Below are 117,528 nucleotides of genomic sequence, written 5' to 3'. Positions count from 1 at the left end.
ATCGCTTTAATGTCATTTTTATATTGTAAGGAAGTCTTTTTATACCGTTTTGGATGAGATTGATATGGTGATTCATGGCTAGTGGATGATAGTATGTGGTTGTTGTTTTTTTGGTAGACATAATTGTGTTTTTTAGGTATGGTTATCTTGTTCAGCTCATTATCATTGTTAAAAATGAATGTTTAATTAATTGTAGCTATATAACTTGTTAAAGCAATTCACTTGTTGAGATTTTCGATCTCACTCCTGCTATCTTTGCAGGTGCACATTGAGTTGAGGGCGAGCATGCGGGATGCATGGATAGCTGCACGTCGTTTACACAAACACGTCGTGGTACTTTTCCATGATCGAGGCTAGTTTCTCATTTCTAGGATGTTTTTTCTGCTAGTATGATGATATTTTGTTTACCTCTGTGGTGTTTGATCAGTTATAACTCTAGTTACAAGAGAGGTGCTACCGAAATTTTTTTATTCGGTGAATCCATAGATTAGTTTAGTAGCGCACCAAGCTTGTGGTGGTCGCCGGAGTGTTACAACAATAGCAACCAGCATGCACCTCAACAGCGTTAATGTCTTCACATCACGATTCAAAAGTCGCAACAAAACAAATATGCTGTAAAAATGAATAGAACGATGGCTCCCAATTGTGCAAGTAGCCAGCCCATCCTTTATGGAAGTCGCCATCGTAATTACCATTCTTGTCGATGGGAAGCATCTTGTAGCGCAGAGGAAGAAACACCACCTTGCACGTCCCCACCCAGGTAGCAGCAACTCATATGGAGTTCTAGTTGTTGTTACCGTTGTCCTCTTGGTGCTCCTCTTTTCATCTTCATCGGTCTCATCCTGTTTGGAACGCCATGTAGGAAATCAAGATGTGAGCATTTGACGCCCCATCAACTAGCACCCTCGAGTGTGACCATTCCTACCTCTTGTGCAGTCTCTCCATCCGTTGCATGCTCTGTCTGCTCCTCTTCAATTTGCCAAATTTTGAGCCACTCGCTTAATGCCCCATCAAACCATTGATTCAACCCGATCAAACGCTAGACGGGAAGTGAAAATAAAACACGAACAAGACAGTGACAGAAGTTAAGGAATGATTTAATTGGACAACCAAGTGATTTAATTGGAAATTGTAGTTGGTTCCAAGTTTGGAAATCATAGTTGGTGATTTTAATTTTAGGATTTCATATTTTCTATAACTTGTCGCAGGCCCATCACACATTTGCAACTGCTGGATCTGATGGTGCTTTCAATTTCTGGGATAAGGATAGCAAACAAAGGCTGAAGGTTTAACAATTTTCAGTGGCTTGCTACCTCGGAACACACATCCTCAATCAACGACCTCGGAACACACATCCTGGATTATGGATTGCCATGATCTTGGCTGGGATGCCACCGCCCAATGGCTCATGAACCAATGCGTAGAGGGATGGCAGAAGAGGATAGTGACGATGGAGAACATGGGGGATTGGAAGCTAACCTCAATTGCTGTCATTGCTTTTCCTCATCGCCCTAGTTGCCGTTGTCGTCGTTGCTCGCCAAATCCACATGATTGCGGCACATTGGGGGAGAACGAAGGGAGAGGCAGCGGGAGGGAGTGGGGGCAAGGGTGATAGAGTGTGGCGGCGTTAGGGTTGACGTAGGGGTAGAGTCATGGTCTAGAGTCCAGACTATAGATGAGTTGTTAAGGGATTGAGAGGGAGGAGAGGGAAGGGGGTGTATCCAATTTTTTTCCTAAATTGGACACCTTGAATTCGAGACGAATTCTGACACCTGTATTCGTGTCCAGGTAACACCTTGTGATGATGGACTGATTTTTTTGGTACTTAGTAGATTTATTTGACATTTAGTAGATTCTTTTTGCTGTTGTTGAAAGCATGTTACATTTTCACTCAATTACTAGTGACCAGGATAAAAAAGAACCTTATTTGGAAATATTTCTTGCCTTTGCCTAGCAATGGCAGCTGGTGCTCGCCGGCAGGCTTTAATTTCTAGATCTTGCAAGTAATTTTGAACAACTCGCTTCCACTCTACAAAAGGATTTCAAATTATAATCTGAATATGAATTTGAAGCCATCGGTTCATTCATAAGTCCCGGTTTAGGCTTGGCGTCACCGCTGGGATTTATGGGGCTTCCTGTAGAGCAATGTATGAATGTAGGCAGTTATGGATAGCTGACATGCCAAAATTCAGCAAGAGCCTGGATATCGAGCCTTGTGCCACATCCAGGTTTATTGAAAGCTAATTAGAGTATTATTACTGTAGAAAGATGAATATACTTTATAATATTGAGCCTTGTGGCCTGTTTATATAGAGTACATAGTAATTTCGATTTCAATAAATCCTAGAGATAGAATCATATCAAGGAGACTAATATTATCCTACCATAACAGTTGGATTCTTGTCAACATTGCCCCGCACTTGTAACATGAGCAGTGCAGGTGCTCAGATGGAGTAAAACAAGAGGAGTTTGCTCAAGTGGACGATCGTGTTTGCTCAAGTGGACGATAGTCCTGTTGTTGCCATGGTAGCCGAGAGCAAGTGAATGTGATCATAGCTGTGGATGAGGGTATATATGAGCACACGCTTGCACATAGCTAGGTTGATCGGCGGTGGTAGCCTTGAGGTGTTGAAGTTACTAACTCGGAGTGATAGCTAGCGTGGTCATCAGTATGAGCAACATGGTTTGGAGCCATTGTCTAGAGAGGCGGCGACCTTGTCGATGATGGTGTTACCACGAGAGCTGGCATTGTAGCATGGAAGGGCACATAGCGAGAACCTCATTCTCACGGACCATGATGATGATCTAGTGCGATGAAGACATGTAGACAAGGCGTTTGAAAGGCTGCAGGGGGGTGCGGGCAGATGAGCGTCGCGGCATGGGTGAACGTATCAGAGAGGTCGAAGCCGAGGAACATTGATGGATCAGTAGGGTGACACAAATCGATTATAAATAAAAGAAATTGATATTATGATTAAGAGAAAACCCGATCTCAAGAGAACTGACAAAAACTCGTATGTGAATGATTGACGACATAACTATACTATGGGTTATACAACCTCCGAGAGAGATCATGGAGATGGAATCATCTCCCAGAGATAGCGTCGCAGCTCGGGAAGGACGTGATGTTCGGTTCGATGCCTATATTTGTGAATCAAAACAAGAAGGTGGATGCACTGGCTGCTGCTACTATTATGCCATGCAAATTAATTTTTTAAGGAGCTGAACTGCGCAAGAGAAGAGTCAGGAGGGAAGAAGCAATGGCGCCAAGAAAATATGTTAAATCATTGGTTCCATGCATGTGGAGATCAAGGATAGTTCGACATGTTTAATTAGGAGTCCTGTTTAGTTTTGAGTTAATTGAATCCTAAGAGTTTTTGTGTTTCCGTTGGTGAGTCCAGAGAACCCTAGAGGATGGCTTCGTCCTTATCGAGTTAAATCTTGGCCGATCGTTGTGAGATCGTGCGTGCGTGCGATCGGGGAATCGATTCACAGCTGGTTGGGAGTTCTGCGGTGTTCCCATCCTCTCTGATCGTGTTTTGCTATCTATTTTGGTGGCCGTCAGGGTGATCTGCTATCTATTTTGCTGCTAGTGTTTTTTTTACCGAGTCTTGATTCTTGAAGTAAACTAGTGGTCGAACAGCAGGGAACAGAAGATTAGCAAAGGTCTTGATGGGAAGTAGAATAGGGAAAGCGATTGAATAAATTAATTTGTACAAAAAGCAATTATTGGTCCCTAAAATTTAGGCGGGTCAATTTTAGATCATGACTGACCCGGTAATTTGCGGAGAGATTAAGAATTAGCCCTTCAATTTAGGGGGTGATAAATGAAAACTTATAGAGGAACATTAATTAGCTCTTTAACTGTAGGGGAACAACTTTACATCTCAGCCCTACGATAAAAAACAATAGATAGTGGAGATCCGAAGTTTCCTACCGAACTCGTGCTTTTTAGACTATCATAGAATCATAGAAGCATAGATTAGTTAATTGAATCGTGAAAATCTGATTAGGAAGAGGAACAAATATTAGTCACCTCCAGGTTTTATTGGTAGGTACTTATTACAAGCAACAAAAACCACGCCAAAGCATAGTAGCAGAAATACAAAAAGGTCAACCTCTGTTCTCGGACCATGGAAGGGTACAATTCAAAAGTCATGCTGTCTTCACATCACAATTCAAAGCATAGTACCATGGAAGGGTAGCAGCAACTCATATGGCGTTCTAGTTGCTGCTACTGTTGTTCTCTTGCTGCTCCTCTTCTTCATCTTAATCAGTCTCATCCTGTTTGGAACACCATAAAGGAAATCAAGATGAGGAGGTTGATGAAGAAAACAGGATTCACGGGGAACATCATTTTGTTCGGATGAGAACGAAGAACTGACTAGCACCGTCGAGTGTGACCATTCCTACCTTTTGTGCAGTCTCTCCATCCGTTGCATGCTCTGTCTGCTCCTCTTCAATCTGCCAAATTTTGAGCCACTCGCTTAACGCCCCCTCCAGCTCTTGATTCAACCGGTTCAAATGCTAGACGAAAAGTGAAAATAAAACACGAACAAGACAGTGCCAGAAGTAAGGAAAGATTTAATTGGACAACCAAGTGTTTGCTAAATGGAAGAAAGAATAATGCACTAGTCAGCACTGAGAGTACTTACGAACTTGAAATGAACACACGGATATATGTAATCTGTTCTGATAGTGGGGTGGTTGGGAAGTGTCTCGACGGCAGTTTTAATGGCGCTTGTAACACATTTGATGGTGCCATCATCATAGTCACTGTCATACCTGCTGTTGCCTCGAATAATGACCTCAACCTTGCTGAGAGCGGAGAGGTGCTGGATGCCGAAATTAGAAGCACCATTCAGGCACTCCATCTTATGCACACAGAACTCAAGCTTGACGTGCTCAAGCTTTGGCATCGATCCCACTTCAAACTCCAGTGCGGTCCCACAGTTATCGATGCATAGGAAGAAATATTTCAGACTTCTGAATCCATTGCTTTCATGGACAATAATCCTTCCATTGGTGCCTCCGTGAGTGCTTAGTTTGAGAAAAAGCAAACTGGGTATTGCTCCAAGGATCTCAACATCTTCTGGTCTCAAACACATGATATACAATTTTAGCACCCCGAGATTTCCAAATGAGCCCATCCAATTTGGCACCTTGTAGATGTGAAAGTATTTCAGGCAAAGCTTCCGGAGGCTACAGGGAGCAGCAGGGTGCCATGAATCCAACGACAGCGGGTACGTTTCTAAGGAGTTCGGGAGCATCGTGTACATTTCTAAGGAGTCCGAGAGATATAGATTATGAAGGTTGCATGAAGATAATAAAGTTCCCGCATAACTGTGAATGCCCTCAGCTTGGCTTAATCCATCTGAGCCATCTGGAAAATCAAAATTCCATCTAATTTTTAATGTCCTCAGCTTGGTTAGTTTACTGAATTCTTTCAGGGCCTTCCCTTGTTCCTCGGATTTGACTCCATACTGCCTTAGCTCTTCCAAGTTGCGCATCTGTCCAATCATTCCCTCTGGAAATTTAGTGTCCCGATCAACATATAAATGGGCCAGTCGTTGAAGCTTTGTGATAGCTGGAGGCAGTTCTTCAATGCTGGTGCCTCGTACATCCAGTGTTAGTAGATATTGCAGTTCCCCAATTTTCTCAGGGAGCTTAGTTATTGAGCGGAGACGTAAGTACTTCAGATGAAACATCATTTCAATATTTACAAGATGATGGTCTTTCATGCCCGTGCAATTTCCTAGATCCAGCAAACGAAGAGACGTGAAAGCCAACAAAGAGGATTGCATGGGGTACCCAAATATAGTAAACGACCGAACATTAGACAGAATCAGGTCTGCACATATTGTAACATTTTCTTCATTGGGGTTGTTGACACAAAGCCTACGAACCTTGTATTCTGAAGTGTATCCACGCTCCGCAGCATCTAATGTGGTTACAAAATTCTCCTCCGCAGCCTTGCATTTGATGTAGTCAAGAATGATGTCATGAACTCGACATTCCTTCGCCTGACCATACTTTACGCGACCAGGTTGGATCATGCTTCTATTGATGAGATCATTAAAATAACATTCACCAATTTCATATGCACTGCGCTCTTGTTCCTCATGAACGAACCCTTCAGCAATCCATCTATTTATTAAGCACTTTTTCTCTATCCAATGATATCCTGGGAATACACTCAGATACAACAAACAAGTTCTTAGATGGTGAGGAAGATCATAGTAACTCAGAGATAAAATACTCGTCATCTTCTCAGCATCAGGATTATTTGCAAGTGCAGAACCAATAGCATTTAATACCCGATCCCATTCTACTCTTGCATGCTCATTGCTTAACATGCTAGATACAGTAATAATTGCCAACGGTAGACCACCACATTTTCTTAATATTCTATCTGGAACATCTTCCAAATGAGGATTGCATGAATTCTCAGAATCAAATGCTCTTTTAAAAAACAACCTTTTGGAGTCATCTAAGCTAAGAGGCTCCATTTGATAAAAGTATCCGCCTTGAGAAGAACAACATGTTGCAACTGGAATACTACGCGTCGTAGTGATCACTCTGCTCCCACAATTATTATCCAATAATGCAAGCCTGATAATTTCCCAATCTTTTTCAACCCATACATCATCAATTACAATGAAGTACCTGCCATGTGATTTAACCACGATGATATTAGTGCCAAAAACATATAAGGTCAGAATGCATGAATAATATCAGATTTGGCTAACTATGGAAATGCCAAGAGATTTATGCATAAAATTTAAACGATACTCTCTTATGACCATGGGCCAGCCCAACCAAGCGCTTGAGAGGGTTATGGCACGCCTCACACGGATGACGTTAAAAGCACTTGTGTGTTTGTAAAGTAGATACCAAAGGGTGAAGTTGTACCCTTACGTCTCCACCACTACACCAAGAGGTGGTTTCCGCCGCATATAAATCTTTAGGACCGCCACAACTGCATTGGTTAGTTAGATTTCTTTTCTTTCTTAAAAAAAGTTAAATTTCTTTTTTTTTCTTTGATTGGACATCAATTTGCTAGATAGATAGCTGGATTATTTAGACACAAGGATACGTATCTTACAATGTGTTTATTGGTTGCATCGGTTAAGCGGCTAGATCTATTTAAGCATGGCGTGTATCTCTCATAAGAAAGCATTATGAACCAGTCATTTTTATTTAGGGAAGGGTAGGGACTTAGAGGTGATCTGGACTATTGAATTTTTATCCAAAGGCTTAGAATATGTGACTTTGGGTTTTGCAACTTCTAAGTACCACTAGAATTAGAAACACTTTTTTTTTACATAATTAAACACGAGGAGAAGCCCCTACTACACTATTTTACAAAAACAAATAAAAGGAGTTTTTTATGGGAGGAGGGAGGGAAGGAGGGAGAATGGATAAAAGAGGAAGGGTGGGAGGGGAACCAGTAGGCGATGCGGCTCTCCCTGCGCCTTCCCCATCCTCATCGGCTCCTGTGTGGTGGCTAGTGTAGCTCTACCCCACTCAACTGTGGTGGCTGCGTGACAACAGTGCTCTATCTGGATAGGAGTAGGGTAAGGGGATGATTCAGTGCCTGCGAAGACGCTTGGGGGTTGCACGGTTCGTCACTACTACCTCTCGTTGTGCTTTGCTGCATGGCTGGTGGCGTTGGGTACCCCATTTGGCATTTAACCTTTTGCCATTCTTAAGAAGTGACAATTCTCGCTCTCACTGACATGTGAGGTCACCTGCCCAGAAACAACATGCAGTGGAGGACGTTGGGAGGCTAGGGTACATGAGGGGGTCGGGGAGGGGCCTTTATAGGCTGTTCGCTTGGATTGGGCTTTAGTAGACTAGTTGGCTGATTGCTTTTTGTGGTTGTGACCCATTAATGTTCCTATTTTCCCTTTTTTTTCTCTAATATATGTATGAGTATGGCATCCGCCTATACTACCTTACCGTCTCGCCTTAAGCGCTTAGGCGATGAGAAGGGAGCAGGTCCCCACACCACACCTTAAGAATACTGCTGCTCAACCAATTAGGCATTGAAGTTTACAAAGGTGGTTTAGCTCTCTAGTAACCAATCTAAACTCATCTTTGAATTATCTAATCCACAAGGAAAGAGATAAATTCCCACCATTGAAGATTATTGCATCTCAATCCGTCTAGGTGGTCCAATAGACGTGATTAGAATTTCCTTGAAGCACTGGAGACCATTTATTTAACCTTCCCCAAGGTTCTTTGTCCCAGCTTAAGACTTATCACATCACAAGTCGTTGCTGTCGTTAAACTATTGTGCCCTCATTGTTTACACTCTATGGTCTAATTATGGACCATAACACACTCTCTCCAATAAAAAAGAGTGACATCCTATTGTGTTTAGTTTAACTACTTTAATTTTTACCATTAGTATGACCCCACGAACCACAATACAAATTTTGGTACCCACAATTTACACAAATGCTAGTGTTTTCAATGGTGAAATTTGTAGGTATCTAATAGAGGCGCACATTTGTGTGCAGCATGGTGTGTATGTGCCGGCATGTATGTCACTTTGTAATAACCACAAAAAACACACACATACATACTCTATTGATGATAACTAGGCTTACCTTTTATCCTGGAGGTGTTCTCTAAGTTTATTAATGAGTTGTTGCACGTCATCATCCAATATGTTGTCGGTGATCCCCACTCCTCTAGCAATGTCTCTAAGAATCTTTCTTATATCAGGAGTTCGAGATACCGATACAAAAGCTGCACACTGAAACTGGTCTTTAATGGTGTGGTAGACTTGGTTTGCAAGAGTTGTCTTGCCAAGACCTCCACAACCAGCAATTGATATCACTTTAAGTTCCGTGGAATAACCATCGATCCCTATGGATAACCGCTCAATGATATGTTTCTTAGGACCATCAATGCCCACGAGCTTGTCTATCTCCTCATAGAGCGCTGGCAGTCGGGAGTCAATGAAAATGGTGCAAGAGTTTGATGCCTGCTCGACATGACTATACCTCATTGATGCATGCACCTGCTCAACAAGACTATACCTCTTGTGCCTCTCGCTTACCTCCATTACACGGCTTTTGAGTTCTTCAATTTTATTGGCGATCTCATGGCGTGCTAACAGTTTCTTCAGCTTGCGAGCGAATCCCTTGAAGCCCTTGGGTCCATCATGGTCAACACGAACCATGAAGGCATCCACACAATCCTCAATATCATAGACCAGCTCGCGTAACTTGTCCCTCCAATCTTTCATGAGATCGCTGAGATCCTCTGCATCAGCGAGCATCTGGAGCGTGATACTCATGGAGCTCAGCTCGTCTCTCAAGAACCTGATCTGCTTGCTCACACCTCTGAGCTTGTCGTACTCTTCCTCCAGCAGCCTGGTGAGCTTGGACAAGAGCGGTTTCATCACCCCCGTGGAAGCACCGACGACAACCTCCATTGTTATGCTACCAATGAGCTCCCTGCAAGGAGAGATTTCAGAACGTGCGGACACGAGAGGTGATGGTGTGGTGGGTGTGAGAGCAGGGGGAGCTTCACCTTAAGCGGAACCGCCGAGGAACGGTCTCTTCAGCGTCTGTAGTTGAGAGAGCGTAGAACTCAAGGTCGCGAGGGAGCCACCCGGACGCGCGGAGGCCATGAGGACCCGTCTCGCTGGACCTCCGGACTCTGAAAGAAGCGGATCCTGTCTCGTTGTGTAGCCTGCGGCTCCGGCGAGCTAGGAGAGGTGCCTGGCAATGGTGAGATGGGGAGGCTCAAATCCAGCGGAGAGAGGGGGCATGAAAACGACGGTGGCGGACGCTAAGTTGCTTCTAATCGTGGCTGTGTGCAATTAAAGTATTAAACAAGTAAGGCAGCTGGAGAATATGGTTGGCAAATCACATCCATCGAACAACCAACCGAGAGACGTGCTGACAAATTAGTGGCAGGCCAAGGGCGTTTAAAAAAGCATGTCGATGTAATCCGGTGAGGACTGCAACGTACTTGGTCAGACGAAGATATGGGATATCCCAGTGGAGGACACTTTAAAAACATAGTAACGAAGATAATCTCTAAAATATTCTAAAATTTAAATAATTTATCTATTTCTCTATCAATCCTTATTGTCTACCATACCTATCTCGTTACCTATATACCTTAATGTTAACACGATATTGTATCTGACGTATTCGTTCGGTGATACTCTTATGATACATCCACACCTATATACTTGATGTTAACATGTTTAATATTTGTATTTTTTTTAATGGACAATCACTTAGCTGGTAGTGGTTGGATGGCGAGTGACACATCCTAATGGAGGACTTTGGGTACAATCAGGACTTGGTCTTTGTTCAGCAAGTATTGGCAAAAACTTTGGTTAAGGAACATCTAGCAGCATATTCACCTGTTTCTTCAGTAGGTCGTTCTTTTAAAGTATTAACCCCATGGAATTCATGGCTTCTTGCCATTGAACACCGCATATTGGAGTTTGGCCTATCACAATTCGCGCTCCGGCATACAAAACCTTAAAAGAAACGGATCGCCTTTGATGAGGCGTCACTATATCGTGGTGTTGATTTTACAAACTTGGAAGCACTCTTTTTTTTTTTTTGCCGGAACGGCAAGAAGCACTCTACAAAATAGAACCAACAATCTAAAATGTCTATGTTTTGAATATCAACCCGCGTTGTGGGGCGGAGAAGCCTTAGACGGAAGAGATAGTGAGAAGGACTTGAAATTAAGGGTAAAAATGTCTGACTTCAATTGACAGTTCAAGTTTTTAGGTGTTTGGCATCATGGTACCAACGTGCCCCCTTTTTTATAGTGCACACCTATTTATCATTTGCAATTTCGGGGTTCAGATTTCGCCAAACGACCAAGTAAATTATATTCTATATGAAAAGTTTTTCAATGAACTTATGAACGTGACGAACTGAATTCATGGGATGGGCAAGAGCGATATTGTCATGCGGTTGGCCCACGAAAGTAACTAATTTTGGCTCCAGTCTAGCCCACGTCGATTATAGCCTCTGATATATATATTTTCGAAACGATGGCATGAGCCTTCTCAATTTTTTCATAGAGAGGAATTCAGAAAAAAGTTATAGGAAGAAATTGAAAAGAGAAAAAAAGTAACGAAAACTCACCGGTACCAACACAAGGTGACCCGACACCACTTGAACCACCGAAAATACAACAGAGCTTTCCGAAACAAAAGATTGAAATCACGTGTCAGTGTGGCCCACGTTCTGCCCTTGACCAAAGGCTCTACGCTATTGGTCAATGTCCTCTTGATCACGTACATCTACCGACTTCGCTTTATTTTGGAAAATTCTTCTGTTACGTTCTTTTCAAATATTTCACTAAAAATATATAATAATTTTATTGTATTATCTTCTGTAATTTTTGTCAATCTTCCTGTTTGCTTCTTGCCACCATCTTCTTAAAGTTTGATACTCGCTAAGGGCCAGTACTCCTTGGAGGCCCCTCCAATGTGCTATGCAATTCCACACCGTCGCTGTGAATAATCAGTCTTTACATAGGTGTTAGGGGTTTTATCTACTTGTTGACACAGTTTGCATAATTGGTCATGTGGTCATTCTCTACGAGTTAGGTTATCCGCTATTAGGATTTTGTTTTGTAGAACCAACGTGAATAATTTGCACTTTAGCTCAGTCTTCGCTTGCCAGATATTTTTCATGTTGTATCTTTTCATCATCCCGGTGAATTGGATGTTATATGCACTTTTCGCCGTGTAGCCACCCTCCTTTGTCCATCGCTATGTAATTTTGTCTGGAATTATCTCATCTGTGGTTAAATCTTGTAGCGCCTCCCACAGCCTTCTGATATATAGTATCAGGATTTCGACATGGACAGTGTGTCAAGATATGCTCACGTCTACCAACCCTGCACAAGTGGAAAACAAATTAAAGACGAAATTAACCGACAACCCGCACACTGAAAATGGTAAAGGCAAGCCGATTTAATGATGATTGTATTTTTCTTTCCAAACAAATGAAAATGTCAAAAACAAGCTTTCCATCAAACTTTTTTCCTGTTCCCTGTTCAGAAGATCAATTTTGCAGTGGCAACTGGCAAAGGAAAAGGAAACAAGGGGGTTCAGATACCATACCTTCCACAAAGATCTACCACTTTTTTCTTTCCCGGAAGATCCTGCAATAAACTATGTTTCTGGGCCATCAAGCTTGTGACAGCCGGATCTGTTTGGTTCTACCAAATCATTGGCCAGGATGCATCATCACACAGGCTAAACATCTGAATCAGAGAACAGATGTAAGAGGCAGTGCTTTAAAGTTAGGCGATTTGGGCCCCATTTGAGCCATCGAGCTCAGTAAGGTTTAGTTTACATGTAGCATAAAAGATGCACATCAGTTCAGTGAACAGACTCAATCACTGACCACACTCTAAATCGTACTTCTAAGAAGGGGCAAAATCTTTAAAACATTTGCATTAGCTTGTTGCTGAAAAAAAAAATCAACAAATAATGTTGGTACAACCGCACAGACCTGGCTAAGCTCAGTTCAGCACGGTGCATATCGGAAGGTTCAGATTTCACAGCAGATCAATATGACAACAACACGCCGTGATTCCAAAACCCTTGCGACGAACCAGCACAAATGATCTTTAACTTTTATACAATGCCCTATCCACTTCACAACCTCTCATGAGAACTTAATGTTGAGGTTATTCTCTAGTTGACCTCAATATCAAAATGGGAATTTCAAAATCCAGCTTTACAACTTAGTTTCACGAATGGAGTGAATAATAGCATAAAGGACCATTGCATTGCAGATGTAAATGAATTACATAGAAAGACAATTAGATGTTTACAATATCGGATTTGAAACAGCTCAACTCATCGGGTTTTAAGTAGCTCAATTGATGATCTCAAGTCTTCTTGGATATTAAATCACTGGATCAAAAACAAACTGCAAGTATGGAGAATGCCTTCTTGATCTTTTACTATAAACCCATAAGACTGTTTCATATAAATTTTTTCTTCCAACTCCCCATTAAAAAAAGCTGTCTTAACGTCCATCTGATGAACGATGAGATCATGTGAGGCAGCTAAGAAAAATAGCACTCGGATAGTAGTCAATCTCGTAAGAGGTGAATATGTGTCAAAGAAGTATTCACCTTCTTTTTGGTATAACCCTTGGCCATAAGCTGTGCCTTATACTTTTCAATAGTATCGTTGGTTCTAAGCTTCTTCTTGAACACCCATTTGCAACCTACAAGTTTGCAACCATATGGTCGTTCTGTGACCTCATAAGTCTCATTTGCAAGGATGAAATCCATTTCGCTCTAAACAACCTCCTTCTAGTAGTCTATATCTGAAGATGCAAACACTTCTAAAATAGACTTAGCAGTGTCACCCACAAAGTATACAGTGTAATCATCACCAAAATACTTTTGCATTCCTTTGTCTCTTACTCCTCTTAGGAGCATCACTATCATCCTCTTCAGGATCTTGCTCACGTATTTGTTCAATAAACTCAAGAGGTGGAGTAGGTTTAGAAATTATCTCAAAAGATAGTCTAGACATGCTTATGTAAATCTTTCATAGGAAATATATGCTAAAAAATGTTCCATCACAAGACTCTATGATTGTATCGACATGCACGTCAGGTATCTCAGATTTAACCACTGAAACCTATAAGCAATGCTTCGATGAGCATATCCCAGAAAGACAAAATTAACTGTTTTAGCTTCAAGCTTGCGTTTTTTAGTTATTGGTACATTGACTTTCACTAAGCATCCCTAAGTGCGCAACTAAAAAAGTGATGACTTTCTCCCTTCCCATTCTTCATATAGGGTTTTCTCCTTATCTTTGAGAGGAACTCTATTCAGGACATGACATAAAATCAACATGGCCTCCTCCACCATACCCTAGATAACCCCGCAGTGTTTAACATGGCATTAACCAACTCAATCAATGTGTGGTTCTTCCTTTCAGCAATCTTGTTTGATTGGGGTGAATAGGGAGGCGTCATCTCATGAATAAACCCATGTTTCTCACAGAATAAGTCGAAATCACTAGAGAAATACTCTCCATCATGATCCGACCTAATTCTATTGATATTTCTCTCTAGTTGATTCTCAACTTCTGCCTTATAGATTTTAGATTTTAAAATGATCTAGAACCTCATCTTTCGTTTTTAACAAATAACATAGTAATATCTAGTCGCATCATCAATCAAAGTCATGAAATATCTTTTCCACCCTTCGTCAACACAGCATTCATTTCACACAGATCTGAATGTATGAGTACTAGATGTGCTAAATTTCTCTCATCGATTGTCTTGTGGGGCTTACGAGGTTGTTTTTATTGCACACAACTATGGCACTTACAACCTTTGACCATGAAAAAATTTGGAATTAAACTCATGCTGGAAAGTTGAGTCATGGAACCAAAATTCAAATGATATAACCGCGAATGCCAAACACTAGCATCATCATTAACATTGCCACAAAAATAGTTCACATACTTATTGCTGAAATCAGAAAGGGAAAAACGGAACAGGCCTCTGCACTCAGCCTTTACCAATAAACTATCTATGCTTTGACACTACTACTTTATTGACTAGATTCTTGTTCATTGTAGGGAAATATTGCACGTTCCTCAGCTGCACAATCTTTCCCAAAGTAAACTTCAGATCTACCGTACCAACACCACTAATAGAAGCATGCGACCCATTCCCCAGTAGGACGTAAGAATTATAGACGACCTGATAAGAAGAGAACATTGAGATATCAGCATACACATGAACATTGGCCCCTGTATCAATCCACCAATTAGTAGATTGAAATATTGAAAACACTGAAGGTAAATTTTCATACCCTGTAGCTCTATTTCTAGCTTCGCCAATGATCACCACATTAGTAGTCTTTGAGTTTTGATTTTGTGGAGCCTTTCTTCTCTTGCAGTCTGGATAATCCTTGGCGAAATATCCAATCTCACCGCACACAAAGCAAGACAGTTTTGCTGTATTCATCATCTTCTTCTTGAAAGTGGTAATTTTTTTTTTGACTTATTATCTTTCCCTTTGTTCTTGTTATAGAAGGGCTTTTACACCATATTAGCGCTAGTCTATCCCTTGTCTCCTTTTAGACTCACATCTTTAGTCTAAGCTTTCTCCTCAATATCAAGAGATGCGATCAAACTCTTAACAGTAATCTCTTGTCTCTTGTGCTTTAGAACAGTGACAAAGTTTTTCCACGAAGGAGGTAACTTGGAAACGATGCCTCCAGCCACAAACTTGTCGGGTACATTGATCTTGAGGACTTCAAGTTCCTTCACGATACACTGAACCTCATGAGCCTGCACGATTACAGAGCGATCTTCAACCATCTTGTAGTCATGATACTGCTTCATGATATACATTTCACTTTCTGCATTTGATGTACCAAATTTAGCATTCAGTGTATCTCACAGCTCCTTCACGTTTTATATGTTCATGTACACATCACAAAGATGGTCACTAAGAACGCTAAGAATGCATCCTACAAAGAGTGTATTAGCATTCGTAAACGTCTTTTCCTGCTCAGCAGTAAAGATTCTTTCTGACTTACCATTAGCCACCCAGTAGACATTCATAGCCGTCAGCCACAGAGTGACATTGACTTACTATCTCTTAAAATGCACACCAGAAAACTTATCTCGCCTTAGTGCATTGACAAAACTGGCCATTGATAAACCTAAGTGCTTACAATAAGGTTTTTAGGTTGTAGAAAATAAGGCATATTTAGGTTTAATTTAATCCATAAATAATTCATGAGTAGAAACTGATAAACTGATATGATCATATCATCGAAGTATAATCTAGACATGTGTACGAAAGCACAACATATGACTAGACCTACTATAATCAAAATTAGGAATCACAGGAAATGAAGTACGAGTAACATGTTTTTTACGTACTGGTCCTACGTTGTGGAGGTTGTTGAAGATGCTGGTTGTACTATGTTGATGGCACGATCGATCCTGCTGATGACGCGCCAAATTTGTTGACGATAACAGCGGGTTACGCCCAAACGACTAGAAAAATGAGTCATGATGAAGAACTTGAGTAGTTGCATGGAGCGTTTCTCAAAAACCTTATTCGCCCTCTCTCGGTTCAAGATCTTAAGAGCGAGAGTTTGAGAGACATGTTCTCTCGTTCGCTGGTGCACGTTGATGCTAGGATGGAATAGACTACAGCGGTAACACAACCGAGAGAGAAAAAAGCAAAACCCTAACTCTTATATAGACTCATGTAATGAGAGCGTTCTAATTTTAGGGTTACTCTTAATTAGTAGTTTATGTTATACGTGTATCCAATACGCTAGGGTCCTTGAATATATACAGAAAGAAACCTCTCACATCTACCTCCATTAATAATATGATACTAATAAATAGACTATCTCTCTATAATATATGCCTTTAAAAATTATTACATACGCCGGTTCCAATAATTCTAACAGAAAGTGGTCGGGAAGTGTTTCGAATCTGATAGTGGGTGGTTGTGAAGTGTCACGACAGCAACATTAGTGGCGCATGTAACACATTTGATGGTGCCATAAACCATAACCATATCATCCACCGGACCCGTAACAAATGATGACCTCAACCTTGCTGAGAGCGGAGAGGTGCTGGATGCCGAAGTTAGAAGCACCATTCAGGCACTTCATCTTATGCGCACGGAACTGATGCTGATGTGTTCAAGCTTTGGCATCGATCCCACTTCAAACTCCAGTGCGGTCCCACCTCATTGGATTCCCTATCTTATATGTAGAGATAATAATAATTAATTATTAAATTTTTTTACAATAAAATGATAACATCAAAATAAAATGATCATATCAAGCAACAGTTATCATAGAGAATCTCTGCCGATCATCAATATTATAACTGTTCTAGCTTTCGTAGGGCATCCAATGCTCCAGCCCCAGTCAAACTCGTGCACTCAGTCCATGCACCAGCTCCTATCTATTATAAATAACGCCACCATCATTCATGTATAGACCACTCCTTCCTCAGCTCCCTCAACTGAAATATATTTCTTAGCTCCTGCAAGCTCACCCAAGAAACATTAGGGGATTTTCATCCTCATGGGGTCCAACTACCGATGTGCTTCTATAGTGACCATTGTAGGCTTCGCGAGTTCTAAGATATATCCTACACCTATGTCATACACTTCTTCATATGTGTCAACTACCAGTATGACAAGCTTCAACATGAACCATATGAGTACCCATCTGTGTAGCGACATAGATCACTCATGTGAGCCTTTCCATACTATTTCATGCATTCTCTTACTAGTATCTCATCTTGTTTCTTTTATCCAATCTCCTACACCTGTCTGCGACTTCAGGCAATGGTTCGACATGGAGCAAAATGAGGATCAGAAGCGGTGGGTGGACATGGCGATGAGGTGGAGGAGGGAAGCTTACCAACATCGCGAGTACAGGTGACATCAGGAGAAACTACGGATGAAGCGGCAGGGGGAGGAGCGCATCTGGAACGCGTGAAGGACCGCGTCGCGGCTCAAGCACATGAAACAAAGAGAGAATGGAAGCGGGAGATGGTCCGTCGCACTAAGACGAGGGGGCCTTGATGCCTAAGAAAGAGCAAATATTATAGGTGCACTTAGTAGAGAGCATCTATTGTACCCAGCCTATTTTTATTCTCTAAGATATGTTTGGTTTAGCAGTGACACGCTATTAGATTACTCTTTAAGCATACCATACATGTCAATATTTGTTGTCGGTAGCTCTTTATGGTTAGGGTCTATCCGCGCTACGACAAAAAACCCTATGTCACATGTAATATTCATCAGCGTATGTAACGTCTGCACCGAGTTCTAGGCTGTTTATGCTTTACAACTATTATTGTAGCCTCCCATGCCAATTCTATGCTATGTCCTATTGTCAGACAAGCATTCCTACGATTTATTTTACATCTTTTCATTCCGTATCAGAAATAAGTTCAATTGCAAAATAAATATACGATATAATGTTTTTTCGATAGAAGAAATAATTTCGGTCATTCGGACGCGGAAGATATGGTTCACATTGAGCTTACGGACAGGAGATATGGCCCACTGACCTCACGCAGTTTTTTCGTTCAACGGTTTGGAGATAATTAATTTTTGCCGAACGGTTTGACAAAAATTGCTTTAATGCTGTAGCTGTGCACCCCTAACCTGCCACCAGTGCCACGTCATCTATTTTCGCCGACTAGTATTTTCGCCATGCGGTAGGGCGTAAATATGTTTTCGCCAAATTGTTGGACGAATAGGTATTATTTTTGTAATTTCCTTATTTTCAGTATTATTTCTGTAATATCCGTAAAAAATAATATTAAAAAAATTCCAATCCGTTGCTACCATGGAGAATGATCCTTCCATTGGTCCCTCCGAAAGTGTCTAGTTTGAGACAAAACAAACTGGGTATTGCTCCAAGGATCTCAACATCTTCTGGTCTCATACACAACATATACAATTTTAGCACCCGGAAATTTCCAAGCGAGCCCATCCAATTTGGCACTTGTAGATGCGAACGTCTTTCAGGCAGAGCTTCCGGGTGCTACAGGGAGCAGTAGGGTGCCATGAATCCAGCAACAGTGGGTATTTGATAACCGAGATAGATAGATTATGAAGGTTGCATGAGGAAAATGAAGTTCCCGCATAACTGCGAATGCCCTCATCTTGGTTTAATCCTTTTGGGTCTTCTGACAAATACCATATTATTTTTAATGTCCTCAGCTTGGTTAGTTTATTGAATTCTTTCAGGGTCTTCTAGGATTCATTCTTGAAGTATGTTAGATTCGAATTAGACATAAATCTTATTTTTATCGAAGAATTTTTAAAGGCTCCTAGTCACCACCTCTAATCATCGTTCTTGTCCTAAGTGCAACACAATGCACAACGGAAACAATACGAAACTGCGCTCACAGCGAACAGCAAAAGTTCTTCAAACAGTACTAATAAACAGTAACTTCGACCATTACTGATAAACAATACTCTAACCAGTGCTGATGAATAGCGACCAGTACTTATGAACAGTAACTTTAACCATTACTGATGAATAGTACTCTGACCAGTACTAATGAACAGCGATCAGTACTGATGAACAATAGTACTCTAACCAGTACAGATGGAAAGTATTCTGACTAGTACTCCGACCATACTAATGAATAGTATTCCGATGAGATGAACAGTGATCCCGATCAAATGAACAGTGCATCGACCTACAGGAAAGATCCGAAAAAGATCTAGTTGTTGAAAATACTATTCATAGATGTTCAGGATAGGAAACGGAAGTTCCGAATTGATATCAGAACTGAAAATAGCACATCAGAACTTAAAATCTAAACTAGAAATCCAACCAAACGTGGTCCAAATCCAGCGAAATCTTAGTCAAAGCTTCTCACGTACATGCTGAATCTTTATCCAAAAGTCCTCCTCAAAAACATCAAGATTTCACCCTCGATTTTGTGGGTATGATGAAAATCACACAGAGAGGGAAAATTTTAGAGAAAAATAACTAAAAGATGCTCGTGTGAGGAAATCATTTTGGAATCACTCTAGATGTTCTCACATATGTCCTAGCAACCTTTTGTCTGAACAAAATTACTCAAAATCACTGCCAAAAGCGAAGATGAAAAATCAACCAAATCTTCAAGAACAAGAAATTAAAAGGAGGGAGATCAACAGCATCACAAATTTGTTAAACAACTGATGAATAGAAATAAGACCATAGCAAGATTCATAGATACATAACTTGGAAGCCGCCCTTCATCCTCTCACTCTTGATGAGATTATGTTCAGAGCTATGAACCATAACTTCTCTCTCTTGAAACTCTAACCAAGCCTAAGTAATATCTAAATGAAAATAGGTCCTAAAGAGGTGTTGACGTGCCCAATTTGCACGAGCCCTCTCCCATATATATATAGGCAAATAGACAATTTCCATAATGCCCTTAAAGACTAATACATATATATTATCCCTAAAGGGTAAAATGGTCCAACTATTCTATTGTCCATCGAATGGACCCGACGCCTTCACCACTCTGCTTCATCTCCAAGCAAGATTCATGATTGTGCCACACATGCTACTCTCCAATGCTTCATCCTCCTCGACGTAGCAATCACGATGTCAACCACGTGAAAGAGGCTCCGAGTCCATCCCGGTCGAGAAGGTGTAGTTAGGACTATTTTAGCTCCGAGAGCCGATTCACCCGACAGCCTCATCGACCTCCCTGGATGGAAAAGGGATACAGGGAAACCATGGGCTCCGGTGTGCACAACCCCCACTGATGCCCTCAATGTTGACCGCAAGCTATGGTATCACCGAAAGTATATGGGTGTATCCTACACAGGCCCGAACGTGGCCACAATACAGATGACTGTTGGACCCTCATAACTTTCTGAGAGGAGTACATCGGAAGGCAAGCAGGGTACCTAGCAGGGAAGGAAGTTGGCAACGGGCGACACAGGGGTCATAAGACTAGAGTGGGACCCAGGCAGGTCTCCGGGGCCTCCGACCCCGCTCTACTGTCACCAACTCCACCGCCGATGATACAAAACCCCAGTGAGGGTTGAATCGCCCCGATAGCCCCGACCATAATGGAGCCTGACAGGTCGCCAACACGATGGGGGCCCCACCTTAGGCTCCAAACGGTTGGAGCTCTCAGTGAGCCTCCCCTGTAGGGCTTAGTACAAGCAGGGTCAGCTGGGGGAAGAGGATACTAGACCTCGGCAAGAAGGCCCTAGGTGCTCCGAAGGTTCACAAAATGAAAACCCTACAAGACAACTCAGGTCAGAGGGCCCAACCCTTCCCCTGCCTTGGAGCTACAAAGGGCTTCTAGGCTTGCGACCTTGCAGTAGAGACCTTATTTTGGAAAAGGTATGCCTATGATCACCTAGCAATAATTTGCCTAGACGGTATCTAGCCTAGCTATTGTTAGTCTCTACAACAGATAACTACCATGTAGAAGTAGTAGAGCTCAAGTTATATCTCTGTTTCAACAGTAGATAATAAAACTTAAGTCATATTCCTGTTTACAACAGACAGTGAAACTTAAGTTATATCTTAGTTTGGCATGTGCTGAGAATAACCATCCAATATAGTCATCACTTGTGCCGCAGCTAGCCTTTCGTTGGCAACAATAAACTACTAAACTTATGATATATCTCTGTTCAAACAGTAGGTAGCAAAACTTAGTTTAAGTTATGCCTTCACTCAAATAGTACACAGCAATGAAAGCCTACACGCCTGCAAGCGCAGCATGCCTAGGTCACCTGAAAGGCATTACATAACCTCGATAGTGCAGATGTCATGCACTAGAGGGACATCCTCGGTAACAGAGATGAGACGCACCCGAGGGGCATCCTCAGTGGTGGACATGCCCATGCACCTGTAGGCATAGCATGCCTAGGTCACCTGGAAGGCATTGCATAGCCTTGGTAGGCAGTGGAGTCTACACACCTGCACGAGCAACATGCCTAGGTCACTTGGAAGGCATGTTATGCCTAGGTTACTTGGAAGGCATTGCATAGCCTCATTATTATGGATGCCACACACCAGAGGGACATCCTCAGTAGCCTGGGTCACCTAGAAGGCAATAAGAATTCAGCTTTGTTCACACACAACTCGACAAAACACCCCTAGAAAATCACACCCACCTGCCACTAGCGGATGCAGGATGCAAGGGGGGCCAAGAAAGGGGAGACAACAGAAGCGTTAGTGCGACAAAAAATGTAAGGAAAAAGGTGAAGTTCGTACAATACATTTTCATCTACACATATTCATATATCATACATAAAGAACATACCAAATATTAAGTAAAAGTCCACTCTGTGTGGCATGGAAGCTGGTATGGACTCCTCTACTACCCACTACCCGACCACAGCTAAGGGCTAGGAGGGTCGCAGTTTGCCTCCCCCGGCTTAGCCATCACCTTCATCTCCGGCAAACCGCTGCGGGGCTCTGGATCACCCTGCCTCCAAAGCCTAGCCGCGCCTAAGGGCCGAGGGGGTCACGGAACTCCTCCCCCTGCCTAGCCATCGCCTCCACCTCCGGCAAATGCCGCAAGGCTCCGAATGGCCCTGCCTCTAAAGCTTGACCGCAGCTAAAGGCTAATGGGGTTGTGGACCGTCTCCCCTGATCCAGCCATTGGCTTCACCTCCGGTAAACCGCCACAGGGATCAGATGGCCCTACCTCTGAAGCTTGACCATGGCTAAAGGCCAAGGGGGTTGTGGACCACCTCCTTCGGTCCAACCATCAACTTCACCTCTGGTAAACTACCACGAGGCTTTGGATGGCCTTGCCTCCAGAGCTTGGCCGCAGCTAAGGGCCGAGGGGGTTACACATTGCCTCCTCCGGCCTAGCCATCACCTTCACCTCTGGAAAACCGCCGAGCCCCTAGCTTTGGTCCCTGACCGTGGCTAAAGGTCAAATGGGTCATGGACCCCCCTAGCCCAGCCATCAACTTCACCTTTGGCAAACGGTCGCGAGGCTCTAGATGGCCCTACCTCCAGAGCCTGACCGCGCCTAAGTGCCGAGGGAGTCACAAACCACCTCCCTCAGTCTAACCATCAGCTTCACCTCCGGTGAACCACCGCAGGGATCCAGATGGCCCTGCCTCCGGAACCTGTCCATAGCTAAGGGCCGAGGGGGTCACAAACCTCCCCCACCCCTTGGCCCAACCATCGGCTTCATCTTCGGCAAACTGCTGTGGGGCTCTAGATGGTCGTGCCCTAGAGCATGACTTTGGCTAAAGGTCGAGGGGGTCACGGACCGCCTCTCCCAGCCCAACCATTGGCTTCACCTCCAACAAATCATCGTGGGGCTTCAAATGGCCTTGTCTCCGGAGCCTGGCCACGGCAAAGAGCCGATGGGGTCGCAGATTGCCTCCCCTTGGTAAGACATCGCCTTCACCCCTAGCAAGCCACCACGGGGCTCAGGATGGCCCTGCCTCTGGAGCCTGACCGTGGCTAAGGGCCAAGGGCAAAGGGAGTCACAGACCACACCCCCTCCTTCGGCCTAGCCATCGTCTTCACCTCCAGCAAACTACCGTGGGGCTCTGGATGGCCCTGCCTCTAGAGCCTAGCTGCGGCTAAGGGCCGAGAGGGTTGCAGACTGCCTCCCTTAGTCTGGCAATAGCCTCCAACTCCAACAAACGTCGCGGGGCTCCAGATGGCCCTGCCTTTGGAGCCTGACCGCGGCAAAAGGTTGAGGGGGTCACGGACTGCCTTCCCTAACCCAACCATCTACTTCACCTTCGGTAAACTGTCATGGGGCTCCAGATAGCCCTACCTCCGGAGCCTACCCGTAGCCAAGGGCCGAGGGGGTCACGGATCGCCTCCCCTTGCCTAGCCATTACCTCCACCTCCGGCAAACACTGCAAGGCTCTGGATGGCACTACCTCTGGAGCCTGACAGCAGCTAAGGGTCGAGGGGTCGTAGACCGCCTCCCGACGTAGCCATCATCTCCACCATCGGAAAACCACCATGGTACTCCGGATGGCCCTTCCTCCGAAGCTTGGCAACGGTTAAGGGTTGAGAGGGCTGAGGACCGCCTCCCCTGACCTCGCCATCACATGCACCTTCGGTAACTCCTCTGGCGCATTGCCGCGTAGCTACCGGATGGCCCCACATCCAAAGCCCGTCTGCTGAGCTCCGAGTGGATCGATTTGAGTCAAAAATTTGGAGCTAATTTGGAGAAGAGTCTAAACTGACATCGGATATTAGAAAGGGTATATCGTGCTAGAAGCGCACAAAGACATGTCTGGCCATAGGTTTGGAGGGTCGCCATACACTTCGATCCAAAAAAAAAAACACTAAGCGGTTCCAACTATTTATTTATATTACTAAAAACTTGCACATCCCAAGGACAATTACAAAGAGAAGCCCCGACATACAGGAAATAAATCCTAAGAGAGCAAACCAAGGAGAGAAAGAGTACAACGTGACAAAAGAAAACTACAAGCCCTAACAGCGGCCGTGCATAAAGCAGTGTATGCGCTTCATCTGAGGCCTACCACTGTGGAAGATGATGCAGTAGCCAGCCCCCGAGCTGTCGAAAGATGAGGACGAGGACGAAGAGACCTCCTCCACAGCCCTCTTTCCCTCCTCCTTATCTTCTTTTTCCATTTGGGCCGCCCCTTTCTTCGCTTTCGCCTTCTCCTCCTCGTCGATCTCCTTCATCAGGAGATCCCAGTTGGCCTCCCTCTCATCATCGGAGATATTGATGATCTCGATGGGAGTGACCGCTCCAATTGGAGGTTGAGTTGGAGCAGCAGGAGCTAGCCCCCTCTGCAAGGATGAAAGCACGATGGTCGTTTGTTCCAACCTTGCAAGCACTGGCTCTAGCCTTGCAAGCATGCCCGCGAGATCGCTTGCCTCCGAAGGCACCACGGTAGGCGGAGCCAGGGTAGGCGCCGGAGGTGACAAACCAGTCGAGGCCATCGTCATTTCTAACAATGAGGAGGAAGAGGGTGCCATGCTCAAGCCAAGAAGAAGTGCTCCCTCGTACAGCAGTGAGGAATCAGCTGGGTAAACCCGGCCTTTTGTAGCCAAACCAGTCAGTCACACACACCCGGGGAAGAAAACAGAACAACCATGGGTGTTTCTTTGTGGCACTTCCAATTACTCCCCTAGGGGCCTATGGCTACTTCCTGGTCGATCCCTGCACGCGTGACAACATGCTACGGTGACACCCTATTTTTTTGCGCACACATCTCATCACATTTATGGCTCAAGCCTCCTTTCGGCGTGTGCAAGGGCCGTGGGCACGATACCTCCGGTGAGCCCATGCATTACCCGGTTAGCAACACCATTGTAGCTTCATGCCCTTAAATACTTGGGCCAAGAAAACGTGGAGAATACCTTGCTTCCACTTGCAATCTCCACTGCGATTATTCAAGTGGTGAAAGGACTTGCCATCAGGGAGGCTGAAGGGCTCACTCTGCCCCCCACATGGGCTCTGGAGCATGTACCTCCCTCACAACCTTGACGGCCTTTGGCTCCAACGACGACCACGCCTCCAGCCTTCACATAGGCTCTGGAGCCTAGGGGAACCAGTAATTCCCTCTAGACTACATCATCTCTGTCATATCCTCGCCACCATCACTCGCGTTCACTATGGAGAGACTCCCCGATGGCGAGGGGTTGCCCAGGAGATCTTGACTATGAGGCTGGATTGGAGCTAATTCCTTCTAACATCTGCTCACCCCTCCGAACCTCGAGACCAACAAATGAGGGGCTACTATTGGGGAAAATACCCCAACCCACAGGCATTACCAAAGGGTCGCCATCTAGTGCTATTCCGGAGCCCGAAGGCTCCAGGCTCCCCGCAGAGACTACAAATGTCGGAAGTCATAAGAGCTCATCAAGCCGCTCCTTCTCTAGGCGGGGGAAGCAGCTAGCCTTCAAAGGAAATATCAGTAAAGGAAATATACCCCCCTGCATTCATCTAACATGAAGTGATCGGCAATTAATGCCGATGCAAGTGGGGGTCACCCTGATATTCTAATGCAAGTGGACACCATTCTGACACCCAACACAGTGCGACGGCGTGCCGCAATTGACGATTGCCTTAGCATCTCACCCTTACGGTTGCTTGCACCATTGTATTTGCTATAATAAAAATAATATCTTCTAGGTATGGGTAAAAGTATTTTTACCAGGGCTCGGGCTATGTAAGTTTGATCGGTCCTAGGTCCCTGTTGTATGGCGGTAACTTGTACCGTTATCTCTGTAAGGGCATACTTATATGTTTACACCCCGGATGATACTATAAATACAGACCCTAGCCATCAGATTAGAGGACCAATCTTTTCATGATCAATTCATTTAGTGTTCCTTTCTCTTCACCTCTTCTCCAAGCTTGAGCCATTTGTGTGAGTGTGCTCTCGTTGTACTTGTTCGTAAAAGATATTTTCTTCCGCTAACACAGATTTTTCGTGCATGAGTTAGGACCAAGGAAAAAAAATTATGTGGATTCTATGTATGTACAAATATGCGTGCATTCGCCACTGAGAGTGTCAGCTACAACGAAGAAATGGTATATAATTACATGTTGATGTCTACTTTTCATTTAACATACGACATCACTAATTAATTTTTTCATTTCTTTAATGACAGCGCTGGAAGCTGAGGACCAACAAGTTACTACTCTCAGAAATTATTGCCATTCAAGGACAGCTCGCCGGGTTCATCCATGAACTGGCTCAGCATTCGAAGCCTCTGTTCTCAAGCCGTGACTTTTCTAGCACGACACTAGTTGTGTCGGTACAAAATCGAAGTGAACGAGATGTAATGAAACTACATATGTTTGTGAATAAACTATTGTAACAAATAAATATTGTGATGCTTTAATATATTTAAAGTATGCTTTAGCAATGCTTTAATATTTTGCAAAATATATACTGAGCAATATATATATATATATATATATATATATATATATATATATATATATAACATATTTTTCAGCTTATCACTGCTGATTAAACTTACTAGCAAGGTAAAAATAGCACTTACAACTCTGGACCAAAACTCAGAATGATGTTCATTAATCTCAAGCTCCCTTTGTCTAAGGACAATAAGCTCTTGAAGCTTCATTTCTTGTTTGTTGCTATTGTTCGTTTGCATCCCGATCTGGGCCAAAATGAAGACAAAATTACTATTGAAAAGGGTCAGGGAGAGGTGATGTTGGGGAGGGGCGCCATTCGGGGAGGGGCCGGCGTGGGGAGGGGCGACGTCCTGGGATGAGTAAGCGTCCGGGGGTCAGTAGGTGGTGTCAGTTAGGAGGAGAGGCAGAAAGGGGAGGACGATGGGCCAGGTTATACAGGAGAGGCTATCACTGTTGGCTCTACTATTCAACTGACAGTGATAAGCTTCCTTTTCATTGTAATTAGATAAGAACTATTTGTATCTAATTTATATTTATTATAATTCCTAATATTTAGAATATCCTTCTTATCATTTAAGCCAAATTGAACTATTTATAATATTTGAGCTCAATATGGAATCAATAATTTTCAAATACCTAGAGCAATCAAGAAAGTAAAATCCAACTACAAATAAAATGTACATCAAGTTACGAACCTTGAACAACAAATGAGACTTGAATTTCACCAAAATTTGGAGCAAAATTTGAAAAAAATTCGCCTCCTCTCTCCCCCAACCTAGCAAGAATAGAGCGTCTCTCTGTTTTTGCTCGGTTGGGGGATTGAGCTCACCATTAGATTGAACTCACCATTATAGGCTTATCACTGTCAGTTCGGTCTTGGAACTGGCAGTGATAATTACCTATCGAGGGTCTCCTGAACAGGCAGTGGTACACTATCACTACCAGGTTGGGCCCAACCGGCACTGATGAGGGCTCAATAATATGCTATTCTGTTATGGTGCTTTTAGAATGAACTATGTCTGTAGTTAACATCAGTTTACACAATAGGTTGATAAATGATGTTCTATACTTCTCCGACCGTTGGTACTACAGTCCACTTCTGAAATTTTAATCTGCAATTTTTGGAGATTCGACTTGATTTATGAAAGGGAGCTGCTTCAGTACTTCTTTTTTAAAAGTTGCACAAATGCTAAAGCACAATCAAGGGTGGATTCAACCCACTTACCCTTTTAATGTGCTTTAAGAGTTGTAAAACTTAAGAAAAGAGTACCGGTGCAACTTTATGGAAAACACTTATTTTATCGAAATCAGGACATATAGATAAGAGTAGAACTTTGTCCCTCTTGTAATATTGTACCGATAACCATTCATCTAATAAAGCAATGAAAAAACGCAAGAACTGAACCAGTGAAGGAATAAAGCTATCAAAGAATACATACATAGCTTTGCGTGTGATAGTTTGTACATTTGGCGAAGGATTGGAATGAAAGACAAATTCCCATGACTCATTACATCACAAATTATCTTCTCTAAACTAACATTCCCCTTTCCAGCTGTTGCCAAGTTGTTAGAAACCGCAAAATCTTCGTAGAGAAGACATTACTAACGGAATTCCTCTTCACAAAATCATATGCCCACCTGATTCCATGGTATCTACACAAAATGTTAAAGAAAGAGCATATCAGGTGCCTTCCTCTTGACAGATTCATTAAATAAAGACTTTAGCATGTGTATGGAACAGTTTTTTCCCCTTAGTGTCAGTATCTCTCTCCCCTTTGGCCATGATGTGTTCCTTTCACTCGCACTTACGCTTTTTCTTTTCAATTTTCCTCTTGTTAACGATGTGCAATTTTACAGCCTAGCTTTTAGAATGAACTTGTGACTTTAGATAGCATCATTTTACACAATAGGTTGATAAATGATGTTCTCTACTTCTCTTACCCTTGTTGCTACAGTCTACTTCTTCTGAAGTTCTAATCTGCAATTTTTGGAATTCGACTTGATTTATGAAGAAGCATTGACTTCATGGAAATCTGGACATAGCTAGAGATAAGAGCAGGACTTTTTGTCCCTCTCATAAAATTCTACCAGTATCCAATTCGTCTAATAATGCTAAAAATCTTAGGAACCGAACCTTTAAAGCAGGACTTTATGTCACTCTCATAAAATTGTACCAATATCCAATTCGTCTAATAAAGCAGAGAAGTGTAAGAACCAAACCAACGAAGGAATAAAGTTGCCAAAGAATAATAGGTTTGTGTGATAGGTTGTGCATGTCACGAAGGTATTGTATTCAAATGCACGCAACTAAATTATCATTTTTTCGCAAAACTCCCGTGTCCTAAACGGGTCTAAAGAAGCAAACAAAAAAAAAGGTCTAAGAGACATTAATTTGCCTGAATTTTAAGAAAGATCTAGCATGTTGATTAGCTCACTAAGACACCGTCCATACCTATACCCAGGTGTATGTGTTATTTGTTACTCCCTCCGATCATAAATACTTGTCGTTTTGATTAAGATCCGATCAAACTTTTAAAAATTTGACTATCAATAGCTTCCAAAATATTTAGTTTGGAAACATAAAAATCACACGTATAGATTTATCTTGAAAAATACTTTCATAATATTATATTTTTTTATTAGATATTATAACTATATTCAAATAGAAAATTTTGGTCAAAGTTGCACGTCGAAGACCGTAAAAAATCAAAAGCAACGAGTATTTATGATCGGAGGGGGTACTATATGTCCCATATCATAATTTATGCCTGTTTTGTTACACGTCTAAATAGCATTCGCACTATAGCAAACTAATAACTATGGTCCTAAAGGGATATGCACACACCCCTTTAGCAGTACATACATACATTGATAATCGTCCATAGAAAGAATCACTGTTAGTATATAACAATACCTGATGAGCAAAACCTTTGTGAAGTACTCAACAGAAAAGACTTAAATGTTCTGACACTAGAAGTATGGACTATCACTACTACAAAGAAAATCATCCTAGACATTTTATCATAGATGATTAAGTGGAAACCATTAGTGATAAAACTATCATGGATGGACGGTTCTTAGAAGAAATCCATCTAAGTTGATAGAAAGAACCGTCTATGATGACCTACTTATCATAGACGGTCATTTTTTTTAAAGCCATTCATGATACTTTATAGACAGTTCATGACAATAATCATTTATGATATTTATACTTATCATATATAATATATCATAGACGGTTTTTAACCATGTATGCTAATATTTTAACTTCCCATCCTCACAAATTTGAAATTCCCACTTGTTTCACCGAATTTGGCCTTTAAAATAGAAGGGTCAGCTTTTCTCCCACTACTACCGACATGCTCATCACAGATGATATGCAACTGTCATCACAGACTATTCGTGTCAAGAAACGTCTGTGATAAGTCCTCACCACAGAAGGTTCTTGCCACGAATCATCTGTGATGGGTTCTTTCTACAGCTACAGAATTTCCTATTTATTGGCTAGTGTTATGAAATGCTAGCCATACCCTCTGAAATAAAGAAGCAGACAAACAGCTGTAGCACAAATGTTAGATGTGTAATTTGAGTGCTCTCCAAACTAAGGCTGCGAATGAGTGCACACTAATTAAAAATTCCAAATCATAGCACATGTGCAAATTCTAATCAATATTTCAACTTCATGTATATAAATTTCTATGCACAGAGTACAAGTTTACATTCACATCCACCACACGATTAAAGAAGCAGACAAACAGCTGTAGCACAAATGTTAGATGTGTAATTTGAGTGCTCTCCAAACTAAGGCTGCGAATGAGTGCACACTAATTAAAAATTCCAAATCATAGCACATGTGCAAATTCTAATCAATATTTCAACTTCATGTATATAAATTTCTATGCACAGAGTACAAGTTTACATTCACATCCACCACACGATTACAAACTCCACACAACTCACCGCGTAGGGAAGTGGAACTTGCCCTTGGGGTTAAGAATCTAACCTCAGAATTTGGGAACGAATAGACATGTCCTTGATTTTTTTGGAGCTCTGCTGTTAGAGCGGAGGTGGATTTGACGATAACTCTTGATCTAGATATACGATTGAAGTGATTCTTGTTAAGTTAGTTGCACAATTTAATCTGAATTTTCTGTCAAAATTTTAGGTCCATCAGAACTACAAATTGAGAATTACGTTAGTTTGAATAACATGTCTGCAGTCAATCTCGAGTGGAAAATCGAGATTAAATAAATTTTTTATTAGGGCTAAATTTTAATTATTGAAATTTGTTTTTGTATTCCTTAATCATTGACCCCCTTCTTATTGCTATGTTATTATATTACAATCCTACGCTATGATTCCGCTGTACCCAATCCCTTGTCGATCTCTTGCGGCATTGAAACCAATTTATATTGATTTTTAAATATTCTTGATAAAAATATAATTTAGCATGAATTTTTCAAATAAAAAACAAAGGTGTGAGATGTAAAATAAAATAGTTTGGTATATATATATAAATAAATAATCTTTTATTTTAAAAAAGTGCAAATATGTTGTATGTTTACTGAAATATAGTTTTTCTTTTTAACCTTTTTTCCTCTTTTTTTAATTTTTCTAATTCTACCCAAACTCTAAAGGCTAAAACACACAATAAACAACATGTTTTTAAGAAATTTTTTAAAAGTCCATAAGTCGATTTACACTAACTTAAGGAATTTTTATGATTTTATAAATTTTGAATTCAGATTTGAATTCGACCAAAAATTCACTTGGCTTATCATATGGAACCGGCTCGGCATGCTCGAAATTCGTGAAATTTCTAAATAATTGCTAGCAGGTAGCTAGCTCTTCCATTTGTCTCGGTCCGTGGGTGTCTATATATATATGCATAGCTCACTGTGCAGCTAGCATCCAAATTATTGGTGAGTTCCGCTCATTTCTAAATTAGTGAGCTCCCATCCACTTGCATCATTTATATAGTCACAGAGAGAGAGAGAGAGAGAGAGAGAGAGAGAGAGAGAGAGAGAGAGAGGGATTCAATGGCTGACCAGACGCACGGCGCCGTGGACTCGCTGCTGGGCCTTCTGTCGTCGGCGATCAAGGACGAAGCCCGGCTGCTGGGCGGCGTCCAGGGCGATATCCAGTTCATCAAGGACGAGATGGAAAGCATGAACGGCTTCCTCCTGCACCTGACCAAGACGGACACGCCGCACGACGACCAGGTCCGCGCCTGGATGAAGCAGGTCCGCGACATCGCCTACATCGCCCAGGACATCATCGAGCTCTACAAGCGCGACCTGAGACCGCCGGGGAGTGGCCTCTGGGCCCTCGTGCGCCACGTCCCCGTATACCTGCGGACGATGCCGGCCCGCCACCGCCTCGCCACCAAGATCAGCGAGCTCAAGGTCCGGGTGCGCGACGTGGGCGAGAGGCGCCAGCGCTACGGCGTCACCGTCCCAGACAGCGCGGCGCTCAAGCCCACGCTGGTCGACCAAGACGGCAAGACCGACGAGAAGAGGGAAGATTTCCTACGTGCCCTTGAAGATGACCACAACAGGGAGGCTCCTTGTCCATCTTTTAGCACGGCGATCGCCATGCTCCCTTGTGGTCTTGCATCTGAAGCTGGCTCAGACATACAAGGTATCCTGGAGAAATGCTTGCCGGATCACGTCGACAGCATGAAAATGCTGCTCCGTGCTCTGTATGCTTATCCCTACGGGACCAAAGATGAACTGCAGAAGTTGTTGAAGAAGCTGACCCACAGATCAGCAAATGTGAAATGGGAAGTGATGGTTTTCTGCTACGGCAAGCTGTCCACACATTACAAGAGCTGCCTGCAGTATCTGACTGCTTTCCTCCAAGAAATCAGAATCAGCAGGACGAGCTTGGTCAGGCGATGGGTCGCCGAAGGCCTAGTGGCCAAGTACGAAGGGGCTCAGCCCATGGAAGAAGCAGGTGAACGATGCTTCAATGAGCTTGTCTTTCGAGGCTTTATTTGTCCTGAAAATCCTGGTGCCACCGGCCTAAAAATCAAGAGCTGCAAGCTGGATGATTCAGTTGGGAAATTCATCATGCGCATCTCCGAAAGCGAGAACTTTGTGGCCGGCGCCCTGCCGACTCACCTTCGTCATCAGGTTGAAATCCGAAAGATTGTTCAACGGCAACCACCACCGGAGAAACCGTGGCCGCGGAACATCTGGGACGACCTCTGCATCAGAGTTCCAAGAAAGCAACTTGATATGAAGGATATTGATGACTCCACGGCTGCAGACGGCGGCAAGCTGCATCCCATGGATGACATGGTAAATCTCCTCAAAAGTCTACCAAAAGAGTATCGACTCAACGTGCTGGATCTCGGAGGCTGCAAAGGCTTGAAGAAGCGCTACCTCAAGAGCATCTGCGAGGTGCTCTCGCTCAAGTATTTGTGCCTCCGGAATACTGACGTTTCCCGGCTGCCAAGGCAGATCAACAACCTCTGGAAGCTGGAGACACTCGACATCCGGCACACCGTCGTGCCGCCCGCCGACACAGAGCACATCTTCCTTCCCAATCTGAAGCATTTCCTAGCCGGCCAAATCATCCGTCAGGCCGGTGACAAAACTGAGTCATTTCGCACCGTGCGAATGCCTCGCAAGATCGGGAAGAGCACGGAGATACTGCGCCATGTCGAGATCTCGCGCGGCGAAGTCGACCTAGAAAGAATTGGGCATCAGAAGCAGCTAAGGAAGATGGGCGTGGTCCTCGACGGCAGCGGAGATAACATCAAGCATTTGCTCAGAACAATCACCAAATTGAGCGAATGCCTGCGCTCTCTATCAGTCTGGATCACGCCATCAGATAAGGCCGGAGACGAGGGCGTGACTCTTAACAGCGAGGACAGTATCGTTGCCGCGTTCTCACCTCCCAAGCAGCTTGAGAGTCTCAACATCAGGTTCTTTAACAGCGGCGTCCCTTCCTGGATCAGAGGGCTCGAAAATCTTTCCAAGATCACTCTACGTGACACCCAAGTGACGAGAGAAGGCATGCGAACTCTCGGCGAGCTCCAAGGCTTGCGTTGCCTCAGGCTCCGCCACGGTTCATTAACTGAAAATAGTATCACACTGGACAAGGGAGAGTTCAAAAACCTCAGGTTTCTTCTCATCGATCAGGTCTCCATCATCACTGCTCAAGACGGTGCGGCTCCCAAGCTGGAGAAGATTGTCTGGACCTTCGACAGGATGGAGATCACGCAGGACACCATTTCTGGGATCAACCATCTTCATAGCCTCAAAGAGCTGGAGCTCCACGGCGAGTGGAACGATCCAGGAGGTCACATGAAGCAAGCCATTGCCGGGCATCCGAACCGTCCGTCCATCACAGGTACTCCTGTCCAGACTCGTCTTTCTGGGCCCCCATGCGCATGATGTTCCTTTTACGGAAGAAAAACTCCCTAATTAATAAAGGATTATGTACGTGTGTCGAGTATATATGTATATATTGTAGCGTGTGCTACTGCAATCGTATTTCTGATCTGATCGAGCGGTGTGTGCTCTACTAATATTTGTGTTGTCAACTTGTGATTGAGCGGTGTTGAAGTGTGGAACATCATGCACCATGTATGTATATTTTACTGAAATATGTATTGATCAATAAATTAAACCGTTCGTTCTACTGTTGTGTTACAATTTTTTTTCCCAAGAACTTGGCCGTATCTCTGCTTAATCTATTAGGGCTTGTCTCCACATCGTCAATAAAGAAAATTAGAGAAAAGACAGATACAACACAATAGACAAGTTCTATCTCTAGCAGTTAATGTGGGCTGGCCCACTTAAGAATCATCTCCGATCCGACCCACTCGTTAGACTGAACCCAACAGCTTCCCTTCGCGGGGCAGATTTTCGTCGTGAAGGAATTCCCGTTCCCTTCAGCGCTCCAACGGTTTCCCTTCACGGTTCCCTTCACGACAGGATTCCCAGAGTCATTCCCTTCAAGACGGGATTCTCTCTCCGTTCCCTTTGCGATTCCCCTCGAAGGGAAGCTGTTGGAGATGAGAGGAAATAAAGGGAATGGGAACAGGGAAGGGAATCGGGAAGGGAACGAAATGAAGGGAATATGGTTAGGGGTAGTCTTAAGATTCTAATTCTTCAGGGATCACTGTTCGTTAATTGATCACTATCTGTATCGAGCCTTATCTCTATAACCTAATTCGCGTAAAAAACCTCAGCTGTCATTGAGCCACCTCAGAAAAAAAAAAACATAGTCCGTCGGATTAAGCCGGTGAGAGAGGAGAGCTGTCCGATCATGAACCGGGAGGTGTCTTCGTGAGTCTTCCCAAAGCATGCCGCTCCTTACGCCCGCAGCTCAAGGTTCAAAAATGTGTTTGGAGGTAGAAATTAGTCGGCGGCGGTTACCGAAAATTCGCGGTTACCGTGAAAATTCAGCAAGAATTCAGACAAATTTATTTGGTTAAATTTGTAGATTCGACGAGAATTCGGACCGAATCAAATAACTGATAACCATCTGTATTTAACAATTTATTGAGCAAATTTAACGATTTATCAATCGGTTTTAACGATAACCGAGCACACATAAATTCGACTGAATTGGACGCATAATTTGAATTTTGATGAAATTCAAGGAAAATCACAAAGAAATAAAAAATAAAAAAACAGAAACAATAGAAAAAAATATGGTATGAGATTTGCTATGTTTTTTTTTAATCAGAAAATTTTTTGGCATGACCTTCACTATATTTTGGACATTTCCTAGAAAACAAATAGATACTAATAGCAATACGAGTATGAACATATAATTGTTTCATCAAATATATGCATACATTACATAAGTAGCACCTCAAATTAATAAATATGTCTAAATGTCCATACAAAAGGTAGAAACATAATCACATGTCATCCATCAATACTTACTAAAGTGATGATCGATGCTTAAAATGTAGTTTGCATAGTATACATGCCACGTGCAACTTACTATATGAAAAAAAAATAGCACAATACTATAGTATGCAAATAAAGTAGTTGCAGAAAGTAAATTATTATCACCTTTAGTACCACCAGCTTCTAATAAGGGGGACGATTAAATTCCGCTATATTATGCTCTTCGATGGACATGAGCATTATCCGTCGTGTAGATAGCAACTCTGCCTTAAACTCTGCCTAATTTTGTCCCGCCCATGCAAAAGTAGTTAACCATTGTCCTTACAATATGGCATAAAACTCAGGGTCTTGTCACTCATATATCCACTGAATAGGAGGCTCTGACTGAGCATCGGGGATAGGATAGTCGTGTGGATACGATCCAGAACTACTCTCTATATCATAGTTGCTGAAATAGCTTGCACTATCTTGTGGTCTATCATGGCCACCCTGTATGATATGCCTTTGTGAGGATGGAGAACCATGGTCCTCGTCCTATGTGGTATATGTAAACTGACTCTCACCAGTGAATTGCAAGGGAGCAACAGCAAAGGATGGGTGTGGAGGAGCACTGCCTCCCTGACCGTCATCATCACCGCTGCCTATCTTTGAGCTGCTGTCATTAGACTCTTAGTAAGTTAAGCTCTTTGAGGCACCATTCGTGCTCTCATCGCTTTGTACTTGTCTTTTACCCTTACTCTTAATCTTCTTGCCCTTCTTTAGATAGTGTACAGTCTCCAGTCTACCGTTGCAAATCATGTGGGCTCACTGTGTCTGTCACCATATGAGTTGACAGGAGTATGTCACTGTCTGTGTCCTCCTTATCAAGCTCTGGGGTAGCATTTGATCTACCGGTCTCCATCCAGTCCCGGAGCGGATTGTTGTCCTCATTCAACGTGAGCTCCATAGGCTGCTAAAATGAATCATTATCAATAGTCGATCTGATGTATGTATCCAAATTATTCTATATTCTCAGGTTGTAGTTTACATATACCAACGTATAAAGCTTCTTGTAGCTTAACCGATTGTGAACTTTCGTGTGGATGAATGCAAATGTACTACAGTTCCTCTCACACCCACTAGATGAAGCGCACTGAGACATTAGGCGCATGGCAAGCATCATTAGTGTAGGTGCACACGAACCGAACATAGACCACCATTACGCTGCAAGTAAGTAAAGTGATCTAACATTTAGAAAAGTAGATAAAGTGATGTAACGGTTAGATATGTGAACACAATTCGTACCAGGTGGAGTCTTGCCGTCATATGCCATCCGTGAAGCGAGCGGACTAGCAAATGACCGAGACTTTGTCCGATACATTTCAACCTCATTAAGTGCTTCCACGGTAGTACTAACATCGGTCATCCTCTCGAATGCCTCCTGAAGATCTTGTAACAAGGTTGGACCCATGCACAATGTGTAGTGCGCCCGGGGATTCAATGCGGTCGTTGCAAGGTAATGATCAAAAAATTAGTACCATAAGCATTAGTACAATAATAATGCAATTAGTAAGAGTGTTTCATCGGCATTCAAGTAGTTCTCATTTGTTAGATCGTACATTCTATGATCGACAACTGTTATGTACTTTTCAAAGGTATCCCTATCATTGTGATACAATGAATAGGGCTCCTGCTTAACAATGTTGTATCTCAAGAGCACTTCACTCAATGTCGGCACCTTGTCTTGATCAGCAAATCCAAAAAAGGCATACAACGGCTAAACGGAATCGACAACAATTTCAAGGTTGTCCCACCATGATAAGCTAGATAGGCAACAATGTGCATATCTCCCAATATCAGAACCCATGTAGCGAGACTGTTGCATGTCATTAGATGCCATCCATTGCATGAACATATCCTTTTGGTGTAGAAAGCATTCAAGAAATAGATAGTTTACGTTAAATCTTGTGGCATTCCACATCACCAACTCTCCACCAATCGTGGTCTTCATCATTTCATAGAGCTTTGAATGATTGTAAAGTCATCGCGATATGGACCTTGCACTTTGAGTGACAATGTCGTGGTCTCTAAATTCACCAATTGATTTTAACATTAAATTTATCGTATGCGCCACACAAGGCTGCCACACGATAGCAGAATAATCCCTTCTGAGGACCTGATAGGCCTTCTTATAGTTGAACCCGTTATCAGTCACGATCTACACAATATTTTATGGTCCCACATCATTGATCACTGCTCTTATCTCCTACATAAATGAATCAACCAAATAAATATACAATAATTACACTACCAACTCAGCAAAACAATGTACCTTGTTCAAATACTTGGCATCTTGGCTGTAGCCAGTCACATCTATGGACTTTTGAAAAAATATACGACCATTGTAATATAAAAGAAAATTAATAATACTCATGTGTGTCGGTCCAGTCTAAGAATCACACATGATGGTCACACCATACTCTGGCCATTTTCGTTCTCGTCCAGATACTTACCATCTATACCCTAGCCAGTTGGAGGTGGGACACCCTCTCCTGTTATAGAACAGATGGTCATAAGTTAAAAACAAAGAAATATGACAATAATAAAATTTATTACAAACATCATCATTCACCCCATTTCTGTGTTTCTTTCACTGTAGCAACAAAGAATGCATCGCCTGCCCTTCTACCGGGAATAACTGAAGTGTGAAAAAATTTGGACCATACCAAACGAATAGCTGTCTTTGTATTCTTTCCTTTCGCACTCCATGACTCGGTGTCAATCCTCTGTTACAAATGGGTTTTTGCTATAGTAACATTGTAATCCCTAACACTTAGTGGCTTTCTGGTCGAAGATACCTTCCTAAGCATCCTCTTTAAAATATTGTCACATCTGGCACTTCCACTACCACCTCCATGCTAGTAGGAATCACCTGCCCTCCTCCTGAACTCTTCCTCCTCCCTAGATTGAGCCATGGCACGCTGCACCTGTTCCTCTTTCGTCTCATCATTATTGCTTGTCAAATCTAAGTGGGCAACTGCCTCTTGCCTCCAAAGTCTTTCCTCAGACCTTTCCTTCCTCTTATCTCTTGCCATATCAAGCTCACGTCAGAAGTAATCACGCACATCTGGAGGCATCCTATCGCAACTTATAACATTCGATCTGCGTCTTACCAAATATTCTTTCAACCTTGTGGCACCATCACCTTTCTTTTTCTTCTGACAGTAATTACACCTAAACCCCAAGGTCAAGTTGTCCCTGTGCTACCACACTACATCTCTATCTGTCATCTATTACTGCAAAACAACATATATCATCCTATTAGCACTCCACATATTCCAACAGCGAGTAAACATAGAAGAAAACCAACTACAAGACGCTAACCAATGCTTACGGACACTGACCAATACTAACAACCTAAAAACCGACCATAACCAACACTACCTAGTTTGTATTGCCTCTGGTGGAATAAGAAAGCTCAATGATTAGCCTACTAATAATACTCTATAAAAAAACTGTATTGATCTATTTTAAATGAACCTTCAAATAAAATTAATTATGCCCATACATGTTAAACTAATAAACATGTTCTATCATGTTTCTATTCAAGCATAAATGCCTCAACAAACTATTAACTTCACCAATATTAACTACCCTTGCCATCACAAGGTCATAACCGAGCGAATTTAACAAAAAATCACTAGGATTTAGGCGGTTACCAAATGAATCGCGTCGAAATGCGCTCGGAGTCAAGCGCTCTGCTCTACTCGGTGTATGCGAACGGTAACCGCTCCAATGCGGTTGGTTACCGACTTTTCTCGCTCGAGTTTTGGCTGTCTCCACCGGATTTCCGCACCAACATGGTGGATCTGGCCAGCTGGGGGATAGAGCTTCGGTTTTTGCTGTGGAACGACGTGAGTGGAAAGTGAGCTACGACGATTCCGACAAGAAGACCTCAGACGCCCTTATCCACTCAGCTGGGCTGAAATGGGCCGTTTGTACTGTGCATTCAGTCTGTTTCAACCTTTTCAAATTTTTTTGGCTTTTTCCAATGTTCCAATGCTTGAACACATAATGGCTGATGCAAACGTCATTTTTTTTAAAAAAAATTCACAGATAATCTTTATGAAATTTTTTCTAGAATATTTTAATTTTTTAAAATCGATTTAATTTTTTTAATTTAAAATCGATAATCGATCGCATATAAATTCGATTTGGAGCCGGTAATCACAATTATCAACCGATAACCGTCGCATTTTCAAACCGTGCCGCAGCCCCGCTCCTTCCTCCTTTCGTGGAAAGCGAACCCTCTCAATCCCCTTTCCCCTATCGCCGTCATCTCCTCCTCCTCCCCTGGGCGCTGCTCGCCTCCGCCTGGAGATGAGGACGCTCGGCCGGTGCGCATCCCTCTGAGTGCACTGGCCGCAACCGCCGCCTCCGCTCCGCTCGCCCTCACCGCCACCGCCAACCCCACCACCTCCGGCACCGCCACTGCTCGTGAGGTCCTCCTCCCCATGAGCTCCTCCGTGAATCGTGCCACTGCCTCTTCCCCGACCTGTAGCGCCGCGCCTCGCCTCGCCTCTCCTCTCCTCGTCTCGTGCAGTTGTCGCCTGCTTCCGCCCCTGTCTCCGGCGAGAGCACCCGCGGTGGCACGTGGAGATGGTAAGAGTCCCGAATCGTGTAGCGCGAGCTAGGATAGGCTTGGCTCGTCCTGACCCCCTCCCCAGGGCCTTCAGGATTTGCGCAATTTTATGCCTCGTTTTTCCCCTTGTGGTTTATTGTTTGTGTACATATGCATATGCTCGATCGATCCATTGTTATTCGATTTGGTCGGGCAGAAGCCTGTTTTGATTGATTCATATGGGGATTTTGCGTTTTGATTTAAGGATTATTGGGCTACGTTTTGGCGGATCCGTTTGGGCGGCTCCCTGTTTGCTCCGACTGTGAGTGTGGATACGGTATCCAGGCAAATGATTTTGTGTATCCATTGCAGAATCATCGTCCTTAAGCTTTACATGTTTCTTCTTCCATTTACAGGGAAATGGAGGATACTATACCCTTGGCTTTACATAGTCCTGAAGTGTATGATGGCATTGCTCGCGGTACGCGCTGTAAATTTGAGACTAATCGACCTCGAGCTGTTCTGTTTGAAGGCCCACCTGGTGAGTCTCCTGAATAGCACTTTGACACACGAGAAACTGAAAACTTAAAAGCAGGTAAGAAGTTGACACCTTCCTGAGAAAAGTCAGAAGAAATGCACTATTAGAGAAGGATAAAATATACCGTCGCTTATCATGTGTAGAAGTTGTGTTGCAAGGGGACACGGCATTATTGTGTCCTAAAAAAGAAAAGAAAATACACAATCACAGATCAGGAACCCTCAAACTTCCAGCAGAATACTGCATTTACATACTATGAAATAGTTTTTCCAAAAAACTCATGACTGCAAACTCTTGCAACAAAAAATTGGTGAGAAAATAAATGGTGACATTGCCACTGCTGTGATGAAACAGAAACTTAGAAGAATGACATTACAATCAAATTGATGACAATGAAGGATGGCAGTTTTGCCGCTGCTGTGATGAGGCAGGAACTTAAAAGAATGGTGGATCAACACAGATTAATAGATTTGTCAGCGTCATATCTATTGACGTGCTTGTATGACAAGAAATTCCATAATAATGAACTACCAAAGATTGGACGCTGATGACTGTGCAAAAATGATGGAGAAACATGCATAACTATCAGGAATGTTATATGAGTAGTTTGAACTTAGTGAGGTCTGCTCAAATATGTAGCAATGTATTTTCTTTAATTGTGATGCCACAATTAAATTACATTCACTTTTGTACATATTTTTGTTGTAGGAATATGTATCCAGATACTGCAACCTTTCCACATGAATTGATTCGTTTAACATTTGTACCCACAGATGAGGATGCATGGGGTCGTATGATCTTAAGTGGCTACATACAGAGAAGCAATATCCAGATCTGATCCATCATGATGCCACTGAAGTGACAACGACTAGTATTATCCTGAGTTTTTTTTACCGTGTCATGAAATCTTTATAGTCTTATATTACCAAGAGAAAGATAATATTTTGTCACAATCATTCAGAATTAGAGTTTAGCGTAACTGACCTCATGTTTTCTGTCATTTTAAATAACACATAAATGTATTGTATTGCTCTCATTGAGTAATAGTGTTTGTCGGTGCTTTTATTTTATTATTCATTAGTATGCCACCTACGGTTTTATTTGTTTGTGTTATCTTTTGCCATGGTAATTGTCAGTAACAACAATCTGTACCTTCTTCAAATATTATAGATTAAAAATTGTTGATCGATGGTTCCATATCAGCTTTTACATATGGAGTATCTTAATGTCAATAGCAATTAATAAAGACTAAGATGCTAGAGTTGGAACATAGCTAACTATAAGCAAATAGTAAATGTTAACCAACTCAATCATTTTATCCTTTATAATAAAGAATGATAAACGGTTGCTATAGTTTATTTTACTTCCAGCTAACATCGGTATGTGAATTTGCTGCGATCTATGTGCTTAATAAACCATGTCCTTTAAAAACAAATAAACAATTTACCTGTCTACAGAGCACAAGGTTACATATAAGCATTCGTATTTATATGTTTTTTGTCGTTTATCGTCTGATCTATACAGCTAATGGAGTCATATATCTTCCACCAGGTTTGTTGCCTCCACGTAAAAGCTAATGACAACCGCATATGTCACCAATTTTATTGCTAATATCAAACTCAGCAAGCCATCGTCATATGCCCCGCCGCTGTTTTTTTTAAAAAAAACCCTTTGCATCAAGATTAGCTTACAAAACAAATTTCATTTTGTTCTTATATATGAACACATAAATATATAAATGACTAATATGCTCTTACTATGCAGGTTTTATTACTAATGATATAATAGAGATGTGATGGCACCAGTGCCTACAATGAAAGTGATTATCCAGCTTTAGAAGTATGGGATTTTTCGAGGGTGAAAATCAAATAATAGAGAATAAGATGCTAGGTTTGGTTGACATCTACTATTTAACTTTACATATTGCCTTTTGATGGGTGTTCAAATAGCAAAAATAGTAGATGTTAACCAACTTAAGCATCTTATCCTTAATTTAAGCTACAATATCCCACCAGTTTTCTTGCTCTTTTGAATAAAAGTGATCATCTTGTACTCTGCCAACATCAAAATAGCCCTTTGCATCAAGGTTAGTTTATGAAACATGTTTTCATGTTATTCCTATAGCTGTTCACATAAGCATATAACTAACTAAAACATTGTGTACTCTGTCGCCATCAAAATAGGCCTTTACCTCAAGGTTAGTTTATGAAACATGTTTTTATGTTATTCTTATAGTTGTCCACATAAGCATATAACAAACTAAACATATGCACTTACTTTGCAGAATTATAAAATCAAAGATACAAGGGATGGGACATCCATATAATGGAAGTGATCCGTCAATTAAATACTGTTTAATATCCAAGATTTTTATTTACTAACATGGTATCTTCCTATTACACAGGTACAATCTACGAAAGGAAAATACAGGAGATAAGTCTCGGTTGAAACGTAATAAAAAAAAGGAGGACAAATAACTAACATAATTTTGTTCTACATATAAATCATGCATTTGCCTTATAAGATGACTCAGCACCAAGTACTAAAGGTATTTAGTAGTTAGAAACACTTGTACTTCATTAGATTGCAATATCAGGTTACTATCCCACGACATGATGTCATACTCTTTTGTTAAATTTGTAGTCTTATATAATCAAAGTGGTGGCTACCGCAGCTGATACGATGATGTACAAAGGCCTCGTTATGTTTCACATGCCTCTTACATTGTCCTCCTTTTGCTAGTGACTGTTAATTTTGTATTTTTTTAACCATGTCGATCTTTGGCAGTGTTAGGTAAAACACCTTAGTCTTGAAATATTTAGACGATATACTATAGTATTACTATAACGATCAAAGAATCTCAGTTAACACGTCATATGTAAAGAGGTAAAAGGTTTAAAATACCCTCTTATGCACATGATTATAGCATAATATCTTATAGGCAAAGTGGTAATTTTATCGACCGACTCCATCATATACCCATGCTTTAGCAAAAAGGACATGAGCCTATCATACCAAGCCTTAAGTGCCTGTTTGAGTCCATACAAAATTTTCTGAAGCTTGTAAACTCTATGAGGGTATTTAGAGTTTTCAAAGCTTGAGGGTTGCTTGATATAGACATCTTTCTCTATAAAACCATTTAGAAAAGCACTCTTGACATTCATTTGATACAGCTTGAAATCCTGGGATGCCGCAAATACTAGGAGAATCCTAATGACTTCTAGTCTAGCCACCGGTGCAAAAGTTTCTCTAAAATCTATCCCCTCAATTTGAGTGAAACTCTGTGCTACAAGTCTAGCTTTATTTTTCACTACAGACTCATTATCCCCATGTTTGTTTTTGAAAACCCATTTTATGCCTATAGTGTGAACATTGGGAGGTAGATATGCTTTATCTGATTTAAATTAGGTCAATGCCACACATGAAGAGTTAGAAAATTTCGAGAGAAATCAAGTTTGAGCCCTCTTCATGCATGGTATTGACACAATTTGAATCAGATAAAGCATGTCTAACATCATGAGGCTCAAAAAAAGTAATAAATATAAAATCAGTAAAATGAGCATGCTGAGTGAACTTCGACCTAGTTACCGAGATGTGTCGGCACTGAATGTGTTAGCCTCTGAAGACGATTCTTCCATTGGCGCCACACAAAGTGACTAGTTCGAGAGAAAGCAGACTACGAATTGCTCGAAGGATTTCAAAATCTTCTGGTCCCATACAGTAGATATGTAGTTCTAATTCCTTGAGATTCCCAAGTGAGCTAATCCAGTTTTGCACCTTGTCGATGTGGAGCTTCTGGAGGCTACAGAGAGCGGTGTGGCATCATGAATCCATTGACATTGGCTGACACCATGGGAAATCATCATGCCAGTCATGAATACATAGATGATGAAGGTTTGTATGTAGATATCAAAGTTCCCACGTAACCTTGAAGGTCCTCAGCTCGCATCTTCCTTCCAAGTCGAATGAACAATACAAACTCCAATATACTACAAACCTCCTTAGCTTGATTAGCTGACTAAATTCTTGCAGAGACTTCCCTACTTTAAAGAGCAGACTTCCCTACGTTGCAACTCATGGGCTACTCAATTGGATTTTGACATCTAAATTAAAACTTTCATCCCATATTACCTTTGTAATTATAATTAAGTGGGATTACTAGATCTCCACCTTTGATTTGCTTTGAAATGTGGGCAGCTTTTGAAAAGAGGAGCACCGGAGCACAACACTTAGTGTGCATTTGCTACTCACTTCTATTCGGTAAAAGGTTGCGCTGTAACAAGGCATTTCGATGGCTAATATTTTTAAGCCTTTTTCTCCGCGTTATATATCCTGAAAGGAAAATAACCATCAGTACTGGAAATGACTGGAGCCGTGAGGCTGAAAACCACAATCCTGCAACTGCAAAGACATCCATCTATATTGACAGTCCACAGGTAAGCTCTGTCTACAGCATTGATCCCTGCAATCTTATCGTTTTATTTTCTTGCAATCCGGTAGCTGTTGCAAATCTTAACATGTAGTATTATCTGGTATTTGCAATATTTTTCTATGATAATCGTTTCTCAAATTCAGTCTATGATTTCCATTTATATTGGCAGCTGAATTTGTTCTGGCCAGCTTGTAGGATTATATTATTTAGCTTTGCAACAAAGACTTAATGTCTCCTGGCCAACAAAACACCATTTTTGTTTTTTTTTTCTAACAAACATGGTCCTTATTACTTAGTAGAAGCTATCTAATCCATGGGGTTTAATCTTTGAATTGATTTTCTTCTTGTAGGTGTGGTAAACTCTTTAGCAAAGCAAGGAGGCGACATCATGGCTCTTTAGTGCCTGAAGCAGGGAGGTGGACTGTTAGGACTTAGGAGCCTGCATATGGTATTAGTCAGAATCAAATAGATCGATGAAGTGTGGAGAAAGAATTGAAATAAGTTATTTGTTCTATTATATTGTATCGAATTGTTTAGGCATCAAACAACATTTGGTTTGTCAACTTAATTGATGTCTGCAGCCATATGTGGCCACTAAATTTGGTTTATGAAGTTCATATTATCTCCAACATACCTTCTTATCTTTTGATAGTGAAGTGCATTACTTCCTAGTTTCAATTTGAGTGGATGCAAAGAAAAATAAACCATCTTAATCCATATAGTTTATGAATACATTTGTGGTCATCTTTTGATCAGTTTGTTTGCATCGTGTACAAAATGAAAAAAATTGATGTAACATTTGAGAACCGTTGCAACGCACTGTTGTTGTACTAGTAACTATAAAAAAAGAAAAGAAAAAAAACACACATACATACTCTATTGATAATAATTAGGCTTACCTTTGAGCGGAACCGCCACGGAATGGCCTCTCAGTGTCTGCAGTGGATCCCGAAAGAAGCGGGAGTTCCTTTGTAATGCTCCATTTATATATTTTTATCATTTCATGTGATATTCTTTTTTAATTCAATTTGAATAAAAATAAATTTAAACATGCACAAAACCTACAATCAAGAGGTAAGTTCGCCAAAAATTATCATAACCAACTCAGCATCTTTCTGACGTACTCCGCTACGGACATATTGCCTTTTTGTGTTTGAATAGGTTTAGAGATAGAATTCAGAGATAAACTCGGTTTTGTATCCATGCATTATTTCATATGATCGAAATCATCTGTATGAGATGTAATCCATTTGTAACTCGGCAGCCCATATATATACATCTACACGGCCTCGAGAGAGGTGATAACGATTCCTAATATGACATTAGAGCATCTTCTCTAAATTTCGTCGACTCCATCTTCAATTCTGTCGGTTTTCACCTACCAACTATTTTTTCTCGATCCCCGCACCATGAGGATGCGAGTGAATTCTGTGCCGAGCATATAATTCTAGAGTAGTCTAAACTTGTTTGTGTTAAAACTAAACTCTAGAGTAGTCTAAACTTGTTTGTGTTAAAACTAAACTCTAGAGTAGTCTAAACTTGTTTGTGTCAAGCATCATTTTATCTTTTATGCTGAAAATCAAATGTATTTAGCACATGAGATATTAAATGTAATCTATAATATCATATTCGACATCTTATATGCAGAATACGGTCTGGACCTGCCAAGCGCCCGGCTGATCGTGCCTCTGCTCCGACTGCCGGCTCGCCTTCGCCTGTGTTGCTGCCACGCGCCCGGCCGTGCATGCGCCTGCTCCGACTTACGGGTCACCTTCTGCTGACGCGTGATGTTCTCCGTTCGGTTGGCATGATGTTCCCGCTGCATCACGCAAGGGGGAGCCAGTCAAATATTTGATGCAGACTTACTCTATATAAGTGATGCACACTCTAGAGCCGACAACTAGTTTGTGTCAAGCACCGTTTTGTCTTCTATGCCGGTTCTACTGATAATAGCCGGTCGTCTCTCCACAAAAGGCATAGGTGCTAGCTTCCGGTTTCATAGGAGAACAATCTGTGCTCCTACAATGTGGTTATGCTCACACCCGACATGTAAGACCAAGCTCAAGGGAGTCCCTTTACGGGCAGATTCCCGTCGTGAAGGGATTCCCGTTCCCTTCAGCGTTTCCAACGGTTTCCCTTCACGGTTCCCTTCACGACGGGATTCTTAGGGTCATTCCCTTCAGGACGGGATTCTCTCTCCGTTCCTTTCGCAATTCCTCTCGAAAGGAAGTTGTTGGAGATTAGAGAAAATAAAGGGAATGAGAACAGGGAAGAGAATCGGGAAGGGAACGAAATGAAGGGAATATGGTTAGAGATAGTAACAACAGGGTTTCCTTTACAACTAATGCATTGTTTCTTTCAAGCTCCATTCCACCGTCAGTATTTTGTTCTTCTAGTGAAGGAGGTTTAGATTCATTACGCAAAGAATCATTCAAATCTGTATTACTGTCAGCTAAAGCAGGTGTTTCATGACTTGAACTACCACAACGTGACACCTGATCTGCACATATTGTAGATCCCACTGACTCCATTAGAGTAGAACATTCAGTGGCTGTGGAGTAGCTCCACTTCCACCCAATAAGCAATCAACCTCTGGCCTTTCTCGATTATTTTTGCAAAGCTCTAGTCAATTTTTTTCTCTTTACATCATTGTGCGCATTGTTAGACTAGCGCCTATAGGGCTGGCCATGCGCCTGGTGGCTGGGCTGCATGCTATAGTAGTTGATCTCCTATATTAGGCAATCTTCTATATTAGGCAAGGATATCCCACGGTGGTCATGATTTCTGTAAACCAACCTGGTCCTCCTTGCCTATATATGTAACCTGCCTATTGGCCTCATAATCAATCTACTATTCCTGTGCCATATTCCGACTTACATGGTATCAGACGCCTAGGTTAGATCCTACCTTCCGCTGCCCGCGCGCCGGCTCCCTGCCGTGCTGCGCCCCTCCCCTCGCGCGCCGGCTCCTCTCTGCTGCGCAGCGCCATGTCTGGCCCCCCGTCCCCCAAGTCTGGGGACGCCAACTCCTCTGCTGGCCTCACCGACGCCCAGGCTGAGACTCTCGCCCAGCGCGTTGCACAGGAGCAGGCCAACGCCGCCGCCGCCGCCGCTGCTCAGCGACTCAAACGCGAGCGCCAGGCGGCCCGCGACGCTGCACTGGCACGCGCCGTCCAGGCCGAGGAGGAAGCTGCGGCCGCCACCAAGGAGCGCGACGCCGCTGCCCAGCGCGCCAACGACGCCCTAGCCCGTGCTGCCCAGGCGCGTGCAGCCGCTGCTGCTGCCACCACGGCCCCAGAGCCCTCTGGCGCTGCACCAGGTGGTACCCAGCCGCCGCCAGGAGGTGCTCCAGCCCCCGACCTGCACGCTGCCATGCTCTTCCAGGAGGCTTCTGCCCTCCTACATCTCCACGCTCAGGCGGTCACCATCAACAACATCCGGAACCATGTCACCGTCGTCCTCGACGTCGACTCCGGGAACTTCAATCGCTGGCGCGACCAGTTCCTGCTCGTCCTCGGCAAATTCACCCTCCAGGGCCACGTGTCCCTGGACCCTCCAGTCCCTGTCTCCCCAGATTGGGCTCGGATGGACTGCGTCGTCAAGTCCTGGATCGTCGCCACTCTCACCGACGACCTCGCTGAGATTATCTCCGCCCAGGGCTCCACTGCTCGGCACGCTTGGCTCACCGTTGAGTCCCAATTCCTTGGCAACAGGGAGGTGCGCGCCATTCACCTTGAGACGCGGTTTCGCAACTTCGTCCAAGGCTAACTCTCCGTCACGGATTACTGCCGCCGCCTGAAGAAGATGGCCGATGATCTCACGGCCTTGGGTGAGGTCGTCACTGATCGCACCCTCGTCCTCAACGTCATCCGCGGCCTCAGCGAGGGCTACAGCCACGTCGGGGCTCTTCTTCGTCGTACCCGGCCTTTCCCCTCCTTCCTGGAGGCCCGCGACGACCTCATCCTTGAAGAGCTCACCCAGGAGAACAAGAAGGATGTCCCTGCTGCTGCCCTCGCCGCGTCTACTACGTCCAGCCCTGCTCCACCGCCCTCCAACACTGGCTCTGGAGGTTCTGGGAGCACTGGTGGGGGCTCTAAGTCCTCCAACAATCGCCGCAGCAAGCGCGGTGGTGGCAGCAAGAACAGCAATGCTGGCGGTGGTGGTGGGCAAGGCTCGCGGCCTCATACTGGCACGCAGCAGCAGCAACCTGCTTCAACGCAGCAGCAACAGTCCAGCGCCAGGAACTGGCCCACCCCGTACAATCCCTGGATGGGGTCGATCCAGATGTGGCCGGGGGGTCCTCGCCCTCCATTGGCGCCCCTGCCATTGCATCCACAGCAGCAGGCTCTCCTGGCTCAGCAGCAGCAGCAGGCTCTCTTCGCCCAACAGCAGTAGCCGGCTGTTGCACCTACTCCCAGCGACAGCAGCAGCCAATGGGCCGCGCCAGGCTACTACAACCTGATGACCGGCCTCCCTTCATGGGATCCGTCGGCCCTCGCCTCCGCCTTCAGCACAGCGTCGCTGACTCCACCGCCGGCCAACGAGTGGTATTTCGACTCAGGTGCTACTTCACATATGACCTCTCAGTCCAGCTCTCTTTCACATATTCTTTTCCCGCGGTATCCTACTCCTTCATCCATTATTGTCGGTAATGGCTCTATACTTCCTGTCACAGCCACTGGTTCCACAGAGTTGCCACATGCTTTACGCCTTAATAATGTTCTTGTGTCCCCACAAATTATTAAGAATTTCATCTCTGTTCGCCAGTTTACTACTGACAATAATTGCTCTGTTGAGTTTGACCCTACTGGTTGTTCTGTGAAGGCTCTTCCGTCTCGGACCGAGATCGTCAGGTGCAATAGCTCCGGACCGCTCTACCCTCTGCGCCTTCCTGCCGCTCACTCCCTTGTCGCCCGGGCAGCCTCTCCACTGTGGCATCGACGTCTCGGCCACCCTGGTCATGAGGCGTTATCCAAGCTTGCGTCTAGTGTCTCTTGTCAGATTGAGGATTGTTCAGATTTGTGTCATGCATGTCAGCTAGGGCGCCATGTCCGCTTGCCCTTTCATGTGTCCACTTCTCGTACGTCCAATAAATTTGATCTTATTCATTGTGATTTATGGACATCCCCAGTTGTCAGTATTTCTGGATACAAATATTATTTAGTTATACTTGATGATTGTACTCATTATCTGTGGACTTTTCCTCTGCGTCTTAAATCTGACACTTTCAGCACGCTCGCTCACTTCATCGCCTACGCGTCCACCCAGTTTGGCGCCCAAGTCAAGGCTGTCCAGTGCGATAACGGGAAGGAGTTTGACAACTCTAGCACCTGCAATTTCTTCCTCACGCAAGGCATCCAACTTCGCATGTCCTGTCCATACACCTCGCCTCAGAATGGTAAAGCTGAACGCATTATTCGTTCTATCAATAATGTCGTTCGCTCCCTGCTTTTTCAGGCCTCCATGCCCTCCTCCTACTGGGTCGAGGCACTCTCCACGGCGACCTCCTTGCTCAACATCTTGCCCACCAAAACTCTCCAGTTTTCCACGCCGTACCTTGCCCTCTTCGGCAAGCCTCCAGCATACGACCATCTGCGAGTTTTCGGTTGCAAATGTTACCCAAACCTGTCTGCCACCACCCCACATAAACTCGGTCCTCGGTCTGCTCTGTGCGTCTTCCTTGGATACTCCGCTCATCATAAAGGATACCGCTGTCTTGATCTCTCTTCCAACAGAGTCATCATCTCGAGGCATGTCATCTTCGATGAGAATGCCTTTCCTTTTGCCGAGCGCGATGGTCCTCGCACCTCCTCCGATTTCGAGTTTCTTGATGCCACTGACGATGTGCCCGTTCCTATTGGACCGTTGCACAAGTTTCTGTCTGCAGGTACTGCCACCAGCGCCCTTGCCGGTCGCTCTGCGACTGTGCCTGGGACGCCCACGGTCCCTGATGCGGAACCTGCTGATCCTCTGGTGCCAGCGCCCGCGCTCTACATCCCCCCTGCGCTGCGCTCGCCGGGGACCCTAGCAGGCTCCTCACCCGCGCCACGCGCGGCCACCGATGGCTCTCCTGCGTCCAGCACGGGGTGTGCTGTGCGGCTGTACGTCCCGCCGGCACTTCGAGCAGCTTCCCTGTCCCCTGGGGCAGCATCGCCGTCACCACCGCGTAGACCCCCGCCTGGGTTCCCACCACTCCGCCGGATCGTCTCTTCACCCAGCAGTACACGCGCCGCCAGCCTGCGCTTTCTCCACCAGCGCCCGCTCCTCCGCTGCCCAAGGGTGCTGTTGCGGTCCCTCCAGTGACCAATCAGCACTCCATGGCTACGCGTTCGAAGAGCGATTTTCGGATGCCTGCTACGTATCACACTGCGTCCCTGTCACCGGTGCCGAAGACCTTCCGCAGTGCTCTAGCCGACCCCAATTGGCGAGCAGCTATGGAAGAGGAACACAGTGCCCTCTTGCAGAATCACACTTGGGATCTTGTGCCTCGCCCACCTCGGGCCAATGTTGTCACTGGCAAGTGGATTTTCAAGCACAAGCTTCAGTCTGATGGCTCCCTTGAGAGGTATAAGGCACGCTGGGTACTCCGTGGCTTTACCCAGCGGCCTGGTGTTGACTTCAATGAGACCTTCAGCCCTGTGGTGAAGCCTGCTACAGTTCGCACAGTGCTCTCTTTGGCTCTTTCTCGCCGTTGGCCTGTTCATCAGCTCGATGTAAAGAACGCCTTTCTGCATGGCCATCTGAATGAGATCGTGTACTGCCAGCAGCCGTCAGGATTTGAGGACTCCGCTCATCCGGACTTCGTCTGTCGCCTGCACAAGTCCCTGTATGGCCTCAAACAAGCCCCTCGTGCCTGGTACAATCGGATGGCTACATACTTGCTCTCACTTGGGTTTGTTGAAGCTAAGTCGGACACCTCACTTTTTGTCTATCAGCGCGGATCAGATACTGCCTACCTGTTGCTTTATGTGGATGATATCGTCCTCATAGCTTCCTCACATGGTCTCCTTCGGCGGATATTCTCAGCTCTCCAGCACGAGTTCGCCATGAAAGACCTTGGTGAATTGCATCACTTCCTCGGTATGCATGTTCAGCGAAGTGGTGACGGACTTCTCCTCTCTCAGCGACAGTACATGCTAGACATTCTTTGGAGATATTCGTGTCCTGCATGACCCCACCTCCTCTCAGTATGCGGACATCTTCACCAAGGGGCTTCCCTCTTCAGTGTTCACGGAGTTCAGGTCCAGTCTGAACGTGCAACGTGGCTGACGACCAGACTGTGGGGGAATGTTAGACTAGCACCTATAGGGCTGGCCATGCGCCTGGTGGCTGGGCTGCATGCTATAGTAGTTGATCTCCTATATTAGGCAATCTTCTATATTAGGCAAGGATATCCCACGGTGGTCATGATTTCTGTAAACCAACCTGGTCTTCCTTGCCTATATATGTAACCTGCCTATTGGCCTCATAATCAATCTACTATTCCTGTGCCATATTCCGACTTACACGCATCATATGGGGCCCCAGCTGCGCTACAAGAACAGTGACATTGCAACGCCAGCTTACATTCAAATTCAAATACGTATAGATGTTGCGTGTTGGTGTGACTCGTAGAATTGGTATTCATCTGCTGCAGCACATTGAGCATCTGGTGAACCAGGTGAACTCTGCAGCAACTTTGCCGTCACCACAATAGTATGTAACCATCTCAGCTGGCACGTGTTTGATGGTCCTCTGAATTGGGCTGTTTAATGTGCTCCAAGTGCATCTTTACCAAGAGATCGGTTAGCTGTTCTTCCAGGTCTTCCTCCTTGCTGTTCCTGCTCACGGTCCTCCTCCCTCTGCTTGTGACCATCACTACTACATCTTTGTAGTTTGCAAGCTCATTGGCCACCACAACATTCATACCATACTTTTTCAAAGCCATCTCCGCCTTCTGTAGAAGAATATTTGGATCTGTCTCGAGCTGCAATTTGCAAGCATTAGGAACAAATGGTAAGGCAGATTTGGACATAGGAAGACAATACACGCTGAAGATTTAGTGAAAAGAATTACTTTTCTTTATAGTAGGAAAGAGCTTGAACATCATTAGCTTCCATATGAAGTGAGGGAAAAGATAGAAGTATAGACCTAACCTTGAAGGATACACAAAATGCTGAAGGAGCCCAATGTTTTCTGAGGTTGAAAAGCATCTTTGGAACTTGGCTGAGTTGCATGTTCAAAGGGCCACCTGCTGACTCGATTTTATGTTTAGCCTGTGAAAATATTTGTGTCAGGGAGGAACAGGGAATGGAACCTTGGAATGGTGACAAAACAATTTGAGTATCTAACTAAAATTTGCATCAACTATCCTCTCAACAAGCACTAGCGACCAAGTACTAATGCAACGCCACCATAGGTATATAAATGTGCCCTGATGCCTGCACCAATCCACCAACTAGTATGCGAAGAGCTCTTTTCAAACATCAGAAAACAAAGGAGTCTGGAGCAATTCAGGTAGCATAAGAATCATATTATGCTTAAGTTTCCTGGATTTCAAGTTTTCCATGTCATGACAGAAGCCTAGCATGAAGCACGTACAAGGGACACTGATATCTTAAAGAAGGATCAGCAACATCAAGGCATATCAAGGACTACACAAATAATCAAGGGCATAATTTCAACGGACTGTTTTCACATAGCTTCTTCAGTCAAAAAACTTGTTTCCGTGAACCAAGCGACTTGCTAAACCTTGATAATTCTTGTATAAATGGAGGAAGCAAAATATAAAAACCATGTATTGTTTCCTATGATGTGCAATGACAATGCCAGTCTAGAATCCTAACGGTATGATATTCAGATATGCACCCACTGCTTCAAATCTAACCCTGCTGTGCTCCAAGGGCAAGCAGTTGATTGGTTTGCTCGAATATGATGAATATATGAAGACATTATCGGAAGACAGAACCTACCATGCTTTCCCAAGGAACATAGAAGTCGGAAACTGCAGCAGCAAGATAAAAAATTCCGTGGCGCCCCAAGCAATTCATAGAAGTGGCTACCATTTGTAGTAACTGTTGGAAACAAGAAAAGAACAGACATGTCAGATTTTATGTTAGTATAACATCATTCACATGGTTAAGCTATCATGCACATATAGCTCAGCTTTTAGTGTCTAAAACAAAAGAAATAGAATAATTGCCAACACATATGATAACTGAGACTGCTTGCATCACAAAAAATTACTCAAATTGCCTTCTTCCCACCTTAAACTATGCTGAAATCTTGAACAATACTCGAACCAATAAACCAGCAAGGTACAAAATGTAATATGGACAGCAAGAACAGATACGTGAGACCGACACTATACACAAAGCAATAAGAACTGGCAACATGCACTGGTAGGAAATAGGTTTGGAATACCTGAAGGTACTCGAAAATTGTAGTGAAGGGAAGTTTCAGAAGCAGGCCTTCATCAATCACCTGCAATCATGAACACAAGACATAGCCATGGTACCATATCAATCTGAATTGCAGCTAATGCATCAGAAGAGTAAGCGACATACAAATGGAGGTGCATATATCTACCTTGCGATAATTACTGATCGCTGCCTTGACCACCGTGGAATGAGATTGTGGAACTGAGATGTGGTACTTAAATAAGAACTGATGTTTTAAAAGTAGAAAACATATATTCATTTAAAGATTACTTGAAACTACAGTAGAAGAATGAAGTAAAATAACAAAGGAGGCAAGCAATATAAACCATTCATATATTCATTTAAACAAATGTGGCTCAGTTTGCATGACATAGATAATTCAGGATTACAAACTCCAAACCTTGGATCTCTGACTCTTCACTGAGCTCAAAAAAATCGAGAAACGAATCCTCTGGAAGAAATCTACAGTACGGTTGCTTGCTCCCGCTGCAAAGAGGCGCCAGTGTCACAACTTTGTGGCATTCTGGCATTCAGAACGGAAATAGAACAGCTTGCAGGTAACTACACAAAGAACATTTGACACTGAGGATTTCACAAGCCCTGCCTAGCTATAATATGAAACCCAATTTGCAGTGCCAATTTCAGCGGAAAAAATTGAGCACGAAGCTACTTTAGTTCCCTCTTGGAGACACTAACAATGACAAATTCTCAGACTGGAAGGACTCACCGGCGATGGATAAAGATGACAGCGTAGCCCGCCTTGAGAAAATACCTGCATTTAAGCAACAAACCGGGTTGCCACAATTGCACGATCAGTTCTAACAACAAGCAGGGCGGTGGCAAGCAAAAGAAGAGGGCGTGGTGTGTGTGTGTACTCGGTGGAGGCCGCCCCCCGCTGGCCGGAGGAGAAATTATCGATGTAGCGCACGCAGCGCTGCTCCAGGGGCACCGTGGTGCCGCCGGAGGTGACACAGACCACCCCGGCGGGACCTTCTCCTCCGCCGCGCCCTGCAGCATGCGATCGAGGTCAGGAACCCGCTGCTCGCGCGTCAAAATCCGATCTTTTTTCCTTAACCGGAGCCGGGCCGAGCCGCGGAGGGGGCAGACGAAGTGGAGAGATGGGAGTCTTGCCGGCGGAGTGGCGGGCGACGAAGTCGGCGATGCTGGCGCCGACACGGTCGCGATCGCGGAGCGGCGGCGCGGAGCGGAAGAAGGCCGCCGTCTCCTCCTCGCTCCGGCGCGTCGCCGCCTGCGCCGCGCTGCTTGGATCCACCGCCATGGCTTCTGCTCTCTTCGGATCCTTCTTTTCGTTTCGTCAAAAAGAGATTCTTTTTGTGTGGAAATTTAAGGAGAAAAGTGAGTGTGAGAGTGATGGGACTGCAGCAAGGCAAATCTTTTTCGCTTCCATTTTTGTGTGGGAGAGATTGAGAAAATGATACGGAGCATTGGAGATCGAAGAATTGGGTGGAACAAAAAAATGGAAAATGCGGTTGTAAATGCAAAATTGAAAAATAAAAAGATCCGGATTTGGATCGGGGGTTTGAACCCGACGTGAATCGAACACGCAACCTTCTGATCTGGAGTCAGACGCGCTACCATTGCGCCACGGATCCGGCTGTGCTAATATGGACTATAGTATATAAATATTTAGTTTTTCTGCCTCTCTTAGAACGTGGATGTCCTTTGTATACTTTCTGCGTTTCAAACATGATAAGAGGAAACGCCCAAATAAGCACCGAGTATATGTTGTGTGTTTGGGCTGATGGCATTGGTGGAGCTACGATTTTAGAGATGGGTGTTTGGAGTCATCGACAGTGACACCAAAGCATTGTTCTATATAAAAACTAAAGGTCAGTAATAGCAAATATTAAAATACTAGACTGAGTGGGAGGTTTGTGTGAGCTAGAAAACGAATTTTTCATCAAATATCATTGCTTTCTCCTCTGTATATATGTAATATAGCTTCCTAATTGCTTTTTTTTTTGCCAAAATTCAGGCATGTTCCTAGCTTTGACCTTAACAACTTTCTTCAAGTTGCCTTCTTCCATTTACGCCACTCTAGAGTCACTTGTTCTTGTAGGTTTTCAACTACAATACGATGTATTTAAATCTATGGTGTTCAATATAAATAGTTCAAAACACATTGTTGTTGCATGAAACCTCAAGTCTCATAGAGTTGTAGTTGACCTTCCGGTCGTCATATGCCAATAGATGCAATCCTGCAAGGAGTTAGTTAACTAGTCTACTGGATACGACGAAGAAGCACGGGCATTATCACCCCAATAGACACATGGTAGATGATGAGAGCTTTCTTGAGTGATCGGACAAATTGCCCAAGTTCAAATATAATTTTAGTCTCATCATCTAACTTTACCTCAGCTTGGCAAAGCCACCACTACATCCAGTTTTCCTATCTACAACAATATCCTTTTGCTTTTCCATGCTTTTTCTGCGAGTCTGGATTGGTCGCAGGCCCAACCTCGACACCTAGGTCTTCTATGTTGCTACCTTCTTGAATGCCATATGTGGCCGCTACGAGGAACCAAGTTGCCACATGGATTTTGGAAGCGATGCTTCTCATAGTCGAGCACACACAAGTAGAGTTGGAGGGAGAGACTGACCTAAAACCCCACATGCCATCATTTTTTCACAGAAGTGAGGCAAAAGCAGAGGCAGAGACAACAGGGGCTAGAGGAAGCCTTGGCTTCCCCATGATTAAAAAATTCCAAACCCCTGATACCTCAAATGGCATTAATCTTGTAGGTTAAAGAGTTAGTTAGACATGTGCATAGAATATTAATCATATTCTTGTATTCTTAAGTGTAAAGTAGGATTAGAGTTTTATACTTTGTTAATGAATTAGAGACAACACAACTCCTTTTTCTTCCTTTCTTTGTGTTTCTTCTACCAACAACTATTTAAATTAGAGGTGCAATGAAGTTCTGAAATTGTTTTCTTGTCATATTACTATTCAACATCCAGTTGAACACTTCCATTGGCACCCTAAATGGTTATTAATGACACATTTTAACAACTATTGACTACTAATTTTTGGGAATTTAGCTAGACTGGATTATTTTAGTTTGACCAAAGATAAGTCGTAAACACGCGTTTACTAATTTTGGTACATTATATGACTATACAGTTTTTTACCCAAAAACAACAAAGGCAAACATTGCATTTTTACATTATATAAGTGATAACCTTGTGTTGGATCCCCATAAAATAATTCCAGCTCCGTCCCTGCAATACATCAACTGAAACTTAAAAGTTCCAGTATAGTCACCAACTGATTGATACATCTTCTGCCTCCGTAGTGGAGACACGTCTTCTGCTACCGTAGTGGAGACACGCCTTCCAGCCACGGAGACGGGTTTCGCCGCTGCCCACCTCCACCACCAGGTCACCAGCCGCTTAAACCCTCGTCCCCCTTCGTCGCCCCCAAACCCCCGCAGCTCTCGCCTCCCCTTCCCCACCGCCCCCGCCTCCGCCACCGCTTCCGCTCCGCCGGCCTTCCCAATAGGCCCCTCCCCTCCACGTCTCGCGCCCGAGCTCTAATGCTCACGCCCGCCACGTCCCGCCGCGAGCTCTAGACACGCGTCCTGTGTCCCTCCACCCCGCTCGCGCGCTTCGCTTCGCGTCGCGCAGGACGGCGCCCAGCGGCTTCGGTCTCGGCGGGGTTGGCGCCGGCGCTGCGGGGAGGAGAGGAGCCGCGTCCAAGCTGAGGCACTTCGTGGGGTCCATGGCGGCGCCGGCCCCGCTGCTGCGGTGCCCAGGCTCGGCGCCGCCGTGGCTGTCGTCCTCGCCCTTCTTCTTTCGACGCCGGCGCCGCCCCTCGCCGCCCCCGGCGTTATCCGGATGCAGGAGGTAGTCGCCGTGGCGCCGATCAGAGATTTATTCATTCTTATTTTGTGTTGTGTTGCGTTTCAATTATTCAATCTTCGTTGCGGCCTTTGGGAGGTTGTTGAGATGTCCCCTTCGAAGAATGGAAAGAGGAGGTTGTGGAGGTGGTGCTTAGCTCTGCCGGAAATGATATGCATGCTATTCTAGGTGCGGAGGGTGATGTCCTGGCAAATGCCTAGGTGGATTTACGTTTTCCATGTTGTTATCGCTGTGCTTAATATTGTCCTAGGAGGCCTGCTCTTTCGATTCGAACTGAATAGCCCCATGTTTGGGTTAATGTAAATACAGTCTTTGTCAACTGATTAGAGGATGTGTCGATTGACATTACTTATGTTAGGCAAGGGAACACGGTGTCACCTTCTATAGCCTCATTACTGTTTGAACATGTCCATGCACTGCCTGATTAATAGTGGTCCACTTAAGCTTGGAGCGATTCACACTCCCTGAAATGTTCCCCTTTAGCTGTCTTGCAGTACTTAGGAATTTCACTTTGCTTTGGTGCTTTCTAAATTTGGTAATCGTTCTGGCTGACAGGCAAGACTATTCTCATAGCTCAGATATGGGAGTTAGAGGAAGCAGTGCTTTCAAGCTTAGACTCTATGCCAACTTAAATGTGCAAAACAGTGCACAAGAATGGGTGGAGGAGAGCAGGAGGCTATTTTATCTCAGAACTGTCAACAATGTCACAAATAATATCTATAAGGGCACCACTCCTCTACGGGCTGGAAACCTACAGAATGAACTCTCAGAAGATCACAGGGGTTTAAACTACCCTTCCTTGCATAATCTAAGAGAACATGTATCATCTAAGTCAATTGTAAATAGACATGACAATGCAGAACTGGTCAAGCATAGTATGGTAAATCAGCCTGCGCGATCTGTGTCAGCCCCGATTAATGTTGTTGATAATAGTGTGAAACAACTGAGCATGCCTAGTGGCTCTAAGGTGGAGATTCCTTGGCGTGATTGTTCATCGGCGGAGGATCTTCCGCTTGATATCTCTAATACAGAGGCAACTTTGGAGCTCGATGATAAGGCTCATGATGTCGATGATGAAAAGGAGCATAAACTCATAACTAAAAAGGTGGTTCCATCTTTCTCAACTAAAGCATCTTTGTCCAAGGAATCTGCAAATGCACGGAAGGCGCTTGCTGGCATCTATGACAAAGTTTTGGTAGTTGACAATATTGAGTCAGCTAGGAGCACTGCTCAATTGCTTACTACAAAGTACAAGAGCTTTATTCATGCATGCGACACAGAGGTAAAAAGAACCCTGCTTGATTTATTTGCTTTCCTATAGAGTGGTTGTGTTGTCCATCCTTATTCACCAAGGCGCACCATTTGTTTTACAAAGACATCAAAATATTCCATTGTTTATAAGTATTAGGTTTTGTTGAGTAACGCCCTTTTACTGTGAAGTGTCATCTGCCATGTATTACATCCCGTGTTTGTCCCGATTTCATAGTTATCACAAGAAGCTTATTTCTGAAGGTGATAGGTTGTTTAATTCTGAAGTGTCGTTTGCTGACCCCAAGCGTTTGGTCTATGTTCCTCATGAATGTACCAAAATCTACCGCAGCCAATGGAAGAATCTAAGTCAGATGTCACGAGTAATGCTGAAGATTGTTGTCTGTATCGACTTCTCTTAGTTGCATGAGCTAATATGCTCATTGTCTACTGCTAGGATAGCAAGCTATTCTCAGAAGTAAACTTAGTTTTAATTATTGGAGTATAATCTTTGTGCAGGTAGCAAATATTGTTGTCAAAGAAGAGACACCAGTTGGTCATGGAGAAGTAATATGCTTTAGTATATATTCATCAAATTCTAATACACAAGTGGCTGATTTTGGAAATGGCAAAACTTGCATTTGGGTGGATGTGCTGGATGGTGGAAGGGATGTCCTGATGGAGTTTGCTCCTTTCTTTGAGGATCCATCCATCAAGAAGGTGCAATTCTTTTCCTCTTCATGTTGGAGTAACTTCATGGCTATTTTTCTCCTTTTATATGTTGTTTGGAATTGGACTTCTACACTTCTTTCTGAATTGCTCTATTTACTGTTCAAACTATACTTGAAACAAATTGGATGTTCTTCACTATTTTATCCTTAACCATTTCACAAGATTGTCAACATGACAAAATTGCAGGCTTTCTAACAGCAAAACCATACCTGGTTACCCGCCAAAGCCATTGCATACCAACTATTTTTAGCTTTGTTTTTCTTGAATTGTCTGAAGTGAACATCTACTTTCTCTTGATCATGTAGGTTTGGCATAACTATAGCTTTGATAGCCATGTCATAGAGAACCATGGAATCAAGGTTGATGGGTTTCATGCTGATACAATGCATCTTGCACGCCTTTGGGATTCGTCCAGGAGAACTGATGGTGGATATTCACTTGAAGGACTTACAAATGATCATAGAGTCATGGATGCTGTTCCAAAGGATTTACCTTATGCTGGAAAGACATCAATGAAAACCATCTTTGGTAGGAAAAAAGTTAGAAAAGATGGATCTGAAGGGAAAATCATATCTATTGAGCCAGTCGAAAAGTTACAAAGGGAAGACAGAGAGTTGTGGATCTGTTATTCTTCACTAGATTCAATGAGTACATTGAGGCTTTATGAGAGCTTAAAAAGCAAGCTTGAAACAAAGGAATGGATCTTTGATGGTTGCCCCAGGGGAACGATGTACGATTTCTATGAAGAGTATTGGCGTCCCTTCGGTGCCCTTCTTGTGAAGATGGAAACAGAGGGAATGCTTGTTGATCGTGCTTACCTTTCAGAGATAGAAAAAGCTGCTGTTGCTGAAAGAGAAGTAGCTGCAGATAAGTTTCGGAAATGGGCATCTAAATATTGTCCTGATGCCAAGTATATGAATGTGAATAGCGATACTCAAATTCGCCAACTTCTATTTGGTGGCATTGAAAATAGGTACTATCTTGTACTGATCTCTTCATTAAAGCCTTCTTGATTTCCATATACCTTTTTGCTATGGTATCTTCTTGAGTGCACTTCATGTTTGGATCTTTATGAAAAACGATAGTAACTTTGGTAGTGATTTGTTGTAGAACACATTATTTTGACCACAATTCATATGTGTTAGGAATATAGAGTCCTTATCCATTACGTATATGTTGTTAGAGTTCTTATCCTATACTATATTGACCTCATGAGCTACTATTGAATACAAGTTGCTATTCCTAACATGGTATCACATCTAGGTTTTCTTTTTTTGGACGTCGCAACTTGTCTTGATCCAATCTAACCCGTCGTCGACACCCTCTCGTCGGCTGGCTCCCCCTCTCTCTTTCTTGATCTAGATCTAGATCTAGTCCATCATCCTGTCGTTGTTTTCTCCGATTCGCTGGCTCTGCACAACCACGTCACTTGGATCGTGTGCTCCTGCGCTTGCCAGCTCCGATTCCCATTCGGCCGCCTCAGTTGCTTGCCCACCTGTTGTCGAGGCCACATCGGATGTTCGCATGTCCGACGTCTGAGGCGGACTCCCGACCTCTACCTTCTATTCACCGCCTCGGTTGGTCGCCTGCTATGGGTGCTGGTCTTCGCCGGTCCAACCCCTGCCTGTCGTGCCGTCGCGGACTCCAACGTCGTCTGGTCCTGCTTCCTGCCCTGTCACGGCTTTGCCCCCTTTCGTCTCTGCTCTGGACCGACCGAGCCCCTCCGCTCGGGTGCTCAGGGCCAGTCCTGATCCGATGCTGCCCGCTCTTGCTCGGTGCCCCTACCCACCGCGTCACCCAGCCTCCCAGCGCCGCCCACGCTTGCCCAATCGAATCGCCTAAAGCGGATTGATCGGCTAGGATCTGTCGCCAGATCAGCTAGGCAGGGGTTCCCCTATGAGAAGTTCGTGCGCAAGCACACGAGCGCGAGCATGCTCTCCATGGCCAATGATGGGCACACCAACGGGTCCCAGTTCTTCATCTGCACCGTACCCACCCCCTATCTTGAAGGCAAGCACGTCGTCTTCGGGCAGGTCTCTAAGGAGGTGAAGATCGCTGACTGCGGCCAGCTCTCCTAGATCTATCCGTTCTGTTGGGTCGTCGTGTCCGCATGGGTCGCTTTCACTCGCTTTGAAATAAGATGGTGGTATGAGGTGTGGTTGAGTCGAGTCGTTTATCCATGTATCCATGGTCTAGTTGTGGCGGTTAATGCTAGGTGGTTGTAGCCAACTGCTATAGGCTACCTTTTGGCGATGGTTCATGGGCTTCTGGTGCTTGGGCTTAGTCTTGCTGGCGTGCTGCGTGTTGCTACTTGCTAGCTTTTGTTTTGTTGCTGCTTGCTAGTGTTTTTTTGTGCTACCGCTGCTATTGTCCTAGTCTTTGGGTGGTTTTGCTGCTGTGCTAGGCTGTGATTTGGTACTATGGGTCCTTTGTTGGGTGCTCTTGTGTCTAGCTTTTAGCCTTTGTTTTCCCACTGCTGCCTGCTAGTATCTTAGTCTCGTATTAGAGTTTTTGCAACTCCGCTGTCTCTCCAAGTTTCTGTCTCTCTTTGAGTTCATCTATGCCGTGTGAGTCTACATATTCCTTCGTCAATAAGTCTATATCTTTCCTATCGTTACAGTTGCGACAGTGCCATATAGATCTTTTAGTAGCTTTAGTGGCAACTTCTTTTGTTGTCTTGCTACTCATCACCTTGGTCTAGGGTATTCTTTTGTCATCTTGGTCTTTCCGTAGCTTTAGTGACCACTTCTTTTGTTGTCTTTCTACTCGTCGTTGCTTTGTTGCGATTCTCGACCAAGGACATTCTTTGTTGTCATCATCACGACTCTACTCCCGTACTTCGCTTAGCACTTCTTCGACTTGATTTGACAGAATTGTAAGACTCCACTCTATGACGGCTTTGACGAGACAATTTTTGGATGTATTAGTCTAAGTTTATTGCTTAGTGTTATCTCTTTCAAATGCAACGTTGTTGCATACCCCATACGCCTTGCATTTGAGGGGGGGGGGGGGTGGTATTAGGAATATAGAGTCCTTATCCATTATGTATAGGTTAGGTCTTTATCATATACTCCCTTATGTACTCTATATATTGCCCCTAGGAGCTACTATTGAATACAAGTTATTCCTAACATTATGCACAGAGGGATACATGGCCCAGTGCCCTAAGCTGGATGGTAATTGGCCTTTATCCAGTTATGAGAGCATCCACAATCTTTTTAAGAGCGAGAAGGGAAAATGGAAACTGAATTTTCCTGTGCCTGCTAATCATTTTGTGTATGTAATATCCAAGGAAGAAGTAAACTGAATCTTTTTGCTTTTCGTTTGTATTTCTAGTAATTGATTGTGCATATAACCTAGGAAACTGGTAACTGAAGCTTTCTTTCACATCGCTTCTATATAAATCCTAGAAGTGTTAACTTTGTTGCCTTTGTAACAGACATAAATCTGGTGAAACTTGGCCACTGAGTAAAACTTTTAAAGTACCAAATGAAGAAAGTGTAGCTGCAGATGGCAATAAGACTTCAAAGTATCGCACAATCAAACTTTGCAGCATCGTGGAAGATCTGAAAATCGATATGTTCACCCCGAGTGGCTGGCCATCAGTCAGTGGGGATGCATTGAGAAGTTTGGCTGGTAAAATACCCACGGAACATATTTACACAATAGATGATAACCAAGGGGATGACGAAGATACCGGTGGTTCAGAAGATCCCGAGCTGGATATAGATGAAAATTCCTCATATGGAACATCATATGAAGCGTTTGGTGGAGGAAAGAAGGGAAAGGAAGCATGCCATGCAATTGCAGCTTTATGTGAAATATGTTCTATCGACTCGTTGATATCCAATTTCATTCTTCCCTTGCAGGTTAGCCAGCTGATCTTATGAGTTGTCGTACGTACCTTGAGACAGCATGTCTGGCATTTACTGACAATGCAAATCAGGTTTTGCTGGTGTGCTGCATGCTCCCAGCTCAAAATGCTTATGCATTGTGTGCTGTGAAACTGAAAGCTACAGCATGCATCACAAAACGTGTCAGTCTGCACCATCAAGTTAGAATTTTAGATGGTTTGGATTATTTTTGTTTGTAAATTTGTTTTTAGCAAAATAATGGTTGCATTCAGTTATTCGTGTGATTGTATATTTTTTTTATACTTTGATTCTACCATGATCATGCCGAGACATTTTAGTGTGGATTGTGAGTGAGACCATTGCTACTATGTGTTTCTGCTAGCTTTTGTCAGGATACCAGTTACGCTTAGCTAACTACATTCAACTGCAAAGTGTTTCCATGTGTTGTATATCAAAAAACTCCCTTACTCCATGATAGGGAGATCATATATCATGTACGGAGGGGCGCATTCACTGTTCATTAAATATCAATACTGAGACAGGACGCTTGTCAGCACGAACACCAAATTTACAGGTATGCATCATCTTTTGTGTTTATGTGGGATTTTTAAAGAGCTTTTCTGAATCACCATCTCTGGATTGTTATGAAGCGCATGATATATCACTGTACAAGAAAAGGATGAAAAAGACAAACAAGTGGTAGTTACAAGTTTATTCAAGAAAATAATCAAATGGACATTGGCAACTTTTGCTTACTGGTATTAAAGCAGCTGTTTCACAGAGGTCTTGGTCCAAAATGGATGTGTTATGTGTAATGTCTATGCTGATTGTAGCCTCAGGCTTCAGCATTCCCCAGTGGCAATATAAATAAAATGCTCCATAGAAATCTGATACAAATCATGAACCTACCTAGCTCACTTTTTACATACCTCGCTATTCATTATATAGAGTAAACCTCAGGTTGCACATTGAAATCTTCATTACGTAATGAACAGCAGCTACTTATATGCTTCATAATCATGTGTATCTGGGCACTTGATAAATTTTATTTTAGCTCCAGAAGTGGCAAATGGTTTAATTCTAGCTGCAATATAGTTTAGATCTGGTAAATATTGCTAACTGCTAAAGTATTACTTTATTCTTTCGGTCAATATTATTTATTGAACTCAATACGTCTCCCTTGCAGAATCAACCTGCCCTTGAAAAGGATAGGTATAAGATTCGCCAAGCTTTTGTTGCAGCTCCAGGAAATTCTCTTATTGTTGCTGATTATGGTCAGGTGTGGTTACTAGTGCTCAATAGTCAATTTTTTTGTCCTTGAATTGCCTAAGCAATTTCACTCTTAGTCTCTTATTAAAGGCATGTTTTAATGTAGCTGGAGCTGAGGATCTTAGCCCATCTTACTAATTGTAAAAGCATGTTGGATGCTTTCAAGGCTGGTGGCGACTTCCATTCTAGGACAGCCATGAATATGTACCAGCACATCCGTGATGCTGTTCATGAAAAGAAAGTTCTTCTTGAATGGCACCCTCAACCTGGTCAAGAGAAATCTCCAGTGCCGCTATTGAAGGTACTTCAAGTGCTACTAGTTGTTTTGACAGCATCATTTTTTCTTAGAAGTTATGCGTGATTTTTTAATTGTTTAAGGCTTCTATTTGATCATATCTGTTTATTGCACTTTGATGCAATTATAATCTCCCCAGTTTGTAGTTCATTCAATCAAATTATTATTTCCTTTTAAAAAAATGATATAGGAATATATCATTCCTGTACTTTTGGGATTTTTGAACTTCTGAATGCTATTTCGCTTGTGGAATGGTGTCATTCCACAAAATTTGTTGGATAGCCCATTCCATTGCACAAAAGTTGTTGAATTCCACTCTATCAGGATGGATCCACTCACCCTAGCATGGGGCATTCCTCGAACCAAGAATGCCATAATTGTATTGCATGTGTGTGTTCTTGAACAACATTTATCTCTAAATATTTGAGCCCGCGCATCCTCAGTAGTCAACCTTAAATAACAGGAATAAGTTTTTGCAAGGGCAGGTACCCTTGTACATTGCTTATTAGGACACTGACTTTGTATTTTCACAGAGAAGATACATCCAATTTTTTTCATCAATTGCTATTGAGCAGGAGTTTTCTCTGTTACACTTTTAGTCCGCTAAATGCTTCATGCTCTGCTGTTAGTATTATAGTATATTATGTGATTAAGGAGATATATGTACGTTGATTTTTACAGAATCACATAAGAGCATGAAATAGAAATACTATGCTAATTATGATGGAGTTGAATCAAATTTAGTGTTTTTGATTTTAGGATGCTTTTGGCGCTGAGAGGAGGAAAGCTAAAATGCTTAATTTTTCCATTGCATACGGAAAGACAGCTGTTGGGCTATCTCGGGATTGGAAGGTATGAAACTCATTACTACCAGCCTACATCTGCATTTTGAACTAGGATAGTTGGGTCAATGATGTGATCAAAGTATGTCAGGAAATTACTTGATTAGTAATTGATCATTTCTTTTTAGAATTGACTTTAGTGAATATTTTTTTTATCATGTGTATCGACAAATATGATGGTTCCACTTTTGTCATTTCGTCCGTATTCCTCTGCGTAGCATGAATTTTCCTCTGCCCACCCAATGGCAAAAACTAAAGCTGAAACATGATTAAAAAATCCTGAGGAAATTACCATTTTGCTTCTTGGAGGATCATTTGGTGATTACACCAAATAAAGTTTGATCCAAAAATGATAACGGATGTAAATCTTTTACGCATTACACATTAACTCACCCAGCAAGGCAACAATAGATGGGTGCTATGGCAGTTTTCATAACTTGATCTGAGTCCTGCTGCTGAGGATGCTTTGTTTGCGTTTAGTTTCTTTTTTGCCAACTTGTGAGATACATGGAAAATTAGCTCTCTGTATTTAAATTTCTAGCATTTTAGATACTTAGATGTCATTGTCAATTCTATTATTATGCAGTGTATTCTAGTTGTTTTTTCCTTCAATTGTCTGTACTCGCTACAGTACAAAATTCTTAAAAAATGTGTGTCATAACCAGTTTCAGAGTTATGCCCCAGGTTTCTGTTAAGGAGGCAAGGGATACACTCAAGCTCTGGTATAGAGATAGAAAAGAAGTTAAAGCTTGGCAAAAGAGGCAGAAGGGGCTTGCACATGAGAAGTATGAAGTTTACACTTTGCTCGGGCGCTCACGCCGTTTTCCTAAGATGGCTCATGTAGGTCCTGGTCAAAGAGGTCATATTGAGCGTGCTGCTATAAATGCACCAGTCCAGGTACGTCCTACTAAATGTAGCTCAATAATTATGGTGCTCAAACTCGATCTTCAGTTTTTAATATGTGCAGTATCTCTCTGATCCACAGGGAAGTGCAGCAGATGTTGCTATGTGTGCAATGCTTGAGATTGAAAGAAATACCCGTCTTAAGGAGCTTGGTTGGAGACTCTTGTTACAGGTTTATTTTCTGTTTGTTTTAAGCATTGTAGTTAGGTTGATTGACACTGGTACCTGTACCGCTTAATAACAGGGCAAGCCACTGTTCGTGGTTTCTTTGATCTAAACAAAAGTGAAATCAACAAACAACTATGACATATTCAATAACAACACTCTTAATTGTTCTCATTGATTCCTTCAACATAATTCTATTCCTGGTCTGAATGTGAATTTAAACATTATTTGCAATGTCTGCATTTGTCAGGTGCATGATGAAGTGATACTGGAAGGGCCTACAGAATCTGCTGAAACAGCCAAGGCCATAGTGGTGGAGTGTATGTCCAAACCATTCTATGGAACAAACATCCTGAATGTCGACCTGGCTGTTGACGCTAAGTGTGCAAAGAGCTGGTATGCTGCCAAATAGTTTCCGCAGACATCCTGTCATCCTATACATGGCCAGATGCACATATTTGCCTGCTGCAAAGTACAACTTCACCGGTGCAATCAGGACCCTCTGTTCTGATGAAATGTGGTGGATTTGAGCCATCACAGACTGCAACTCCAGGATCGTCTAGCTTGAAGTGGTAGTCTAGCTTGAAGTGGTAGTGCGCCACGCCCAATCCCGACAGGATCACACGCCCATTTCTTGGTTGCAGCAGCAAAAGAGCGAAGACTGAAGACGCGCTGGCAGCGACCTGGAGCTGTTGGAATGTGCACTAGCCACTAGCGGTGTAGTTTTACTTAGGTTGTATTGGGGGTTAGGTTCTCAGTAGGATCTGTTCTGTCTGAGATGACTTAATCTAGAGGAAAGTAGCAATGCCAAAGCATGCTGTTTTGTTCATAAGACCTGTTCAGCATGCTGGTGTATTAGGTTAGTTTCCCAACCTGGTCTGTTCCAGTGAGGCCTAACATTTGTCATCGCAGTTGGTGAAGCTGTGTTTATGTTGGTCGAGGGATGACACAGTTTAGCATAAGGTATTATCTTTTTTTCCTTTGAGCTAATTTATTCTGTATTTTTTGCGATTAAAAGGTGACACACAAAAATTAAGATTTGAACCCTGGTGGAGTCGTATTCTCATGCCTTCACCACCGTATAAAGAGGTGGTTCCTAATTTATTCCGTATTCACCACCCTTTCATTGTTGGTGATTGATGCTAGGTTGAGGACGTGCAGCCTCCCATACTACATCTCGAACAGTCTAGTTCGAGATTTTTTTGGCGAATAAAATCGTTCTATATGTTAATTAAAAATAGTAGCGTTACAATCTCATAGCTCTACATGCTCAATACATTCTGGAATACCCGGCAACAACACTGCCGAGCTACATTGTCGGCAAGCATGTTGAGCGAGTTCATGAGCTACTTTATTGTGACCTCTCTTCCCTTTGGTAAGCGATTTTATGTTCCTTGTGCATTTACGCTAGAAGCATCAAGCACCATTATGCATCGCGGTGACTTTTGAAACGTGTGTATATATTTTCAGTTTCGTAACAGGTAATCGTGAATTGTGAGGTTGCTGTGGCATTTGAACTATTGAAGATGCCATAATCAACTGAATTTCGCAGCAGGGCACAACAACCGCACCCTAGAACTATAACAGTATAACCTGTCTGGCTGTTTGGAGTAGGATTGTAGCGATCATAATCCAACAAATTCCTGCAAAAATTATGAAGGCTTGCGCGAGTTACAAGCGCATGTTGAAAATTTGCAAGAAAAAAAGTTCTGAAAGACAAAGTTGAGGAATTTTCACATGGATTATTAACAATAGAAAAACTCTGACTATTGAGATCAAATGTTGAGAAGGGGTGGAAAGGTGACAGGAGATGTTTTGTGACAAGGACAAAAATATTGACCACCTCTTCTTTTTCTTGTTCGGTAGGCTAAAGCTGTTTAAATAGGTCGTGTCTACTGAACTGACATGAGACATGTCACTGTAGACATGGCTCAGATATGGTACGAGGCGTCGGACCATGCCTAGATTGAGTGTGCAGCACACCGTGTCGGCACTGCACAACCCAACTGTCGGTGTATTAGGAACCAGGGGTCCCTGAGTCCTGAGACCGGGCCGGCCATCCGCCACGTGTCACCATCCCGCGAGGTCCACCCTGCAGGATAAGAAGAAACTAAGTCCCGGGAGAAGGTGCTCGGGGCCGCAGCCTCTGGTTCCCGAGCACCCCAGTTCCCCGATGATCCGCAGAGTCCAAGTACCGGGAAGGAAGTGCTCGGAAGGGTTCTCACTTACCCCCGAGTACTGTAGTCCCCCGATGATCCAAACAGCCAAGTGCTCGGGAGAGAGTGCTCGGGGCTGCATGTGGCAGCCCCCGAGGACTCGGTTCCCCGAAGGTTTCCCCCAAGTGCTCCGGAGAGAGTGCTCGGGGCTGCACGTGGCAGCCCCCGAGGACTCGGTTCCCCGAAGGTTTCCCCCAAGTGCTCGGGAGAGAGTGCTCGGGGCTGCACGTGGCAGCCCCCGAGGACTCGGTTCCCCGAAGGTTTCCCCCAAGTGCTCGGGAGAGAGTGCTCGGGGCTGCACGTGGCAGCCCCCGAGGACTCGGTTCCCCGAAGGTTTCCCCCAAGTGCTCGGGAGAGAGTGCTCGGGGCTGCACGTGGCAGCCCCCGAGGACTCGGTTCCCCGAAGGTCTCACCGAAGTGCTCGGGAGAGAGTGCTCGGGGCTGCACGTGGCAGCCCCCGAGGACTCGGTTCCCCGAAGGTCTCACCGAAGTGCTCGGGAGAGAGTGCTCAGGGCTACACTTGGCAGCCCCCGAGGACTCGGTTCCCCGAAGGTTCGCGCAAGATCGTCCGATGACCCGAAGGGTCCCGTCGGCGGGGTGTTAGCCAGTCAAAGGCCTAATGCCGCATTTAATAGGCACGCGCGGCCTGACATCCTGACATTCTCAGCTGCCCACGCCCTAGTATCAGACCCTGCCATGCTTTGGCAGGGGGGCGTGGGTCCATTAAATGCATGGGTCCCGTCCCGTTTCATCCGGGTGCCTCGGGATAACGTTGCCAGAATCGAAGCGCTCCGCCTGCCACCCTGCCCTGGCAGAAGAACAAGACAGGGTGGGCGCACCGGGCACCTCTGTGGCTGCCCGGTGGGCCCTCTTAATGGCGCCGGAGGACATCCACAGTGGCGGGTGGTCGGATGCACGCCGCATTTTTTCACCGCCCCTGTCACTTCGCCAAGACGGAATAATGACGCCTTTCTCCGTGGCGCCTTGGCACTCACGCCCCCTCTTTCCCATTCAGGATAAGTCGAGGTCGGCGCGCCTATAAAAGGAAAGGATGGAGAACACATAAAGGCACCCGGAAAAAGCACCCCGCCAAACCCTGTCAAAGCCCCCCAGACCCCAGACGAAAAGCGAGCCCCAGTTCGAGATTCAGGTAAAAAAGGTTCAGGTTCAAGACAAGACGAGACGATAGAACAAGAACATCACAAACAAGCTCGAGCAAAGCTAGAACACGGGAGCCTCAAGCTCTCTGTAGACAGCACACCCTTGTAACCAGATACATCCTTGAAGAATTCCCTTCAAGGAAAGATATAGCACTTACACAGGAGTAGGGTGTTACGCCCCCGTGCGGCCTGAACCTGTCTAAACCCCGGTGCATCCATCTTTTTTGCACTAGGTCGATCATCCCCCACCACCAGCCACTGTATTTATTTCCGTTCCCATTTATTTCCCCGACGAGCTCGTTCAGGATCATCCCCCCGGCCGAATCTTTAAAAAGGGGTCTCTCGGGATCCCTGCGACAGGAGTTCATCCTCCGACACCAACTTAGATGGCCCATGCATGGTCACGGCCTGCCCCGCTACCCGGCCGCTTCGCCTCGCCCTCACTTGGCCCTTGCCTCACCTCGGCCACTCTGCCCCGTTCGCCCTCGGCCCAGCTGCTCGGCCACTCAGTCTCACCCCACCTTCGCCCCCTCTCAGCCACCCCTACCCCGCCACCTGACACAACACTGTGCTTCACGAGCCGTGTCGTGAGCTACGCCTCAGACACGTGGAACAACACGATACGACCCAGTTAGTTAGTTGGGCCAACCGAGCCTAAACGGGCCCATGTTGTGTTGGGCCGGATGACCCATTTGACCAGATCTGTTGTAGCCATACATGGGTGGGCTACATTAGTAGCTAAGGATTTGAATGTTGTATTGCTATGTTCTGAGCTATTTGGTGATGGAGGAACAACACCACCTTTATGGAAATGAGGATACATCTGGAAGGGATATTGTCCATATAACTTTCTAGTTTTGCTTGTCGTAATTGTAATATGGACTGGAATGTCTAAAGATGTATATGAGAATTGGGCGTTCGAGAGTTGCTGGAGTATTATGTGGAATGATAATAATACTTTGAGACATCTTGTCGGATATGTTCTCTTTCCTTTACTGGACGGGTGATTGTTGTCGGAAGTATTTGTGTGTTTGCTTTGCAGGAATGCAGGTGTGTGCAGGCCAATGTCGAGAAGCTACTCAAGGTGGTGGCCGTCCGACTCCGATATTTGAAAGAAAAATTAAAAAATAAAATAAACAGCGACATCTTTGAAAGCAAAAAAAAAAAAAAAAGCGTACACGTACTAAACCAATCCTGGCCGTCCGATGTCGAGATGGAATAATTCGTTTCCTTTCGAGCGAAGGAAAGCCAAAAAGTCTCCCCGGCCAGCCATCCACGTGTCCGAGACGGACGGCCCATATCCCTCTCACGGTGGAGCAGGTGCCCCATCGCGTGCTACGCGCACACCGACCTGGTGGCCGACGTCGCCGCGGCCGCCCACACGGCTCCACCTCATCATCGTCTCCAGCTCTCCATCGCCTCTCCTCTGCCATTTAGATCGAGTCCCCCCCCCCCCCCCGCTGAACACCCGACCAAGCAGCTGCCTCGCTTGCATCGATTGAGCGGGCGCCATGTCGATGCTGGACGCGTTCTTCAGCAAGGGAGGAGGCGGCGGCGGCGGCTTCCGCGGCGCCAAGTGGTACGCGCGCACTCGCGGTTTCTTGGGGATCTCGTGGGCATGGTGGGGTTCTTGGTTTGATTCGCTTGGTTTTCGGTTCTGATTGGGGTTTGTTACCTGTTGGTGAGCAGCAAGACGCTGCTGAAGCTGACGATCCCGCGGATAAAGCTGCTGCGGAACAGGCGGGAGCTGCAGCTGCGCCAGATGCGGAGGGACATCGCCAAGCTCCTCGAGGCGGGGCAGGAGGCCACCGCGCGCATCAGGGTGCGGACTCTCTCATGCGTGGGGGATTTGCTTGGATTGGAGTAGGGTTTGGTTCTTTCCTTCTTAGGGTGAGCACTTTGGCTTTGCTAATTGGCTTGCGGCTGCAGGTGGAGCACATCATCCGGGAGGAGAACATGATGGCCGCGCAGGAGATCCTCGAGCTCTTCTGCGAGCTCGTCGCCGTCCGCCTGCCCATCATCGAGGCGCAAAAGTTCGTTCCTCTCTTTATTCCATCACAACTCGTAACTGCAGATGTTATTACCTTGTTTATGTGCTCAATTGTCGATTTAAGGATCATGGGCATTACAATCCCAACTAGTTGCTTAATTGCCCCTCGACATGGCATAGTATGCTGGAGCAGCAGCACCCGGTTGGGATTTCTAGTGACTTTTACTTTCACTGGCCAAGAACTTTCGAGGTGCTTTTTTTGTTGTATTCAATTTGACGTCCTGAGGCAACCACTTTATTTGTTTCACGTAATAAAATTATCGGTCACTGTAATTTCGCATTAGTTATCGGTCGGTTGCTAATTTGCGGTTCAACATGACGTGCCACTAGTGGCACCGTTATTTAACTTTAAAATGGTAGCTTTCTTTAGTATTTGTATAGTGCATGACTTTCCATATTTCTAACTGTCATACATAACCTTACTTCACCACTATAGTGGATTACGGCAGTGTTTGTTCCATGATAGGCCAACCCGTATGTTTGAAACATGTATATCTAGCAGGAAATTTGACCCTAAGCCTCAATTTATTATGTACATTAACCAACAGGGGGAAAGGATCTTCATTCTTGTACCCTCTGCCTTCTTATATTCTTTATTTGTTTTTTTAGGCACAAATCTTTCTTAGTCTGAATTCCCAGGATGTCACTAACTAATATTTTTTTGCTTCTCTGCAAATTTTTTTTATTAAGCTGTATCCTCTTGAAAAATGATGTGGGAGATACTGATTCAGCTCTTAAATAAAAAGGGCTACATTAGTTGATATAATTGATAAACTGTTTTTGTGACTCAAAAATTGTAATTAACTTATTGCAATATTTCTGTAGGTTTGCAGATGAATGTGGCTGATTTGTGTTTCTTTGTTGTTTTATCTGCTTCAGGGAATGTCCTATTGATCTCAAAGAAGCAATATCCAGCATCTGTTTTGCTTCTCCAAGGTGTGCAGATCTTCCTGAACTGATGCAAGTTCAAATGATGTTTGCAACTAAATATGGGAAGGAGTTTGTTGCTGCAGCTTCAGAGCTGATGCCAGATTGTGGGGTCAATCGGCAGGTCATATGACACTTTTAATTGGAAGTAATTCAATCATGTTCTCTGGCAGTTTGATTGTTCATAACATATCAGAACGAATACTGCTGCAGATAATTGAACTACTTTCTATTCGCCCTCCTCCTGTTGATGCAAAGCTGAAACTGCTGAAAGAGATCGCTGAGGAGCATGAAGTTGATTGGGATCCATCAGAGACGGAGACAGAATTTCTGAAACCTCATGCAGATCTATTGGTAAATATTTACTTACGAGAAACCATGGTTAGTTCATTAATTCGAGTCTCACTTTTGATACAATGTTTCTGTTCTTAGAATGGACCAACCTACTTCAATGGTTCCATGCTGCCTCTTCCCAAGGAGAAACACGAGGAAACAGTAGCTGCAAGTGCTGCGGAGCAGCCTGATGAAGACTATGAGTCAGATACAGGTCTTGAGTCACTGGATTTGCCTGAAGTCCCAAAAGCTGCAATTCGTCCACCTTCCGATGCACCATCAACCCCAGATATTGGTCCACATGTTCAAAGCTCACAGTCAGTTCCTCATGAATTTTCAAATCCTACCGACTTGGAAGTGAATCCAACAGCTGATGGTCCTTTTAGGATTCAGATGAAAAGTTTGGAACATCTAGTTTCTGCACCATCTGCTCAGTCAAATATACCAGATTTGCCAAATGAAAAGAAGCAATTTATTCCTTTTGCCTCTCCACCGCCAGTTGTTGCAACTTCTTCGACGGAGAAAACCGAGTCAATTCCCTCACCTTCTCCATCTCCTCCAGTGAGGCCAACAGAGCCAGAAATCTTCACGAAGAAAATTGATGAAGTGACCCCACCTCCGGTACCTCCTACTGATTACATGTTCTCGAAACAACCAGAACAGGTACACGCAACCTCTCCTACTGAGAGTGGGCCAAATATAGACTTGGACGACGTATTATCTGCTGCTCAGACAGCTGCTGACTCAGCAGAGCGAGCCGCATCAGCGGCTCGTGCTGCTGCAAACCTAGCACAACTGCGCATTGCAGATCTAAAGAAGAGTGCCAAGGCTTATGAGAAGTACGGCGATGGTGTCCAAAAGGAAGGCCAACATCAGACTGAGGTGACGCAGAAACCAGTATTTGATCACAAGGACTCCTTTACCAATGATACACAGCACTATGTGCCTTCTCATATGCCTCAGAGATCTCCTTCTTTGGAGGACGATCCATATTTCTCCTATCCCAACCTGTTCTCGTCACCAAAACCTTGAGTGTGGAAACTAGTGGTCTGCGAATTAGTTCTTCAGCATAAGCTTGAAGTCTCTACAATGTCGCTTGTTCAGTTCTGTTTGGTCCCGTTCTTGTATTTGGCTGTCGCCCGGAAAATTCTGTGTATGCTGAGTTGATACATAAAAGGACTAAAGGAGGCTGGTGCATTACTATTAGGTAGGTTACTACCCGTGCTGTGCAGTGTCTGTAAACTGTAAATGTGAGGTGCTTGTATCAACTTTCCGAAATTTGCCCCCACCTGTACAGACTACAGGTAATAAAAACTGAATATTAGTAAATAATGTTCCTTGTCATTCTGTCGTGGCGCTCTGCCTGAAGATAATTGTTCCACTCGGCGTGTTGCCGTTCAGAGAACAGTGACTAAGCGCTGCTGTAATATCCAAGTAGTTGCGCTTCCTTTTGGAGCGTTGCAATTGCATCTCTCTTTGATTTCTTGTAATGGTTTGAAACAGCGTGGACGACATGATGTACCTTGGTCATTTGCTCTGTTTGCAATTTCTATTGAATCATAATTTTATTTGCTTAAGTTGCTATCCATGTATCACAGGTATAATTGGACCGATGCTTCGGCATACAGCTAGACGAATTCGTCATTGAATTCTCCCAAAATCACAGATTGAAAATAAAACAGCACTGAATTAATCATCCGAATCATGGATCGAATCCGAATAATAAGATTTTGTTACATCACTCGACACTTAATGTGGATGCATTTGGTTTTGTTGATAGCCTGCGCCTGCACAGCGGGCACATCTCGCTCCTCTCCAGCGTCTTCTCCACGCACACGCCATGGAACACGTGCCTGCACCCCGGCCACGCCACCACGCTGCTCTCCAGCGGCTCGTAGCAAACAGAGCACTCATCATCCTCTTCCTCGTCCTCGGTGACCCTCCTCCGCTTCGCCGGCCGCACCGGCTCTGGCAGGTGCAGCACCTTGTGCGTGTAGAAGCACTGGGGCCACGGCTCCTGCATCTTGACCTCCAAAGCGCCACGCATGTGCTCCATGCGCTCCGGCGTGTGGTCCTCGCGCCGGAGGATGCCAACGTCCACGGTCACGTTGACGTGCGAGGCTTGTGGGGAGATGGTGTCGATCGCCGGCGCCACCAGGGTTGACCAGAGCTCCTGAAGCTGCCGGCGGAAGAGGCCGGGGTAGATGAAAGGGCCCAGCGAGGAGCCGACCCATGTCAAGGAGGTCGCCAGATCGCAGGCGGGTGGGGCCAGGAAACTGAGGGGGAGGAGCTTCGTCGTCGTGCACGGCTCCACGGCTCCACGCCCGCTCCATGTCCACGAGAAACGGGTGTACCGGTACTGCACGAAGATCTCCTTGCCTTCTTGGCCCCCGGAGGCATTGGCGGCGACCTGCATGAATCCGGCGGTGTTCTCGACGGCGGCGAACCGCGCCGGCCCAAGGAACTCCAGATGCCGTATATCGTCCTCGCTGTTGTCACTGTCATTACACTCCGCGGAGGAGTCGTCTTCGTCGAGAGGCTCGTATTCATCCTCGTCCTCGTATTCATCCTCGTCGTCAGCAAGAACCGCTTCCTCTTCCTCGCTCTCCGGGGGTGGCGGGCCAAGAAAGCAGTAGTATAAGTTGGCGAACTCGTCTCTCTCGTTGTCGCTGTCGTTAAGCTCCGCGTAGTCGTCTTCGTCGAGAGGCTCGTACTCCACTCCCGCCTCGACGGTCGGCTCTCCATCCCACGCCGGCGCATCAGCAGCAGAGTCGCCATCCTCTTCCACTTCATTAGCAAGAACCGCTTCCTCTTGCTCGGTGTCCGGGGGCGGCGGGCCAAGAACGTGGAAGGATAACAGGACGGTGCCGTCCGGCGAGTCGTGGCACAGGTCGAACTCGTCGCTCAGCACCACCTGCGGCACGGCCACGTCGGGCTTCTCCAGTGACAAGGTCCCGATAGTGTGCGTCTCGCGGCCGGCCTCAGCCCAGACCTCCACCGCGTACTGAGCGTAGGCGCTGGACGGGTCGATGTACAGGGAAGCCCAAACGATGCAGATGCGTTGGCCCTCCGGCAGGGTCACACGCACCGACACGCCGCTGCAAAACGGCTCCTCTTCCTCTTCGTCCATTGTCTCCGATTGATCATGCGTCTCTATGGATCCACGAGCAGTGGCAGATCACCACTGAGGCGAGGTCGAGGGGCTGCTGCCCGAGGTGTCCCGGCGGCGGAACGAGCAGGAGGAACGCGCCGGCGCCTGTCGGAGATGGAGACGAGGTGAACCGCGACGGAATCGAGCTGGAAAGAGGTTGCAGATTGGGTACAAAGAGGAGGAGCTCCGTTTTTAAAGAGGAGCTGCCGGGTCCGCCGGCTTCCACGCTTCCTCTTCCGCCACCTAGTCCGAGTCCGAGTCCGAGTCCGAGTCCTGAGTCCGAGTCCGAGTCCGCCGGGCGAACATGGCGCAGGAAGCGGGCGTTCTCGAGCGCCGCCGCACGACCGCCGCCTCGTCTGGAATTTTTTTATTTTTATATTTCGAAGCAAAAAAAATCCAGTTGAGGACACATTTTCAGTTGTGGACGACTCATTTAAAAATATATATATTTTTTTTATTGCTCTCAAAATTCAAAATACTATTGAAATTGTCATAAAAAATTCTGAAAGAATGATGGTGTAGAGGACACTATGCTATAGCTCTCCAAAAATTTACAAACAAAAATATGATTTATACAATGAGAAATAAGAAAGACAAATTTCATTGCACACAGTGTCTTTGTATGATAAAATTTGTCTTTTTTGTTTTTCATTGTATAGGTATTTGTTTGAGTTGAAATTTTTTGGAGAGCTAGATTATAGCATCGTATACATCATACATTGTTTTCATAATTTTGCATTACTATTGTGATAGTGTTTTGAATTTTGAGAGTAATAGAATGATATGTTTTTTATTTATAAATACGGTGTCACCCTTACAACAGGCGACGTCTGGATTTACAATTTTTTTTAAATAGATGCCTATTTTTATAATTTTTTGATTTTAAAAATATAAAAATATAAAAATCCTTCTTGGGAAACCTAATAGCAACCGAGTGGGCTAAATGGGCTGCTCGGTATTGGCTGGAGTAGCCATTAATCCAATCGCTGCCTTTATTTCCTCTCTCTTTTCCTTTCTTTTTCCATAAAAATTCACATTTCAAATTTGACTACAAACTCAAATTCAAATTTTTGGAACCCCTCCAAATTTTCCAGCAATTCTTAATGAAAGATTAAGTTGTGGCACATTGCATGTTGTCATTGAAATATTACATTCCTGATTATAGTATTAAATATTCAATCTATATGTGGAATTATACTTAAACATTTAACTCAAAAACGCATACTATGCCACATTGTACATTGTTGGTAATATATCTAAATTGTTTTAAGTTTCATGTATATTCTAATTTTTAATATGGTATTACCATTAGCAACAATATTTATTGTACCTTAGTAAAAAAAATATTGTTGCCACCACTAATACATCTATATTTACCTTTGCTTATTTTATAGGTTCATATTTTTTTGTTGTATTTTTATTGGAGAATTAATATGTTCTCTTTGTTATTGATGTATTCTTCTTTACTTAGACTCTTTGTCTCCGTCCTAGCTCAAAATTGTTCTTGTATTCGTCACTAGCCAAGGTGGTAAGCGTCGCGGTGAGAAAGGTGAGGGTATGAGACGGGGCTGCCCAAACCCTAGATCGAGGTGGAGGTAACCAATGGGGAGTTGCCGAGTTGAAGAAGGGATGACAAGGCAGTGGCTTGAGGTTGATGCACCTCGGGCTGAGGGCACAAGGGTTTTGTGTAGAATTTCTAGACGTCATGAGGGTCAATGGTGGAACGCAAATCCGTCTACATCTCTGCCCTTCATCACAGATATGACCGCTCTCATTGCAGCGATTTTTTTGCTTTCTATTCATTTTCGTTTCGGAGTTGTTGGAAGATTTCGTTCAATTTTTTTAGGGAAAAGTCCATTTTACTCTCTCAGACTATCGTGTATGTCCGGATAACCCCCTGAACTATTAAATGGTTTGTTTTACTCCCCTAAAGTTTCAATACCGGATCACTTAACCCCTGAAGTGGTTTCCCTAAGCGGTTTTGATGACGTGGATGCCACATCACCTGGTTTTTTGCCATGTGGTGGCCACATCATCATCTTCCTCCTCACTCTCTCTCCTCTGCTGCTTCTTCTCCCGTCCACCTCTGCCCTTGTGCCGCCAATGTCACTGCTAAAGACGTCCGCACGGCCTCGAGCCTCAACATCGCCATCCTACGCCCTGCAGTCATGCGCACTGCCACCGTGCGCGCAGTAGCCCATGCGACCTCCCTTCGTCGTGGCCTTCCTCTGCGCCACCGAGCTGAGCCATCCAACACGCTGTTGGCGTGTCTCACCGCATGTCCTCCCGTGTGACCTCCCTACCGAGCCGCTCGGCCTGCGCTCACGGCTCTCTCTCTCTCTCTCTCTCTCTCTCTCTCTCTCTCTCTCTCTCTCTCTCTCTCTCTCTCTCTCTCTCTCTCTCGGGCTGTCCTCCCCGTCACTGCCACACACTGCTCTCTCTGCCATGCATGCCTCTTTGCCGAGCTCCATTTCCCAACGCCTCTCACTCCCTCCCTCTCATTTCTCCCTCATGGCAGACACAGAGAGCAGCGCACCAAGCTGCCGCCCGTCGAATCCTGACGCGCCACCGCTAAATCCGAAGTGCTGCTACTGAATCTGCGAACCCTGAGCTGCGAGGAGCAAGAGGGAGAGCGCAGAAAGACTCGCCAATGTTTTCCCGAGCTGGATTCAAGTCCGCGACATCTTCTTCCCCGGGGTCGGCCAATCTCTCCACCCCTCACCATCGCGTCATCCGTCTGCTGCTCCTCTCTTGGGTCCATGAATATGGTGAGCACCGAGCATCCTTGCTACACCTTCCACGCACGATGGTTTTGCTCTAGCCTGATGCTGGCGCACATCTCCTTTTGCGTCAAGCGCCACGGTGCCATGGATGGCCATCTTTTGGCCAAGCCGGACAACTGTTTCCTGCTTAGCTGAGTTCCCTGTGAGGTGTTGATGCTGGTGCCACCCTCCCACAACTGGTTGGCATCGCCATTTGCCGGTGGCCAAGAGCACCATCGTGGCAGTGTGCACGTCAGCAGGAGCCTTGTCGCAGTCAAAGATTTTGACTGGGCCCGTTGTCCCCAGCCCGCTCGTGCACCACATCGCTCCTCCGCACCACACCGGCCAACACGCCACCACTGAGCCAACCCAGTTGGCCTCCTTCCTCTCCGGCGCTACTTCCCCTCCTTGTTCTCCCTTCTGCCGTTGTGGACTCCTACGCCGGTCGAGACCACGCTGCGCTGTCATTTCACCATCCCGCGCCATGCACACAGCCCCGTCGTCACGCCGCGCCACTCAGCTGGCCCATCCAAACAATATTCTAATTAATCACCATGAGGATCATTATTCATAATCACAACCTCGATGATTAACCAGAATATCATCCCGGTAGTCTCGGCACGTGTTTTGTGCCTAAGATCGGAACACACGTCTTCCCAACATGTACATCACAACAAAGCTTAAGAAAGAGCGGGTAATTAACATTATATTACAAGTTCTTAAGCATGCAACAAGTTATCACAATTTACAGCAAAAGAGAGCTAGGAGGAGACAAAACCCATCAACTCCTAACCAACAAAAGAACTAAGCAGCGGAAGACTAAAAGCTATACAACAAAATAATATAGAGCCACATGCCCTTAGGCTCCATACCAGAACACTGAGTTCGGAGTAGAATGTGCTACTCCTGCCCGCCACCCTGATCAGCAGGCACAAAGTAGCCAAACACCGCCCCCTCCTCGCCGACCTGTGAACCTGCATCAACTTAAGGGCAGCACCCTCTCGCAAGTCTTACACAATATGGGTATATAATATTCCGACTCCAAGAATTATGTATTGAGATGTTAGCAAGACTAGGCCACAAGATTAAGTAAAACATATGCGGTAAGCAACCTAGACATATATGTGAGCAACTAACTTAACCAATATATATGAAATTACCCTGCAACTACCAACTGATCATATGAAACTGAAACCACATTAGTATCAATATATAACAAGTACCATCTCCACCACCTCCCACATATTCGAATCACAAACCACATATCCTAACCATACAACCGAACCAACCACGAGAACTCTACGACCGGGTGCAAATGAAACAATAGCATGCTCATGACCGAGAGTGCGGCAGTTCAAACTGTTTATACACCCTGCAGGGAGATACTCCTGGACCTACACGACTCGGGGACCATACGGCTTGTGCCACCCGCTAAAGTGCACACAAGGGGGTACCCGTGTTAACCTTTCCCGACTAGCCCCAACCGTGTGCGACATGCAACGCTCGGTGTGGCGGTACCAGAACTACTCCCGGAGCAAATTAGTACCGCTTACAAGCCCGCCTGCTCACACCGTCGTTGTTCAGGCCCCACAAAGCCACAGCTGCGAAGGTATTCGGCTCGCCTTACCATTAGATCGGCATGTGGTGAGTAAGGTAAGTGCTAAAGCCAACTACCCCGACGATCGGCCTTAAACGATGCAAGCAGCCAACGGTGTCCGGGTTCCCTTCCCAAACTACCCCTGGATTTTCCTTGAGGACAGATGACACCCCTAACACCGTCCACATCTCGTCTCATACTCACCACTCGACCAACCAACATCATCGACCCAACATTGTAATCATTGTGAAGGTAATTAACCTACAACTCGCGAACGATGGGACGTTCCACCGCTCGATTTCTACCAATGACCTATGCATTGCTAAGCATCTCGTATTACTTTTAAGTTAGACCTTAGTATGATTAAACCTAGGCTACAAGGATATGGATCAACAATACATCAAGGTAGAGACAATGTAATTCAACATAGGATCTACTCATCAAAACCCAACATTGACTTCCTATACATGCAAACCTATACATAAGCATAATTTATCAATATTTAGACTTCATTCAATACAACCGATAGGGTTCAATATGATACATGCTTGCCTTGATGCACTGGTTCACAAAGGTGCAGCGCCTCGGGATCGACCTCGCTCGCTAGGATCGTTGGTTCGGCGATCTCTAAAAAGATTAATGCGTGCAATGCAATGAGTATGAATGAAGTGCAAATATATGCCACAATATGCATATAATGGATGAAAACATTTTTCATCGATAGAACAAGTCATAAGGAAACTAGCAAAATTGGATTCATCAATTTTGGACTTATGATGAATTAACGGTAAATTAATGAAGCTTTAACCTAATTATTTAATCTCATAAATTTAATTCATTATTTCATAGCTGGGGATATTTTTAATAGGTAGAGTAGGTTATTATGAAACCAACAAAATTTGTTTCATAATTTTTGGAGCTACAGAGAATTTATTATAAATTTTACAAGTTTCAGCAAGCAGTAACTGTGCTGCCCGGGTATGCAACGGTCAGACCGCCGGAAACGTGGTCAGACCGCCCCCATGCAGAGGGTTTTGGCCCCTGGCGGTCTGACTGACCTTGGGGTGACGGTCAGACCGCTGGGAGTCGCCGGGGGCACTTTGGGAGCTCACTGGTGACGATTTTGGTGACATTTAGAGTGCGGACTTGGACCTAGAGTATCACATTGACTTCCTCTACTGCGTAGGACAACATATATATGCCAAAATCGACCAAAACTCGGCTATTGCTTTTAATTCATTAAGAACTCATGAACTTCAAACCCCTAGCTCAAAATCCGAAATCCAACCATCTAAAAGGTGGATTCTTGCCATGGGAGTTTAGGGGACTCACCCAAAGGCCTTTACCGAGGTTGTGGACCACCGATTGAAGGAGGAAACGGAGGGAAAAGCTCGGGAGGCGAAGAAGTCCGGTGTTCTTCACATTTCAACCCTAAACACCAAAAGACACCAAATCCGGCTCAAATCCTTCGGGAAAACAAAAATGAATTGTGGGATGGATAGCTCATGAGCTTGTGATTGCAATGATACCACGTACTCATCTCAAATCCCTCTCTTGAGCTCGAATTTTGGAAGAAAAGAGAGAGGGAGTGAGAGGGAGAGTGAGAGGGGACGGGAGCATGGTGGGGTGGCGTGGGGGAGAGTGAGGAGGAGAGAGAGTGAGCTGCCACTCTAGAGGGAGAGAGAGTGAGCTGCCACTCTAGAGGGAGAGAGAATGGGGTGGTTGGCCCACTCCGGTGGGGCCCACGTGTTAGAGAAAGAGTCCGTTTTAACTACGAATTCAATTCTTTTCTCTCCCGAATTTCTTTCTCTCATCCAATTATTTTTAAACGAAGTGCTCTAGTACGCCAAAATAATTTACCTCAAAATTAATTATGATGCTAATAATGCATGATTAAGCTTAATCACGTAATTATGGAATTTAGGACGTGACAAGTTGCCATGCTTCATGGCAAAGTAAAGAGATGTGTAGAACATACATACTTTACATGGTAGGAAATATCTATATTTTAGATAAAAATGAAAAAAATAGAATTAGGATATTTTGTAAGAAGTGTGTGGAATGTACCACATGGCAATATTCTAAATGTCTTGCACTAAAGGACAAGTATAAATAGGGGTGACCTCCTCCCCACACCAGCACCAACTAGAAATTAGAATAGAGCTCTAAGTCTATATGGTTTCATCATGTACTATTAAAAGGTAACATGTCATAAATGTATCATATACAAAATTTATTTAGGGATTTGTCTATATGTTTGCATTTCAACTGCATTAGTGTTAAACAATTTTAGAATAAGCAAAGTATCATTTACAACATGAGAAATCATCTGCGAAATGTATATGTAGTGTCATTCCACATTACATGGACAAAAGTATATAATCCCACCTTCTATTTTTCTTTAATTAGACTATGTGTCTCTGCCCTAGCTCAAAATTATTCCTAGATCCATCACTATCGACGAGGAGTAGAACAAGTCGATTGCCTCCGATCGATCGGAAGTCTCCGGTGGATCGACGAGTAGTAGAACAAGTCAAGTATCACGCTGATTAGTACGGTTGTGATAATCTTGTGGAGTGGCATGTCGAAATATATAGAGAGACCTCCGTGGATCGATCACATGCTTCGCGAGTAAACCATAGTCGAGACGGACTTCGAATCGAGAGGGAGTAAACCATGCTCGGTTGGATCCCCCATACTCTTTCAGACTCGGGTAAATGGAACCATAGTATTAGATCACGCTTCTGAATCAGTGAAAGCATATTCCAGACATTTGTTCAGTGAAATCCTATTCTACACATATTTGTTTCCCTGCTTATTTTTTTCTGACAACGAATTGCACGCTAAATCCTAAACTAGATTCTCAGTTGTGTAATTGAATTTGCTTAGGTGTTATGGCTATAAAAAACTGTGAAGCGTGTTACCCTTTCAGGCCGTGTTGTGATGTATTTATACACTGGGAAACACCCCTAGACATGGTTGTTACAAACTCTGAGAGACTCGATTTGAACCAGAGATAAAATCTATCTCCAGCTAACTACTCGGTTTAAACTACCGAGACATACAACAACTCTTTCTTTATCTCTACAATTCGACTTTATCTATAATTCAAACTCCAACAATGGCATGCCTTCCCCCATCCTCTCCTTCCCACCTAGATTAGACGTGTTAAAAAGCAATATTTTTCAAGTAAAAATACACCACAAGTACAACAAATTGTGCGGGGTATATCCAAATCATAGATTTTGACAATTGCTCAAATATATCATAAAAGTTGTTTGAATGGTGCACGTGGGTCAAAATTACACATTGTAGTAAAAAAAAAAAGCAAGCGCGTTGGTTGAGATGCCACTGGCCTACGACTAGTATTATTTGACAAAAAAAAAATTCTCTTGTTTGTGTTGGTAAATCTGCATGCGCTCACCTGGTCACCTTCCTTGCCGCCTTACCAAGCCACCGGAAACCATCTATATACATCTGATTTTTTTTCTCATTATCTTCTTATGGATGAATACCAATGTTTTGTTTTTGGGATGTAGAACTGAAAAGATACTTGAAAAAAAATTATGGAGTGGTGCTACAGGAACCTCCTCCCACGGCACCACCGAATGGACGCCACATGTCCGCATGTGAATATCTCAAAGCCAGCGAGCACGAGCTCCTTTCCTATTTTTTATGAACAGCTCGGCTCGCGGGTGGGAACATAAAAGGCTTGGCTCGCTTGACTGCTAGCTTTGAGATCTTGACAAGTGGATACGTGGCCCCATCCGAGTGGTGTTGTAGGAGGAGGTTGCTGAAGCATCGCTCCATAGATTTTTTTTTCCAAATACTCGCCCTTGAACATGCAAGGGATGGAATAGCGGTGGAGAATAAAAAACATTCAGTAATTTACAATCTTGCATCTCGTCAAGAGAGGCTATTGAATTTGAACGTTCCCATTAATTGATCATTATCTACCGTTCTTCTCTTCTTATAGTTTATAAAATTAGGAGTGTTAAACTATAGGTCCATCTAATGTGGACTTTTAACCTAATCTAGGCCTATTGGGGCATAGGTCTTCAAGCCTATTAGTGCTAAAAAATTTAGTCTTATATTACTTATCCATGTAAAAGAGGTCCTTACTAAATGTTTATTAATATAAGAATAAAGGGTTCTCAAGTTGTACACATAATCATCAATAAAATGGAGCGACTACATATGATGTTCTTTAAATTCTTGTTTGACGTACAACAGGAGAATAATTCTCTGCTAAGAAATGAAGGTAAAGGTAATGCTTACAAGTGTACTCCAATAATCGACAGTTTCCCTTTGGACAAACACAGGGATTTTGTTACAATGAACTGCTAGTGAAAGAGAACCAACATAACATGTCCTTATCATCAATCAAATCCAAAGTTTCTCTACATCACTCGATCACTTGTTAATGCTGCAGATTGGTGATGCATCTTGATTATCTCTGACAGCTTGCCCCGGCACAGCGGGCACATCTCGCTCTCCGCCAGCGTCTTCTCCAAGCAGGCGCCATGAAATACGTGCATGCACCCCGGCCACGCCGCCAGGCCGCGCTCGAGCAGCTCCAAGCAAACAGAGCACTCCTCGGCGACCCTCTTCCAGTTCGCCAGCCGCGCGCCGTCTTCGTCTCTGCCCTCCTCGTGCCGCACCGGCTCTGGCAGGTGCAGCTCCTTGCAGACGTGGTAGTACTCGGGCCATGCCTCATGCACCTTGCCCTCCAACGCGCCGAACATGTGCTCCATGCGCTCCGGCGTGTGGTCCTCGCACCGGAGGATGCCCACGTCCACGATCACCTGGAGGCGTGCGGTTCGTGACGGGATGCTGCTAACCATCGCTGGCACTGTCAGCCTTGACCACAGGTCTTGAAGCTGCCGGCGGAAGAGGCGGGGGTAAATCAGCGGGGACAGCGAGGCGCCGGCCCACGCCAGCGAGCTCGCCAGGTCGCCGGCGGCCGGGACGGCAAACCGGAGCCAGTGCAGCTTCGTCCTCCTGCACTCCTCCACGCCTCGTCGTCCGCTCCACGTCCTCGAGAAGCGGGTGTATCGGTACAGCACGAGGATCTCGTTGCCTCCTTGTCCTTCGCCGCCCTCGGCGGCGGCGACCCGCATGAAGCCGGCGGTGTTCTCGACAATGGCGAACCGCGCCGTTCCGAGAAACTCCCCTTCCGGCACGACGCTCCCGGCCGGAGCAGCGACTAGTGGGATGCTGTTCCTCTTGCTGCTCTCCCCTTCCGCTTCGCCGTCCCTGAACTTGCGGGGCCGATCTTCCTCCTCGCCGTCCTCGTCCTCGCCGTTGTCGCTGTCGTAACGCTCCGCGATGTCCTCTTCGCTGAGAAGCTCGTACTCCACCCCCGCCTCCTCGTCGGCCATCTCTTCCTCGCCGTCGTCAAGAACGGCCTCCCCTTCCTCGCCGTCATCAAGAACGGCCTCCTCTTCCTCGCCATCCGAAGGCGGCGGCGGGTCAAGAACGGTGCCGTAGAACCGGACAGTGGCAGCCACGGAGTCGTGCCGCAGGAAGAACGACTCCACGCCGAACACCACCGGCGGCAAGGCCACGATGGGCTCCTCCTCCGACAACGTCCCTATCGCGTACGCCTCGCATCCCTCGGCCTCGGCCCAGACGTTCACCACCCGCTGGCCGCCGGCGGTGGCCGGGTCGACCAGGGACAACCCGGAGAAGCAGAGGCGGTGGCACTCCTGCGAGATCGATCGAGTCTCCGATGGACCGACGTCGAAAAGAATTCCCATGCCGATTGCGTGCAGTGTAGTTGTACGTGGTCGATCTTGCGGAGTGGCTGGCACGGAGGGGATGGAACAAATATATGGAGAGAGCTCCTGGATCGAAAGTGCTTCGTGTGTAAACCATAGTCGGAACCGAGAGCGGATTCAGAGTCGGACTCCACACCAACGTCCAGTGTTGGTCAAAACCACTTTCGGACTCATTTGAACCACTTAACCAAAGTTAAGGGATATAGACCCCTGACGTCGACGTCACGGTGACTTCTTCGCTGATGCATGGGTCAACGACGGCGCACTACAACAGGGATCCTCGTCCAAAGTTAAGCACATCAGAACCCGGCTTCATACTTCAGAGGCCTCTTGAACCGTGCTTGCAGGTTTAAAGACCTTCGAGTATTCGACCCTCTATTTTCGTCCTTCGAGTATTTGATCTGTGATGAAAAGAGAACACCAGTACACAGTACAAGGCGCCATGTCTTGCAGCTTTTTAACAGTGCTGGGACAAGGCATAATCGGCATGAAAGGGCAGGTATAACAGAAACGGATGCTCCTTCTGGTTTTGGAGCTCTGCAGGATACCATCTTCTTCTTCTTCTTCTTCTCTAGATGGCTATAAATTTGGGTCCAACTGCATAGCAACTCCTTCACAACTTAAAGCAGGGTAGCATCTGGATAGCTAGTCTCCATTCTTTCCATTCCCAACTGCTGTAGCAACTAGCAAGCTAGTTGTGAGGTGCAAGTGAGAGTTGGAGGATAACAAACCGATTGATCATCAGATTCTGTAATGGATCGACGATGATCACTGATCAGCTTGTTTTCCTCCAATATCTCACCTTCAGTCGATCGCCTGGTGGCTACAGGCAGCATGAACAGATAAACTACCTATGTGCCATTAGGAATGAGGATTAGAGGGAACTGAACCATCCATGGAAAGAAAAGAAAGGAGGTTCAGTTTCCTCTAATATCTCACCTCGAATGGCCCATTTCAGGAGGTTTTAAGTATATCGCCGAGATGCAGTCTCCCAAACGTGAGAATTGGAGGAAATCAAACTCGAGTCACTCTGTCAGATAGACATAGATATGATCATATGAACTGTGTTGATGTCTAGTTTGTTTTCCTCGAATATCTCACCTTGGCTGAATTGCTTGATCCTGAGTTGTTGACTTGCTGTTAGTGATGCTCCTCTCGCCCTGAACCCAGAGAAATGTAGTGATGCAAGAACCATATTCAGGACCGTGCATGCTGCCTAAAGCTCAAAACATGCTCTGCCCTGCCCTGCCATGCCCTGCCTGCAGCACATAGTTTTCACTGGAATTTTACAAGAAATAGAACGTGTTAACTCTCCAATGAGAAATTCCCTCTTCTTGTCTTCTTGATTAAAGCCAGAACGAATCCCACAAGTGAAATAATACAATACCTAGGTAAAGCTCCTTTCCAGTTCCCCAGCTTTTTTTCTTTTTGAATAGCCAGTTCCCCAGATATAAATTCAAAAAAAAGAGAGAATAAGAAAAGACTAAACAATTTAATCGTCAGTGGAACAAAGCCAAAATTCAAGTGCACCTCCAGGGCCATATAAGACGGGATAACATTGTTAAATCATTGTTCATTGAGCTTTACATGACGTTCTTGGGTAAAGTCAAATGAGGTTTGTATAATTTGTGGTCAGCAAAATAACAACATTCTAGTCCTCCAATTACTGAACTGCTGGAGCCTCGAGCTACAATTGTGCGATGTGCCTGTACCATCCAAGCAACTATTGTCTATAGGACGTGAACAAAATCATAAATTTGCCAGAACTAGTCATGAATGATAGAAAAAAGAAAAGGCCTACAACTTGCCATAGCAATGGCGATATAAGATAACTAACACGAATACATAATACACAAGCTTGTACACTCTGGTGACATGGCAACTTTGTGGATTTCTATGTCAGATCGCCCTAGAAGAGTCCAGGTCAGAAATGACAGACTTGTCATCTGGTGCTTCATCAGAGCTACTGGTCCCAGAACACTCATCAGAAGAACAATCACTTGATGTTTGTTCCTGATGACCATTCTCTTTCTTTACTGACGCACAATCTGAGACAATACTTGAAGGGAATGACTTTTGCGTATGATCTTGTAAGCTTCCATCATAATCCTTTCCCCTCCAAACAATAATTTGTTCCTTGTCAAAAGAGACAAGAATGCAAGGAACAAGGTCCTGCACCAAAATAAGAGGGTGGTTAGTATATCCTACTATAAATCATCTTCAAATCACATATGCAATTTTAATATCAACCCATACGATAAACTCACTCTGAGCTTGACTCCAATCTTCCGATAATCACTTTTTGGCAATCCCTTACAATCTACTCGAACCAACTCGTCAGTCAGAAAGGCATCACGAACCATTGGCACAAGACTAGCATAATATCCGTTCTTTGCTGTGAAATAGGATGATTTGTTAGTCATGCATTTACCATGCATATACCTAAGCAGAAAAGGGGGTACATGATTACCAAGCTTCGTCAAAACAGGAACATGTAGGCCCTTCTTCCTCATTTGCTTTGTCTCCTCGACTGTCAGCCCTTCTATTGTTGTTTTGATTAGCCTCGGGTAGATAGGTTCAGCTGGCTTCCATAACATCAACGGAATTGAAGGTCTTTTCTTTGGATTATAATGCCTACCCCTGTACAGTATCAACTGACCACCATGCCTGTGGATGATAAGGCCACCAGTCTTATCCTGGAAAAGAAGTAACAGTACTCAGGTAATCAGGTTTCTACATGAAAATCAATGCTAACATGAGTGACATCAAAATATGATCTCCTAAAATGTTAGTCAATATACTTCATATAGTCTGCAACTGAAGTAAGAGGGCTTTTTTTTTCTTGGAGACTAGAGACATGTAGCTACCTCAAGTTAGTGATGCAAGTGGGTACCCAATTCCCAATCGGTAGTTCTAGGTCACTACTTTAGTTCATTTGCATCCCTACTTGGCATGGTGGAAGTGTATCTTTAGTTCAACTGAGTGAGTTATGGGTCGACCCAATGACTAAAAATGCAAAACTTGCATCCTACCTCAAGTTGATGGCACACATTTTGCATATCAACCGTCGGCACACCAAGGCATTTTACCCTGACCACCTCGCAGCTCTTCCAGTTATTGTGAATGTCATTTAGCATGTTGTGAGTAAGCCCATCTCTCCCTACAACAAATCAACCAAATGAATCAACATCATTCATCACGCCAATTTGGAATGTACCCAAAAATTGGCAAATTCACCACTGTTCTTGCTCCAGCAAAATAAACCAAATCCTACCAAGGTTGATCTGCCGCTTGGTGCGGTTCTTCTGGCACTTCTCGACCAGGAAGGCGCGCTCGGCGGGGGTGAGCGGCTCGCCGAGCACGCGCTCGCGCTCGCGCCGGCGGGCTTCCTCCAGCCCCCTCTCGGCGTCGGGGAGGGGGTCCTCGGCGGCGACGTCGCGGAGCGTGGCGTCGACGGCGGGAGCGCAGAGGCCCGTCCAGGGTCGGTCGAGGCGGTCGGGGCCGAACGGGGAGTACTTGGGCTCCCGGAGCCCGATGGGCTTGGAGCCCGGGGTGCTCTCGGTGTAGCTGAAGCGGAAGTCGAAGGGAAGGTCCGAGCGCGCGGGCGGGCGCCCACCGCGGTCTAGCGAGGACGGCGGGCGGTAGGGCGGCTTCTTGGCCCGGCGCTTCTTGGCGGCGGCGGCGTCGGGGGATTCTCGCGGGGCGTGGGTGAGGGAGGCCGGGGGCACGAAGCCGTAGCGGTCTAGGAGGCGGGAGAGGTAGCGGTACGGCGGGCGGAGAGGTGCGTCGGCGCGGCGGAGGAGGAGGCCCGGGAGGACCATGGGGCGGCTCACTGGCTATGGCTGTGCCGGGAGACAACGGCCAGCGGCCGGCGGCGGCGGGGCAGAAGGGGCAGAACCCTCTCCTGCTTGCGGGGTTTTGGGGAGGAAAAATCCCGGCCGTACAACGGAAGACAAGGAACGGTTCGATTCGAATGTTGAAGCTTCGATTCAAATTCCAAAATGATCCAAATTCGAATGTTGGAGGCTGCAAATATAGTCGCTTTAGCATATATACCACTCGATGTCTCGCAAACATATCAAATGAGACAATGAAGAACGCTCTTCATGGATTCGTGGTCAGATTTCAGAGCAAGAGAGAAAAATTGAAACGCCCGATATTTCAGAGTGGCATTTTAAGTCGTATTCACCGATGGCATTTTAGCTAGCGGCAACCACAGGAGTGGCAAAATCCCAAATTTCCCTGATAATTCAGGGAAGATCACATGCCTCCTATCTCCATCGACCGAAATAATCGTCACCATCACAACGTTTTAGGCCAGAATGACTCGATCACTATGCTGAACATCTTCAATTTAAAACTGGGACACCCCAAATCGACAACTGCAACCATCAGAATGCTACAATTCGAATATTGAAGATTTAACCTTTGGCAGCCAGTGCAGTCCAATTACAAACGGGATAGGTACAGCTATATCATCCGATCCTTCCAAAGGAGGGGAGATACAAAACGATTCCGCAGGTTCAGTTCCATCCTTACACTTGGTACAAAATAGTTTGATGTCAGCTGTCAGAACAATTATCGCAGACTCAGCAGATAGCCACAGCACCTCGCTCCCACCTTACAAATACAAGAGCCTTGGTGCAGCATACTAGTTCCTTGGGCTCTGCTGTTCTCGCGTAGGATGTCCATTGCCGCACATCAAGGAGGAAAGTCAAGGGCGTTTCGTGGCTGACTACACCTTCCCCCATCGATTGATATGAACAAATGGAGATTCAAGTAGGATGATTGATACACATCACATCACTATTACCCCTTACAAAATCGTGAGTGCGCTATCATCACCTCGGCCTTGACAGCTCCACCGCGTGGAGGTTGTCGGTTGAGTCGAGAATCCACTGAGTTTTGATGCAGACCCAGCTCGACCTCCTGCTGTACTATTTGTACCTTCTGCCACTCCTCCCATCTCTCGGCAAGACCATCACCTTCGAGCATCCTCACCACCTCCAACATCTTAGGCCGGTCCATTGGGGAGCCCTGTGTGCAAAGGAGCACGACCTGGATCAGCGACTCCACCTCAACGTCAATGTAAGCATGCAGATCTGGGTCAACCAACTTCTCCAATTTCTTCTCCTTGAGTAATCCCTTGACCTGCACAAAGCATATGAACTCACTATTAACTTGCCAGTCAAAACAGGTGTTTTATCACAAAAAAGCAACTCCTGTACAAGCAAAATCAAGATGTTGACAAAAAGAACGATCCAAAGACATGCTGCTGAACCATATGCTTAGTTTAGCTGTAAACATTGTACCAATTCAGAAATAATATCTTCTTTCATAGACCCTTGCGATGAATCATTTGCTATCGGATGAAGCGATTGACAGATTTTTGACAATTGTACAGCAAAAGTGAGCAACCAACCCCAGCACAGTATCAAGCCACAAAAAGGCATGAATATCTAGTTGCAATTTAAACCGAGGAAATTGCATTAATCAAGTACCCAGTCAAGCAGCATGACATCATCATCATTGGCAAGGCGAACAAGATCAAAGGCATGTTGTCCTGTAATAAGCTCCAAAAGCATAATTCCATATCCAAATACATCAGTCTTCTCAGAGGATTTTCCTGTTGAAAGATATTCAGGTGCGATGTGGCCAATTGTCCCACGAACAGCAGTAGTTACATGGGTATCCTTGTAATTCACTAGTTTGGCCAAACCAAAATCCCCCACTACAGCTTCAAAGTCTTCATCTAATAAAATATTCGCAGCTTTGACATCACGATGTATAATCTTTGGATCACAATAGTCATGTAAATAGGACAGGCCCCTGGCAGAACCCAATGCAATCATTCTTCTTGTTTGCCAATCTAGTGCAGGTTCAGATGGTGGCCGTTCTACAAAATAAAACTAGTAATAAATATTTTTACAGTCTGATATTGTTGTCAAGAAAGTATAACAAACTGAAAGATACAAAGAAAAGGCTGTACGACTGGAGTAAACAACACAGAGTACCTCTTAAACGTGATGCAACACTTCCATTAGCCATATATGGATACACAAGCAACCTTTCTGTTGGTGTCATACATAATCCATGAAGGCGCAATAGATTTCAGTGTACAGCCATATTAATCATCTCAGCCTCTGTTTGAAACTGTAGTTCCCCACCAGGTGTCCGTTCCTCCTTTAGTCTCTTAACAGCGACTAATGAACCATCTGCCAGCCTTCCTTTGTAAACTTTGCCAAATCCACCGCTACCAAGGATGTTCTTATTGCTGAAGCTATCCGTTGCAACTTGTAGTTTTTGTAGTGAAAATCTTTTAAGCTGGCCAAGATGGACCTCTGGATCTTCCTCGGCTGCTACATTAGAAATCTCACATTAAGTTGATTCATGTTATTCTCCAAGTAATTCTCCTGCTGTTGAATACTTACCAGGTACATCAAAGAAATGCTCTTGTGGTTTCCTGCGCTGCCACCATGCAAAACCAATTGCAGGAACAGCAAATAGCAAGGCCACCGCCGCAGCAACTCCACCAGCAATTGCTCCAGTACTAGAGGAACTACTCCCTGCACAAAATAAAAAAGTCAGCAACAAAATCATAAATTTGATACCCTAAACTACTGCTGCAACAATATAGAAGGGAGGAAAGGAGGAAGTGGGTATTGACTTAGTGCTGCACCACAAGAGAGATTCTCATAGTTCCTATGAGGTACAGGTCATGAAGCTTCCCATCTTACTCCCACAATGGCAAGTTAACAGCGCAGACTCACTCACAGTTTAATAGTGCACAGATCTAGAATTGCAAAAATGTAAAGCTGTGGTTCCCTATTATGGATTAACATTTTTAACTTAATTTTAAGGAAAAAAGTGTTTTCCCTTCTTTTAAAAGTTGAGTAAAAAATACATTCAATATATATAGTTCTCTCCCGCCTCCACAACATACACAAATCCCAATTAGGCCGTCACTTAGGTGAAAGAGTAAAGTAGGATAAGTCCTCTTGAATTCAAATATTTACATGGACTTAGAGCATCTCCAACTGACTCGGCAAAGGGCTCGCTATCACCAAATTTGCCGAGAAATCGCCAAATTTGCCGAGCTGGTAAAAAAAAAAAAGCCTCCAACCAATTCCCTATCAGACTCGCCAAATTTGGTTCCTCCCTATCGGCTCTGCCTCGCTCGCTACTACCAGTTAGCCGCAGTGAACAGTAGATGTTCACCATCTCCGGTTCGAAACGAACTAAACAGACGATGGCTGGTGGGCCCGCTGTTCAAAACAATGGTTTCTGTTGCTCCAAAAATCCTAAATCTTTTTGTACGTGTTTTATAATTCATGTGCAACCTATTTTAATTGGAGTCACCCAAAAAGACTATGTAAAATTTAAACTAAAATTCTCCAAAAAAATCTACTTTTATAACTTGTAATAATTGTTAAGAGTCTCAAATAAATTCCCAAGAATATGGAAAAATTCACTAATATTTTGCTTATGTGATGGACTTTATTTCCAACTAGGGTTGAAAACGGTAACGGAAATTTCCGATTTACCGGGGGCCGTTTTCGAAAACTGCCGACCGTATTTTTCGAAATCGGTAATTTTCGGAATCGGTATCGGTATTGGTAAAATGTCCCGGAAATGGCAATGGAATAGGTTTGAGGCACTTCCGACCGTTTAGTCGGTTTTCTGATTTTTTCGAAAAAAATTGATATAGCTTTCGATATTTACCGAAATTTATCAGCCCACTTCACTTCAGTACTTGGGCCTTCGGTTATTGGATCCGGCGTCTCCCAATGGGCTCACGGCCACAGAAACACAAACACTGACCCAGCCACCGGCTCCGTCGGAGAAACCCTCACGCCTCACGTGCACGCACGCCTGCCTCAGTCCTCACGCCGTCACGCGAAAACCCAGCGCCGAGCCGCCGATTCTGGATCCATCTTGCCGACTTGCGCCGCACTGCCCGGCTCCTCCGCCCGGGGCATCCTCTCCGGCCGGCGCATCCAGCTCCTCCGCCCAACGCATCCGGCCCCTCCACCCGGCGCATCTGGCTCCTCCGCCTGGGGCATCCAGCTCCTCCGCGGTTCCGCCCGTCACATCTTCTCCGGCGGTCACATCTTCTCCAACCGGCGCCTCTTCTCCGCTCGACGCATCTTCTCCAGCTGGTGTCTCCTCCGCCCAGTGCATCTTCTCAAGCTGGTGTCTCCTCCGCCCAGTGCATCTTCTCAAGCCGGCATCTCCTCCACCCAGTACATCTCCTCCGTCGTGGTGAGCCTGGTGGCCATCGAGAAGGAGTGGTCCGGAGTCGAAGGCCAAGTATTGAAGGTGGTCAGGTTGCCCGGTGTGGCGGTGTCCATCACGGTGGCTTCTTCATTGATGATTTTGCTCTAAAGAGTATAGTTGGCTAGTTGCTGAGATATACGATGCAGGAGGAAGTATTGAATTTGATCGGAAATTGTGATCAGATCATAGGCTTAAATAGAACCTTTATTCTGCTTTTTTTTAGATTAAGGAATAAAAATTATCCCGGTCTTGTTGGAGTAGTTCGTACTGGTCCATTTGTGAATTTAGTTGTGGTTTCATGTACTTGTACTCGTCTATGCTGACTTGCTGAGCGCCTGAGCACTTAGCACCTAAGCCCTGAAATTCTAATTATAATAGGCTAATAGTAGATGTGTTCATGGAAGCATACTATGAGTGTTGATCTGATCCTATAGTTGTTGTTTCTTCCCCATATTATAACTTGAATATTTGTATAGTTTGAAATGTGCTATGCATAATTTAGTGAACATGTTGTTTTTTATGCTTCCAGGTCTTTCCTTCCATATGGCTTATGTTATGTAGATCAGTAGATGTATCTATTTATTTTTGTATACTCAATATTTTAACCATAATAGATTGATCTTTGCATATGGATGCATATTGGGTGGATGGATCTGGTGGTCATCTGTGTTGACCTATGTTACATGACCTATGTTATGTGTGTTTACTTAACTTGAAAGTATCTTCATTCTGAATGGTTTCTTTCATTAGATGAAACCACCTACCGGAGAAGTGACTTCCCGACAGCGCACGGTCATGGATCCGCCCCCATTTCGTGATGCTACCGCCACTTCCTCTCAGAACTCGCTTGTAGGTAATAATCAATTACAACCTCAATTGCAGATTCATCAACTCATACTTCATTTGCTTTGCTGATTTTCAATTGTCTATCAATGGATGATAGGAACTCAGAACAAAGTGGTGTCAGCTACAAGTGCAAGTGCGAGTACAAGTGTAGTGGGTGCAAGTGCCGATGATATCATTGATGTGGACCATGAGGATGATGGACAACCTCCTTTGAAACAGCAAAAGAAGAGCACATCAGATGTATGGCAGTATTTCACCAAGTACACAGTGACAGTGGAGGAGAATGGCAAGCAGGTTGATCAGTTATGGGCACAATGTAAGTTCAAAGGGTGTAATAACAAAACCAGCAAAGGTAAAGCTGAGAGTAATCGAGGAACCACAGGGTTTTGGAGTCATCTAAAGCATTATCACAGTATTGTTAAAAGCCAGCAACAACTCAAATCAAAAACTGATCATGAGAAAGGTATGACAGTTATTGAACCATACAAGTATGATCAAGAAGTTAGTTTGAGGAAGTTATACATTGCAATAATCATGTATGAGTATCATTTTAACATAGTTGAACATGAATATTTTGTTGAGTTTATAAAATCCCTGCGTCCAAACTTTCCTATCAAGTCTCGTATCACTGTTAGAAAGGATATAATGGACCTCTATTTGCAAGAAAAGGATAAGATGTATGCTTATTTTAAAACCCTTCAATGCCGCTTGAGTGCAACTATGGATATGTGGATATCAAATCAGAATAAGGGGTATATGTGTGTGACTGTCCATTGGGTAGATGATGATTGGCATATTTAGAAGAGGATTATTAATTTCTTCCATGTGCCAGGACGACATACTAGTGAGAATATGTCTCATACCTTAAGTTCATGTATGTTGAAATGGAACTTCGAAAAGAAAATATTTTCTTTGACTCTAGACAATGCTGCTGCAAATGAAGTTGCTGTTAAGGATGTCATCTTAGGACTCAAGAAGCATTGTCCATTAATTTGTGATGGTCTATTTTTTTCATGTGAGATGTGCTAATCACATTCTTAATTTGGTTGCTAAAGATGGTATGAGTGCTATTGCATCGTCAATTCAGAATATTAGAGCATTTGTGGTGGCTGTGAAGGGTTCTCCATTGCAGTGGGAGGAGTTCCTAAAGTGTGCTACTGAGTGTGGATTGAACACAAAGTCGGGCCTCTCACTTGATGTTTCTACTAGGTGGAATTCAACGTATACCATGTTGAGGGATGCTTTATATTACAGGATTGCTTTTGAGAGGCTCATGTCCTGCGAACGTGGTAGGTATGAGAAAATTGCTCCTTCTTCTGCAGAATGGGAGAAGGCAAAATCTCTTTTACCATGCTTGAAAAAGTTCTCTGATCTCACTGAGTTATTTTCTGGTACATTATATCCAACTGCAAACTTATTTTTCAAAGACTTCTGTGAGATTAAGTTTTTACTAACTGATTGGTGTCATAGTGATGATCCTACTATTAGTAGCATGGCAACCTCTATGAGTTCTAAGTTTGAGAAGTATTGGAAGAAGTCCAATGTTGCTCTTGCTATTGCAAGTGTTCTTGACCCTAGGTTCAAGAGAAAAATTGTAGAATTTTCCATAAGGAGGGTGTACAAAAATTCCTATCAAGATGAACTTAACAAATTTAATTGTGTTATGAGGAACATGTATGAATGCTATGCTGCTAGTAATCCTTCATCTTTAAAGAGTAAAGCACCTGCACCTTCAACAGAGGCAGATTTGTTTATAAACACGGTAGATGAGGAACTTGATAGCTACCTATATGACACACATGACCTACATGATGATGCAAACGACTTGGATAAGTACTTGGCTGAACCACCATTAAAGGTTACCAAAGCCAATTATCATACATTTGATATTTTAGCATGGTGGAAGGGTCAGAGGGATGAGTATCCTATTCTATGGCTGCTTGCTCGTGATGTGCTTTGCATGCAAGTGTCAACGGTAGCTTATGAATCGGCTTTTAGTGCTGGTGGCCGTGTTGTTGATCCATATCGTTCTCGTCTTGATCCTGAGATGGTACAAGCACTGATTTGCACTAAAGATTGGATAGCTGCAGCAAAAAAAAGGTGACAATTTAAACTTCTACTCATGTAAAGTCTTCACATTTTTACTAATGTACATGCCTTGACATTTCAGGTTCTAAGAATGTTTCGTCATTGGTCGTTGATCTTGATATTCTTGAGGTTGTTGCTAATAATCTGATGTTTGAGGTATAAAATATAAATTGTACAACTACTATTTTCTGTTCTCATTTGTGCAAAAAGACTTGCTGGAGGTTAATTGAATAATTTTCCTACAAAACAACAGGATGAAGACTTGGCAAGTGATGATGATGAGCTTGAGGTTGAGCTGTAGGCCGCCAAAAAAGTGAAGAAAGAGGAAATTCAAAAGTGATGAGTTTGTGTTGTGCTTGGTCAAATAATATTTGTATGGACAAAACTTGTATGGAGACTTAGTGTTGCGCTTGTATGGAGACTTTAATCCTTGTGACGAGGTTGTGTTATGCTTGACTACTTGTATGGAAACTTAAATTCTTGTGCTAAACATTTACGCTTATATGGAGATTTTTATCCTTTTGCTTGTCAATTAATAATTGTCTTATCATAAAAGATGTATCGATATAACATATACTCATGTCGATTATAGTCATGTCATGTATGACTTCATTAAACTTGTCGTATGTGATGTATAACTTGTGAGCTATGTTTTGGTGTTTTCGTTCAGAATTATCGATCCCCGATCGAAATCGACATATTATCGATCCGATAATATCATTTTCGATTTTCCGATATAACCGATACCATATTCGTTTTCGGCATTACCACTACCGATTTCGTTTCCGAGAAAAAAAATACGGAAATGAAAACGGTTTTAGCGTATTTCGATCGTTTCCGACCGTTTTCAACCCTAGATTATATGGAGAAAAAGTGAGTTCCTTTGTAATGCTCCATTTATATGTATTTTTATCATTTTATGTGATATTCTTCTTTCAATTCAATTTGAATTCAAACATATACAAAATTCATCCAAATGCCCATGAATGCTTATTATTATTTATTGCAAATCAACCACATACATACTGTTGTATGTTTTAATAGATTACAAGGTTTATCTTTCCAAAATATTGCAAATCAACCACACACATACTATTGTACCAGAAAACACATACATAATATGGCTTGTCATAAACTAACAAACTCAAACTCACCTTCCTAACGATGAACCATGACAGAATCACATAATCTTAAAAGAAAAAATAATAGGACTTGTCCGTTATCACAAACTCACAAAGTCTAGCACAAAGACACAAAGTCTTGTCACAAACTCACAAAGTCTAGCACATCAGGTCATCAACACGACAGCAGTACATCACATCAGTTCCAAACAATAAAAGAAACTAGTCTAGAACAATAACACATACAGTAATACAACTTGAATTTGACATGCATGCTCAAGCACTAGTAGGCAGCAGCAAACAAGCACCATTCAACATCAAAACAACAAGTTCCTAGGCAATGTTTCAGCACTGCAATAGAAGCAAGCACCATGCACTAGCTGAGCAGCACCAAGCCACCAACACAAATGATCAGTTAATGAACAACAGTTGAATCAAGTTCCTCATACAAACAAAGACCACAACAACACAAGTGTTAAGTATGAGCTACAATTTACAAAAATGATTATATGATATTACCATCTCTTCCTCTTCATCCTCAAGACAAGTTGCCAACGCGTTAATAAAGGTGGACTGCAAGCCTATTAACACAATGTTCAAAAATCAAGACTCAGTGCATACACATAAGAGACCAAACTTGCATACACATGTAAACTACTTACCTAACATGTCGGCTCGAGAGCAAGTTTACATGCACATAAGTGCTTCTATCATAGAGAGCTTTTGAATGTTAAACATATCCAATATGTCTTTCCTTATTGTGTTCCGGGACACAACCTTAAACAATGGCTAGAAGGTGGCACAAAATTTGCGAAAGCCGGTATATATGTTCCACCATAGATAGAGGGTACTCATGCACACAAGTAATTAATGCAAGTTCTTTCTTAGCAACATCTTGATCAAATGCATATTTTTCCACAACAACTAACTCGTCTTGATTTTTTTGATAATTTCAAAGAGGACTATTTTAAACCTTTTCTAACTTGCCGATGTTCACAAATTTCAAGATGGCCATGCAAATGTTTGGTCCCATTTCTTGTCTCTCCTCCTAGAAGTTTCTTACACCACATACATTTAGCTTTCCATGCACATCCTACTTGAAATCCTATCAAACTCTTCGCAGACTACATATTTTAATTTCCTCTTACTATCAACAACAACACCATCATCTATCTCTATCACATTCACATCAATAGTATCAATACCTTGAGATTCTTGTTGAGTTACCAACTTAGATTGAGTTCCAGTAGCTGCTGCACTGCCTGCACGTGACCCACTAGTATCAGGAGTAGACATATCCAAATAATCCAATCAAGCTGAAAAAATTACACAATATCCTAACAGTGTAATGGAATTGCTCAATTGCACCTTTTTATAGACTTACAGTGTAATGAAATTGCTCAATTCGATGACAGCAGGAAAGATTTCATACTAATCATTAAAAGAAGAAAATATTGTGTGAATAACACCAAGAGATGCTACTACTAGACCAGTAAGACATTATTTTACTCCACCTAGCATGTTATCTCAAAGCAATGAAGTCAATTATGCTAATCTGTTCATATAGCAATACAAAGAAAAATGGCATACAACTTCCTGCATAGAGAACACAACTGCCTAATAGAACAATTCATATGGCATTTCTAAAATGGTTGCTGACTGAAGGCAAAACTCAATTCTTGCAAACTAGAAAAGAATGCTCTAACCTCTAAGCTATGCTTACAGTCTGAATAGTGAATATAATATACAGAGTGTAGACTGACCACATAAATAAATTCAGATAAAAAACATTCACAAGAGGCCTGACAATTGGTATATCTTGCAATATTGTTCATCGGTGAAAAGTGCTACAAACTAACAAAATGGAAAAAAGCATTCACTCGGAAGCATCTCATCAATATTGTTCTATAATGCTCCCACTGCACTTTGGATTACAAAGAGAAAATATTGTTCCTAGGTTAAAGCTGCGTGACATGACACCAAACTGCAAACCAGATTAGACTAACGCCTAAAACCATCTGCCCAAGCGCATGCTTAAATTAACACTGCTACAGTGCTACACCTTGATCTGAACAAAAGATGCCACCAATCCTGAATAGAAAAGGCTCATACCTGAACAAGAAGAATGTCCAGACCAGGCAGGTGCCACTCTTTACATTTTGCTGGGTTGATTTGTCAGTTTAATATATTGTACCAGATAATCCATACTAGATTGGTTGACTAAGAGATTAGTAGTTTCTTGATCTGTTCAGATTGGCGGCTCAAGATAATCAAATGATGCTAACTGTCAGCAGTATGTATTATGTATCTACGACAACAACTTGCTGCATTTACCTATATATCAGAGGGGGACTAGTCGACTGGATCACTAGAGGAGCACTGAGCACAGGACTACTGTCACTCATGCCCACGACGCTGAGCGCTCGAACCACCAAATGCCTGAGCCATCAAGTGCCCGCGCTGCCAACGCCGATGCCTAGAGCCTCAGACACGGCGGATGAAGCCAATACGTGCTTGAATCCCAAGGTGATCTGCAGTGTCTTGAACACTTGATGTCCCAGACAGAGTGTCAAACCTGATCGAACATGAGCTCAACAACCCAAGAATCTTACATCACAGAAGAAATTCAGAAGAAGAACAAAGGTTTCAGAGGAAGAATCCCAGGGACGAATTCATTCCCCATCCATGTTTGGTGGTTTTGCTACAAGCAAAATAGTTGGATGATTCCCTTTGTCCACCACCCTATGAATATATCCTAACAACCCAGCCAAATTACGGTCTGGAAATTACAATGTGGTAACAGTAAATAAGAACTGTAACTGTCCGACAAAATAACTAACGACTGAATTTAACTGAAGTTTAGCTTCCGTAGCTAGAGTAGTTCACAGCCGTCCATCTGGAGATGTGTGTCACTCATTAGCCCGCACAACATTTATCTTTAGGTCATGAAAAATGCAACCCTCTGAAGAAACAGCTTGTCCTCAAGCTTCAGCAACATTGTCAAGACTTCAAGCTACCATGTCTTGATTGTGCGCCAATAAAATCCTGGAAAAGAAATCTTGATGAATGTTTTGTCCTCCCAAGTAGCATCCTCAAGGGGCATATTTTCCCATTGGATCAACCACTGTGTGACAGGTACTTCATTCCTATGTATAGCTCTGGTTTCCAGGACAACAACCGGTGATATCTTAATACGCCCTTGTGCATCCACAAGTGGTAAGTCCTCATTAGGAATAGCTCGATCTCCCAGATGCCTTTTAAGCTGGCTTACATGAAAAACAGGATAAATCTGTGCAGTCGAGGGAAGTTGGAGCTTATAAGCCACCTTACCAATTCTCTGCAGGATTAAGAAGGGGGCATAGTATTTGGTTGCCAATTTAAGTGAATTCCTCAATCTGAACGCAGTCTGTCTATAAGGTTGCATCTTGAGATAAACCGTGTCTCCAACATTGAATTCCTTCTCAGTACGCCTCAAATCAGCATACTTCTTCATTCTAGCTTGCGCATATGGCAAGTTCTCTTTCAGCTGTTGAATCATTCCTTGTTTTTCATCCAAAAAATCCTTGGCAGGAGATTCAGGACCTAGTATGGCAATTTCACTAATGAGGGGAGGAGGGTAACCATAGAGCGCTTGAAACGGAGTACACTTCAGCGAGGTGTGATAATTAGTGTTGTACCACCATTCCGACAAGGCCAACCAGCTGCACCACCTTCTAGGTTCAGAGAAAGTCATGCATCTCAAATAGCTCTCCAAGCATTGATTCACTCTTTCCGTTTGCCCATCACTTTGGGGATGATAAGCCGAGCTAAATCTCAAAGATATCTTCAAGGTTTTGAACATATCATGCCATAAATCACTCAAGAAAATTATGTCCCTGTTAGACATAATACAAGTAGGCATTCCATGCATTCTGAAAATGTTATCTATGAATAGTTGGGCAACCGTTCGAGCTGTGAATGGATGTGTTAATGGAATGAAGTGTGAATATTTTGTAAACTTATCCACCACAATCAATATCACATCCTTGCCACTAGATTTAGGTAACCCTTCTATGAAGTCCATGGTAACGTGGGTCCATGCCATGTCAGGTAGCTGTAGTGGCTCAAGCAGTCCAGGGTAGTGACAATGTTCACTCTTAGCTCTTTCACATATAGGGCAAGTTGAAACATAGTCCTCAAGTGACTTCTTGAGTCTAACCCAATGGAAGATTCTTTTTACCCTTTGGTATGTAGCAGCAATACCAGAATGCCCTCCAATTGCAGATGTGTGTAATGCCTTCAGTATGTTACCTTGCAAAGAAATGTCCTTACCAATGTGAATTCTACCTTTGTACCTAATGACTCCAAAATTTAGGATGTACCCAGATTCAGCATCAGGTGCCACAACCAATTGAGCCAAAAGTCATTGACAGTAGGGATCATTAGTATAGCTGTTAATCACCTCTTGAATACATAAAGGTTGAACCACAATGATGGCCATGCATTGTGTTCAACTCTTGATAAGGCATCAATTGCCTTATTCTCTTTTCCCTTCTTGTATTCAATGGAATAGTCCAATCGCAAAAGCATTAACATCAACTTGTGCTGAATTTCTTCAGAAATTTTATGCTCAGTAATGAACTTGAGACTCTGTCGGAGGGTTAACTCCTGTCGCAGGGATCCTGAGGGACCCCTTTTTAGAGATTTGGCCGGGAGGATGATTATGAATAAGTTTGCTGGAGAAATAAATGGATGTAAATGCGATGGCTGGCGGGGTGGAATGATCTAGTGCGGAATGAAGTAAATGCACTGGGGGTTTAGACAGGTTTGAGCCGCACGGAGGCATAACACCCTACTCCTGTGTGGATGCTATAAATGTCTTGAGAATGTCTCTTAGGAATGTGCTAGTTACAAGAATGTCTGTCTATCCTAGAGCCTGGGGCTCCTTGTTCTTCGGCTTCTATGCGCGTACGAAGGTGTTCTTCGATCTGTGTGTATCTGTTGGCTTTGGGTGCTCTTGGACTTCTCGATCTCTCTACCTCCTTAACTTCTTCAACCCTTGCCGAGATTTTTTTGCTTCCAAGACCGATTGTCTTTGTCCGTGCTGCCAGCCGCTTTAAATACCCGCCGGCGGTAGCGTGCCCCGAATGGGAGGGCACGAGTTCCAAAGCACCATAAATGGAATGGGCGTCATCATAGCCTCTGTGCGAAGTGACGGGGGTTGAAAACGCGCCCCGCGCCCGGTCATCAGTCGTCATGATGGCACTGGCAACGGGCGCTGTGGAGAGGGCCCACCGGGCAGCCGCAGAGCGGCCCGGCGTGCCCGCCCGGTCTTGTTCGCCTGCCACAGCAACGCAGTAGACGGAACACCTCGGGCCTTGCGACGTTATCCCGAGGCGCGCCGGATGGCGCGGGATGGGACCCGTGCATTTAATGTCCCCATGCCCTTCTGCCAGAATATGGCAGGAACTGACACTGAGCGTGGCGGGAGCAGTTGGAGGTGACAGGCCACGCGCGCTCTTAAATGCGGCCTCGGGCCTTTCACCTGCTGACACCTCATCGCTGGACCCCTGTGGGGGCCACTGACGGAGAGGCTTCCTAGGTCGTCGGGGGACCGAGTGCTCAGGGGTTACTGTTCACCTCCCCAAGCACTCTCTCCCAAGAACACCCTTCCTTGGTCCTTGGGGAACCGAGTACTCGGGGGGCCACTGTCCACGGCCCGAGCACTCTCTCCCGGTCTTGACGGTACGGATCCTCGGGGAACCGAGTGCTCGGGGGCCGCTGCTCGCAGCCCCGAGCACTCTCTCCCGGAACTTCCTTCAGTGGGTCCTCGGGGGACTAGAGGGGGGTGAATAGTCATTTCTGAAAATTAAAACTCAGCAGCAGATTAAACAGGGTCCGGAGACTTCGGGCAGTTCTGGATACTCTGAGTACCGGAGTATCCGAATTGACTTGGATTATCCGGACTATATAGAACCTTCGAAAACTAAGTAATCTTAAGAGATTCTACTAGAGATTATGAGCTATCACAGTGACTGTAAGATGGATATATTCTACTAAACAATAGAGGTACAATTAAATACTCGCAAGCAATAAATTTGAGACAAATCCTCAAATAGCAATATGAATGAATAACTTGCAAGAATTTAAATGGAGACAAGATTTAAATCCGAAGTTCGGCCACCTCACAAAGAAGTGACTACGTCTCCGTTGAGGAGCTCACAAAGAGCTAGGTCTTTTCCAACTTTATCCTCTCCCAAGTGACCACAAAGATCAAGCAAGGGATCTTACTCAAATTGAGGGTAATACAAACTCCCCATGGCACTCCACAGCCATTGGGTGCTCTACGGGTGACCTCTTGCCGTCTAGAAGCACAAAGCTTCAAGAGAAAATATTTCTTTTTGCAGCTAGGCAAGAACTCAAATGCTCAAAGGGTTTCTTTTGCTCTCTTGCTCAAAATCTCACTCCCCAAATCAAACTCTCAATACTTTGCAAAGATTGAGCACTAGAGAGTTGGGAAGGCTATTGAATGCACTAGAGAGAGTAAATGAGCTGGTGGTTCAGCAAGAATTCAATGAGAGGGGTGAAGAGGTATTTATACTCTTCCCTCAAAAACTAGCTGTTACTATGCAAACCAGGCAGACTTGGAGTCTCCGGGTTGCACAGAAAACTGCGCACATAACCTGTCAGAACTAGCCGTTTCACTGATCCGGAGTATCCGGGTTCACCCGGAGTCTTCGGGTAACACTTAGAGAAAAACCAGCTAGAACTCAAGTTCGGAGGATGCCTGGAATATCCGGGAGCATCAAACCTCGGAGACTCCGGGTAAAAACCTTCGCTAACCGAGACCCTATCTCGAAGTCTCACTCGGAGACTCTGGGACTTCAACAGCATCCGGAGTATCCGAATGAACTCGGAGACTCGGGGAATTAAAATTAAATCCTAACCGAGAGCTCTTCACGGAGACTCACTCGGAGTATCCGGGACAAATGAACTGTCTGGAGTATCCGGGCCATCCCGGAGACTCTGGGCACAGAAATAACACCTAACCGAGAGCTTTTCACTGAGTCTCACTCGGAGACTCCAGAACACCTACCAAATCCGGAGTATCCGGACCAGTCTGTAGACTCCGAAACCAGACAAAACAGCCCTTTGATCCCGGTGTTCGTGAGTGATGGTGTCTCTCAAAAATTGGTTTTCATAAAGCACTTTGAGCATTGAGACACTACCAAAACTACAAAAAGCAACCCTCTTAATAGTACGACATTCCTAAGACTCAAAATTCAAATTTAAAAACAGTTGGAATCTAAGAGTCTCTTCATGTCACTTCTTCTTTCTTTTTGAGGGGCGTAGACATATTTTATCCTTTTTCAACGGGACTAACACATGTCCATACACTTGATAAAACCATTAATCCCTTTAATCGCTTGTCATCAATTATCCAAAACCCACAAGGGACCTAGATGCACTTTCAAGCACTTCACTAGCATCTGTCTCCAAAATAAATGGTATGTTGAAATTTGGTATAGCAAGAACTGGAGCTGTAACCAGTCTCCTTTTCACTTCCTCAAAAGCTTTGGTTTGTTCAGCACTCCACTGGAAGGAATTCTTTCTCAGCCTGTCATGCATTGGCCTACATATCACTCCAAAATTCTTGACAAATCTTCTATAATACCCAGCCAAACCTAGGAACCCTCTGAGCTCAGTAACATTATTAGGAATAGGCCACTTCTCCACAGCTTCAATCTTTGTTTGATCTGTAGACAATTCACCTTCATGAATTACATGACCCAAATATTCAATCTGTTGCACCCCAAATACACACTTACTCTTTTTGTTGAAAGCCTATTTTCCTTTAGTACTTGCAGTACAATATTTAGGCGCTTCTTGTGTTCCTCCCAAGTTTGGCTATACATTAGGATGTTATTGAAAAATATGAGCACAAACTTCCTGAGTAGATCAGCAAAAACAGTATTCATCATAGCTTGGAAGATGGCTGGTGCATTTGTAAGCCCAAATGGCATCACCAAGAATTCAAAGTGTCCAAAGTGTGTTCTAAATGTTGTTTTGTGGATATCTCCTTCCTTCGTAAGAATCTGGTGAAACCTTGGTCTGAGGTCTAGTTTTGAAAAATATTTGGCCCCATTCAATTCATTAAATAGATCATCCACTACAGGTATTGAGAATATGTTCTTAATGGTTAGATCATTTAGCCGCCTATAATTAACACAAAACCTCCATGAGCCATCTTTTTTCCTTGCTAAAATGGAGGAGGAAGAATATGGACTCTCACTAGGTCTGATAATGCCTTGTTCCATCATCTCCTTTACTAGTTTCTCTACCTCATCCTTTTGATGATGAGGCATCCTATATGGTCTCAAATTTGGTGGTTCACTTCCAGGCTTCAAAGGAATTGAATGCACACATTTCCTATCAGGGGGTAACCCATCAGGTTCAGCAAGCACATTGCTGAATTTTTCCAAAATCTCATCGATTTCCTTTCTGTGAATGCTCCCCACCGAGTTACTAGCATTTTCCACCTTGATATGGAATATATATCCCATAACACTCTTACACAACAGCTTGCCAAACTTCTGAGCTGCTAATTCACTGCCACAACCCTCCTTATAACAGTCAGTGAAACATACCCTTTTGCTCCCTTCCTTAGTAATTGTCAGTAGTCTTTCCTTGAGATCAATACCAATAGGGTTGTGACTGTATATCCAATCACACCCTAGAATGATATCATAGCTTTTAAGCTCAAGCAATTGTAAAGGGCTAGAATTTTTTTCCTTGTAGACAAGATAGGAGCAATGAGGAATGTGCCCACCAGAATGCAACTCCCCTCCACCAGCAACAGTGACTGCATGTAATGGTGTATGCTGAATTTGACATCCAGCCTTACTTGCAAAGGTTACATCCATGAAGCTGTGGGTACTCCCACTATCCACTAGTGCTATGGCTCTTTTGCCCATCACAGTCAAAGGTAGACAGAAAGTTGCTACACTTTTGGTACCTGACACTGCATGCTTGGATATTTGCATCAGTTCAGGAGTGGTTTGTTGCTATAATTCCTGATCATAGGTTTGTTCCTCCTCAAATTCTTTCACTTGCTGTTGAATTTTATCTGGCTCCATAATCATAGCATGAGCAGAAGATTGGTAAAACTTGCATTTCAACTTATGTTTGGGTGTCCAAGGAGCATAACATTTCCAGCATGTTCCAGGCTCCTTGGGCCTAGTATTGATAGCTGGAATCCTCTCAGGCTTTTGGACCACCTCCAATTTAGCAGCTGGTGCAATGCTTCGTTGGCTCATTGAGTTAGAGAATGAGGATTTGCTATGGAGTTTGACCCAACAAAGCCAGATTTCCTACTTATAACAGCTATTTCCATATCTCTTGCAATACCATATGCATCAATCATACTATGTGGCTTGTGAGGCCTCAGGTAATGCTTGATTTGATCTTTAAGCCCTTTAATAAAGCATCTAATGTAATAATCCTCCTGGAGGCCAAGATGTTGCCTTTGCATTCCTGCCATAAGCTCTTCAAATTTATCTATATAGGCAAACACACTTGTTTCTTGAGTGAGTGAATGAAATACCTCCACTATGTCAAACATGCTATGCTCAGAAAAGCGATTACAAACAGGTGTGCAAAACTGAACCCATCTCATGTGCTTTGCAGACATCCTCAAACTATGCCACCAATGCTAAGCTCTTCCAGAATAGTGTAATGTTGCAAGTGATACCCATAACTCCTGAGGAACTGAGGCTAAATCGAAATACCTCACACTGTCCGGTCCACCCCACTGGATTATCCCCATTGAAGGAAGGAAAATCAATCTCGGATCTGGAAATTGAAAGACTGAACATGTTGTCACTTTGCTTCTGACTGTAGTTGTAATTTTGGCAGCTCTGACCATGTCTCTGAAACTCATGGCCTCTAGCATGGGGAGGAATGTAGGAGGATTGGTTTTGACGATTCAATTGTGGGTTATGCAAGTGTGTAGCCTTGGCATGCTCAAACTCATGTTTTGTGGCAATTGTACCATATTTAGGTGGAATTTCAGTGTAAACGTAACCATGTGAAGGGCTGTGATGATTAACAATAGGTTCAAACAAGTTCTGACTATTGTTACCAGTGTTCTTCTCCCCCTTACCCTTGCTCAAAACCTCAACTACTTCCTCAAGCTCAGGATCTCTAACCCCCACATGGTCAACATCACTCTTAGAACCGTGTGGCCTCTTCAACATGGATAACTGAATATTGTGGATCATCTCACGCATATATGAGAGGTGGATCTCAACATTTCCTAGCCGGGATTTTAGATCAAGTACCTCATCTTGCATGGTTTCCACGAAACCCATGCTAGAGCCGTCCAGCGTCGCCAAATCCTCAGGATTAACGAGCACTGCTGTGGATGAAGCCATCGTTGTTGCTGTCAAAGCCGCAGATGCTGCTGCTGCTGTAGTCTTGGTGGTTCGCGTCATGTCGATTGAATGAAGTAGATTTGGTTCGGATTACTCATCCCCAATCCAGATCTGCTCCACGATTCTTCCGCCACCCGAGCTGGAGATCGACCAAGGGATTTTATCACCTGGAAGATCCAGGCAACACAAGTCTTAATCCAGCTCATCTCCTTCTTCTCCGTGAACGAATCAAACTCGGTTCCCAGAATTTTACGCCCAAACAGTTGTTGGACAACCCTCACCGATGATCCAATTCGCTGCTAATTGAACATGAGCTCAACAACCCAAGAATCTCACATCACAGAAGAAATTCAGAAGAAGAACAGGGGTTTCGGAGGAAGAATCCCACGGACGAATTCATTCCCCATCCATGTTTGGTGATTCTGCTACAAGCAAAATAGTTGGATGATTTCCTTTGTCCACCACCCTCCAAATATATCTTAACAGCCCAGCCAAATTAAGGTCTGGAAATTACAACGCGGTAACAGTAATTAAGAACTATAACTGTCCAACAAAATAACTAATGACTGAATTTAACTGAAGTTTAGCTTCCGTAGCTAGAGTAGTTCACAGTCGTCCATCTGGAGATGTGTGTCACTCATTAGCTCGCCCAACAGTTACCTTCAGGTCATGACACAGAGCCCCAGACGTGCCGTCGATGCTGAGCGCCCGGACGAGTCACCGCTCGCTTGCGTCGCTCCTCGGTAGATCTGTCGGTGGCTCGACGCAGGGTGGGTGAGTCAGGGTCACGGGAAACTGGTGGGATGCTGGGAGCTAGGGTTAGCAGTAGCGGCGACGTGGCGCGAGGTAATAGACGGGCGGTCGGGCCAGCGGAGTTTGACTACTGGGCCAGGATTTGGCAATGGCCTATATATTTTTGGGTTTCAATGGCCTCGCAGGTGAAAAACAGACTTAGATTCGAACCTGATTAGAATCGGGGCGTAACTTGATAGCTTCATGGCGCTATTTTTCCATCCGAGCCTGTTCCTGCTAGATCTGAAATCTATAGAGACCTAACCCGATAAGGGAACTGCTATCCTTAGATCAATGAGATCTGAGGGGGAGATAGATGGGGATTTGGGAGTGCTCCTATTCTATGTACGAGAAAGAGGAGGGGAAGCAAATCGTACCTTTAGGTATAGCCCATGAACCCAGTTTACATTCAGTTGGTCGCCTGTTTGGTAGGCTCGCCAAAAACCCGCACACCATTGGGCGGACATGAATGCGGGTTGTCATCGGCACGCTAAAAACTTGCAGACAATGCGGATGGGGGGTGGGCAGCCACAACCCGCCCCATCTACAGTTCTACTCATAAGTTGTCTTTTGTTTAGTCGCAACTATAGTAAAGGAGGCCGTAGATAACTTGCAAAATGGCTAGATGAAGCCTAAACGTTGGTTCACGGGGTTGTTAGTGCTTGGCTTCACGTGACGGTGGCAATAAAACGCAGTTGGCCTGTGACACAAGAAGAACAAGGAGGGCAGCGAGAAGGCAGACTACCATGGACCTTGAGGATAGTGGAATGTAGAGGAGTGAACGGGGTAATTAGTAGAGATGGGGCCGCCATTTGCTGTGATGCAGCGGCATCAATATTCACCGCGATGGTCAAGCAGGGTTGGCAAATTCCGTGGAGGGTCGGAATTCGCTAGGTGGCGAATTCACGGTTATCACAAATATCGGAAAATGCGGTGGAAATTCGGTGAGAATTTGGATGAATTCAAACGATCAAATTGGTTCAACCGAGGCAAAATTCGGCCAAATCGACCATTTGATAACCGATCGAATCCAACTACAAACCAACCAAATTCTACCGAAAATTGACTACATTTCTTATATTTCATTTGTGCTCGAAAACCGCTCGAATTACATCAAAACCGTTCTGATTTATCAAATTTCAGTAAAATTCAAGAAAATCCAAAAAATAGCTCAACCTTGTAAAATCGAAACTAATTCATCTTGACTTTAAATCTAGTGAAACAAATTTTGTTGATTTTCTTGTAACATGATCTACATGATAAAAGTATTTATACTCATAAAAAAGTTGTATTTTCTATGATAAAATTTATTTTCTAAACCTAGTTAAATACGTAGTTAATTATTTGCTAATCCAAAAATCTTGAAACCAATTTTTTAGTCTTCTTACATGATTCTCTATCTTCTAAAAATGCATGAAATCATAAAATAGTTATTTTAATGTGTAGGATTTAGTAAATGTGTTGCAACTAGATTAATTCATAATTAATCCATCACACCCCGAAAACAACTTTTATTAGTTTACTTAAACAATGATTTTTTAGCAAAAATAATGATAGACATAAAAAAATTTAATTACAGTGCTATTTATTAACATGTTCACTTTATACTTGTGAATTTTGTAAAAATTATAGAGAAATTAATAAAACTCTAAATGAAGTGAAACTAATTTTATTGATTCTCTTAAGGTACACCCTACACAAAAAATATATATTTGCATGTTAATATTTTCCTTAACGTGAGTTAATAAAAGAGCTGCACATTTTTCTTTTTTTTTTCAAACTTTCTCTCCCTGAGATATGATGCCAAGGACATTATTATTGAAAAAAAATATCACAAAAGATCTTAGAATTGTCGCTAGTATTTTTAGAATTTGTTGTGATTATTTTGTAATTTTTGTAATTTTTTAAATTTAAATTAAAAATCGGACGAATTTAGAATTCGATGCGTATCGAATTGACTGTTTTTATAGTTTTCGGCTAGTTTTCAAAGCATTTACAACCCTATGATCAAGTAGGTGCTCGCCGTTAACCAACACGTGCAAACACGGTCGGGAAGGGCTCCAAAGCTGGCGTTCCCTGTTCAGCCTGCATGGCCCGGCCCCACGGTCCTAGCCCAGCCCAGCTCTAGTCCTGACTCCACGTGGGATCCGGTCAACGACTCTTGAGTCTCACTTCACTGCCTCGTTCCGAGTGTCTACGGTATAAAACATGAGTTAGATTTTCACGTTATATTTCCTCCTACTCTCTTCTATTTTATAAAAACATCTAAAATTTAAATAATTTACTTATTATTTTATTCACTCTTCCTCTAGTTTTCTCGTCTCGTTACCAATTACAGATATAAAACTTATTTTACTAGTAAAAAAAAATTAAAAGAAAAATTAGCATATAATATACTCATCTTTTTTCGAATTCCATCAAAAATCAAAGTACGGCATCTCTTCCGATATATTCGTTCGGTGTGTTTCTATGGCGCATTCACATCTCTACATTTTAAATTTATACTTAATGTTATCATGTTCAATATTTATATTTTATTACGATGCATGAATATTTAGCTAGTATATATAAATTTCCACTCTACTAAAGAATTTTTTTGCATGGGAATAAGTGTCCTTACCCTGTACGGGCATGGGCTTCGTAAGGATCTGCTTTATTTTTTTTTTATTTTTCGAGATTCCGATATATCCACACGGCATCTCTTTTTCTTTAGCATTCTTTTCTTTAAGATTGTACCCAGCTCGGGAATTATATAAATTCCCTTTTTTGCTTTTGTAAAAAGGAGAATCTGACCTTTCTTTCACCGTGCACTCATGAGACCGACCTCTATTTCTATTGCGTTCCATCGCATCTTACAACCAAGCTCGTGCTTTTGAGACCAGTTGGACCATCGACAAAAGTAGGTATATGTCATTTGCAGCCAGAAAAAATACAAAAACCTCTCAAAAGTCATTTGGATTTGACTTTTCTCCTCAAAAATTGTTTTGTTGCAAGAAAAACCTAAAAATTTGACTTTGTTGCAAAAAAAACCCTACAAAAATGTCAGAGCACAGAATAAGAGAAGGGGGAGGACAAGAAGAGAGAGGAGGACAACAGAGAGAAAGAAAAAGAGATAAAAAAAATAGAAGAGTTCTTCTATTTGGTTGATCTGCCTTCGTCGCTGGCTTGATAATGATATAAACAGTATGTGAGTGATTGCTCATTGGTAAAACGTACTGATGTGATATTGTTGGTCCGGAATTCGATCCTTGGACATTCTCTGCTTAAGATCTTCAATATAGGTCTCGAGAAGGGAATCCGACTGTAAAAATAAAAATGATATTAACTGTTACTAAACTTGCTGAATAAAATGATATTAGTCCACTCTAGCTTATCCTTTCTATCAATTTCAACGAAGCTCGTGCTTTTCTGCCACTCGATCGAGCGCAAACAAAAACTAAAAAAAATGGACGGATTGGATTGGCATAGGACGTTGAACAAGTGCATGACTCGCTTGTGGCTTCAATGAGCTCAATCCAACTTCTATGGTTCAGGCATCTGATGCAGGGTGAAATGTTGCTGACATGATCGTGCATGACTAAACTACTCTGCTGCATTGCTTTTCACATGCATGGAGCTGATCAGCGAAGCTTGAAAGGTCCGATCTGATACGGTATGTACCATTGAGACACGGTCTATTTAGGTACGATTCGTTTAGTCTCGTTAGCTAAACGGGTCATGCCGTGCCGGCCCGTAATACGCTAGGTCCGATGATATTTTTGATCCGTCAGTCCGTAGAAAATTAAAAAAAAATCAAAAAAACTTATTTTTACTTAAAATCGAACATACGAACTTTTGTTTGGGAGTCAAATACAGTACTATTAAACTACATATCTTATATAATATTAAATTTAAATAAATTATATGAGATATTAAAAAGTAGAAACAGTTAAACAATTTATACCGTATCGACCCATCGTGTCACTGCTCCGACCCAAACACAGCCCGAGCCATCGCCGATCTAACCCGTTAACTGCCATGTCTAGACTAGTCCGAAATGACCGTGTCCGGTGCCAGATCCGTTTTATCTGGATCACTTGGTCACCTTTAGTCAGCGAAGTGACGGTGCTGAGAAAAGAAACACGATCCTTGTAGGGGAAGACAAAAAACACGCGCCCTTTTGGTTTGGGCTTTGGCCTGCTAAAGCTAACCTTCACCATGGCTTTCAGCCTGCTCAATTAACCTCGTTTTTTTCCTTTATTAATCCAAAAGCAATGAGTACATGAGCATCTTAGCACAAAATCAATGATTTAGCAATATCATTTTTCTTGTTTGGTTTAAACACCGATTTCACTGGACGAATACAGGTCCCTAGATGGCTAGAGATCGAGTAGTACATTTTTCTACTCGATGTGCGATCGATCTGGACCGTCCATCCATCCGGGCAGCAGCGATGCTTGTGCTGTCGATCAAGCTGTTCCACAAACCTCACGCGAGACCAAGAAGCGCAATGCTGCAATTCAAGCTAGCGACGGTGTATCCGCGAGGTACTGCTGCGAGTTGAGGCCTCGTCGAGATGGCTAACAGTGCAAGCGTGCATGCATCCAGCCTACGAGTTCAAATCACAGGCTCGGCTCTGGTGTCCACCGATTTTAAAAGTACATACGTCTGTATATGTTGCGTTCAAATATACTATTAGTAGGTTTATTTAGATGAGTGACTGATAAAATTGTTATTTTGGTTTGATGATTTCTGGGTTTGTATAAGAGTGTTTATGTATTGTAATTATGATCTTGTGTAACTAAAATTGAAGAGAAAATTATGTTGAAAGTTTTATCTCTGATTTTAGAAGAATTATACACATAGAAAGTTCCGGTCCTTACTGGAAGGTCCGGTGCTGGAGTTTTGTGCACGCTAGACTATTTCTTTTAGAGAAGAATTTTTTAAAGGGTTCTACGTTGTATTGAACATCGGAAGTTCCGGTGTTGATACCGAAAGTTCCGATGATGACACCGAATCATTTCTTGCAGAGAAGAATTTTTCGGAGGGTTCTGTGCTGTATTGAACATCGGAAGTTTCAGTGTTGACACCGGAAGTTAAACCGGATGTTCCGGTGTGCAGACTGGAACATCCGGTGTGCACGATTTCTGCGAGCTGTATTGACAACTAAAGATTCTTGGGTTAGATTAATTGGAGATAGTTTGGAGATATATGTTTGCTTGTCTTATAGTTTGCAGGTGATGGATATAACTTGATGGTCGACAACGGGATCAGGGCTAAGCAGTATGCTTAGTGTCGAACGATCAAGGCGACCAGGCAAAATCAAAGGTGATCCTAGCAGTACACGTGGAGGTCAAACAAAGCATGTGAGATGGATGAAGTCGACGTGTTGACGAAGTTAAGCAAAAGGGATGCCGGTGCAAGTGATAAGATAGCTTTGACTTGTAAGATAATCATAGTAGTTGAGCTTTGACTTGTATATCTTTAGCATTTTCTGTTGCTAGACTTGAATTGGATTAAGTTGATTAGTTATGCAGAGCAAACTTTTAATCTTAGACTTATCTTAATGCTTTGACATGAAACATTTCAAGCAAGCTAGCTTTTCTAAAAATGAAATTTTGACAATTTTATAAATCATATAGACTATATTTTATAAATCATATAGACTATGAAATGCTATATTTTTGGTCACTATGTTTGTAATTGCTTTGGTCTAGTCAATGCTTGTGTTGAGACTAGTTTGATGAATATTTTGTTCTAGACTTCTTGGCTTAAGATAGTGGATTAGAGAATATTGCATTATATTTTTTATCTTTGTAAAATGTTTAGCTCATGATAAAACATTAGGGGAACATGTGTTTCTTGTGTCGCAAATGTACTATTTGACTTGATCATGTGAAAACCTGATAATTTATGAAATTTGAATAATATTGAGAAATCAAGTTTCATGTGCTAAAATATAATCCAATATAGTTGTTTTGAAGTCTCGAGATATTTGTCATATCTAGTCGCGCGATACTTCGTTTGGATAAAAGACAACTTGAGGATAAAAAGAAAAACAAAGAAATGTGCCTCAGTGTTACGTCTTTTAATCGCTTGATCTAACTAAATCTTAGTTTAATATGTGAGCATTTGCAAAGTCTATTATCATGAATGCTAGTTTGCCTAGTTTGAGATTGAAGTTGGCTAGTTCTTAATGCTTGTATTGCCTCGGCATGAGTAGATGCTTATGTGGTGATCATTTTTAACATGATTCGGCTATATGAACTTAAATACGCTAATAATTCTTCCATTTAGCTTGTCTAGCTTTATGTTCTTATGACACTGTATCTTTTTGAGTCTTTTGTGCGTTTGTGAGCTTCACATTCTACTATCCATAGCTCTTTGATATCTCTAGCAATTTCAAATATTTTGTGGTATACTTGTGAAAACTCATTAGAATAGCATATTCATGCATTAAATGGTGCTTTTGTCCTTGATGTTTGCATTGATAAAGGGAAAAAATGATATACACAAAGAATCTTGAGTAAATGAATGAAAAAAGGAGAAAATGCGCTAAAATGAATATGTGCATTC

The 117,528-nt window shown here is 43.8% G+C and overlaps 9 protein-coding genes, 1 non-coding gene and 1 pseudogene across 13 annotated transcripts; 5 read left to right on the top strand and 6 right to left on the bottom strand.

Annotated features, from left to right (window-relative positions):
* Window positions 1-3,957: 3,957 nt before the first annotated feature.
* LOC133896100 (disease resistance protein RGA5-like) lies at window positions 3,958-9,796 on the bottom strand. The gene is made up of 5 exons (XM_062336617.1): window positions 9,547-9,796; window positions 8,616-9,470; window positions 4,656-6,666; window positions 4,414-4,527; window positions 3,958-4,284 (listed from the first exon to the last, which is right to left on the bottom strand). The coding sequence occupies exons 2-5, from the start codon at window positions 9,446-9,448 to the stop codon at window positions 4,270-4,272; spliced, it is 2,973 nt and encodes a 990-aa protein (XP_062192601.1). The 5' UTR covers window positions 9,449-9,470; window positions 9,547-9,796; the 3' UTR covers window positions 3,958-4,269.
* Window positions 9,797-31,327: 21,531 nt separating this feature from the next.
* On the top strand, window positions 31,328-33,947 carry LOC133896398 (disease resistance protein PIK6-NP-like). Its single transcript, XM_062336993.1, has one exon. It carries the CDS (start codon window positions 31,450-31,452, stop codon window positions 33,811-33,813), a length of 2,364 nt encoding a protein of 787 aa, XP_062192977.1. The 5' UTR covers window positions 31,328-31,449; the 3' UTR covers window positions 33,814-33,947.
* A 5,052-nt stretch (window positions 33,948-38,999) lies between these two features.
* LOC133895000 (uncharacterized) lies at window positions 39,000-43,659 on the top strand. Its single transcript, XM_062335220.1, has 4 exons — window positions 39,000-39,176; window positions 39,537-39,924; window positions 40,300-40,424; window positions 41,130-43,659. Exons 1-4 carry the CDS (start codon window positions 39,000-39,002, stop codon window positions 41,163-41,165), a joined length of 726 nt encoding a protein of 241 aa, XP_062191204.1. The 3' UTR covers window positions 41,166-43,659.
* Window positions 43,660-43,972: 313 nt separating this feature from the next.
* LOC133896023 (uncharacterized) lies at window positions 43,973-45,469 on the top strand. 2 transcript variants are annotated; one of them, XR_009905680.1, is made up of 3 exons: window positions 43,973-44,315; window positions 44,454-44,857; window positions 45,204-45,469. XR_009905680.1 is itself a non-coding variant. In XM_062336537.1 (3 exons), exons 1-3 carry the CDS (start codon window positions 44,246-44,248, stop codon window positions 45,210-45,212), a joined length of 318 nt encoding a protein of 105 aa, XP_062192521.1. In that variant the 5' UTR covers window positions 43,973-44,245; the 3' UTR covers window positions 45,213-45,469. The 2 variants fall into 2 exon arrangements, 1 of the variants encoding a protein (XP_062192521.1); XM_062336537.1 differs by having other exon boundaries at window positions 44,619-44,857.
* A 6,863-nt stretch (window positions 45,470-52,332) lies between these two features.
* LOC133895850 (phosphopantothenate--cysteine ligase 2-like) lies at window positions 52,333-55,870 on the bottom strand. Its single transcript, XM_062336370.1, has 9 exons — window positions 55,403-55,870; window positions 55,147-55,279; window positions 54,999-55,043; window positions 54,672-54,757; window positions 54,420-54,472; window positions 54,255-54,314; window positions 53,804-53,905; window positions 52,988-53,107; window positions 52,333-52,818 (listed from the first exon to the last, which is right to left on the bottom strand). The coding sequence occupies exons 1-9, from the start codon at window positions 55,548-55,550 to the stop codon at window positions 52,561-52,563; spliced, it is 1,005 nt and encodes a 334-aa protein (XP_062192354.1). The 5' UTR covers window positions 55,551-55,870; the 3' UTR covers window positions 52,333-52,560.
* TRNAW-CCA (transfer RNA tryptophan (anticodon CCA)) lies at window positions 55,813-55,884 on the bottom strand. The gene has a single exon. It is a non-coding gene; the product is annotated as a tRNA-Trp (tRNA).
* A 1,852-nt stretch (window positions 55,885-57,736) lies between these two features.
* LOC133895874 (DNA polymerase I A, chloroplastic-like) lies at window positions 57,737-68,561 on the top strand. Of its 3 annotated transcripts, XM_062336392.1 has the most exons (12): window positions 57,737-58,138; window positions 58,709-59,435; window positions 59,921-60,121; window positions 60,439-61,106; window positions 63,573-64,002; window positions 64,466-64,561; window positions 65,174-65,266; window positions 65,363-65,557; window positions 66,311-66,403; window positions 67,078-67,290; window positions 67,379-67,468; window positions 67,712-68,561. In XM_062336392.1, the coding sequence occupies exons 1-12, from the start codon at window positions 58,014-58,016 to the stop codon at window positions 67,871-67,873; spliced, it is 3,093 nt and encodes a 1,030-aa protein (XP_062192376.1). In that variant the 5' UTR covers window positions 57,737-58,013; the 3' UTR covers window positions 67,874-68,561. The 3 variants fall into 3 exon arrangements, with proteins under 3 accessions (XP_062192376.1, XP_062192378.1, XP_062192377.1); XM_062336394.1 differs by lacking the exons at window positions 67,379-67,468; window positions 67,712-68,561 and having other exon boundaries at window positions 67,065-67,223; XM_062336393.1 differs by lacking the exons at window positions 67,379-67,468; window positions 67,712-68,561 and having other exon boundaries at window positions 67,059-67,223.
* Window positions 68,562-72,200: 3,639 nt separating this feature from the next.
* LOC133895297 (uncharacterized) lies at window positions 72,201-75,724 on the top strand. Its single transcript, XM_062335519.1, has 6 exons — window positions 72,201-72,416; window positions 72,527-72,659; window positions 72,767-72,870; window positions 73,767-73,938; window positions 74,028-74,168; window positions 74,247-75,724. The coding sequence occupies exons 1-6, from the start codon at window positions 72,349-72,351 to the stop codon at window positions 75,177-75,179; spliced, it is 1,551 nt and encodes a 516-aa protein (XP_062191503.1). The 5' UTR covers window positions 72,201-72,348; the 3' UTR covers window positions 75,180-75,724.
* A 10,333-nt stretch (window positions 75,725-86,057) lies between these two features.
* Window positions 86,058-87,416, bottom strand: LOC133894999 (uncharacterized). The gene has a single exon (XM_062335219.1). It carries the CDS (start codon window positions 87,414-87,416, stop codon window positions 86,058-86,060), a length of 1,359 nt encoding a protein of 452 aa, XP_062191203.1.
* A 1,558-nt stretch (window positions 87,417-88,974) lies between these two features.
* On the bottom strand, window positions 88,975-91,464 carry LOC133896436 (CRS2-associated factor 1, mitochondrial). Its single transcript, XM_062337044.1, has 5 exons — window positions 90,712-91,464; window positions 90,470-90,597; window positions 89,908-90,133; window positions 89,705-89,832; window positions 88,975-89,609 (listed from the first exon to the last, which is right to left on the bottom strand). The coding sequence occupies exons 1-5, from the start codon at window positions 91,256-91,258 to the stop codon at window positions 89,337-89,339; spliced, it is 1,302 nt and encodes a 433-aa protein (XP_062193028.1). The 5' UTR covers window positions 91,259-91,464; the 3' UTR covers window positions 88,975-89,336.
* Window positions 91,465-91,817: 353 nt separating this feature from the next.
* Window positions 91,818-94,519, bottom strand: LOC133896325 (LRR receptor kinase BAK1-like; annotated as a pseudogene).
* Between the last annotated feature and the right edge of the window lie 23,009 nt (window positions 94,520-117,528).

This window comes from Phragmites australis, chromosome 16 (assembly GCF_958298935.1).
Source record: "Phragmites australis chromosome 16, lpPhrAust1.1, whole genome shotgun sequence".
Classification (NCBI taxonomy): Eukaryota; Viridiplantae; Streptophyta; class Magnoliopsida; order Poales; family Poaceae; genus Phragmites; species Phragmites australis.
This window is presented reverse-complemented; position numbering and strand designations above follow the sequence as displayed.

Coding starts and splice junctions, on each gene's coding strand:
- LOC133896100 (XM_062336617.1), bottom strand. CDS start 9,448: ATGGAGGTTGTCGTCGGTGCTTCCACGGGGGTGATGAAACCGCTCTTG. Junction 6,667..8,615: donor GAACACCTCCAGGATAAAAG/GTAAGCCTAGTT, acceptor ATCACATGGCAG/GTACTTCATTGTAATTGATG. Junction 4,528..4,655: donor CGTGTGTTCATTTCAAGTTC/GTAAGTACTCTC, acceptor CTTTTCGTCTAG/CATTTGAACCGGTTGAATCA.
- LOC133896398 (XM_062336993.1), top strand. CDS start 31,450: ATGGCTGACCAGACGCACGGCGCCGTGGACTCGCTGCTGGGCCTTCTG.
- LOC133895000 (XM_062335220.1), top strand. CDS start 39,000: ATGCGCTCGGAGTCAAGCGCTCTGCTCTACTCGGTGTATGCGAACGGT. Junction 39,177..39,536: donor GGTTTTTGCTGTGGAACGAC/GTGAGTGGAAAG, acceptor ACCGTGCCGCAG/CCCCGCTCCTTCCTCCTTTC. Junction 40,425..41,129: donor TCTGTTTGAAGGCCCACCTG/GTGAGTCTCCTG, acceptor TTTTTGTTGTAG/GAATATGTATCCAGATACTG.
- LOC133896023 (XM_062336537.1), top strand. CDS start 44,246: ATGAATCCATTGACATTGGCTGACACCATGGGAAATCATCATGCCAGT. Junction 44,316..44,618: donor TGAATACATAGATGATGAAG/GTTTGTATGTAG, acceptor AAATGTGGGCAG/CTTTTGAAAAGAGGAGCACC.
- LOC133895850 (XM_062336370.1), bottom strand. CDS start 55,550: ATGGCGGTGGATCCAAGCAGCGCGGCGCAGGCGGCGACGCGCCGGAGC. Junction 53,906..54,254: donor CAATTTTCGAGTACCTTCAG/GTATTCCAAACC, acceptor TGTTTCCAACAG/TTACTACAAATGGTAGCCAC. Junction 52,819..52,987: donor CATTTTGTGTATCCTTCAAG/GTTAGGTCTATA, acceptor TGCAAATTGCAG/CTCGAGACAGATCCAAATAT.
- LOC133895874 (XM_062336392.1), top strand. CDS start 58,014: ATGGCGGCGCCGGCCCCGCTGCTGCGGTGCCCAGGCTCGGCGCCGCCG. Junction 60,122..60,438: donor AGGATCCATCCATCAAGAAG/GTGCAATTCTTT, acceptor TTGATCATGTAG/GTTTGGCATAACTATAGCTT. Junction 65,558..66,310: donor CTCCAGTGCCGCTATTGAAG/GTACTTCAAGTG, acceptor TTTTGATTTTAG/GATGCTTTTGGCGCTGAGAG.
- LOC133895297 (XM_062335519.1), top strand. CDS start 72,349: ATGTCGATGCTGGACGCGTTCTTCAGCAAGGGAGGAGGCGGCGGCGGC. Junction 72,660..72,766: donor AGGCCACCGCGCGCATCAGG/GTGCGGACTCTC, acceptor TTGCGGCTGCAG/GTGGAGCACATCATCCGGGA. Junction 73,939..74,027: donor ATTGTGGGGTCAATCGGCAG/GTCATATGACAC, acceptor ATACTGCTGCAG/ATAATTGAACTACTTTCTAT.
- LOC133894999 (XM_062335219.1), bottom strand. CDS start 87,416: ATGGGAATTCTTTTCGACGTCGGTCCATCGGAGACTCGATCGATCTCG.
- LOC133896436 (XM_062337044.1), bottom strand. CDS start 91,258: ATGGTCCTCCCGGGCCTCCTCCTCCGCCGCGCCGACGCACCTCTCCGC. Junction 90,598..90,711: donor CAAGCGGCAGATCAACCTTG/GTAGGATTTGGT, acceptor GATTTGTTGTAG/GGAGAGATGGGCTTACTCAC. Junction 89,833..89,907: donor TCCTGTTTTGACGAAGCTTG/GTAATCATGTAC, acceptor CCTATTTCACAG/CAAAGAACGGATATTATGCT.